This window comes from Amblyomma maculatum, chromosome 1, assembly GCF_055883805.1.
Source record: "Amblyomma maculatum isolate TAMU_Amacu chromosome 1, ASM5588380v1, whole genome shotgun sequence".
Taxonomy (NCBI): domain Eukaryota; kingdom Metazoa; phylum Arthropoda; class Arachnida; order Ixodida; family Ixodidae; genus Amblyomma; species Amblyomma maculatum.
In genome coordinates this window covers 263,116,308-263,257,633 of record NC_139344.1, presented here as the reverse complement: position 1 = coordinate 263,257,633, position 141,326 = coordinate 263,116,308, and the positions used below count along the sequence as shown (strand labels likewise).

Below are 141,326 nucleotides of genomic sequence, written 5' to 3'. Positions count from 1 at the left end.
CTTCCCCGTTTCCTGCGTTGGCCCGTCGAGCCACAGTTATGACGTACTTGCCGCGAACGCGTACATTGGTCCATCTCGCTGACTGACGGGAGAAGCTAGGATGGGCGTACACCACTAATTGTGTCCACCGCTCGCTGCTGCATGCTTTTCCCTCGCCCGTTTCATTTTCACGCACGCAGAGAATACCACCATCACCACCCCCCTGCTCCGAGTCCGTTCTGTATGCTGCGCCGTTCGTGCAGCCTTCCCTTCTTTCGCGCAACCTGAAGCTTTCACTCCGACGTGACCTCTCGTTTTCTCTCCCTTTTAGGAGAGAGGTTCGTCGACTCGGCCCAGTGTCAACGAGACAGCAAAAGCGAAGAAAAAGAAAAGTCTCAAAGGCGGGGCCATGACGTAGGCGAGTGGCGTTCTCCACAAGACGCCCCACCTCCCGCCAAACGCGGAGGAGGAAGGGGAATTTGGCTTATGGAGGCTAGACGACCGAGCAGGAGAGTGAAAAACCTTTGTGAGGGAACGGAAGGAGAGGGAAGCGCAATATCGGTTGATTGCGGTGGCTGCAACTCCGTTATTAATTACTCATTTCAAAAACTTCTAGTGGCCTTGCGTTGTGGGGACGAAGCCTCAAAGCCACCGCGAAAAAAAACAAACATTTGGACCGGAAGGTGGACAGTGGACCTTTAGCTCTTTCCTTACTACTGGCGAATACAATTTCAGGGTGACGCTAGTAGAATTTTTTTTTTGCCTAATTCTTTAAAAAGTTTATTTAAAAAATTGTTTAAAAATTTAGTAAAGCAAAAGACCTAATATCCAAAGCGTGCAAAGAAAAAATATTAGCCAAATTTGAGACATTTGCTCAGTAATTCACAGAAATCGTAAATTTTTTTAGTTGGAAAATGTGAGAATGAGAAATTGAGAGTGCATGTTTCGTATGCTACTCTGTAGGGAATGAGAATCCAAAGTTGCAGAACTCTTTGGGCTATAGACTTTGCAATCTGCAAGAAAGAATTCTTTACTCGTGTGCAGCAATTCCACAGTGCAGTGCCGTGGTCGGCTCTGAGCTGTTTTGAAAAAAACTATTGCTGCACTGCTGGCGGTACAGAATGCTCCGGTAACTTGAGGAAGGCCTAGAAAACAGTGTTTCTTGTTGACGACGGCAGAAACCAAGACAGATACAGAGCAATTATCTCTTGTCTGAAAGCAAGCGCCCGGATAATGTGCAATGTCTGTGCTTGTTAAAGAACCCCAGGTAGTTAAGTTAATCTGGAGCCCTCCATTGCAGTGTCCTTACAGCGCCCTTTTGGACATTAAATGCCAACTGCCGTGCTATAAAGCAAGGTAAACAAATGTGACGTTTTCCCACAAAGCTGTCGATTGCACTTACAAAAGCGAGTGTTGATGCGAGGTCCCTAGAATGTTGTTGCTGAGTGGGGTCCATGTGAGACGAGGACGCCAGCTTGGGCATCATGCTTGCCAAGGTCGCTCGCTCTTGGGTACGATTCATGCAAAAATTGAAAATGCTCCCTCATATATTTGATGAAAAAACCAATCTTGAATATTGAAACTACAGTAGTGTTTTTGTAACAATACTGAAGTGTAAGTGCATTTCTTCCCTACTGAAAAAATTGTATGAGGCTATAATCTCACATTTTCACACACAATCTCAATTCACATAACAAATCACATACAAGTCACATATAATTGCATAAGGTGTCATAGTTTCTTGTACATTATCATAAATTATGCACAATATTTTATGGTAATGATGTGCACCGTATGAGAGTCTATGCGATTAGATGAGATATAATGAGGTTATTGCCCCGTAGAACTTGGTTTTTCAGTAGGGTTGTCCTGAAGTGGTCCTAATTGCTCAGATTTGGTCACTTGCAGAGGCTTTCAAATTGAACAATTTGACCACAGTAAAGCACAAAGTAGAAGCTGTAAGGAACTAGAAAAAAAAAAAAGGACAGGCAAAAGCCGCGTATATTTTGTTTGTACTCAATCTCGTACAGTGCTGCCCATGCATATTTTAGAGTAAAACAAAGAGAAGCAACTCCTGAACGATTAGAGAATGTTCTTTGAGGGCGATAAATAAATTGTCTCAATAAAGTCGGAAATTTGAGCCCTAGCAGTTTTTTAATTACAATTTTTGTATCGTATGCTCTTTTAATGTTTATGCATTATTTTTTGTATTTTCATTCCCCTTCATTGGTTCGTATAAAAAGGCAGGCAATATTCGGTGTATAATTTTATGCTTATTGCAGCTTAGAATTTCGCATACCTTTTCTTGTTGCCACTTGAAACAATTTGAACATTCTAAGCAGAAAATTGCTCATGATTTGCAGAGGGCACGTTTTCCTTGCCAGCAAACTCGCCGTAAACTTGGAAACAAACCGACACCACGTGCGTTTCTACGAGCGCCGCCCGCTATTGGAGCGACGGCGGCGAATATCTAAGCTTTATAACTTACTTTCAGCCGGCTGCAGCTTAGGTACCTACCTTTTTCCAGTAGCACTACTGCGCTTGCGCGAACACTTCTCGGTCGCCATTTTCGGCAGGATGCCACGCGAAAATGGTGGGAGGTGTTGCCTGCACAATAAAACGTGCCAGCACACTTTCGCGTGACACCGTCTTGTTTTGAATGTCCAAGTCGGCAATAAAGAAAAACAAAAAGGTGTTGCGTGCACATGTTTTGCCGCGAAACGACATCCCTCGCTTCATCGACGCGACGAATTGCTGCAAAATAATTGCGTGCAGTACTAGCATCTTCTAGGCCTTCGTAATGCACGCATTGCATTGTCCCCACCTCGCCTAGCTCGCCTCAAGCGAGAAGACACGGTCAGGTTCCTCAGCGTCCGGTTATCGTGGTTGCTCCGCCGCGGTGGTGCAGTGGTAAGACGCCCGAATACTGTGCTCTAGTACTTGGGTTCGATCCCAATCGCCGGCCGCTGCGTTTCGATGGAGGCGAAGCGATGAGGCGTCCGTGTACTGGGCGATGTCAGCGCACGTTAAAGATCCCCCCAGGTGGTCGAAATTACTCCGGAGTCCACTACGGCACCCTTTTCTCTCTTTCCACTTTCACTGCCACCTTCCCTCATTCCCTTACGGCGCGGTTCAGGTGTCCACAGAACAAGTGTGACAATTAATACTGCGCATTTCCTTTCCCGTGAAGCAATTATATATTGTCATGGGTTAACAGGAGTGGATGGATGGGGTTGGGGCGTGAGTGTACCTCGGGGTGTCCACAGATGACCCAAACTTATTTTCCCAGACTACGCGAGTCAAGCTGGTCCAGCCCTGCACTCAACGAATTTCTTTACAATTTCAAAATAACAGCTTGAAGGGCGAGTTGGTGCTGCATAGTACCCAGAAATGTGGGGCAACAAACACAATCACATGAGAAGGTGGTGGTGTGCGCCTGTGTTTTGTTTCTGCTGTGATTGTGTTTGTTGCGCCACATTTCTGGGTTTACCGTGATCCGCCACCGCGCGTTCCAGTGCGCATGCCCAGACCCCCCTTGACGCCTATAGATGGCGCCACATACTGGATATCGGTAAAACCCCTTGATACTTTGAAAGTTACGCCAACGATTGAACTTTGCCGCCGCCGCGCTACCTCCTCGCCTCCTCCTCGCCCCTTGCGCGCCCCTTCGCTGAAGGCCGGCTCTCCGCCCGATTTCCTGAGCGACGATTGGTCTCCCTGCCGTTGCCATTGGAAACCGACGCGCGTCTGGCGTTTTCCTTGTGTTTTCTTTTTCCTTCGCGCCATTTTTCCCCTAGTCTCGGCGAGCGAATATAGCGCGCTGTGCTTTTATTGCAGCGTGCAAGCTCTATGCCGTGCTGTTGCGCGTACAACTGCAGCAAGCGACCTGAAGATGGTTATGCGGTATTCATGATATCTCAAGGCAAGCGTGACGGCTTGCGCACGAGTCAATGGATCCACAAGATTAGTCGAAAGACGTTTATTCCTAGAAACAACAGAGTTGTTTGCGACGTCGAGTGCCTGTCTCACTCCCCGTAATAACGCGTCACCTGACGCTGCGTTTTTTATTCCTGCTTGCTGCTCAATATTTTTGCGGCGGCAGCATGTTCATTGTATAAAAATAAGGTTGTCCTCTGCAGCATGCTGAATATTCTGCGGGGCTCCAAGGCTCCATCATTTAACACGCTTCGACTTCTGTACAGTCAGAAACAGGGCGCTATAATCTGCTTTTTGCTATCAGAAATAACTGGAAAATTACAGTCTCTCGATTGCATTTGTCGTGATTATGCTAGGATCCCTGGCCTCCTTCACTAAAAATCAAAATTCGGGCTTGTAGAGGAGCTAGCCTTTCCAGCTTTTATTTGTAGTGTGCGTCGGTTACTAGGGAGCAATGAATGCTGGCCCTGAAAAACTCTTTGGCAAGTAAACCCGAGGTATTGCGGGTAATCTGCGCTAGTTAGGTCGTATGGCATTTTTTTTTTTTCAATTCTTGAATGTATCTTGCCATGCTTCGACGCACGCGTGGGTTAAAAAATATGCGTTCGTTTTATCAGGGATACGGCCAATGTGCAGGAGGTGTTCATATGATCACACACGCTTCACTTTGACCATGACTACAAGGCGTTGGCAGGTTACCTTCGCTTTGAAAGCTGGAGCTCTAAAAGCGCGATTCCGCGTATTCATTTATTGCGAGAAAAGTTATCCCATCGATGTCAAATCAGCCGGAATCATTGCATCAATTTTATGTATTTACGAAACTTAAACAATCAATGATGATTATAGTTATTATGTGAAAATAGGGGAACATTTTGCGAGCAACAATTCTCAACACTGTAACATATTACTCATTTCAATTGTATGCAAGATTTTTTTTTTCACCTAGCCTGGGTAATTATCTCATCGCTCTATGTTCTAGCTACATTTCACTGAAGACCAGCTTGAGCCGCCAATATTACACGAACTCGAAAAAAAAACAGACCAAACGCAGTTCCATCAATTTTCTCTCACCGACCTGTCCTGAAGTAAAGGAAGCCTCCTCGACAGAGACATGAACCTCGCGCTGATAGTAGTCAGTTATTTCTGTGGCTTGCTCTTTTCCCACCTCCATTTATGAGAAAACAAGAAAGTATAAGAATTAAAAGTCAATGTATAGTTGTCTTGTCAGATATTATGAGATAATAGAGATATGACTGACAACGTAAGTCAATGAAAATTGAAGTATATCAATGGGTCATGGGACGGCATCAGATTAAATAGTGATGGTTATGAATAGTGATAGGTAATGATGGTGACTGTTACGGATAATATTAGTAAATTATAGTAATAGGCCCGGATAGTGAGGTGATAGTGTTCGTTGCGGATAGTGACAGTTACGATAGGTCTCTGGCATTAGTAGATATAGTGATAGATAGGATAGCGATAGTTAATGAATTGGCAGTTATATGCTTTCTCATTTCCGCACGTTGAAGACCTATGTGCACCTTGTAATTTTTTTTATTTGATTGTTGCGTTCAATGAAATCAAGCTCTTTTACACAGCGCATGAGACCACAGCATGCTTGCCCCAGAACTTCAGTGTATCGGCAATAGGGCCCACCACTACTCCCAGTGTACCCTGCTGTCTTTTAACCACACGCGAAGTCAGAGAGGGGCCACGTACTCATAAAATTATTTAATTCCTCCATCAGCATCATATCAAGACTGCCGTGGCAAACCTGTTCCTTGCCTCGAAGCAGCAAGGAACAGCTCAAAATTTGATTTTATACAAAATGAACTAATGAACGCAGATTATCGCGGATCGCTAACTAGCACAGTGCCATTATACTTGGCCTAAGCTTTCCAACGGTATACGGTTTGGTGTTGCAGCTAAAATTTAGATTTTAATTGCAATTTACTAAATATCAATTAATTTGGCCCAGTAATTGATTGAAATACATGTACAATTAACCAATAATCCAATCTCATGGTTGATCACGTGACATATACTATGCTTAGAGAGATAGCTTGACAGTAGCGAAATAGACTAAGTCCTACTTTAACCTTCTCTAATCTTGAAGTTCAAAGCACCAGCCTGGATCGTTTTCTGAAGTTTTACCGCGGTGACAGATTTCACGCTCTAAAAAAAAGAACAAACACAAAGTCAGAGGCAGTTCTAGATTAAGTGCACAAAGTAAAACCTTATCATCAGACTTAAAAAGTGTCTGTAGCACAGAACTCGCCTGAAAGCTTTGTTTATCAGTATTCCCCATTCAAACAGTTCTAAGAAGAAACCAATCAATTCATGAACTTTACTATCGTCATTCTCAATGCTTTTCTCGCAATTTTTCAAAAATTTTGTGCACTCCTGGAGCGCAGACCTGGCCCAAAAGCTCGCGCTTCACTCACTGCTGCGGCCGGCCGGCGGGCGTCAGGGGGAAAAAGCGTGTCGTGCGCAGCGCTCGCCGCCGCCGCGCGAGGAGAATCGAGGAGGAAAGCGCGGCGCGGAGGAGAGTGTCGCTACTTTCAAATTAGGGACTTTAGATATCGGTAAAACCCCTTGATACTTTGAAAGTTACGCCAACGACTGAACTTTGCCGCCGCCGCGCTACCTCCTCGACTCCTCCTCGCCCCTCGCGCGCCCCTTCGCTGAAGGCAGGCTCTCCGCCCGACTTCCTGAGCGACGATTGGTCTCCCTGCCGTTGCCATTGGAAACCGACGCGCGTCCGGCGTTTTCCTTGTGGTTTCTTTTTCCTTCGCGCCATTTTTCTCCTATTCTCGGCGAGCGAATATTGCGCGCTGTGCTTTTACTGCAGTGTGCAAGCTCTATGCCGTGCTGTTACGCGTACAACTGCAACAAGCGGCCTGAAGATGGTTATGCGATATTCATAATACCTCACGGCAAGCTTGACGGCTTGCGCAAGAGTCAATGGATTCACAAGATTAGTCGAAAGAAGTTTATACCTAAAAGAACAAAGTTGTTTGCGATGTAAGGCGCCTTTCTAACTCCCCTTAATAGCGCGTCACCTGACGCTGCGTTTTCTATTCCTGCTTGCTCCTCAATATTTTTGCGGCGGCAACATGTTCATTGTATAAAAATAAGGTTGTCCTCTGCAGCATGCTGAATATTCTGCGAGGCTCCAAGGCTCCATCATTTCACACGCTGTCGACGTCTGTACAGTCAGAAATACGGCACTATAATCTGCTTTTTGCTGTCAGTGATAACTGGAAAAGTACAGTCTCTCGATTGCATTTGTCGCGATTATGCTAGGATCCCTGGCCTCCTTCACTAAAAATCAAAATTGTGGCTTGTAGAGGAGCTAGTCTTTCCAGCTTGTACTTGTAGTGTGTGTCGGTTACTCAGGAGCAATGAATGCTGGCCCTGAAAAACTCTTTGGAAAGTAAACCCGAGGTATTGCGGGTAATCTGCACTAGTTAGGTCGTAAGGCATTTTCTTTTTTTAAATTCTTGAATGTGTCTTGCCATGCTTCAAAGCACGTGTGGGTTAATAAAGTATGCATTTGTTTTACCAGGGATACGGCCAATGTGCAGGGGGTGCTCACATGATCACACGCGCTTCACTTTGACCATGACTACTAGGCGTTGGCAGGTTACCTTCGCTTTGAAAGCTGGAGCTCTAAAACCGCGATTCTGCGTATTCATTTACTGCGAGAAAAGTTTTCCCATCAATGTCAAATCAGCCGGAATCATTGCATTAATTTTCTATATTTACGAAACTTAAACATATAATAATGATTATAGTTATGATGTAAAAATAGGGGAGCATTTTGCGAGCAACAATTCTTAGCACTGTAACATATTACTCATTTCAATTGTATGCAAGAAGATTTTTTTTTTTTTTCACCTAGCCTGAGTGATTAACTCATCGCTCTATGTTCTAGCTACATTTCACTGAAGACCGCTTTGAGCCGCCAATATTACACGAACTCGAAAAAAAAAAAAACAGGCCCAACGCAGTTCTATCAATTTTCTCTCACCGACCTGTCCTGAAGCAAAGGAAGCCTCCTCAACAGAGACATGAACCTCGCGCTGATAGTAATCAGTTATTTCTGTGGCTTGCTCTTTTCCCACCTCCATTTATGAGAAAACAAGGAAGTATAAAAATTAAAAGTCAATGTGTAGTTGTCTCGTCAGATATTATGAGATAATAGAGATATGACTGATAACGTAAGCCAATGAAAATTGAAGTATATCAATGGGTCATGGGACGGCATCAGATTAAATAGTGATGGTTATGAATAGTGATAGCTAATAATGGTGACTGTTACGGATATTAATAGTAAATGATAGTAATAGGCCCGGATATTGAGGTGATAGTGTTCGTTCCGGATAGTGACAGTTATGATAGGTCACTTGACGGCATTGGTAGATATAGTGATAGATAGGATAGCGATAGTTAATGAATTGGCAGTTATATGCTTTCTCATTTCCGCACGTTGAAGATTTATGGGCACCCTGTAATTTTTTATTTGATTGTTGCGTTCAATGAAATTACGCTCTTTTAAATAGCGCATGAGGCCACAGCATGCTTGCCCCAGAAGTTCAGTGTGTCGGCAATAAGGCCCGCCACTTCTCCCAGTGTACCCTGCTGTCTTTTAACCACACGCGAAGTCAGTGAGTGGCCACGTACTCATAAAATTATTTAATTCCTCCATCAGCATCATATCAGGACTGCCGTGGGAAACCTGTTCCTTGACTCGAAGCGGCAAGGAACAGCTCAAAGTTTGGGTTTATACAAAATTAACTAATTAACGCAGATTATTGTGGATCGCTAACTAGCACAGTGCCATTACAATTGGCCTAAGCTTTCCAACGGTATACGGTTCGATGTTGCAGCTAAAATTTAGATTTTAATTGAAATTTACTAAATATCAAATGATTTGGCCCAGTAATTGATCAAAATACATGTACAATTAACCAGTAATTCAATCTCATGGTTGATCACTTGACATATACTATGCTTAGACAGATAGCTTGACAGTAGCGAAATAGACTAAGTCCTGCTTTGACCTTCTCTGATCTTGAGGTTCAAAGCACCAGCCTGGATCGTTTTCCGAAGTTTTACCGCGGTGACAGATTTCACTCTCTAAAACAACAAACACAAAGTCAGAGGCAGTACTATATTAGGTGCACAAAGTAAATCACGTTATCATGTGACTTGAAAAGTGTCTGCAGCACAGAACTCGCCTGAAAGCTTTGTTTATCAGTATTCCCCATTCAAACAGTTGTAAGAAGAAACCAATCAATTCATGAACGTTACTTTCGGCATTCTCAATGCTTTTCTCGCAATTTTTCAAAACATTTGTGCCCTCCTGGAGCCCAGACCTGGCCCAAAAGCTCGCGCTTAGCTCACTGCTGCGGCCGGCCGGCGGGCGCCAAGGAGAAAAAGCGCGTCGTGCGCAGCAGCGTTCGCCGCCGCCGCGCGAGGAGAATCGAGGAAGAAAGCGCGGTGCGGAGGAGAGTGTCGCCACTTTCAAATTATCAAGGGACTTTAGATATCGGCACATAGACCTGCCGCGTCGGTACCAATCAGCTTGAGCGCCCCGCCCACGCGCGGTAGAGTCACGGTGGCGAATCGCGGATCACGGTAAGCTAAGTCTCTCTAATCCCTCCGATGCATGCAAGAGGGGTGCGCTTCTGGAAAAAAAAGTCTTATTTCTGTTTGTTTTTTAATAAATCACTGCCACCCCCAGCAGTCACATCTCCATCCAAGCCATCTATGTTCATTGCCACGTTGTCGTCACGGGCGAAGTGACGTCACACGGTCGAATTTAAGCCCGCTCCCAGCCGGAACTACAGAAAATTTTCTGTTGTTACGACAGAATTTCTGTGCGGTTTTTGATGCGAAACCTGTTGTGACAACAGAACTTTCTGTAGTAACATCAGAAATTTCTGTAGTTACAATAGAAAGTGCTACAGAATTACAGACAACAGAAATATACTACACAAAAACTGCAGAACTACAGAAAAATCTGACGTTTACGACAGAACTACAGAATATTTTGTTGTATTTTTGACACGGTTCTGTTGTGTTTTCCGACTGGGTCTCTCGTGCCGTGGTGGATGAAATTCCATTAATGACATTAATAATACTTGCTGGGGGGCTAGTTAGGGCATATTCCTTTGAAAAGATGTAGTGCCGAAACGGAGAACACCCTGTCCTGTCTGTTTCTTTCTGAGTGTTGTCCGTTTTGTCGCTACATCTTTTCAAAGGAACATGAATGAAATCTTTTTGCGCATTTCCCGGGAGTAGTTTGACCTCTAGAGAGATGCATAACTCGCTTAACTCTTATCCGAAACCAGAAAACAGCAACAAAGGCAAATATACGGTTAGGCAGGAAAAGGAGCTTATTTTGTCCCCGTGGTGTGGGGGGTGGGTTGAGAACGAACAATCACTAAAATGATGAATCAGCCCAAATCTAATGTTCACCATATGATCAGTGAGCAGAGGCCGGTGGCTGAGCATTTCAAGGTATGTTGGGCTGCAAGATGAGGCAGCAGCGGCAGGGCGGCCTTCGCTTCCCCTACCTAGCCTTGTTCACTGTACCCGACTGCGGAGACGACGGAGGCATTGGAATCTATTTCTAGGAATCTTCATGTCACCGATTGCCTCAGCTCGTATGTCTACCGTATCAAATAGGAAATGTCGCTGGCAGCAACGTCTTTTTCTTAATTTTTCGACTTTGTTAAGTCACTAGTCTCAATATACTGCTAGCTACGGCTCCGCCGGGGTGGCGCAGTGGTTACGACGCCCGACTACTGCTCCCAAGGACGCGGGATCGAATCCCGGCCTCGGCGGCCGCTTTTCGATGGAGGCGAAAGCAATTAGGCGCCCGTGTGCTATGCGATGTCAGTGCACGTTAAAGAACCCCAGGTGGTCGAAATTTCTGCAGTCCTCCTCTACGGCGTCTCTCATAGCCTGAGTCGCTTTGGGACGTTAAACCCCGCAAACCAAATCAAACCAAACCAAACTACTACATACGGTCTAAAGTTCCAAATCGCACAAAGACCTAGCCATGTACATGGAGGATCCTGCCACAGCCGCACATGCACGGTCATTCCAGACCCGGGACATCGAATTCCTGCTGGCCGCTGGCCTGAAAGATGATTATGACTAAGTCGTCAGCACGGCACATCAGAAGAAAACTCTACAGTTGACGGCATTGTGGCCAAGACAAATGATGCTAGAAGTCCAACGGAATTATTATTTGACGCCACCTTTAGGTAAGCAAATTCATTACGTTCCGTTTGATTTTACGGGCACAGCGTTGAATATCTAATGTAGGCTCACGGGAGCAAATTGACACCGCGTTCTTTGATGGTTGAACAAGTGCAGGGTTGTAAGGAGTCGCCTTTACCAAGCCAGAAAGTCTGTTTTAATTGTGCGGTCATTTCACTGACTAGTTGGCGATAATTATACTTTTTCGTAACTTTAACGTGTTTAAGATTTAAAATTTGCCAAGTGGCTGGGCGCTCCTGACTCGTCATGTTAATTCAAACTTAAACGCGTTTGAAGGCATAAGTTTGCACAAAAGTTGAATTAATAAACAGGTCGTATTATTTATTTTTTTTTTATTTCACAATACTGAGATTTTATCAGGCTCTTACAAGAGTGGAAAAAGAAGTACAAATAACAGGCATGGTGTTCCAAGGCAGTAGGGAAAGGATACACAGCATACAGTAATCATCGTATCAAGAGTGCGGATATGAAGCTATGCAACTGTTGATATAGTGAACAAAAAGAGGACAGTGGGAACAACAACTCTACGAAAGTGACATTTCTTGAAAAAAAGATTCAACACTGGTAGAAAAAGCATGAAGTGACACATTATTCATAAATTGGTGGGGCAGGTTGTTCCATATTTCTGTGGAAAGGGGAAAAAAAAAGAATTTGAACAAGTCACATTTAGCAGAAAACGGTCTTATACACATGTCATAGTTCATTCTTTTAGAGCGATGATAAGGCGGCTTTAGGTACAAATCTGTATCTGTATTGACAGATACAAGAGGAAAATAAATTTTATGCACGCAGTCTGTCTCCGGTATTCTAACGTCGAGATGTCTGCTCCTTCACGCAGAAGTGTCACGCTGTCCTAACGCGATGTAAGGGGAATATAAAAGCGAAGTGATAGGTTTTGAATTCTTTCCAGTTTTTCGTTCAGATAAGATTGATAAGGGTTCGAAACTATGGTACTGAACTCGAGAATGGGCGTTTAGCTTTACATGTTAGGGTGCAGCTAATAATTTCCGTCGGATGAATCTAAGTTGTCGGTATATGCTTTTGTGCATATGTTGTGTAAATGGGATCCCCGACTCAATTTTTCAGCGTTTGTTGCCCCTAGATACTTTACTTCTTTACTGCGCGTCACAACAGCTGATAACAGAGTAAGTAAAATAAATGAGAGTTTCCTTTCCTGTTGTGGTAACAGATGATGTTTTGCTGAAATTTATTCTCATAGCCCAAGTGTCACACCAAGAGTTGGTCATTGTCAAGTTCAGATTATTTGGTCATCTTTTGAACAAAAAGTAGTATACACAACGCAGTCATCTGCAAACAGCCTTAATACAACATTTTGAGTTACGCAGGAAAAAGTATCATTGATATAGATAAGAAAAAGTGTAGGCCCTAATACGGATCCCTGGGGAACGCCTGAACAAGCATCCAAGGTGTCTGATTTAGCATTTTTTATTTCGACATATTAATCCATGAAATTATTTTCGAAATAACACCAATAACACTGGGCCTCTCGATTAACATACAATGTGGGACAGAATGAAACGCCTTTGCAAAATCAATAAGCACTGAATCTACCTGCAGACCAGAGTTAATGGCAGCCACAAAGTCATGTGTAATTTCAAGTAGGTGCGTAACGGTTGATAAACTCTTCTTGAAACCGGGCTGGTTTGCATATAAATGTTTGTTGTTTTTCAGGTAGGTTATAAGGGGGGGGGGGGGGGGATTGCTTTGTTAATTACATGCTCCAATAATTTGCAGCCACAGCTATAGTTATATGGGTCTGTACACGTTTACGAAAAGTCTGTTCCACTTTTTTTGAAAATCGGGATCAATTCGGCCATAGACCCAGTCGGTTGGCACGGACGCCTTTTCTATAGATAAGGAGAAGATGTTGTGAAGGAACGGAGGCAGTTGTTGCGCATATCGTTTTAGAAAAGCGTTAGGTAAGCCGTCAGGCCCGGACGATTTCTTTTCGTCAAGCTGTAACAACAAATTAAGAATGCCACACTCCGTTACAACGATGTTAGAGAAACCCGAATGATATTCCGCTTGACTGAATTCTTGGGCAGGGGTACGAGTGAACACAGGCTGAAAATATTGATCAAGGCGTTCGCGATACTGCATGCGTCGTCTGTAACAGCTCCGTCTATTTCCATCTCATCGATCGATACTCCCGGTTTTATCATGTAGATGGCAAAACTACGTAACATGTAACACCAGAACATTTTTAGTTCATGTGTTATAAAATTGGTCAGCGTTTTCGTGAAGGAGTTGTTTCTTGCAGTAGAAATTTCAGCTCTAAGCATTTGAGAAAGTTCATTCAAACGAGCCACGTTGGTTTTATTTTTACGCATTCTTTGTATCTTTGTTTTGAGGTGAATAATGCTGCGTGTAACCCATGGTGTCTTTATTTACTCGCTTTGTTATAGTCTGGATGAATTTTTCTCCATAGTGGTGCCACTATTCGTTTTAGCTTCAAACATAAGTCATTCACGTTTTCAAATGCCGGCTGCGAGTACCGTTTAGCATTACTTCAATGTAATCAGTAATGATGACATCATCAGCCCTGCGATAGTCCTTAACAGATATGCGAGATATAGAGGAGCTTTGTTCGGGGCTTGAGCTTAAGTTATCAAAAGTGAGTAACACCATTTTATGATCTGAGATTCCATTATGGCTAAGTGTTTTGGAAACGAGAGTAAGATCGGGAATGGGGAGCTAGCTTCCCTTGTATACGCGTTGGTTCCTTAACAAGTTGGACCAAACAAAAACTAAACATAAGATTCAAAAGTATTTCACAATTACTGTGCTCGTTTCTACCAGTTGTTAGGTGTTTCCAGGTTGAAATACCCAAGATAAGATAAGCTTAGAATGTTCCTTTACTGTACGGTACGAAAAATCGTAGAGCTCAGCAATATAGTCAACTTACGTTTTTGGCCGTCGGTATATGCCGCCTAATAGCACTGACGTTCCGTTAACATTGATGCTGCAACATACACTGTCGTGATTGGATATTCCGTCATCTTGTTTTAAATGGTAAGCCTTCCTTAATAGCAATAGCAATGCCCCCTCCCCGGCTATCACTGTCAAATCGAACGAGAGAATATGAGTTTGGGAGCACTTCTGAATCGTTATTTCAGGATGTAACCAGGTTTCAGTAATGACAATTATATCAGGGCTATACATCAGCACAATTACTTCCAATGCTGCAGTTTTATTGACAATGCTCCTGACATTGAAACATTGACGAGAGCGGAACTGAATTAGTCTGTCACGATCTAGAGTGACAGTGATCGTCTTCAGCCTCACATGTTTCGCGTTTGACAAGTCTTGTTTTCAATGCTGTCCCATACGTCCAGACCGCTGCCTATCTTCAGTTTATCCAATTTTAACGAAACATTATCGCCCCTGTCACTATTTTCTTGACATGATTGTCACAGTTTCCGGCGCGTTTTCCGTACTGCAGGTGAGAAGTCTTCAGAGATGAATATGTTTTTTTTTCTTTCAACTTGAAAGTTTTGAAGAACAGACATTTTTAAAGTAAAATCGAAGCGAAGAATGACTGGACGTTCGCGTGCAGTATCTTTCTTGCCGATCCGGTGTATCCTTTCAATAGATTGTACTTCCCCTCTAAGAATATCATTGAAGATGTTATGCCTCACCCGTTTTTCTAATACCGCCGTACTTTCGTTTTCACGTACCCTCTCTAAGGCCGTATACTGTTCCGACGACTTCGGTTTTCCAAGCCTTCCACTTTACTGCTCAAGCGAGCAATCTCCTTAGTCATAGTGTGAATGACTTCTTCGCATTTTGTAATCTTTTCACTACAGAGCTGGAGAGAAGAAATGTTTGTCTATATTTCCGTAAGCCTTCCTTGAACACTCTGTAAACCTACCTGTAACTATTATGAAATGAACGGCGGCGCAACAAGGACACAAACAGGTTTGAGACACCACAGAGACACCAAAAGAGACACCACATGGTGTCTCTTTCTTGTTTGCGTCCTTGTTGCGCCGCCGTTCATGACGCACCAACTCGCCTCTCAGGCTGTTATGCTACTTGTAACTGGTCCTGTTTAGACTTAATTGTGGTGACAGTGCTTAAAATCATATCCAGTTTACCTTCAACAGGCCTCTATTCGACGTCACCGCTGACCTTTAGTAACAAGAAAACAGCGCGAGATACGTTAACGCAACACTGGATCAAGCAGCGTGGACTCGGCACGAATAAGGCAACACAGTTACTTCTAAGAGAGCTAGTACAAGATTGTCACCAACCTGTACTATGCAGAACACGAAGTTAGGCATCGTGCGCCGTGCGGTGCCGCCGAGTCCACTGAAGATTGCGCCCCAGCGTTCCATTTTTTAAATAAGCATTTCTGATTACCTGATTCTTTTGGGTCGTGCGCAAAACGGGGAATCAAGCCTGAGTAGATCAGCGTTGAAGTCCACGTGAGGCGGCGTCTTTCAATATGGATGCAGGTGCATTAGCATTTGAGGCATGATTCTGCAGACAAATTGTTATTGAAGCCACTGCGTATGAATGAAGTGCATAGTCGGTCGGTGCCAAGGAACGGCCATCAGCGGGTCCCAGCAGCCGCAGGAACACCCTGTACGATGCATAACACAAAGTTAAGCATCGTGCGCCGTGCGGTGCCGCCGAGTACACTACTGGCTCGGAGATCAGCGCCGGCATCAAATTTTGCTAGAAGTTCGGTAGTACAACATACGTATACAACAACGTTGGACAGCAATAATCTATTCTGCAGCGCGAAGGGGCGGCGGCGTGGTCGCACACTTCCTGCCCCACTCTGATACTAACAAAATGAACAAGCCATCAAATGTTGATGATGAAGATGATGTCCTCTGTCAAAATGGCACATACCCACCGCGGGGGATTGGCCAGTGTACATTGCAGATATTAAATATGTGTGGAATATGACCGGTGGCCTGCCTTCTTTGTCTTCGTTTACGACCTCCTAAATTGTGGGGAGCTTGAAGGTCAAAACATCACGACACGGGAACATAGTCACTTTGCGATTTTTGCACAACGTGGCATTTATTTTACGATCCAAAAGACGAAACTCACCCATGTTTGAAGAATGCAGCTGAAATGTGGATTTCGGAACATGCTCTTTTTTAATCGAAACTTCTGCAGTCAAAAGAATGCTAATTTGACTGTGCACTAGCTGGCTCTTCATAGCGCGCGCTGCTATTGCACTTCGAAAAAGTTTGCTGATTAACTCGGCATAAATAAAATAATAGCTATCTAGCTTCGCTAAACGGCTCCGATTCATCCTCAGCAAACGCATGCTTGGAACGCGGAGCGAACACTGCCCATTAAAACTATTACGCATTCCCTTACCACGTCTGGAATGTCGACGGTGCTATAGTGTCTGGCTTTTCATTTTTGTCTGTGCTATTTTTTTTTTTTTTTTTGCTTTACTTGGTGCCATTTACTTTTCGCGTTCGTGTTTGCTTTGCTCCTGTATTGTTTCTAAGGGACTATTCAGGTTATCACGGCCAGTAACCCCGCTTTCTGGGTCAGCAGTCACAGCCTCTGCTTTGGGATAATATTTTTTTTTTCAAGTCAAAGTGGGGTGGTCCATGTTAACGCTCCTCATTCCACCCTGGTCTCTACTCCTGAAGTGAGGGGCGTATATAACGTCAGCTAATGATGGACGCACTAGGGCTGAAAATGACGTCTTCTCGTTGAACTGTTGGTTATTGGACTGAAGCTTTCCTTTATTCCGATCAGTTTGCTGTTCGGTAATAAACATGCTTACTGATAATTGTGGCTGTGCAGTATTAGGACTTTACTACCTGCGTGGTAAATTGATAAAAATGTCTAATAATTTAAAGAAAATACTTTTCTGTCGTGCCTGAGGAAAAATAAAGGAATTCGGGTTGATTATTTTCTCTACCTATATGTTTGGGGAGAGGAAGCAATCCGACCCGATCATATTAATATTGCATAATGCTTCTTGCGTTATTCTATTCTGACACTAATCCACTGATGTCTACTCATTCGTCCTCACACTCTCAACCCCTCACTCACACCCACGGCCCCTCATGCTCACATCCACTCACTCAGACTCACGCACACGCCCACATCCCGTTTACATCCACTCACTCGTACTCACACTCCCGTAGACTCCCGCTCTCAACAACTCACTCGCACTCACACTCATGGCAACATCCCGCTGGAATCCACTCACACTCCCGTTCACTTCCGCTCGCATCCGCTCACACTCATACACTCATGGGTGTGAGTGTTAGTGAGGCTATATGAGTGCCCTCATGAGTGAGTGCGCCGACCTATGGTCATGCAAGCCCTTTGTAGACATAATCTGAATCTACAAGAAGTTTTTCAAAGCGTCTTGTAGCTCAAAAAGTGGGAGCATTACTTGAGCTATAGAAAACTGTCTACCAGGTGTTTCAAGATGTCTGAAAATGTCTTTCAAGTAGTAGCCTGCAAGGTACCTTGCACATCATGTCTAAACTCTTATACACATTCAATAACTACATTAGAGGTCACTTGAGGCGTCTGCATTACGGTTTGCCCATTCTGGCTAAACACCTTCTGTTAGTCCAATAAACAAATTGTGTTGAGTGGACAATTCCTTTGTAAACATGTAGTACCCGCCTTTGCTAGTTTTTTGTACAAGATTTCTTGCAACTGTCTTGTAAATTACAAAGTGGATGCTTTTAGCTAAGCCAGAATATAGCTTCAAGATGTCCAGAAATGTCTCGCAATGGTTTTCAAGGCACTTCGTGAACGTTTAGCAACTGTTTCAAGGGCCAGCCGAAACGTTTATGATGCGGCTTGCTCACCTTGGCGAGAGTAGAAAACTTGCGCTAGCCTAGCTGCCCAGGGGGCACGTCGAAGATTGGGCATGCAGTGCCTCTTGGTTTTAAAATGAACAAGCGTATTCGCCTGGGCGTAGCTGCGCCGGTCGGCAGATTGTATGCTTTCTCTTTCGCACATAGTGTTCTTATCTCATCTTTATTGTTCTGAAGAACTACAGCTATTAGATATTGGCTTAAAAGCGCAACCTGACCGCCGCAACTGCTTGCCAACTTGGCTAAAAGCCGCGTTGTCGCTTAATTACGGAAACCATGACGTCGCTACGCGCAGGTTTGAAACTGAACCTGTCTTGAAATTTCTTATTTAGGACATTAACTTTCGGCGCGCATTCGTCAAGTTCATTTTACACCGCAACTTGACCTTGATACCACAAATGTTTCCTAGGCACGTACGCTGCGGTGCGCGCCAGCTTCTATGGAGAGGAGGAGGGGAGAGTGTAATCTTAGGGCCTCCTTACGAACGCCGTTCTTAGGGTGTTTTAAAGGAACGGCGATAGTATCTGTCACAATTCCTGGTGGACACCTGACCCGTGCCATAAGGGAAGGAAGGAAGGAAATAAAAAAGAGAGAAAGAGCTACCGTAGTGGAGCGCACCGGATTAATTTCGACCACCATGGAATCTTTAACCTGCCCTGACATCATGTCATCAGCACCCGCGTTCGAACTAGGGAGCCTCCATAAGGCCGATTCACACGACGGGCCGTAGGTCCGTGTATTACACGTTCATACGTCACTACTAGTGAGGCACACTGTCGGCTCGCGGACAGGTCAAGCGAGAAGTCGCAAAGGCGTTTTCTCCAGCGGTGTTTATAGTGGCGGGCAGCGAAGCTATGCACGCTGGGGTGTGGCAACCAGCCAGTTCTCAGAAATGGACTCCCCCCCCCCAACAGGTGCGCAGCCTGCGATTGCAGTAGTGGGACAATAGAAGGAGATGGGCTTTTGCACTGGTGCCCTGTAGTTATAAGCGGCTTTTGCATTAACCCAAAAGAAGCTGGTTGAGTTGAGTTATCGGGTTGAAAATCGGTTACAGGGTTCATGTCCATGTTTCTTTATCCAGTCACAGAAACCGAAATTGTCGACCTAGTTAATGACCTTAAAAATAACAGTTCATGTGGTTTCGATGGTATTATGGTAGCACCAATCAAAGCGGTTTCTGATATTCTATCTGAAGTGTTATGCCACTTAACTAATCAGGTGTTATCTACAGGAATATTTCCAGATAAAATGAAAATGGCTAAAGTCATAGTTCTACACAAAGGGGGTGCCGTCGATTGTATCAGTAACTATCGCCCAATATCAGTCCTCTCACTGTTTTCCAAGATAGTAGAAAAAGTAATTAATCTAAGGCTAACTAAGCACTTGACTGAAAATGCCTTGCTCTCTGCAGCCCAGTATGGTTTCCAGAGAGGTAAGTCAACTGAATCTGCTCTATTATTCATTAAAGATAAGATAGCACATAATATAGACATGCAGTTGTGTACTATAGGAACTTTTTTGGATTTCAACAAAGCTTTCGACTCAATTAAGCATGAAATACTTTTTGAAAAACTGCCACACTACGGAATAAGAGGTGTCGCACTTCAACTGCTCCAAAGCTACTTGTCAAACCGTTCTCAGTTTGTCGTTATAAATGATTTTGCCTCGGATCCTGAATTCATAAAATACGGTGTTCCTCAAGGTTCCATCCTAGGCCCTCTATTAGTTCTTTTATATATAAATGATATAATTGCTATCCCTGGAACTTCCAATATCTTGCTCTATGCCGATGACACGAGCGCCTTTTTTTCCTCGCCAAGCTTACCCTCCCTAGTGTCTGCAGCTAACAAATGGCTTGAAGATCTGTCGAGTTGGCTTTGTGCAAACCAGCTGATGTTAAATGTTAATAAAACAAAATATATACTTTTTTTCCGCTGTCAATAAACCAATAAATAAAAATATCACACTTTCGTTCCAATCTGTCTCCTTAGAACGTGTTTCAGTGCATAAGTATTTAGGTGTTCTATTTCACGAAAACCTCCGCTGGTCTTATCATGTAGACTTTGTATCCAGCAAAACAGCCCGATACATAGGCATACTGAATAAATTTCGCCCGCTTCTGCCAATGCACTTGAGGAAGCAACTATATTTTTCCACTGTCCAGTCTCGTGTTCAGTACTGCCTGTTGGTATGGGGAGTGGGTACAAAAACCAACATGGAAAAGATTTATATTTTGCAAAAGAAAGGCCTTCGGTTTATTCACAACCTGTCTAGATATGATTCTGCGTCTGCATACTTTAAACTAAGTAATATATTAAGTATTACAGCCCTCTATAAACAACGACTATCCGAATTTATATACCGACAATACAAAACTGACAGTAATGCGTTTTTAACTACGTTTATCAACACTGATCCACATTACGTCCTTAGAAATGTGAACTTTATAAAACCTCGCATAAGGACCGGGTATGGTATGCAGTTAATTCACTGGCAAATCCCTAACCTCTTGAACTGCTATCCTGACATATTTTGTCTACTTGAAGAATCATCCTCCTTGTTAACATTCAAAAAAAAAATTAAGATGTACTTTTTGGAACATACGTGATTATTTGTTTCCTATTTCCGTTGTGTAATACCAATTACTGTTGACACTGTTACCTTGATGTATGTTACAGATTGAATTTTATGTATTTTGCCCCTGGTTTGTGTTTGTATTACATTCTCACATATGACTGACTATTTTGTGCTGCTCTGTGCCTGCTGCGTTGTGTTGCACATGTCATTGTGGTGCCGAAGGCCCCGTCAGGTGACTTGTACGTCACCTTTAGCCTCGGTCCCACGGCAAAAATTGTATTTTTGCTACAAAGTGCAATAAATAAATAAATAAATGTAAAGTCGGGTCGGGAAGTCGGGGGTCGAGCCGAGTCAACTCCAGCGCTGGGGGTGGGTTGACTCGGCTCGACCCCACTGCAGAAAGCTTCTCAAAGTGCACGTGTTTGCCGGCTTGGTACGCAACCCACCTAAACTCGTGAGTGAAGGATGCTACGGCTATAGAGCAAGCCCTTCAAGACCGGTGCCGCCAGTACAACCGACCCGGCCACTGTGCTCCGACGACTGCGGCGGCGCTGACTGCAACCGAAAGGTCCACTCTTCGAGACTTCATTCGAGAAATTGACCTTTAGAAGCTGCAGCGAATTACGGTTACGAAGGCTCAGTCACCAGATGTCCTCACAGAGGCCGTGAGGAATGAACTCCGGTGCGCCTTGTCACCGTCTGCACCATACCACGAGCTTCACCCCGTCGACAACGCGGCAGCAATTTCCAACCGCACCACGCTCCACAACCGGTCAGCTACACGGCCGACATTCTTGCACCTTACCACGAGCCGCAACCCACGAGCTTGCGGCAGTCTTTTGTCGCCCGCCGCCAGACCACACCCCACCGAGACGTCAGCAGACGCAATTCTTCCAGATGCGGCCTGAACCTTCCAGGCGCTATCAACCACGCCGAACTGACATGTGGCGCTCTAATGACAGTCGACCATTCTGTTTCTGCTGGGGACAACCTGGCCATGTGTATCGGTACTGCCGCTGCCGCGAAGAGGGCAGGCCTTTCCGCCTGTTTCTGCTCGCCACCTCTTCAGCGCTGACTCTACCCAAATCGAGGACGACCCTCCGGTCAACAGGGAAACTGACTCCCCGGGCTTCCACCGCCACTCTTCCCCATCACCGCAGCGTTATTCTTCGCTGATGTGTCATAGCATTGCTGACGTTAGCGCACGGTAGACCCCGAGCCCTCGGCGGGGAAACCAACAGCCGCAACCGCGCGAGGGGAGGTTGCAACCAGTTGAAAGGTCTGAAAACCCTCACCACTGCCGCAATTACCCACAACCCGTGCTTTGACGACGCTGTTCACATTGACATTGCCGCACTACCGCCGAAAATATCGTCTACATTTCCGCCGAAAATGCCGCACCAGATGAGTAGCCCTGACGACGAAGCTGACAGCGCCGACCTTGCCGCACTTCCGCCGCAAATGCCGAAAGAGGCGAGCAACCCAGAGAACATTGTTAGCGCTTATTTCGCCGCTTCCATTGACGGGCTGGAGGTACATGTGTGGTGGCTCGTGCGCGTGCACGAGGCTGCGGATGCCGGTCAGTGACTCATGAACACTGCTGACCGTCCATGCCGGCGTCGAGCAGCCAAACTCTAGGCATGCCCATATTTGATATCATGGGACGGGAGTCTACCCATATATGGACAGTCACCGACTACTCCTGTGAAAGGGCGAAAGGGCAAAAGCCGCGGAGGAGCTAACAAAGGCAGCCGGCGGCCGCGGAAACCGGTCAACTCGTGAAAAGGAGGAACAACAATGGAGTGAATAGGCTTAAAAAAGGAGGCGAACGGGAGAGCGGGGGAGAGGATCGCAGGCAGCGAATGAGACGGTCGAACAGAAGACGAGCAGGGCAGAAGACGAGCTGCGCCACGACCTGCAAGCCCGGGGACTAGCCGACGTTCAAGTTCGGCCCGTCATCCTGCCTCTACGCTGGCAGCTCATCCCACCGCCAGGTGTAAATAGGGAAGCAGCGGCAGCTAGCCCTCGGCATTCCACCACCTGGCCGTGACGAACACCCAGCCCTTCTTCGGAGCCCGTGCAGCATCACTCCGATGCAGCGACGCAGCCCAGTGATGGCGACCGCAGCGTTTGGCATTCCAGCCCTTCTTTGGAGCCCGTGCCGCACCACGCCAACGCAGCGCCGCAGCCCAGTGACGGCCAGCCGTAAGCGAAACTGAGCCAGTTATTTTAATTAAATATTGTTACTGAGCGGTATTCGCTGGTCGTGCTGAGGATGATGAAGTGGGACAGACTCCCAGGAGAAGACGACGTTGTTGTGCGGACAGCTACCGAACTGTGGATCTTCCCCGTAAGATTTCTCGGTGGAGGTGAATCCATTCGATCCCCTGTAACAAGCTGGGTCTCCGCAGCGGCCGCCACGTCAGTGCCACCCCAATGACTACAGACGCCGCAACCTCTATGGCCGCCGCACCTGCTGTCATCATGACCCACCCCTGTGACCTCGGAGCTTTCTGCAGGACCGACAACATTGATGTAGACGGCTGGCTGGCCCTATACGAACGCGTCAGCAAGCACAACAAGTGGTATCCCACACTTACGCTCGCGAATGTCATCATTTATTTGACTGGGACCGCCCGGGTGTGGTTTGAAACTCATGAAGATGACCTGACCTCTTAGGATATCTGCAAGCAGAAGCTCTACGACCTGTTCGGAAAGCCTATTGGCTATCACCTCGCCGCCAAGAAAGCGCTCGTCTCTCGCGCCCAAACGTCTAGTCTTATCTCACTTACACCCAGTACGTCCTATCTTTGTGCCGCAAAGTCGGCCACGCCATGCTTGAGGAGGAAAAAGTCGGCCACATAGTAAAATGCATTGCTGACGATGCCTTCAACCTCCTTATGGGCAGGGATTGTTCCACCATGGACTCTGTGCTGCAGGTGTGCCGACGTTTCGAGCAAGCCAAACACCGGCGCATATCTCACCGTTTCGACCGGCTGCCGCACACGGCTGCTAGCTCCTGTGTCGATATTTCGACTCCTCGACCGCCTGGTATAACGACAGTACTTTGACCTGCATCGTCCGCCAAGAGCTTGAGGCAATGACGCCTGCAGCCTCACTATCGCATGCGCCCGACAGCACCCTGGCTACTATATCACTCATTCAGGCTGTTCGCCAAGAGGTTGCGAATATGGGCCTCCCTTCTGCCAGCATCGCAGACACCGTGGATTCCGGACCTGCCCCTCCACTGATTTATGCTGCCTCATCCAACGACGATTCCTCGCCCCGATATCGGTACTGCAATCCGAATGAATGGCGTACCCATGAAAATCGCCCCATCTGGTTTACTTGTTCACGCTTTGGCCACATTTCCCGTCATTGCCTTAGCCGTTGGTACACGCCACCTCGTCAGTTCACCTATGTCGATCGCCGCGTGGACTGCCCCTCGCTATTCCTCAACTCTTCCCGACCACACTCGTGTTGATCCTGGTGCCACTGTCCGTGCTGCCAACCGTTCACCATCCCCTCAAACCCGACGCATCGCGTTCTCCTTTTTCTCGCCGCAGTTGGTCACCGTCCTATTCCGGCCACTTACCGGAAAACTAGCCAATGCAGCTCCCGGAGGTGACGCTGCATTTGTGACCCGGGCCGAAAAACCTCTGCTGACCCCTGCCCTACAACACAACCGCATCGACGTCCTTGTGGATGGAGTTCCCGTTTCTGCTCTCATTGATACCGGCGCCCAACTGTCAGTTCGCAGCTCCTCATTTCGCCGTCGCCTCAAGAAACTTCATATGCCAGCCGTCTCGTCCACAGTTCGCGTCGCCAATGGCAGCCCTGCTGCTCTGGTTGGCATGTGTACGGCGCGATTTACCATTGCTGGCCGTCATGTCCTAGTGCTGTTAACCGTCCTACTTGAATGCCCCCACGACGTTATCCTTGGCATTCACTTTTTAACAGCCCACTTTGCCCTCATTGACTGCTCTACAGGCTTACTTCGCTTGGACCTTCCGCTCTGCTCTGAAGACTCCTGCTCACCCCGCCTTCGATCAGCATCCCTATGTCGCTATTCCCACCCGTTCCAGACGGCGACTATCTGGCGTGTCCCATTACTGATGTCACCCTGCAGCGGTGCGTCACCCTTCCTTATCTAATTGCGCATATCCTCAGAACCGCACCACTCTCCTGGTCCTTAACTTCAGCTTGTCAACTCAAGTTCTGCCCGAGGGAATTTCACTAGCTGCGCTGTCCCCCATAACCGATTGTGCCATTTCAACTATGACTACAGATCACCCAACTGTCATCCCTGCAAACCTTCCCTCGTCCTCCATATCGCGCCCTGATCCTGTTAACAGCATGATTGCAGCTGATCTGCAACTTGAATTCGCCGAGCAGTTACAGAAGCTTTTGCTCACCTACAGTGACCTTTTTGACTTCGGTACCCGCCAATTGGGTCAAACTGCAGTCGTCAGTCACCACATTGACACCGGTGACGCCAGTCCTATTCACAGGCGGCCCTATCATGCTTCGCTTGCCGAGCTACGCGCCATTCAAACGGAGGTCGAGAATATGTTGGTGAATGACATCTGCGCAATGTCTGTTTGTCTTTCTATCTGTCCGTTTTTCTAGCGCTGTTTTAACGTAATGTCCAACCAACTCGCCCAACAAGCCACTTCGACATAATTGAGCCTCCCAGTAACCCCTGGGCATCCCCTGTCGTGTTGGCAATAAGAAAGATAACAGTTGGAGATTATGCGTTGACTACCGCGATTTAAATACAACCAAAAAAGATGTATATCCTCTACCGCGTAACGACGACGTGCTTGATAGTTTGCACAGAGCCAGCTACTTTTCGTCCATCGACCTTCGTTCCGGCTATACTGACAATCTTTCTCGACGAGAGAGAGCGTGAAAAAACAGCGTTCATCATCCCTGACGGCCTCTATCAATTTAAAGTCATGCCTTTTGTCCTTTGCAACGCTCCAGAAACCTTCGAACGCATGATAGACTCTGCTCAGTGGCTTCAAGCGGACCACTTGTTTGCGTTATCTTGACGACGTAATTGTTTTCTCCTCAGCATTTCACAGCCATCTCCTTCGCCTTTCTGCTATCCTTGCGCTTTTCGCCGTGCCAGACTATAACTAAGCACCAAGAAGTGCAGCTTCGGTCACTGCGAAATCTAAGTCCTTGGTCACTTGGTTAATGCTGCCGGCGTTCAGCCTGACCCTGATAAAATTCGTGCCGTCAGAGATTTTCCCACTCCGCGTTCATTTAGCGATGCTTGAAGCTTTATTGGCCTATGTTCCTATTTCCGACGATTCGTCCCGTACTTCGCAGCCCTTGTTCGTCCTATCACCCACCTCCACAAGAAAGACGTTTAATTCTCTTGGGGGCGTGAACAAGTTGCAGCTTTCTCGGAGCTGCTCTCACTACTCCACCTGTCTTGGCCCATTTCAACCCATCCGCCAATACTCAACTCCACACCGACGCAAGTAGCCATGGCAATGGAGCTATACTCGCTTAGCGACAACATGGCCACACAAGGGTGATTGCGTATGCCAGCCGCCCTATCTACGCCCAAACAAAATTATTCTACCACAAAGCAAGAGTGCCTGGCGCTGGTTGGGGCTATTACAAAATTCTGCTCTTATTTGTTTGGCCGCCCTTTTACTGTTATAACAGATCATCATGTTTTGTGCTGGCTTTCCTCCTTCAGAGATCCTACTGGCCGCTTGGGGCGCTGGGCGCTCTGATTGCAAGAATATACTTTTTCCGTCGTCTACAAATCCGGCCGGCTTCACCAAGGTGCAGACTGCTTGTCCCGTCATCCTGTCGACTCTCCTAATCCTACCGACTCTGACGATGACGCATGTGTCTTGTCTGCCTCGACCTTTTCTAACATTGCCGACGAAGAGCACTTAGATCCTTCGCTGCATTCCCTTATCCTCTGTCTTACCTCCGGCCGCCCTGGTCCATCTCTCGCCTCATTTGTACTCCACGAGAACACCTTATACCGATGTAATATGCGACCAGATGGCGCAGATCTTTCGCTTATCTCTCCTCAGCATCTGCGTTCCACCATCCTTGAACAGTTACATGATGCTCCCACGGCTGGCCACCTGGGTGTGTCTCGCACATACGACAGCCTGTACCGACGTTTCTACTGGCCGGGGCTCTACCGCTCTGTCCATGCAGTAAATTGGCGCATGTGAACTGTGTCAGCGTCGGAAGAAGCCCACAATTTTGCCTTCAGGTCATTTGCAGCCGATCCCCATACCAACTGAACCGTTTTTCCTCGTAGGCGTTGACCTTCTTAGCCCATTCCCAGTTTCCGCCTCGGAGAACAAATGGATCGCCGTCGCCACGGATTACGCTACGCGGTACGCTATTACCAGAGCCATCCCGACTAGCTGCGCCACAGACGTCTCTGACTTCCTTCTAGAAAACGGGATTCTTCATCATGGTGCCCCTCGTGAACTAATAACTGACCGTGGCCGCTGCTTTCTGTCGCGAGTGGTTGACGAAATTTTCCGTTCGTGCTCTGTCCGCCACATATTCACCACCGCCTATCACCCCGAAACCAACAGCCTCACGGAATGTCTAAACCGTACACTCACACATGCTGGTCATGTATGTGTCTGACGACCACCGGGATTGGGACGTTCATCTACCTTTTGTGACATCCACCTACAACTCATCTGTCCATTATACTGCTGGATACTCTCCATTTTATCTGTTATTTGGCCGACACCCGTTACTTCCCTTCGACACCTCACTACCCGCGGCAGACACCCCCAGTACTTACGCCATGCAATGACGCCATCGCCCGCGCTTATGATGCCCGCCGGATAGCTGGTGCCAGGCTCTCTTCGTTCCAAGACTCCCAAAAAGTCCGGTACAACAGTCGCTACCGTGATGTCCACTATACGCTGCTGGATATCTCGCCTTACTGTGGCTCCCGTGCCGTCGAGATGGGATTGTGCGAAAAACTTTTTCCCCGTTACACAGGCCCTTATCGTGTTTTGCGCCCCGTGACCAACGTCACATATGAAGTTAAATCTGTGTATCCGAAGTCCTCGTCTACAGCGCCATCCACCGAAATAGTGCATGTGTCCCGTCTGAAGCCCTATTATACGCGTTCTATTTCACTAACGTAGAACGCACCGAGATTGTGTTTTCCCGAGGGCGGTAGTGTTACTTAGCGGTATTCGCTAGTCGTGCTGAGGATGATGAAGTGCGACAGGCTTCCAGAAGAAGACGACGCTGAGAGGTTGTGAGATCTGAGCTGTCATCAACGTTACTTGCGCGGACACCTACCGAACTGTGGATCTTCCCCGTAGCAATATGGTTAAAACTATATCACGAGTCTGTGCCTTTATTTCCTCGTTACCAGTGTGGACCCAGGACCACATTAAGTTACTCGAGTCGTCACATTGGTGTCAGAAGTGGGGTCCACACTTAAATCATGGGGCAAAAGCTGGACTGTACCCCCAGCGAGAGGCGCTTGAGGCATTGGCAGTTTGTTGAAAATGGAAGGAACCCAGTCGAGTGAACAGTCCTTTGGGGCAAGCGTATTCGCTTTAGCTGGCATGGTAGAGAAATTCATTGATGAGGATAAAGGGCCGTCTATCACATAATTTTTTTATATGTTAGAACAAGTCGGAAAGATGGGCTGTGTAACTGAAGAACGACAGCTGGGGATGGCGAAATGTCGAATGTGCGGAGCAGCCCATGATTTTGCCCGAAGAGATGAGGGAATAAGGAACGCGAAAACATTTGCTGAATTTAAGAAACAAGCGTTCAAGTACTTTGACAGGGATCTTCCCAGTGTAAAGTTCCGGCGGTTTCTCGATGCTAGATAGAAGCAGTTAGAAAACGCACGCGTGTTTGCTTCCCGCCTTCGCTTCCTTGGTAATGACACTCTATAGCGCGAGAGCCTGGGCCTGATAGTGCTAAGCAAAAGAACGCCAAAGAGCTGCTGCTTATAAACTGGCACATGAAGTGCCAGTTTATAACCGGGCTGAGGGATCCAGTGCGCAGGTTTGTCCTGTCGAATGCGCCAGCTACTTTTGAAGGGGATGTTGAGGCAGCCGTAGTCGAAGAGCACAATGAACTGTTCTCCAGTGAGGAAAAAGTGAGGTTGGTAACAGAGCCAAAAGGCGTAAGCGCAGACGCAAGTGCAACCCTGCTAGTCGACAGGCTAGACCGACTGGATGCGCTCTTCTTGGTAGGATTAAGACCAAATAAGAGAGGTGATTTTTCAGAATCTTGAAAGCAGATTCACTGCTATGGTTGTCGCGGTTACGGGCACGTCAAAAAACTGCCGTCCCAAAAAACGCGTAGCGTCCTCTGCAGCAGAGTCGGTTGTGGGGGAGAGCCCTAATAGCTTTGCTAATGTAAGCGTGTTCAGAGATTCCTGCCCATATGACAAATTTATGGTGAATGGGGTCACTTGCAATCTGTTGGTCGACTCTAGCTTGCTCCAGGATAACGCTCCTAAACCAAAAGTTTTTCGATATGCTGACAAGGAAGGGAGACAGGCAGGTGCATGAGGCGCGAAAATATCCTTATTTATTTATTTATGTACATATACCTTACAGGCCTCCAGAGAAGCATTGTGCAAGGGGGGACAAATACAAAGATATCCGCAAAGTTGGTTAAAAAACAAAATCACAATCGCAAGTACATGAACACAGTGGTAATTATACAAATCTATAAACATAAACAATATATCGCAATGCAGAGGGCGTTATAAGAAGTATACTAAGCAACAAATCATGTAACGCAAGCGAGAAGATTGCAAGGTATTATACAGACGCAAAAAAACAAACAAACAAAAACAACGTAGATTCAACTATATCACAGAACTACTGCGCATCACCAAAGCCCCTTCAAGGAATAGCGACATAAATGACGGGAACATGCATGATATGCCAAGCGTTATCACTGAAGTGCTTTAGTAGATCTTCGCGAAAGGCGTCGTGATTGTGGAGCGATGCGATGCTATTCGGAAGATCATTCCACAGACGGATGGCGCGCGGGAGTGGTGAGAAGTTAAAAGCGTTAGAACTGCCCTAAATGCGAACATAGCTGTAGTCGTTATGCAATCTATGCGATAAGTAGGAGGGACGTTGTAGATGACTTAGGGATGACCGAGTGTCATGGGCGTATTTGTGAAAAAGAGATAGAAGGGCGATATCTCGATGGAACTTTAACGGATGAAGTGAAAGTTCAAGCTTGAGCTGGGGGTTATGCTGAACTGGAAATTATAATTACGCGAGATGAAACAAGCCCTGTTTTGTATTGCTTCCAACTTCTGTAGTAAATATTTCTGATGAGGTGACCAGATGGAGGAGGCGTACTCTATAGAGCGGACGAACAAAAGTTATGTAGGGCCAATCTACGAACGTGAGGTGTAGTGTTTTGTAGGTTGCGGCGAAGAAATCCTAATGACCTGGAAGCGTGAGCAGAAATGGTCGTTATATGATCCGCCCAACAAGTATTAGGAGTGAGGTGGACGCCTAGGTATTTGTACCGTGTAGTCCGAGCCAATGTAACGTTATTAACGTGGTAGAAAAAATTCGAATTCGCTGATTTTCGTGAGAAAGAAATTATGTTACATTTGGAAGTGCTCAAGGTTATCAGCCACGTTTTACACCAGTCGTTAACGCGGTTTAGATCATTTTGAAGTAAAATGTGGCCTTCAGTGTTCTTTATTGCACGATAGATGATGCAGTCAGCAGCAAAATATGCGTGCACATGACGAGATATTATTCGGCAGGTCATTAATATAAATCAAGAAGAGTAATGGGCCAAGGACGCTTCCTTGCGGCACACCTGATGTGACGTAGGATTTGTGGGGAGGTTTGTGGGGATCAGAGGACCAGATCTCGGAACTGGGGGCCTGCACCTTTTCGATTTACTATCGGAAGCGAGAGCTTTGCCCATCCCAGCTACATTTGTCCCGAAGTGTCGCTACCGGACGAGATAGCGGGTCTCGTGGGTCAGGATATGCTGCGGCAACGTGGCATCGATCTCATACTAAGCCAGAACAGCCTTTTCTGTCGCGGGAAAGGAAACCGAAAGGCTGAGTGTGTTGCACGGGTGGACTATGAGGGGCAGCGCGGAAGACTCGCCAAAACACGCGGGAGTTAGTGTTCGAACAATAAGAGAAACAGTGGTGCTACCTAGGTCAGAGATAGTATGTATGGGCGCGGTTTCGGCTCACATTGATGAAGGACTGCTTGAACCTATAGAAGGGCTCGCAACAGGACTGAGTGTAGCTTGCTGGGTTGTCACAGTAGGGTCAAGGAAAAGGGTTCCTGTCCGCTTCGCTTGTGTAACTACTCGCAAGGAGAGCTCCACCTGCCGAAAAACAAAAATATAGCCACATTTACTACGGCTGAGGTGGATAAGACGGGTGCCGCTGTTTGCTCCACAAGGCTCGTCAGTGAAGGGAAAGAAAAAGAAGCGATCCCCCGTTTCGACCTCTCTCATATCGAGAGCCAAGAGCGAGATAGAGTTGAGAGATAGAGTTAGAGTTGAAAGAAAATCAGCGTGACAACTGAACGGAATCAGCCGCAAGCCATAACCCTGTGGAATTTTGACAATGGTGTCACAGTAAATGAATTTAAAAACTTGTCTCGAAACGTGTCGTGGTTAGCTATGGAAACGATAATGCCAGGAAGATCATTCCAAGGGGATGTGGCCCGAGACGGCGCAGATGAATTGAATGCCCGAGTAGTACGACTAATGCGCGTAAAACCGTGTTGATTATGTAGCCACCAGGATGTTTGTGAGAAGTACTGAGTGGAAGGGAACACAGGGCGGTGCTTGCACATATATTTGAACTAAGCAAAGAAGACAGACTGAAAGATGAAGGTCTAATGATTCGAGGTTAATGTCAAGTTTTGCGTTATGCTTGAGCTGCGATCATAGTCTTGGATATGAATCTTGCGGCACGATTCTGAACGGCTTGAATAAAGTCAGATAAATAATGTTGATGACGGCTCCAAACAGATGTCGCAAACTTGAGTTGGGGGCTTACAAAGCTTAGATAGGCCAATTTGCGGATGCTAGACGGCGAATTACGTAATTTGGACGCAAATATTTTAGCATATTAGAAGACAGCGCAGACGGCTGTTAATGTGGGAAGTGCAGTTGAGGTTTCCTAAGATGAACGCCAGTGCATTTGTATGATAAGGCACGGGTCATTGTAGTGTTATTAAGCTGGTAATGCAAGGAATTATTATGCCGCTTACGGCCGAATGAAATTGTTTGGCACTTAGGTACACTTCAGAGGCAATGCTGTAATGGCGGCTGTTTGGTTTTCCATCATCATGTAGGCGCACGTACCAGTCTTGTCTTGTGTTAGTGAATTGACTCGAGTTAAAGTTCAGCGCGCCTACATGATGAACACTTAGAAGGACCGGTCTCGGTTTTTTTTCTTTTTTTTTTTTTTTTTTTGTGTCACAGCTCGTATGTTCGCCTTGAGTGCGCACATGTCTCGTTGCTCTGCCTTTACTGCAGGGACTCGGGCATCTCTCAAGCTATCTTTGTAGTTTTTCGCCCAAGACCCATTTCCTGTATATTACTGGAGATAAACTTTCAACTTTCGTTTAAAATAATGTTCCACTTGTTACACCGTTGGTTGTTCATGTGAAGGTTCCTTTGAAGAGCGACGTGGTCATCTGGAGTTGCTTTTTGAAGGTACAAATTGCAGTCGTCTGCAGAAAGTCTGGTGCTCGATGATATGCTCCTACGCAAATCATTGACACAGATAAGAAAAAAAAATGAGAGGCCTAAAATACTATCTTGTGGTACGCCTGATGTGACATATGTAGGCGACGATGAAGCGTTGTTGACAACAGTGAACTGTTGGCGAAAGAACAAGTTGCGGAGCCACGATAACGTGAGTGAATCTAACCGGAGAGCAGAAAGTTTAGATATCAGCCGATAGGGAGCTACACGATCAAAAGGTTTCGAAAATTAAGAAAGATGCAATCAGTTTGAAGCTTAGCGTTCATGTTAAAATGCATACATGTGTGATGCCCCGGTTATAGGGCTATTTTCGTAGTGGAGAGCAGGAATCACACGCGAAATGGGGCCAGTAACAGATTTAACCAGAGCTGGATGCCCCCGCTCACCCGACGGTCTTGAGGCTGCGTCTGGACGCCATTGCGGTGATTCGATGCTTGAGGTGGGAGATGATGGCCATAGCTGCAGGCAACGCTGATGGGGACGGTTTACACGGAGAGCTCAATATACGCGCCGCCAGGACTAGCGAGCCGTCTTCGTATCTTAGGCAGTCATCCCTCGGGAGACGAGGCTGGGTTGATCGGCTCTAGAGCGTTTCTCGTTCCTGTCTGCCCTACCGTCCTTCCGTTGCTTTCCTTGTCAGCTCGGGTCCTTTCGTCCCGTTCCCGGGACCCTCGCCATCCGCGCAACAGCGCACGTGTAGCCGTCATTAGCGCGTCATCCCCTCATTCCAGCGTGTCCTTCAGCGACCCTTCTCGCATCCGGTTTTCGGACAAAAGGCGACACGAACAGGCAACATTGTGGAGAGGTCGGTCGTTCCCGGAACCACGCGCCACCCCTATCCCAAATTCCGGCACCGGCAATTTAGTCATCACACCTGTAGTAATTAAATGTCGCATGAAAAACCTTTTGTGAAACCCTGCTGATTTACAAAAAAAAAAAAAAAAAATCTTTTATTAGGCTACAAATGGCAGTAAATGTTAGAGGTAGTTATGTGCTCGATAGCTTACAGCATATACAAGTTAATAAAATTGATAAATAATTATTAAATAAGTGCCTATATACAGTTTCATGTACTAGAATTACCTTGGCAACCTTCCAGTCAGCTGGTAGCTATCCAGAAGAAAGTTAATGCTGAAAATATAGACATTAATTTCGGCTGGAATTGAAAAGAGGATTTTTCAATGTTTTTGAATTTATGCCATCTGTGCCTAAATACGTTGAAGCTTTACGATTAGCAGTGAGCGTGGTGACCAATGCCTTCAGTAGTGACGCTTATGGTCTCTGTATACGTGCAATCTAGATTTTCTACAAAAGGAATGCTGGAATGATCTTCCCTGGTGAATATGGACGAGAAGAACGCGTCAAACGCGGAAGAGCATTCAGTGTCGGTATGATTGCTATCATCATTTCCTTGTGATGATATGTGATCACTGTTGCAGTCAGGAGATATCACTTTCCAGATTTTTTAAATTTGTTTTAAGCAGAGGAGGTAAGTCGTTGGAATAATATTTATGTTTAGGGGAAGATATTGCAGCGTAGTACCGTTTACATTCACTGTATTTTTGTTTAGCAGATGTGTTAGACGTCCTTTGTTTTTGTTTTTTTCTACGAGCACTTCTTTTTTATTCCATACTTTTCGAAAAAGCTAGTAAACCGAGGTTTAATTTTGTCATTCGCGATGGAAAACAGTGGGACGTTCTTATTTAGCAATTCGGAAATCTTATCCTTAAACAATAACAAGTTGTCTTCAATAGACCGAGCCTCAAAGCGACAGAAAAAAAAAATTACCTTCACAAAATGATCCTAGCTCCGTATTAGCGTCGTCATATTTAGCTTTGGTGCAATCTCTTATATTTTTGGTTGAGACACCTGTAAACGTTAATGAAATTTTAATGGAAAACTGTATGTGTTTATGATCTCTAAAGCCATTGAAGTATGATGCTGGCCCTATTGTGTTAGGAGCATCGTTGAGGGCCAGGTCCAAAATATTGGAACCACGGCTGGACTGCTGATCACATGAGGTAGACTGAAGTCTAAAGTGAGGTTAATAAATTCAGCAGAAGAATGGCAGAGTGACGATAAGTCGGGCCAGTTCATTAGCGGATAGCTGAAATCACCAATGAGGTATACGTTATTAGCTGTCGCATGCTGTATGGCCATGGTGATAGTACATCGAAGGTCTTCCACAAAGAGTGTTACAATTGAGAGGACGGTAACAGACCCCGATAAGAAAACTGCTCGAGGGGTTGAAAGACTTCGTCCACGCTATTTCGAGGATTGAGTTAGAATCAGTAAGAGGGGAGCGAATACTTTAATTTATGGTGAGTAAAACGGGTGTAACGTCCCCGGAAGAAACGTCCCCTGAAGAAGCGGCAACTAGGAAAAAACTTCCCCAAGACCAAAAACGGGTTCGGAAAAGGGTTACTTCCGGAACTCACATGAAAAGAAAAGCAGTTTATGCCATTTTTTCTTGGCTTTGAGTTAAATGTAATCATCATTTGGAACCAGCGTCCACTGAGAAAGGTACAAGCGGATCGGCGTATGGTAGTCTCGGGGAACCGCCCAAAGCAGAAGACGTCACTAGAATTATTTTCCAGACCTTCTGGCGAAAGATTCAACCGTTCTTCTGATGCTGGTGTAGAATTGTGATAAGGGTGATGATGGTATAAGAAAGGCGAAGCTTAACCGATCGTGCATCATGGCCATATAAAGCATCGTTCCAAGCTTATCCGGTAAAGCTGGTGGTCAGCTCGCCTTTTCCCCGCAAACAAAGTGAAGACGAGGCGCTGTCACTGGTTTACCGCTGCCATAATTTTTTTTGTCATGAATGCCCGCATCAGTTCGCTGTTCGCGGTCAATTCCAAGCCGACAGGTGAAACCGCTGTAATAAAGTTAACATGCATCATTCATCACTGCAGCTCGCCACGGGGAAGCGCAGTCTACGTCCTATAGCGCAAGACTTTTAGCCTCGTTCGGGGACATTTTTTCCTACTTCGCCAATAGGGACATTTTTTCAGGAGACATTTCTTCCGTGGACATTTTTTCCGGGGACATTTGTTACGAGGACGTTTTTTCCGGGGACGTTTTTACCGGATCCCGAGTAAAACACCACTAGATTTTTTTATTTGCCTGCTCTACCAGTATATGTTAAACCTATTATAGTCAGGAAAGATTTCATTGTTCGATATATGTCATCATATACTCATGTATCAGTCAGTATGAGGATATACGAGTCATTCTTATCAATAATGGAACTGAGTTTATCTCGCTTGTGCAGCACACTTCCAATGTTGGTAAAGGAAACTTACATGCCAAAGGCGTTATGGGGTTTGGTTTGTTCGTGCGCACGAGACTATGTAACTTCGCCTAGCTGTGTCCTCTGCAAAACTAACGTATTGGAATCAAAATCATAAATATAGGTTTTCTTTCCCATGTGCAGTTTGTCAACGGCAAGTTCTAAAGGTTTTTTTTTTGTTTCTTTGTTTCTTTTTTTTTTTTTTTTTTTTTGCTGGGATCGTGTGAAAGCGATGAGTTCTTTTCTTGCTTTTCGTGTGGGTAGCAAAAAGTCTTCCTCGATGGCAAAATTCGCCCCTTTTACTTTGCGCGCTGACAACAGTATTACTTGCTTATCCTTTAAGTGGGCAAGCTTCGCAATTATAGGCCGGCACTTATCATCGTCGAATTGGCCTAACCTGTCCACTCTTTTAAATTGAGGGCTTTTATATCCAGAGGTTCGGAACAAAAATCTATTACCTTCTGCTGACGCATCAAGACCAAAAAATGACAAATTTACTAAAGTGTTCACTAAGGTTTCTCAATGACATATCAGGCGCACAGTTTTCAGATGCTTTGAGCATCGTACGTTTCCAGCGTTGTTACTCTATCTGTCAAAGGCTTCTTGCCTGTCCGTAATGTCCTCATTGAGAATTATTGCCTAACGGCCGCCTAAAGTCAGTGGATAGCGTCGAGAATTGGGGCTAACGTGTCACCACCAGAACTAGTATTAGGACCAGGTTCATTTCAACATCTCCCGACAATAGAACCAACCAATGATTAAAGGCATAACGTGCAGAATATAAAGGCCCGGCAACATGGCAGCGTTTCTTCAGCGTCGTGTCAGCGTCTAGTCTTTGAGCGTCGTCGCTCGGCGCGCGCCGGAGAGAGTGACCACAAACACATGACCGCGTACGAACTGGCGTCTGCAAGCCGAGGCATGGGGAAATCGTGGAAAATCGTCCTATTCAGCGACGGCAAGAACTTACTGGGGAGGGTGGGAGAGGCAATAGGAACAAAGGCGCAGGCATGGGCGCGGACAAAAGAGGAGTTCTTGCTTCCCCGGAAACAAGTTGCGCCTGTGGCGGTGGGTGCTACAGCTGCCCATGCGTGGCTTGTCATAGGTCCCCACCTGCGAATCATTTCCGGCGTCGACGCTGAGATCTGGCTTGATACCTACGTATTTCAGCGCCGTCTCGCTTCAAGGGCCAGAATTTCGCCTCCGGCGACGCCGATAGCCAAGACGCTGCCGCGGCGCCGAAGAAACGCTGTCATGTGATTCGGCCTTAGCTACATAGATGTATTTTCAGCATTGTTTCTCACCGCTCAGCTGGTCACGACACTACGGTCAAACAATAGTCATCACTGGAGTCATCGCTGAAGTCATCGTTCAAGTAAGTGACCTTTAACAGTAGAGAAGGTGTGAATTAACCTGCTGTCCCCGTAGCGGGGCCGCGCCCAAGCAGGTGGGCGTTTTGCGCACCTTTATATCCCGCCGCATTGTTATTGCAGCTGGCCTGTCACAAGGGTTGCCAGGGAGTAGGAGATGTGCAGGAAAATCACTGCAAGCAACCCAGCTCTATCACTGCCTTTGGAATTGCCTGCAACTGCGTGCCATCGACTTCATGCTCAACTCATTCTGTTCTCCCTAAAAGGTATTGTGTTAGCCGCTGACCCAATAAACCAAAGAAAGACTTGTCACTTGGACTTTTAGAAGTCCTACAAGGACCAAGATCAAGCTTTCCTTTTTTTTTTTCTTTTTTTTTTTTTGCTGGTGTAGTCATGTATGGTCCTCGGCAAATGACTATAGACGTCTATATTCATTTGCCGAGGACTCTCCATAGAAAAATTACCTTTGAAAAAAAAAAAGCAAATTACACTGCTCATTACTCTCCTATCATCGCGAAAAGGCGATTAAATTACATTAACAAATAATGCCGCCGAAAGTTAGACATCATCTGTTACTCTTAGAGAACTTTTTAATTTTCATTCATGCAAAAACCAAAGTAAACAAAGTAAAAGAAACAGCAATCTCTGTCCAGGAGACAATACCCACACATTCTTTCGTTTTCGCGTGAGATGTCGCCTCTGCCAACTAATCCTTCGCTCATTTTTCCTAGGAAAGAGCACACGTCCATCAAGAGAACGAAAAAAAAAACACAAATATTATGAAAACATAGGCGTGGTCAAACACTTGTCATTTAAATTGCGATAATGGCACAAACGAGTCGCGAGCCCAACTCCCAGAGCAGTTTCTACAATTTAAAACCTCAGAAGTAGATTATTTATGAGTTTGGTGATACCAAGAATCAACGTTTACAGCGTGTGATCGGTAGTGCTCGCGCCGTGGGCATGCCTGTCTTCCACTCCCCGCTGCGTCGAGTGTAACCATGCATGTACTGTGCGCTTAGTCAGCGCAATCTACTGGAAGTGCAAGTGCGCGCGCCAGACTTGTTTTTAACTCTGTCCGGTCGCCATCTGCGCCTTTGGCGTCCCCTTAGAACCTTACGTCTTTCTGCTTTGGGGTATGTTCTAGACTCATGCAAATTTGCTGTTCCGTCAGATTCTGGCAGTCAGTGACCCGACTACAGGGCTCAGATCATTTTATGTTGTTAAAGGCGTGTCGCTCCTGCTCTTGAGGTGTTCTACAGGGCGTGCGAAGCTTTGCCTACACAAATAGCAGTGGTGCATATTGATGAAAAACATTTCGAGAAGCACTAATTACTTTTGCTGCGAAATCAGTGCCCCAAAACAATTCAATGCATTAGAAATTACCAGAAAAAGGAATTAAATTACTGCAATTTAACTATTGCGACATTGTCGAGGACGTCGTCTAGCATGAGCAGTCATGGTGATGTCTATATAACCTCAGCGATAGCGAGCATGAAAGAGCACTGGGAACAAGGAAATTCCTCTTTGGAGAGCCAATGGGAGCTGCTAAACGCTTTGGGCGCCCGATGGCTAACTGAGCGGTGTACTTTTGTTTTCCGCAGAGAGTGGGAGTACACAGGAGGAAACAGAGCATACTGCAGTAGACACCCCGCCTACCTAGCCTCCATCCTGGTTATGACTAAGCCACTAAGGAGAATCCCAAAGCTGTGTTGCGCGCATCAGAAAACTCTGCACTGCATAAAAAAAAAAAAAAAGGAGCAAGAGTGCATTTGGGGAGCAGCGGTTCTTTATCTTATTTTATTTAAATTCGCTCAATTTCTTTTATTATTTAGTGTTATCTTTCTTGAATAAATAGCAATCAATAACAGCCTTCACGAAATAGCCTAAGGCCAAAGTAGTGTTCTGATAAACCAGGCCGTATACGTAGTAGTGGAGATATGTCGTGAATTAATCCAAATCCCTAGGTTCGTTCGCTATACACCACGGCTGTCGTGGGGTGTAAGGAATGCATGCAGTGCATTATGAAACGACGCCTAATGTGCATTTCGCCTGCTTCGTTCACAATGACCTGTGTCAAGCGCAGCGCTCTTTCAGGCTCTTGCGGAAACAAACCTCTTTATTCGCGAGCCAAGCACCCATTGAAAAGCACTTTAGCGAAAAGTGGGTTTCCGCTATCACTCGTGGCACTTTCACAGAGAGGGCTGCTCCGGATATCGCCGGGTCTGCACTCACTCCCGATAATTCTGCACACCACACGTTGCCACTTTTCCTGTCGACGGTGGAGAGATTGCAATGGACCAGTTTATCGAGCACGATAACTGGCCGCTTGCATTCCGTGTCCCGTGTTTCCGGCCCAACTGACCCACTCCTGCACCGCAAGTGTACCAAGATGCTCGCTGCCGTGATCATCTTGTGTTTCTGCGAAATAACTTTTACCGAATCTGTCTGCCTGGACTCCGACGTATCCTACGTGAGAAAGCTAGATTCTTGGAAGCAGACATCTGCGAAGAGTTTCCATGTGTTCGTGAACGCTTCCGATGTTGTTGGCGTTATGAAGCCGTTTTGGAAAAGCACTGGTTTCTGGTATGTGGGAACAGCGTCTATATGCGCGGTGTGTTTATGTTATGGCTGTGGAACTTTTCTGCGCTTGCTATCATATTTTAAAGTATAAATACTCCACGCTAATAAAATGTCGAAGAGAGTTCAAGCTGTACTCTTAGAACATTGGCTTTCTAACACCAGTGTGGTCGTTGGGATAGGCCAACGGGTGTATAATCGTGTCGTAGTTACAGTAATTATTACCATTTCTGCAGACGAGATAGCATCGATCCGGACAAACGTTTATAGCAAAATCTCGCCCCACTGAATTCTGACGGAGCACCGAAAACATGTTCATTGTAACGAACGTTTCGCTTTATTTCTGCCTGTCCTTCATCACAGCTCCATCCAAGTTACAGCAGTGTGAAAATGGCAGAGTTATACGCGCCATTGGGTCATATATTCTACAGTCAGCTGCTGGAACTCGTTCTGCAAGGTAGCTCATAAATGCAGAGAGCACATCGAACCTATGGTCATTCAGATCGTGCAGCATTGTTTTCTAGCCGAGTCACTGCTGCGGTAGTGTACGATTAGCACCCCGAGGAATATCACTACAGAGAGAAAAAAAAAGGAATATACAGAGTCGCTCAAAGCTTCGCCTTAAAATGCGCTGACTCTGCATGTGTGGAAGCACGTACTAGACAAGCTGCCTTTCTTGTTGCGAAGTTTTCGTGCAAGATGTAATTGCGCCTGGTCATTTGCCCGAAAGACCTGCGTTCCTTAATGGCAACATTGTACAGATGGTAAATATATGTCCAGATTTACCTTTCAAGATGACATCAGCGACAGACACAACAGAAGCTGTACCTTGGCGAGTGAAAATAGATGTGATTTCGGCATGAATAGCGACGAGGAAGAAACATGAAAATTTACAGAACAACGGCGATGTCCGGCTGTATACACGTATATACAGAAATCAGTGGCGTCAATCATGTCCGCGCATACAACTGACCCTAATCTTGAACTGAACGCAACACCACAAGTTTTGTACTGCTTTTATCTTCATCATGACTACCGAACTGGCCAGAAACTAGAGACCGCAGTCATACTTGCATTTGCGAAAGTTGGCGTGATTTTTCATTAACTATAGTAACAAAACAGACACTAGCTGTTTGCATCACCTTCATCTCATCGCTGTGCCGTTCGCAGTTATAATAAACATTGACAAGCTCGTGCAAAATGCCTGCTGAAAATTCTCTTCTGCACTCAAATATTTAGTTACACAGCTTGTCGCGCAAGCCTCAGTTATTCCTTTTTGAAAGAATTGCACTACTATCTACAGCATCAGCCGAACAGGATGCAGTTTTAACCTGTTAAATGCAATCTTGGTCGGTTGTCGTGCTACATTAGTACATTGTATTGGTACATACGGTACATTGTATTTTCGGGAAATTTGCCTCGTAGTCTTCATGCTCGCCACAGCCCACATACGGTATTAACGTATTATCGGCATAATTCCCTCTGTTCCAGTCCGCCTGAACCGCACAACGACCCAGAGTTCTTCTTGGGAGATGATATGCAGCAGAACCTAATATACATCGCTGCCACCCCTGGATATGGAATAACCCAAGTCAGGATGCACTGGCTTCTTGATATTGTTAAGGCCAGGTAAGATTTTTCGCGGTACCATCACAGTTGCGGCTGTTCTTTTCTTCTGGTCTTGTGTTTTGTGCTGTACCGCAGCTTCACGAGTTTTCGTTCCCTTAATTCTCACTCAACGAAGTAGTGCGATTAAAAGCCATTATGGAATTTTTCAAACAAATATGCACATCATTTTCGATACTATTGTTCAGAAGCATGCCAAGATTTTCAGCGCATGTTACATACAGCTACTGAAGACAGCCTCGCGTGTCTCATTGGGGGATACACACACGCACACACACAAAAAAAGAACTATATAGAACCGCCTTACAAAATGCCGGCGGTTAGCCGGCACTTCCGGCAAACACTGCGAGCGACCGCATCAGCGCAGATATCCTGATGATCGGGCAAGCGCTTCTAAGCTTAACGCGGTATTAGAAATGCATGTAAACGCCTTAATAGCGGTCTTCAAACCGATACATATGGACGCCTGTACTTTTAATTTCGTTTTACCGCCCCGCACTGCAATTCCACCGGCAAACTACATGGGGCGTCCCTGAGGGGAAGAGCTTTGCGGCCCGCTTAAGCCCTTGGCCAAACAGTGAGACAAGCACCTGGGCAAAGTTCAAAGGAGTGCCGTAAGCGGGGGACGGTGAACCAGGGAGCGTCTCGCCCGGGGGCCCACCGCGTCGGACGGGGATCGCCACACAGCCCTCGCTCACCGGATCATCTAAGACCGCGTTTGCGCCCTGCGGGCACAGCCCGTTGGGAAAACATTGATCCGTGTGCTGTCTGGTTCCTACACTCTTGCGCAATCGCCGTGCGCCGCCGCCCATCCCGTGATAGAAGTGGCCGTGACGGTGGTCAGGAGATCTCGGCGCCGGGCATTCTGATATTCTTCGGCGCGGCGTGACTTTCTGCTCTCTCTGACTGCCACTCTGATTGGGCCCGAATGGAGCGCGCAGCAGAGCAATCACTTCTAGCCTCCATCTTTATCTGGCACTAGTCAATGCGATACTGAATCCGGTGACGACACGGCAGTTAGGATACTGCTGAGATGGAGGCAGACAGCAGGACAGACAAAACGATGCAGAAGGAATGGGGGCGTAGAGTGCATGGTGTCTCGTAGACGTGACCAGAAAGCACTGCGCACCTTACCAGGATCGTACATGTGTATAGCTGCTGTAGACAGGCCGCATATATAGCTGAAGAAAAAAGAAAAGCACGTTATAGTACGTGCCCAACCACAAACACTAGCAAGTGCGTGAAAGCTCGTGTTGGTGGCTGCGAGAGCGTGGTCGATTATTTTGCTGGACGGCTTCAAGTCGCAAACGCAACTTGATGAGCCTAGATCTTTTCAAGTGAGTGCAAGTGCGTTCCTAACTGTGCCGCGCATGCGCAGTAAGCTACTTGTGAAATTCTGAACCATGTTGCCCGTGGGAACTGTAGCTGCGCCCAGGGGGTGCGACGGCCTTGGCCGAAAACCTTCAGGCCCTAAATACGCCACCCGTGAATCTCAAGAAGTCCGAACGGATGAAGGCAAGGGTATCCTTCCCCTCGGGAGATTTGGAATTTCTGTTGTGACGTAGCCCTGCTCTACGGCTTAAAAGGGGGTGTTGTGGCTTGGAGATTTGGTTTGATATTTAGTAGCGCAAAACGTGTGTAAAGCCTCAATCAGAAGTAAAAATTGACGCCCTTGTGTGCCGTCTCCGCTTTCTTGTAGCCGCCGCCGTGTTTCAGCTGATAAATGCAGACAAAATGAGGGGCTCGTTACACACACATGGAGCCAAGAAGAGCCACTAACAACAAAGAAAGCATAGGGATTTTTTTTCTTCGTGTAAACTAATAATGTAATCATTGAGATAATCGGTTACAAATAGTATAATAAAAAAACAACCATATGCCGCCGATGGGATCCGCATCCAAGACCTCCGAATTTCGCATCCGGTGCTCTGCAACTGAGCTTCGGCGAATGCTAGTACGTCTTCTACTTTCCTAGTTATTCATGTTACGTATAAAATATTTTGACAGGGTTATCACGTAACTCCCGTCAACTTCGTTATGTCACGTTCTACGTGACACCTGCGGTAACACAAGATGTCCCACGTCCGCCGTTATATCAAAGGGAGTGGCGTTGGCGAACACTCTCGAGGATAGGTCACACTCAACATGAATACCTGAGAGAGTAGATGGCTTAACAACTGTTGTCGTAGCTCAGTCGGTCCAGAACCGGGCGTGGAATTCAGAAGTCCTAATTTCAGATCCAAACGGCTGCATGAGGTCGTTTTTTCTTCTGCTTTCTGATCAATTATTTCAATGATTACATTACTAGTTTCTACTGATCAACACAGGAAAAAAAATGACAAAGTTCTTTATATTTTCCTTGATGTCATTCGCTATTGATCTCTCTTTGTACGTCGTCGTGTCTGCTATAGAAGGTTACAACGGAACTGCTGGCTGAGAGTCCATTTGTGGCCAGTACTGTCAGGGCGCAATAAATCGCCATCGCAGCAGCGCCGAAACGACACGCAGCGCTTAGTAAATTGTGTCGCAGCGAGGTTGCAGGAGAACTCGTTTAAGGCTGGGGTGAATTCAATAAAAGGGGCCAGGTACTGAAGACCACTGTTCCCGTCAGAAGTGCTGCGATTGTGTGCGAGCAAAAATGAAAAGTAAAAAAAAAAGGAAAGATGTATTTCTTTGCAATTTTATGTATTCATTTATTTATTTTTATATACTGCATCCTCGGCGAGGCTATTGTAGGAGTGGGTCACAGTACAAAACAAAGAAACACAGAAAGTAAATATACAACATTATGAAGAGGCTTCTAAGAATTCATCTAATGATAAAGAGCAAATGTTGCCTGGTAAATGATTGCAAGTTTGAATGGCATGAGGAGCAAAACTACACCTAAAAACGTCAGTGCGCGCGAAAAGGGGAAATGTTTAGGACCTTGTGGCTCGTTTGTGTCGGCGCTGTATAATCTTCCTTACAATTGCCCCGGCGGAAAGAAGGAGCCATCCTGGCTACTTAAGGCGCAGGGACGACAAGGGGAGAGTAGTATGGCTTGAGTCGACTGACGTGAACAACTTCTCGCCCACGGCGACGGTGGTCCGAAGAAGGCGTTGCCGGCTCCATGACGTAGTTAACTCGAGATGTTCGCTCTAATACACGATATGGGCCATTATACTTTGCAGAGAATTTTGAATCAGCCGGAACACATGAGCCAAACGAGGGTGTTGGTAGGAAAATCAGAAGCGGGCTTGCCGTGATCGCTCTCATGTCGGCGGAGATCTTGAATGTCCGACGTGACTGAGCGAGCCAGCTGGCGGCATTGCTCAGCATGATGGGCAGCAGCAGAAAGAGACGTGTTCTCTGAACTGTCGGGGTGGTAATGAAGTATGGTGTTCAGTAGACGGGAAAGCTCACGACCGTATAGGAGGAAGAATAGGGAAAATCCAGTCGTTGCCTGAGACGCTGTGTTATTGACATGTAGGTGACGTATGGAAACACTTGATCCCAATTAGAAGCGTCAGAAGAAACGTACATGGCGATCATATAACCAAGAGTTCGGGTAAACCTTCCTGTGCGGCCGTCGGTTTGAGGATGGTAAGCTGTGGTGGTTCGATGTATTGTTTGGCAAGCTTCCAATAGCAATTGTGTACCACTTTTGATAGGAACACGTAGCCGCGGTCACTGAGAACTTTCACGAGGAGCCCCGTGACATAGCAGGATAAAGGAGGCGACGTCACTTGCACTAGCCGTAGGCAGGGCTGCAGTCTCCGCGTAGCGAGTGAGGTGATCCACGGCGACAATTATCCGGCGGTTGCCTGATGTCGAAGTTGGAAGGGGCCATAGAGGTCGATGCCGACACGATCGAAGGGTCGCGCTGAACAAGGCAATGGCTGTAATGGGCCGGCGGAGGGGCGCAGAGACGACTTCCGCTGTTGGCAAGCAGTACAGAAGCGAATATAGCGGCGGACAAAGTTGTACATCTCCCTCCAGTAGTACCGCTGGCGGAGACGCTCGTACGTCTTCAGCAAGCCAGCATGTGCGCATTGCGGGTCGGCATGGTGATAGACACAAATTTCTGTGCGAAGATGGCGAGGAATGACCAAGAGCCATTTCCGACCATCCGGGCGGGCGATAGCTTTTGAGATACAGCAGACCACCCCGAATCGTAAAATGGGAATCTTGGCGACGAAGGGCTCGCGGGAATGAAGACTTTGAGGACGCGGTGAAGATGTCTATGAGCGAAAATATCCAGAGATCCCGGCGTTGTTCAAAAGGCAGGTCCTCGGAAGTAAGGGCTGCAACGGAGGGTTCGGATATCGAGTCCGAGGGTGCAGGAGAAGGCAGCGGTGAGCACGACAAGGCGTCAGCGTCGGAGTGTTTGCGTCCCGACCGATAAATCACGTCAGATTTGAAGTCTTGAAGGTGAAGAGCCCAGCTGCCGAGGCGTCCAGAAGGGTGTTTCAGGGAAGCCAACCAGCAGAGGGCATGGTGGTCGGTGCTGATGTTGAAGTGGCGGCCATATAAGTAGAGGCGAAACTTTGTTAAGGTCCACACAATTGCAAGAAACTCCTTTTCCGTGACGGTGTAGTTAACTTCAGCTTTTGTTAGCGCTCGGCTAGCGTAAGCAACTAAATATTTGGAAAAGCCGAGTTTGCGTTGAGCGAACACAGCACCGAGGCCGATGCCGCTGGCGTCAGTGTGCACCTCTGTAGGAGCGGATGGGTCGTAATGGCGGAGAATGGGCGGCGAAGTAAGTGGACGTCAGAGCGTAATGAAAGCATCGTCGCAGATTGGGGTCCAGGTAGACAAGTCGGCGGGACCACTCAGCCATTTTGTAAGGGGTGCAATGATGGTACCGAAACTGCGGACAAAACGGCGAAAATATGAGCATAGGCCGACGAAGCTGCGCAGCTCTTTAACAGATGTCGGTTTCGGGAATTCAGTTACCGCACGTACTTTGTCCGGATCGGGCAGGACGCCATCTTTGGACACGACATGACCCAGTATTGTCAGCTTGCGGGCGCCAAAACGACATTTCTTCAGGTTAAGTTGGAGACCGCCGCCAGTGAGACGTACAACTCAGGATTTGGTGCAAGCGCACGAGGTGCGTCGAAAAATCGGGAGAAAAAATGACCATATCATCCAAATAACAAAGACAAATGTTCCACTTGAGGCCGCGTAAGATGTCCCTCATTCGCTCAAATGTAGCAGAAGCATTGCAAAGACCAAACGGAATCACGGTGAACTCATGTAGTCCATCAGGGGTAACAAAGACTGTCTTGGATCGGTCAGACTCAGCCATAGGGACTTGCCAATAGCCAGATCGTAGGTCCAGCGACGAAAAGAACTCGGCTCCTTGTAAACAATCGATGGTGTCGTCAACGCGGGGTAGTGGGTATACGCCTTTACGGAAAATTTTGTTAAGACGGCGGCAGTCAACGCAAAATCGTATGGAACCTTCCTTCTTTTTCACAAGTACCACGGGAGACGACCACGGACTAGACGAAGGCTGAATTACACCACGTTGTAGCATGTCGTCGACCTGCTCGCAATGACACGGCGCTCCGTAGGCGAAACACGGTAAGGGCGTTGGCGAAGTGGGGCATGACGGCCGGTGTCGATGTGGTGAACAACCTTGGTCGCACGGCCCAAGGAAGTCGTCTGAACGTCAAACGAAAAACGAAACTCGTTGAGGAGAGCAAACAGTTGCTCGCGGTGAGTCGGATCGAGATCGCTGGCCACAGATGATTGAAAAAGGTCCCAACTCGGTATATCGGAAGAAGCAGTAATCGGTGTTAGGGAGGCTATGTGAGCACTGTGTGGTAAATACCCATCAACATGAAACGGCGAGAGGAGGTCAGAAACTTCAATATGGCCAAAGCCGCATTCGCCACGAACTAGCGGGACCGCAGGCATTCGCAACAACGATGTCAGCGGCACCGCGGTTATTATCGATGATAACAAAGAGAAGAAGGAGGTGATGGCGAGAAGCGAACATGAGAGAAGGTGCAAAAAGAACAGTCGCGTCTAAAGAAAAGGGCACACACACACAGGAACAATCACAGCATAGTTGAGCGGAATGCCGGTGTCGTCGGCGACAACAAGTTTGGCGCAAGTAAAAGATGGTGCATCGTCAAGAACGCGCAGAGAAGGCGAGGTGGGCGTGGGCGCAGTCAATAACAGCGTTGTGGCGGGAAAGGAATACCAGCCAAGCAGCGCTGTGCAAGCAGCAGACGGACGAACGGAATTGGCGCTGGCGGTCCGAAGAGAGAGTCCAGAAGGCTGGGTGGTGACTTTATGAAGCGAGCGGCAAAAACTTTCGCTAATGACGGAGAGAGTGGTCCCTGTATCGACCAGTGCAAGTACACGAACACCGTCAACAAAAACTTCGAGGACGTTCGGCGGAAACAGACAAGGACTTGGAGTAGACGAAATATGCGCAGTTCGTACCCCAGGAACTGCGGCTGCTAGTTTTCCGAGTGTTGTGTCACGCTGCGACGCCGCATTGGAGACACGGACCGACGGCGAGGTGACGGCGAGCGGTGCATGGAATGTGCTGGCGACCCGATGAGTTGTGCGGCTGCCCTGGAGATGTCACTGAAGGTGGGCGCAAAGTGTCGTACTGATAATTTCATTCAGCCATAGTGCGTGCAGGGGCGGAACGCAGAGTACGACGGCACAGGCGGGCGACGTGGCCTGGGATACCGCAGGCATAGCAGACAGGCTGGTTGTTATTCGTGCGCCAAGGATTGTAGGGACCCGTCGTTGATCGGAACCGTGGAGCGACAGACGGTGGCGCCATAGTCGGCACGTACGCAAAGGACAGTGGCGGCGGAGGGCGGGCAGTAACTTCTGCCACGGCCGGTCTCGAGGGAAGCACGCTCTCCCTCGAGACTGGCCGTGCTTCTGCATTCGTGGGAGGCATCTGTACTGGCACAGGTAGAGCCGGCACGACAACAGGGGGGCTGTAACTTAATGGTGCAGCAAGAGGTGTGGGCTGCAGTGGAACAGGGTCGACATGAGGTGCCACAGGCGCTGGCTGGCAAAAACTGGGAAGTACATCGGCAACCTCCTGCGTGATGGTGTGTCGGATCGTAGGGGTAAGCAGCTGGGCTGTAGACGACGGGCGTGGGCCATACGAAAGCTCAAGCTGTCGGGCGACCTCATCTCGAACGAAATCTTTGATGTGAGCCAAAAGGTCGCTGCTCACAGCCAGGCCAGAGATGGACGCAGCAGGCGCGGGAGGGCGACGAATGCGGAGGTGTTGCTTTAGCAACTCGTCCAAACTTTGTCAAAGGTTGTATACTGAGGCCACCGTGGTGGGGCTCTTTGCCCACAGCATGTGAAATGCATCGACATCAATGCCCTTCATTATGTTTATTATCTTGGCAGCCTCATCCATAGACGGGTCGACACGCTTGCATAAATCCACGACGTCTTCAATGTAGCTTATGAAGGTTTCACATTCATGCTGAGCTCGTACGCGCAAGGCTGCTTCAGCGTGTAGTTTCCGCATTGCGGGACGACCGAAAACGTCCATGAACTTTGCTTTGAAGGTAGCCCAAGTTGGTATGTCGGCCTCATGATTTCGATACCATAGGTTAGCAACGTCACTCAGGTAGAAGATGACGTTGTTGATCTTCATACGTTCATCCCAGTTGTAATGACGACTCACTTACTCGTACGAGGCCAACCAATCTTCAACTTCCTGGTCGCCCTGCCCGCTGAAAAGGCGTGGTCTCGCTACCGAATCGCACCGGAGCATGAGATGGACTATGAAGGGGCTGCCACTGGCTGTTGGCCTACCTCGTTTGTCGTCATAGGTATCGTACAACTGCGGAGCTCCAAGGTGATCGTGTAAGAGTTCCACCCAGCACCTCCACCAAAGGAAGAGGGGTTTATTGTGGGTTGTTCGGAGGACTGGAGACGGCGACCGGTGACGCAAGACGATCGTAGAGCGAAGCACAATCTCGTCCGAACAAGACAGACCAAGCTTCTAGTGCGCGCGCCAGCTGATCGGCCAGGAGCCCAGCAGTCTTCATCGTCGTTTGTGTCGGCGTTGTATCATTTCCTTCCTTGCAATATATATATATATATATATATATATATATATATATATATATATATATATATATATATATATATATATATATATAGTGACGCACTGAATGGGTATAGATGTCAAGAAGATAACCTTAATCCTTTTCACTTATTCTTGTTCGTCCAAATATGAAATTAGGCGATAACGAGTGTCAAAAATTAGCGATCTGTTCTGCCACATAGACATATTTTTCCATGTTGTTGGTATGAAGCGTAGGTTTTAATTATGTTTTAGCCTTCTTTTGAAATTCTAGGAAACATTATATGGAATGACGCCAATATGCTCAGAGCTATTGAGTTTGATATACTAACGGGGTATTTAAGCGATGTGCGCTAGTGCGATTTTGCAGGTGTGTCAATGCATTTTTGCTGCTTATTATATTTATAGAACCACAGAGAATAGATAAAAAAAATGCTGTAGAGAAACTAGTGGGCAACTGCAGAATATTATAAAATAATTTTATGAGCATACTGAATAAATTGTTTAAGCTTGCGATGCGCACCAAAATCTTTCTTCTGAAATTTGTCCTGCGCTCATGAAAAATAAACCAGACTGGCTTTTGAAACCATGGTGAGTGGTTTATTATTAAATAATCAAAAAGAAGGAAAACAGTGCTGCCGGAGCGCCACTACAATTGTTTACAATATAGTAACATATGGGTGTATATACATAGACGCGCACACGTAGCGTCCAATCGCAGACATATCGCGCGCGCGACACAATGCACAAGCTGCCGGGGTGGGGCGCCCGGCAGCATACGTCCAAGGTAGCACACACGGAGCGTTCGGGTCACGCACGCACTGCCTGGCGAAGAGCAAGCGGGACTTTAGGCCCGCCTGTTCGATGAACGCACAGAGGCTCACCATTGTCCAGTCACGGGTGCGCGCATGCTGTCCGGGATGATTCCGAGCGCCCTGTAAGCCGCGAGTATCTGGCGACGTGGCTCTGCGGATGCGGTACAACGAAGCAGCATGTGCTCCAATGTCTCCACTGCATCGCAGTCACCACACACGTCGCTCGACGAAGGTCCGTGGCGCACCCGTCTTACCCCGGGCCACACGCAGCCGACGCGCACTCGTATGATCATCGCACGCTGTAGGCGCGACATTGAGCACGCGCCGACAACAGAGAGGAGGTGGTCATAGATCACTGCACGCACGTCCTCTAGAGAGAGGTTCGTCGCTATGAGGAAGAATTTTTAAACCATCAGGACGCGTTTTCGAAAATGAGTAGCAAAAACCTAGAAACCTGTCGATGGAATTTCTGGAGGTATAATGGCTGTTATCTATGTGTTACACAAGGTGGGAAAAGATTACATTCGAAAATATTTTCCCTCATAATGTCCAGAATAACTGGGTATGAGTGCTTGATGGCGAATCCAACCAGCATGCGTATACGAGCACTAGGCTAGAGTAATTCTACGCCATGATCTCTTCCTCACGAACTTCAAGCAAACTACTCCTTGGCATAGCGCATTGAATTAGGTTTTCCTTTCAGCGCACTTTGGTAGTGCGAACAAACAAGGAATAAAACACACCTGTATAACCAGGCGTTCGCTCCTTAACGAATATTTACATGGGTCGAAAGCTAGCATTAAACGCTGAGCACCGGGTCTATTTCTCGAACTTAGTTGCTATGGCCGACCACGATGAACTACAAGACGATGTTCGTAGTATAGAACATAGACGACGCTTAACTGAGCACGGGGCGAATTGGCCCATATGCAGGTGCTTCTGATGGCGCACGGAGCATGTCACAAGGTTCCTGATAAATTTTCATTTGACGGTCACAACTTACACCTCATGCTCTCGTCAACCTATGCAGCGACACACGTTTTGTTCTGCAATGGCTGTACAGACAAAGTGCTTTTTTTTCTGCTGTAACTGATCAGCAATAAATCCGCCTCCAACGCAACCGTTCATGCCGTCACCAGTCAGCTGTTTTCGCTGTCTGAATCTGAATCTCAAGCACGTGTGTTGTGTGATTGCACGTGAAACCATTTAAATTCCGCCAGACGCGAGCCATTTCAACGGCACGGCAAACATCTCGCTCTGCACAAGCCGTCATCGTCGTTCGCTGCTCTCCCGCACTGTTTCGGGGTTTCTGCGACTACTGCCTTCGCCTTCAGCGCTAACTAAAGACAACAATAACAAATAATAATAAGGCAAACAAGGGTAGAAAATTAAAGACAAGAACTAAACCCGCGGGCGCCAGATTGCCAGCAGTGCCATCATTTGCTGAGCAAACGGCAATTCAGTCAAGTGGAGCTTTTAGCGTCAAAGCGTCCTGGGCCTGGGTACACATGGGGCGGGGCGATCAAACGCGGCCGCGTTCGTACTTTTCCTTTTTCCGCCGCTTCTTTATTTCTGTATTCTGTATCATGCCAGCACACTCGGGCCGCCATTCGGTGACGAGAAATCGCGCTGAAAATCGAGGCTGCCGCAGTACGACGACCGTCCGTCACGCGGCTGTCTCTCGTGAGGAGGAGGTGGGGAGAGGACTCTTGACGTCCCTCATTCAAGAGAAAGCGACCGGCCCATCAGCGCGCGCAAGTGGACGTTGTCGTGCGTTCCCTCACTCATATTCCCCCCTCCCCCCTGCTTCTGTGATAGACGCACACGCCGGTGATCGCCGTCAAGCGGCCGTCTCAGCTCGTTTCTTTTGGAAGAGTGGCAGTTCGTCCCATGCCGGCCACCCTAATTGGGCAAGTCGACACGAAGACGGTGGCCCCGTGCGTCTGCCTCCGCACGTAGTCTCGCTTTCGCTCGCAAGCACCCCTCCTGGAGCAGCTCTGAATCAGCAGATGACGTTTCAATTTCACGATAGACAGGGCGTTGTGGTGTGTGCGCCGCGAACTGGCGTCGGCGCGGCTACAGAGCACGGTGCGTGCGTACGCGCGGGGAGTCGGTCATCGATCCGCGCCATGAAGCGGGGACCCGCGTCTGTGCGCGCGCCCTCCGCTGTGTAAACAGTGTAATATGCTCCCCAGTTTCAAAGAAATAATATTGACATTTAATTTCTTTATTTGTTGGAAACGCGCTCTCGCGGAATAAACAATATCTGTAATGGCCGGTCGCGCGACAACCATCACCGGCGGCGCTCCCATCCGGCGAGGGAAGTGCGCCCGCATCCCGCTGGCTTCGCTTTCGCTTCGACGCTGACACTACAGGCAGCGAGCGCGGAGCGATCTGATAGCCGAAACGTCGCACAGGCAGAGCACCACTGGGGGCGCGCGCATCGCGCAGAGGGTTACCGGAAAGGAGGCAAGCATACGGGGAGCCCTTTCCTCTGCTCTTTCTGCGCTAGAAACGATGCAAGGAAGGGGGCGGACAGCGGCAGCGCACTGAAACCGATAATTTATATGGAACGCGTCCCGTTTCACCCGTGACTCGATGGGCTTCGCCCGGGCTATCCCCTCATCCCGACAGGAGGTTGGGAAGGAGGGGGATTGAAACTGCGCTAGCGTCCTCGGCTGTCTTTGCCAAGCGCCCGCTTCTGCTCTCCATTTTTAATCCGTCCTTTGAATGAAAGATTATACGGCCCAGTTTGCTAATCCCGAGGTTGTAATTGACGCTCTCTTGTCCTCTCCTTCTGGGAGATATCCTTTTGTCGCACCGAAAATGACAGGTTCTCGACTTCGCCCGCTAAAAGGATAATAGCAGAGCCTCGCAGTTTCCAAAATTAGAGCATCATTTCGCTGCTGCATTGGACACAGAGTTTTGTTAGTGCCCCGTGAGAACAAGGCGACGAGCGATAAATGGAAAAGGGCGAACTCTTAAAAACTTGAAACGAAACGTTCAAACTTCAAAAGAGCGCAATTTTTCAGAAATTATGCCATTTTAAAGGTGGTCTTTTAGGAGTTTTGAGGGGCCTTGAACGCGACGTAACCAATCATAATGACAGGCTGAGGCCACCTTACAACCTGCTTGTGACCTTATGATGGAACGGCAGTTTGTCTCTGAAAGGTTTCAGTTGCGCACGTGCCAACGCGACTTCCCAACCGTGCGAGTAAAAAAGAAAAATGGGAAGAAATAGCACTAAGTAGGGAGCAAAACTCATATTTCAAAACGTATTTGAATCAACTTCATGTGGTTCCCCGCCTGTCCTGGCTGTTCCATCAATGGGAGATACATTACAGAAACGAGATACATCGGTGTTGAGTCGAAGAAGTGGACCAAATTTCGAGCCACCTAATATGACAGGAGTCTCAGCGTCATGTGCACGTTTGAGGAAGAGTGGAGAAAAGCATGAAGCAAGGTAATATTTTAGGGGCTCTTGTTTATTATTAGATCACGTGACCTGTAATCGTGGACCATGTGGTGGCGCCACTTCGTGCCGACGATGGCCACGTGACTTCGATAATGAGCGGGGTTTAGGAGGGGCGGCTGACATAGCTTACGCTTCGAAACTGAAAGATATGTTAGAAAATGAGGCAAGCCAAAATAGATAGATGGGTTTATTGATAGTAAAGGCAGATAGTTTGGTCGGAATGATTCAAATCTGGCCTGCTACTCTGCACTGAGGCAGGGAGGGTTGAGAAGAAAGAGGATCATGATGGGTGACGACGTGGGAGAAGGCATATGAAAATATATACAGATATGGGAACTTGCGTTATAAGCGCGAGTCAAGTCCGGTGTCGCACAAAAAACGGCAAAGAGCTCGCACTGCCTGGGCACCCTTCCCCTTGTCGTACCAAGCGCCCAGCAGCAACTCCTCTGACAGAGGCCTCTTGTCCAAACGCCTAAATGAAGCAGCTAGCACATTTCCTTTACGCGCATACGCTGGGCAAAACAATAATATATGGTCCACAGTCTCTGTGATGCCACAAGTTGAACATTGAACCGGGGTGTCCGCTTGCCCAATTAAATGAAAATACCTGCGCGTGAAAGCCGCGTTAAACGAAGTTTATGTAGCAAGCATGCATGGTGGCATAGAATTTCACGCGGAACATAAAATGTCAGTGTTCAGTCGAGTCTTTTATTCTTCATACAGTTCGTGAGAAGACACGTGGTATCCGCTGTTGAAAAAGGCACAGCTGTTTGGAAGCTAATGCTGAGGGTACTTATTGCTTCAGCATCGGCCTGTTCATTTCCACGAAGCCCGATGTGGGCGGGGATCCATTTAAACTTTATCCTGTGACCTTGCAGTCGGGAAGTTGTAAGGAGCTCCATGATGTTGAGTGTCAGAGACTGATAGGTGGTGATACGTAAGAAATTTTCCAAAATTTGTAGTGTAGTCTGAGTCCGTGAATATACACCATATACACCATTTTGTGCATGGAGCCCGTTTTTTGGGTAGCAAGCAGCTACAATCGCTGGACATCAAGTCGATGTCCAGCGGTTGTCCTGTGTACCTCTTCCGTGTGTTCATCTTCCCTTACGCTTGTGACACCTTAAGGCACTTGCGACTTCATGATGGTGGCGATAGAAGCCGAGGAGAGAGCGTACTCCGTGCTTTCGGTTTATCGTTACTACGCACCTTGTGGCAGAGATGTCTCTGAGATGTCCCTGAGATGTCTCAACTCGCTATGATGCAAATATGTAGCTTGGGAGGACGAAATACGATTCGGATCCTTGTAAAGGTTGAATAGCCTTTGTAGGTCACATGTTAAATCTTGCATTTCACTTAACCTTAATCGAGTAATAATAATATAAACCATTTACATGAGTTTATATAATATGCCTTATGGCAAGCTTGCGTACAAAAAAGAAGATACACCCGATGCAAAAATGCAGACATCCGTAGCTCTCCAATGTGATCTTCCCCGTAATGAACGCAGTCACTAAAACAAAAGCAACTCTTCTTACTCGTAGGGCATCTTTGGATACGGGTTTTAGCCGGACGTTCAACTTCACGTTGCTGGATACACTGCTTGATCGGCTGCGGGAGCTAGGACTCAAGCCTGGTCTGGAACTCATGGGGAATCCCTTTGAGCGCCCTCTGGATTTCGAGGAACGTGCCGATATGGATCTCTGGAAGGAGCTCGTCACGGTACTGGCTCGCCACTACCTTGGTGAGCAAGTAATCTTTACTTATAGCACGTTACGTATAGGGTCTGTGACCTAACGTGAACAAAGGTTTGAAAATACTGGAGTTTCTTTCTCGAAGTTAAAGTTCAAGTGCCATTGTCAGTGGACCCATGGTATCCTGCGGAGGTATTTTTCTTTTTAATTAACCAATAATTATAAAGTGCCTAATTTACTTTTGATTAAACTTTGAATAATTGAAAACAACATGAAAAACTCCACACGGAATGTTTTCAGAACGGCAGATACCGAAATAGCAGCTTTATACTCCAAGTCCAGCCGAATGCGTGGAATATTCTGGGGGTAGAAAACGTATGCGGTGCTTAAGCGCGTATCAAAATTAAAAGCTCTTGATTAGCAAGGGAACAAAAGTGACGCGGAAAATATTCTAACACGCAACCTTCCGATCTGGAGTCAGATGTGCTACAATTGCGCCATCAAGTCCGCCCCCCCCCCCATTTTTTTATTTTTTTGCATGTCTTCGACACAATACACACAACACAACATAATATTTACAATTATCCGCTTGCACGTGGGGATTTCACAATCAACCAATCTCAGCTGGCTTTGTCATATTAAAAGTCCCTCAGGCACTACAAAGGCTTTATCTTCAAGAGCCATTCAGGAACTTGATCCACCCTTTTCTGTGTTTCCACCAACCAGGGCACGTTTTCGTGCGGAAGTAGATTAGGGCGGGCCTTGCTCCTGGTTCACAGTGGTATCTAGCCATTCTCGAACTCCAAATACTGTGAGGCCAATAAAAATTATTGTATCGTAAGACACTCTCTCGTCGTTTTCTGCAGAAAGAAATCGTATTGGGTCCAGTGGAAAGTCTTTCTCAATTGTTCTTTGCAAGACGTACCCCAAAAGTACACTTTCCCAACAATGCACGAATACATTATGAATTATCTCTAACTGCTTGCAAACCAGACAGCCTACACCCCAATAGAGGAACAGACCTTTTTTATTTCCTGAAATACTTTCCAGACAGTTTCCGTGTGTAACTTAAAAAAGAAAGTTTTTGCAGTTGCTGGTACCTGCTGGTACCCGATTAAATACATTGCTGCTCTGGCCTCTAGAGCACATGACCCTGCACATGGGCTCAGGTAAAACAGCATCTCATCAATAAGATTACAGTTTCTTACACTTTACAGTAGATATGTACTTCTATGAAAAACGTGCAGACAGAATTCTAACACTTATAACCGCTTCCCTGAAGTAGGCATAAATTTGCGCTTGCATATGCTCAGTTCCAGCAACCCATCCAGTAACGCATGGCCCAGCCTTAAATGACAGATAGTACGCAGGAATGGGTCACTTTCATCACGAAAAAATAAAACCTGTTAACGAATTGTTGTAAAAAAATGCTGATGAAAATGATAATTCGGCAGCACTCGATAGAACAGAAGGCAAATTAGTTTTGATATTGCACGTTCGGCGCTCAGCTGGAGAAGCGTAATCGATGGCGTCCCTCACACGTAGGGGTGCCACCCAGTCCGCTGCCCCAACTGAGCGCCGAACGTACAAGGTCGGTGCTGTTATGACCACTGAACAGCGGAACGACCCCTAGACAACTACACCTCTAGACTTTCTTTTTCCCGCTCATTCGTCCAAAGCACCCGTCCACCAATCACTTTTCCATTAGTGACGGCCTGCTATATCGCCGCAATTATCTTTTCGACAGATGGAAATAGCTCCTATAGTAATCCCCCATCATCCCCGCACTGACATTAGCGCTACTTTTCATGCTGATCCACAGTGTGCCCACGGCAAAGGGTTGCAAACCTACGCACGCCTGCGTCCGCGCTTTGTGCGGACGCATTTTGTGCGCTTTTTCCCGTCTTGCAAACGGCGAAAAATTCCTCTTCACAAGACCCCTGCTTTGTTGCAGCTGTTGCCCTGTCCTGCCCTTCCGTTTGATCGCGTTGGCTTATATCCCTATGATCCTCATACCACTACCGCTGGTAACCGATGGATTATCTATAGATCACCTCACTCGATACACTAAGGCATCGCCATTACCTTGTGCTTCCGCACGTGACGTCGCTGTCTTTCATCTCAAGAACCTGATTCTTAGCCATGGGACCCCCGCGAACTGCTGAGCGACCGCGGACGTTTTCCTGTCTGACGCTTTTGAGGCCCTCTAAAGGGATGACGTATCATCCACTGCACCGCTACCTCTTACAACCCTCAGACGAATGGTCTGACAGAACCTTCTAACTGTACTCTCAGTGGAATGCATGCTGGTCATGTACCGTCTTTACTAAAAGTAACCAGGCTGCAGGAGTCTGCTTGCCAGCCGTGTAATGGAGCCTTTAAGGCGCCCTTAATGGCAGAGAAGATCTCAAGAGCTAAGTTCGAAGGCTGTTCTTACTAATGAAGTGACAATGTTTGATAAGTGCCTCGAAGGCGCTTTTACAAGGCTGTGAAGGAAACCGTCCAGCCTGGTTACTTTTGTCAAAGATGGTACGTGAATACCGATCGTTCCATTAGGTCTAGGTTCTTCTCTTCTTCACCTTCGCATTTAACACCTACGCGACGCGACGTTAACCATCACAGGCTTCTATTTCTTCCTTACGGGCGCGAGCCACCCGGCACATACACTTCTTCGCTGCTTAATTTAAAAGAGTGCATTGTTGGGCGAGTCGGTCAGACATATATTCAAGGTATACTGCGCAGCATACATGGCAAAATTACTTTTTAAAAGGAATTAAATTACATTACTAATTGCTTTGCTCAAAATTGCAGAAAAGTAATCAAATTACATTACTCATTACTGCTCCCAAAATGTAATGAAATTACATTGCAATTACTTCGACTGAGTAATTCAATTACTTTTAAATTACTTTCTAGGTTTCATCCACGCAAAAACTAAGTAAAGCTACTAAACAAAACAATAACTTGTTCTCCAGACACGAAACACGTACACATTCTTTCGTTTTCCCGCCAAATACCGTCCCAGAGAACTATTCCTTCCGTCTTTCCTACAGCACCTTACGTTGAAAAAATAAGACAACCGCGAAATGAAAAACAACAACAAAAGCAGAAGCATTGGTCGAACGGTTGTGAAATGAGCGGCGAACCCAGCGTCTTGCTGGCCCGGAGCTGCCTCCGCCATTTGAAGGTCCCGAAGAAGCTAGGCTATATATTACTTCCGTAGTCCCCAGAATCGTCCTCGGCACCTTGCGCTCAGTAATGCTCACGCCACGGCGGCTCACTGCATGGACCCTTCTGCCTGTCTACCCCGCCCCAACGCTCCCTCACCCCGTAGTGACGAGAATAACCAGGCACCACTGTGCCCTAGCCGACGCAACACGCGGCGATTCCAACTAGTTTTCAACTCCGGCCTTCTTGCACCACCTGTCCCTTCGGCATTCCCTTGACGCCTTGTTTCCTGCTGCTTGGAGAAAGGTTGCCATGGGATAACTGCACAGTGAACTGCTACACAGGAGGTCTCAGGCGCACTGTTTTGCTCAATTTTGCCTCGTTTTGCCGATCCGTTACGCTGGCTTCGGCTTGTGGCGCGTCGTTCCTGCTTTCGCAGCACTCTACTTTGTTGTCTATTGAAGGAGTAGTGGTACATTTAAGCAAAAGTAATTTCGAAAGGAATTAATTACTTTTGCTGCGAAATTACTGCCAAAAAGTAATTCATTACATCACTAAATTACCAAACCGAAAAAGTAATTCATTACATTACAAATTACTGACAAAAGTAATTGAATTACAGTAATTTCATCACTGTAATTCAATTACTGCCATGTATGCTGCACAGACACAAAACAAGGACGAGAAAGGTACACAACAAGCGCAGGAAGGAAACACATCTTATATGCCTTCAAGCGTCATATCTAATCCCATGCGCAGTTCAGATATCTGCCTTCTTTTTCCGTACCTCGCGAATGCGAGCGCCCGTCTCGGCTGCGGGAGGTGGTTAGTTCGAAACCCACCGCCCACCGGTAAAAATGGGTACAAGCGTCCCCCGGCTGGGCGCTCGGCTTTTCCAGGGGTGTGCGTTTGGGAGAAGCTCGTCTCTTTCGCCGCGCCGACCCTAATATGACCGAAGGTGAGAGAGTCAAATTTTTAATGCGAGGCGTCAAAGAATCGCTTTAACCCCGCTGCGCGCCTCTCCTCCGCAGTAGGCCCAAACCCAGTTTCGAACCTCGCAGCCTGCAAAGGTAGTTTGTCTTGCAAAGGTACTTCCTTTGAGCCTCACCTGAAGTGCTCTCTTTGAGCCTCAGCTGCAGCAGTCCTAAAAAACAAACAAACAAACAAAAAATAAACAAAAAAACAAGCGCAGGTACACACTGCGCTTGTTGTGTACCTTTTCGTCCTTGCTTTGTGTGTGCGCAGTATGCCTTAAGATATTCTTCGCTACTGCTTGGCGTTTCTGAATCGGCGCCATTCTCAGATGCGGCCAGGTACGCAAAAGAATGTCATCACCTCGCCCGCTCGCTTATACAACGGAAAAGCAGTTGCAACAAAAATGCCACCGTGACTTCAGCGAGGCTTCGTCATATCTCCTCAACTCCCTAGTGTGGCTCTGGGTGCCTTCCACAACCTCTAGCCATTCAAAGGAGCTACCTGCTCGGTATAATGGTCCCTGCCGGGTCCTTCAGCAAATGTCCGTCTTCAATTGCATAGTTGAGCCCGTTACGCCCTCTGCGAACTTGCCTCGCCGTGGCCGCGAAACTGTCCATGTCAACCGACTGAAGTCCTACTACGACCCCTCTGGCCCTATAATTTCGGCCTACAAAGTCGCTGTTAAGAAACGCTGCGGCCAACTGAAAACTTTATATCAACAAGTACCCAGTCCCCACCGGCATCACAATATGTCCAAAAAGATACACTTCGTAATAGTCACACAAATGCTCTCATTAAACCTTCCCGATGAGCCGATATCCGTCTGCGCTCCTGCCTATATATGCGCCAATCTAGAACACTGCCTTTTCACCTGTCCTATGATACAGTATACTTCCTACAACCATTTCCCTTCACACCCACTTCCGGATTGCCTGGCGGTCGTCGGCACAGCTGGGAGACCCGTGTAGGGACGTTGCAGATACTATGTGGCCTTGTCGGGCTTCCTGACGTCATTGGAGGCTGTGCAACAACTCCGGTGGCCGCGTATAGTCCTGAAGTATAGCTAGCAGTCGTCCTTGGCTTGCCCTCCCATGTCTCCACCGCCATTATCTCTCCATTGCAGGTTTAGCTGCTGATGTTCCAGCTCTATAGTAAACGAAAGAGTGGTAGTGTCCGCTCCTGCCATGTCGATTTCGTCTGCCAAGCGAGAAGGGAGCGAAGTTTCTTCTGGGAAGCGACCGTCTTGTGCGGTCTGTTGACCTTCTGTTCCTTTGTGCAAAGTGACCGTCTGCGATGGCTGAAGAAAGGCACTGAGAGAGTTTTGACTCGGGACCAATGTGCCAGCGAGAGCAGACGGAGCAGTCGCAATGGTCGCGGCGAACACAGCTTCCGTGACGGTAGTTGCCGTTCTCACATTCACGGCGTAGGACGGTGAGCGATCGCCATCCGTCTGGGTGTCTGCGTGCTTGTTTGCTTGCTGCTGCTGCTCCGTGATGTCCCCTTCCGAGTGGAAGCCAGTGAAGAGGAATTCCGGTGACGTGTTGCATGATGCCACAGCCGGCGGGCTGTCCTGACCCTGGTCACGTTTAGCTTCGTGATCTTCGGGTGGCATGAAGTCTGTCTGGAGTCCAACGTCCACGCCTTTCCTGCTTCACTTTTGACTGAGTAGGAGCCAGAGGCGGCGCAGGTGTTTGGGCACAGCGGCTTGGTGTCGTCCAGGGTAGCCGTGCCCTATGCTCCAGCTCATACACAGACGTCGCAGTCTCCATGTTCGGGTCCTTGAATACCACTGTGGTGTGGCGCGCCAAGGTCCCAAATGAGGCAGTTGTTAGTTGAGTTTCTTTTCAGTGCATGCAGCCGTCGCGTGACTTCTTCTTCTCGCCTCAGTGCATATGACACATAGCCACGGCCTTCTTTTTCCTCGCCGTTACCGACTTCATCCTCTTCTTTCACTCGATAATATATGGGCGCAGAAAATTAAAATTGGCATTAAGTAAAGGCCATATCTTTAAGTTGTTGGTTGGTTTTGTTGGTTTGTGGGGTTTAACGTCCCAAAGCGACTCAGGCTGTGAGAGATGCCGTAGTGGAGGCCTCCGGAAATTTCGACCACTGGGGTTTTTTAACGTGCACTGACATCGCACAGCACACGGATGCCACTCCGTTTCGCCTCCATTGAAATGCAGCCGCCGAGACCGGGATTCGATCCCGCTTCCTTGGGCACAGTAGTCGAGCGCCGTAACCACTGCGCCACCCCGGCGGGGCACATCTTTAAGTTGTCAGGATTGGAGATAGGCTATACGCTAATAATGTAATTTCAATACCGAGTTAAGGCCGTAACTGTGAGGACGTTGAGTTTCTAATTTATATATAGAAAATAACAAACTGACTGTCTCATCGCCGCACGAGTGGCTATAGTGCTATTCCACAACTGTGTACGTATTTTTTTTTCGTACTAGAACCAAAATACCCTTTTTTTTTTATCGAATGATCAGTAACGCCACCGCTCACGTTTTAGGTGAGTTGCTCTGTTCGGAGCGCACAGACGCAGCATTCGAAAATCACTTCTTGTTCCACGAGGGCCGTCGCCAAGGCCTGCGAACAGAGCGTGTCTACAGAAGTCTGGTCTTTTCCACGCCAGGAATCGAACCGTCACGTCCTTCCGTGTACCAGCCAAGCGTATCTCTACTCCGACTTTCTGCGAACAAGCACTTAATTGTCCCTGTCCATCGTAAGGACACCGGAGGCCTTGAGGGAAGCAAAAAAAAAAAAAAAATGCAAATAATCAGAATAAAATTAAAAAAAAAATGCTAATAATAAGTAAAAACAAATAAGAACAAACATAAATAGTGACGACGCGTACAGTGTCGCAACAACGCTCACGTTTTCGCATCTCTACAGTGCAGGTTCTGCAGTGGTTTTATTTTTTTTTTCTTTTTGCAAATGCAGTTCGATATTGTACTGCCTGCCTTATAAAAATATTTCAATGGGAAAATGGGGACGAACCATCGCCTTTTTGAGGTGCCACCGTATTCTGTAAAGGAAATAGCGGGATGATAGGTTAAGCGTCGAAAGTAGATAGCCACCCACCACCATAGAATTTCTAACCATTTAGTTCACGAAGCTTTCTTTTTTAAAATATGATATCGTGTACAGCTTTGCTGCATCTGCAGTGAATAACTCAGCAATTCGGCAAGCATGGCTCAACAACTACTAGCATTGCAATCTCCACTTCTTTGCCAGCATGAGCTTGTTGAGGTCTTGTAATAGCTGTTTAAAGAAGCATGTCATCTAAGCTCTCTCTGTGCCAACAGTTTACCGACAGAGTCCTCCTTTTTGGAGGCCTTTAGCTGCCTGCCTAAGTAAGGACCACGTAAATTGCGAATGACTATCCGTGAGCGTGAATCGTATGAATCCTCATTTAGTGAATATATATATATATATATATATATATATATATATATATATATATATATATATATATATATACATATATGTAATGACGTCCGGGTCACCACAAATGTAGAGATCGCCAGGCAGGGGCGACCGCGGCCACATTTATTTGAGGAGAAGCTGAAGAGGTGACGACGACGGCAGCGTCCCGCCGAGGCGAAGGTCGCGAGCGTTTCTAAGCTCTTGTGCCGGCGCTGCTTCCTTCTCTTCGGCACGTGCCGGACGCATGCCAAGCGAGTCGCTACATATATATATAGTCGGATAGAGGTCATGAAAAAGGCGGCAAAGGGCTCTCAAAACCATTGAATGGAAAGAAGTAGAAAAAGATAAAGAACGCGGCTATCGCCTACTTACATAAGATTTCGTACAATCTCAAGAAGGTGGACTCACGTGCCAATATGAATGTAGTTTCTTCTGCGTCTGATAAGCTGCCAAAGCTTCATCACTTGGTGAACTGTGGCGACACAAGCAAGTGTGGCTGCGCCAAGAATCATAAGAGATTTGTAGAGTGCACTGACAATGTTGTTTGTGTACAGGCTTCCGCTTTCCCGCGGCAAGCACTACACGGGCCAAACAGGTAGATGTCTCAATGAACGACTACGAGAGCACAATAACAAATTAGAAAACAATGTTTCCGGTCCCCTTGGCATTCACTGCAGGGACTGCACAGAAGAAAGAAAAAAAGAAAGACGACCCCTCTGGCCCTATAATTTCGGCCTACAAAGTCGCTGTTAAGAAACGATGCGGCCAACTGAAAACTTTATATCAACAAGTATCCAGTCTCCACCGGCATCTCAAATATGTCCAAAAAGATACACTTCGTAATAGTCACACAAATGCTCTCATTAAACCTTCCCGATGAGCCCATATCCGTCTGCGCTCCTGCCTATATATGCGCCAATCTTGAACACTGCCTTTTCTCCTGTCCTATTATACAGTATACTTCCTACAACCATTTCCCTTCACCCCCACTTCCGGATTGCCTGGCTGTCGTCGGCACAGCTGGGAGACCCGTGTAGGGACGTTGCAGATACTATGTGGCCTTGTCGGGCTTCCTGACGTCATTGGAGGCTGTGCAACAACTCCGATGGCCGCGTATAGTCCTGAAGTATAGCTAGCAGTCGTCCTTGGCTTGCCCTCCCATGTCTCCACCGCCATTATCTCTCCATTGTAGGTTTAGCTGCTGATGTTCCAGCTCTATAGTAAACGAAAGAGTGGTAGTGTCCGCTCCTGCCATGTCGATTTCGTCTGCCAAGCGAGAAGGAAGCGGAGCTTCTTCTGGGAAGCGATCGTCTTGTGCGGTCTGTTGACCCTCTGTTCCTTTGTGCAAAGTGACCGTCTGCGATGGCTGAAGACAGGCACTGAGACAGTTTGGACTCGGGACCAGTGTGCCAGCGAGAGCAGACGGAGCAGTCGCAATGGTCGCGGCGAACAGAGCTTCCGTGGCGGTAGTTGCCGTTCCCACGTTCACCGCGTATAGGACGGTGAGCGATCGCCATCCGTCTAGATGTCTGCATCCTTATTTGCTTGCTGCTGCTGCTCCGTGAAGTCCCCTTCCAAGTGGAAGCCAGTGAAGAGGAATTCCGGTGACGTGTTGCATGATGCCACAGCCGGCGGGCTGTCCTGACCCTGGTCACGTTTAGCTTCGTGATCTTCGGGTGGCATGAAGTCTGTCTGGAGCCAACGTCCACGCCTTTCCTGCTTTACTTTTGACCGAGTAGGAGCCAGAGGCGGCGCAGGCATTTGGCCACGGCGGCTTGGTGTCGTCCAGGGTAGCCGTGCCCTATGCTCCAGCTCATACACAGACGTCGCAGTCTCCATGTTCGGGTCCTTGAATACCACTGTGGTGTGGCGCGCCAAGGTCTCAAATGAGGCAGTTGTTGTTGAGTTTCTTTTCAGTGCATGCAGCCGTCGCGTGACTTCTTCTTCTCGCCTCAGTGCATATGACACATACCCACAGTCTTCTTTTTCCTCGCCGCTACCGACTTCATCCTCTTCTTTCACTCCATGATATCTGCGCGCAGAAAATTAAAATTGGCATTGAGTAAAGGATATATCTTTAAGTTGTTGGTTGGTTTGGTTGGTTTGTGGGGTTTAACGTCCCAAAGCGACTCAGGCTATGAGAGACGCCGTAGTGGAGGCCTCCGGAAATTCTGACCACCTGGGGTTCTTTAACGTGCACTGACATCGCACAGCACACGGACGCCACTCCGTTTCGCCTCCATCGAAAAGCGGCCGCCGAGGCCGGGGTTCGATCCCGCGTCCTTGGGAACAGTAGTCGAGCGCCGTAACCACTGCGCCACCCCGGCGAGGCACATCTTTAAGTTGTCCGGATTGGAGATAGGCTATACGCTAATAATGTAATTTCAATTCCGAGTTAAGGCCGTAACTGTGAGGACGTTGAGTTTCTAATTTATATATAGAAAATAACAAACTGACTGTCTCATCGCCGCACGAGTGGCTATAGTGCTATTCCACAACTGTGTACGTATTTTTTTGCGTACTAGAACCAAAATACCCTTTTTTTTTTATCGAATGATCAGTAACGCCACCGCTCACGTCTTAGGTGAGTTGCTCTGTTCGGAGCGCATAGACGCGGCATTCGAAAATCACTTCTTGTTCCACGAGGGCCGTCGCCAAGGCCTGTAAACAGAGCGTGTCTACAAAAGTCTGGTCTTTTCCACGCCAGGAATCGAACCACCACCCTTCCGTGTACCAGCCAAGCGTATCTCTACTCCGACTTTCTGCGAACATGCACTTAATTGTCCCTGTCTATCGTAAGGACACCGGAGGCCTTGAGGGAAGCAAATAAAAAAAATTGTGCAAATAATCAGAATAAAAATTAAAAAATGCTAATAATAAGTAAAAACAAATAAAAACAAACATAAATAGTGACGACGCGTACAGTGTCGCAACAACGCTCACGTTTTCGCATCTCTACAGTGCAGGTTCTGTAGTGGTTTTTATTTTTTTTTCTTTTTGCAAATGCAGTTTGATATTGCACTGCCTGCTTTATAAAGACATTTCGATGGGAAAATGGGGACGAACCATCGCCTTTTTGAGGTGCCACCGCATACTGTAAGGGAAATAGCGTGGTGATAGGTTAAGCGTCGAAAGTAGATAGCCACTCACCACCATAGTATTTCTAACTATTTAGTTCACGAAGCTTTCATTTTTCAAATGTGATATCGTGTACAGCTTTGCTACATCTGCAGTGAATAACTCGGCAATTCAGCAAGCATGGCTCAACAACTACTAGCATTGAAATCTCCACTTCTTTGCCAGCACGAGCTAGGTTGAGGTCTTGTAATAGCTGTTTAAAGAAGCATGTCATCTAAGCTCTCTCTGTGCCAACAATTTACCGACAGCGTCCATGTTTTTGGGGGCCTTTAGCTGCCTAAGTAAAGACCACGTAAATTGCGAATGACTATCGGTGAGCGTGAATCGTATGAAACCTCATTTAGTGAATATATATATATGTAATGACGTCCGGGTCACCACAAATGTAGAGATCGCCAGGCAGGGACGACCGCGGCCACATTTATTTGAGGAGAAGCTGAAGAGGTTACGACGGCAGCGTCCGGCCGAGGCGAAGGTCGCGAGCGTTCCTAAGCTCTTGTGCCGGCGTTGCTTCCTTCTCTTCGGCACGTGCCGGATGCATGCCACGCTAGTCGCTACACACACACACACACACACACACACACACACACACACACACACACACACACACACACACACACACACACACACACACACACACACACACACACACACGCACACGCACACGCACACGCGCACGCGCACGCGCACGCGCACGCGCACGCGCACACACACACACACACACGCACACGCACACGCACACGCGCACGCGCACGCGCACGCGCACACACACACACACACACACACACACACACACACACACACACACACACACACACACACACACACACACACACACACACACACATATATATATATATATATATATATATATATATATATATATATATATATATAGTCGGATAGAGGCTAAAGCGTGACCCGCATGGAGCGTTTTTCCGGGCGATTCGCCGGCGTCGACGGCAGCGGAGCGTTTTTTTGCCGCCGGAAAGGACGATTTTGCCAAATCGTCGGGATCTGGCTGAACAGATAAAAACGCTGACGACGCGCCGACGCCGGAAGTCGGCAGCGGCAGAGGACCAATGAGAGCCGGAGCAGCCGTCACGTGATTCCGGTTGGAGCCACGCCCACGCCGGTTGAGAGAGAAGCTCGCGAGAGCGGAAAGAACGACGGGGGTTTGGCGCTCCGACGGCGCCGAGGGTTTGTGGTTTCTCGGCCGAAACGGCCGAGCAGCAATGTAGTCTTTCGGAGTCGCTCCGCGCACGAGGCTACAACAGCAGGGTCCGGGCATCGGGCACCGTGCATTTCCTTTTTTTTTTTAGGTTTTTAGGTTAGAGTTCAGTGAAGCTGGGCCGTCCGCTGGGGCCACGAGTGTTTACGCTGAGCTCGGAGGTTGTTTATGAGCTGCTAGCCTTGCCAGCGGACCTCCGATACCTCCCTTGTGCTATGGCTTCTGCATTTAGATCCGTAGCTGTAGGAAGTGATGCCAGTGCATGTTTTCTTTACACACCTGAACCAGAAGAAAGAGAGGAAACCACAACTTGAAGCTCGCGGCGACAAGGAAGACAAGATGTGCGCGACCTCGACGCACGGCCGGATGGGGGCGCGTGCGTCGCGCAACTGGGCGGCAAAAAAAAAAAACGCCGCTCGGAGTGAAATCAGTCGACGCCGGCGCGGGCGTCGGGCGTGCGACGCGTTTTCGCGTGCAAAAAACGCTCCATGCGGGCCACGCTTAAGAAAAAAGCGGCAAAGGGCTCTCAAAGCCATTGAATGGAAAGAAGTAGAAAAAGATAAAGAACGCGGTTATCGCCTACTCACATAAGATTTCGTACAATCTCAAGAAGGTGGCCTACGTGCCAATATGAATGTAGTTTATTCTGCGTCTGATAAACTGCCAAAGCTTCATCACTTGGTGAACTGTGGCGACACAAGCAAGGGTGGCTGCGCCAAGAAGCATAAGAGATTTGTAGAGTGCACTGACAATGTTGTTTGTGTACAGGCTTCCGCTTTCCCGCGGCAAGCACTACACGGGCCAAACAGGTAGATGTCTCAATGAACGATTATGAGAGCAGAAGAACAAAGTAGAAAACAATGTTTCCGGTCCCCTTGGCATTCACTGCAGGGACTGCACAGAAGAAAGAAAGAAGAGAAAGAAAGAACCACGTTTCCCCATTTTCAACCAGTGTGAAGTCTTGACCGATAGCCGCGTTAAGATTACCAGAGAAATCACAGAAGCCTATTAAATTAAAAAAAAAGACAACGCTTAAGCACTGCATCAATTTCTTTGCGTGAAGAAATGCGTTTTCTGAGCCATCGATAAAGAAATGCTCACAGGCTTGCCATGAACAACTGTTGCCACGTGCAGAATTCCGGTCATGCCTTTCATGTCTTTTTCTAAGTGCGTATGTTTTCTTTCCTTATTTTAACTGTCGGGCACTGTATTTAAACAGAGGTAGAGCCACAATAAACGTCAGTTATAAGCTCAGGGCGGTGCTTGTGTCTCTTCTCGTCCTCGTCGTATGCGCTGCTTCGATAATGTCTTTACAGCGTGTTTAGTTAGGCCAAGTTCAAAATTATTCCGCAATTTTAGTCACTCAAATAGCTGAAACATAGCTTTTATCTACTCAGTTCTCGGATTTCAGTTCCGTTCGATTCCTATTTGAGAACAGAAACTAACCACACACACAAAAAGGAAAACTAATTTTTATGCGTCAGCGAGAAACCAAATCAGCCAGGAAAGACTCTTTCAATTTAAAAACTGTTAACTGCTTTACTTTATGGGAGCCGAAGGTGTCAAATCACCCCGAACAGCCTAAATTTAGCGTTTTCGAGGTTAAATTGAGCGCTTAAGTTTATCGCCTGACGATAACGTTTCGCTGAGCCGTTCTTTCATAAATCCTCCATTGTGGTTAGACTGGCGTTCATCTGATTAGATCGGAACAATTCGCTTATTTCAGACGCGTAGCTTACAACTATTTTCGGAAGTCTTATAGTTGAAACACGGCAAGATTTTTGTTCATATTAGTACTCATTTTTATTTTTCTCCTTCCCAGAATTTTAATCATTTAGCATAAGCTGTACAGTTTGTCTTAGCACACATTACTTTTAATGTATACATTGATAGCTTTTTAAAGAGCAAGGCATGCCATGCCTGCGGAGCCAAACACAATTGTAACTCGCACGGTTGAAATAAAATAAGCGCTGAAAATACTTATTGCTGAAAGTGACATTACATCTAATTACAGCAGGGGTTCGCTACATGACATGCACATTTTCGCAATGTTTACCGCCAACTTCATATACGCAGACGTCATCGTTAGCGAAAAGCGCGAGCTGCGGCTTCTTTTTAGAGACATGCTCCGTTTCCCATCGATTTACGCAGAGAGATACGGGGACGATTACGTGACGCAGTGGAACTTCGAGTCCTGGAATGAGCCGGACCACGCAGGCTTCGGAAGCAACTTTACGGAACAAGGTAACTTTATGCTTACGTCTACAGGCACAAACTGCGTGTTCAAGGCGGTAGAATGTAGCTGCGACGTTCTGCGGCGGGGAACTCTGTATGACATGCAGGATGTGTCGCTTGCGGAAATACTTAGGAATTATATAAGACAATTATTGTTCAACACTGCGCTAGTCGCTGAGCCATTTCGCGGAGCCCCCAAAGAGCCAAGCTGCGCATGTGCGAGGAGCGAGTGAAGTCACACGGAGCACAGCTGAAGAGCCGCGTCGGAGTCGCCGCCGACTCCTCCGCTGTGCGGGTGACTGAGAGGTGCCGCCGCCGCCGCGCCAGCTGCGCATGCGCCATGAGGGAGTGACGTCACACGGTGCACAGCTGGCGCGCCGGGGCCACCGCTGACTCCTCCACGGCGCGGTGACTCGGAGGTGCCGCCGCCGCCGCGTTCGCCGCGCCGCGCATGCGCAGTGACGTCATTGCTCTTCCAATACGCCGGAGCCACTGCGCATGCGCAGGGTGTATATATGTGGCACCGCGCCGGTACCGGCGCAGTCAGCCTTGAAGAAGTTGAACCGAGCTGAGGCTGATCGCCTTAGGCGAGCAAATCTTCGTAAGTCGTTGCTTTCGCAATTCTACTCGGGATGGCTATTGGTCAAACCACAGGCAATTTTTTAACTGTATATATAACTGTAAACTTTGGCCAAATCTTTTATTTAACATGATAATAATATGCACTATCGCTCGCAAAAGCTCGTGTCCGAAAAAAAAAAAAGATTACGGCGTAGACGCGGGATCGAGCCTAGTGAAACCTGCCAGGTATGACGAGAAGCATATGTTCTTCCTGCTCTTATAAATGACCGAGTCGCGAGCCTGAGCTAACATTCTTTTTTTCGGCAATATGCATCCTGTAAACTAAGAACATATCTACGACGTTCTGTGCCGTAGAATTCTATACATGGCAGATGTAGTGTTTCTTTCCTTTATCTCCATACATTAGTTGAAATGTGACACATCATGAAACATTAAGGCAGTAAAATGTATTCTAGCAGCAGTATTTTCGTCCGCTCGCTTGGGAGCAGCATGCGAGCGAAACAATTTGGTCATTCCTGGACAGGGTGTCAGTACAGCAGTGTGTAAGTTCATAGGGCACCTCTCTGTGTAGCGCTCCTTCTGCGTGAGGTCTGCTTTGATAAATGCCAAGGCCTCGTGCCTTTGCTCTGTGACGGAACGCGCTGCCATTATGTGACCAGTTCAGCTTCCTGGCCAACGCCAAGATTAGTCTAGACACCCCACACGGCGCAAAGCGGGTTGCTTTTTATTAGGTCACTCAATGCTGCGAGCGCAACACGCGCGCAGCGCTATCACCTCTCTGCACAGGTATTTCAAGAGTGTTTATTTTCTTATCTTCTGGAAAACGAAGCTAATTTCGAAGGGATATAGTTGGAGGTCTTTCGGCCAGGCATTTCTCGTGACGGCGCTTAGAACTTTTGTCAACGTTTAACGTGCTCATTATTGAGTTTATTCTTGTTAGCCAAAAATGCATAGCAAAAAAAACGAAAAAGAAAATGATGGTCGCTATAGTGCGCTTGTTGTATGACGCAAATTGCTTGGTTCCATTTTTGTAGAATCTAAAATTCCAGGGACGCTTAGGCACCCCTTGCAGACCCTCATTTGTGTACATGCACTGTGCTACTCGCTTAATCATCATTCTCTTAATTTGTACCTCACTCGATAGCATGCAGTTGTAAGTTATCACATCATGTGAAAGACCACCCGATACCGATATAAAGTTCAGATTTAGGAGCGCCGAACGAACGTGCCTGGCTGGAGATAAAAGGGTCCCGGAGGGTTCAATTCCCATGCCACCCTTTCACCTCTAAGGAGCTACCCGAGTAAGCAGGTTCTGACTACCAGCCACGTGATGTGGTCTCATGACGTCACAAAAGCCACTATCCAATCAGCGCCCGGACATGTCACCTGCCAGTTACCACTGACATGCCCGTGAGGTTTCGCTCGCAGCGCCTGCACTGGATTTTCTGGAGGGACTTTAAAGTTGTGTTGATGAGCAAAAATAAAAAATAGAGATAGAGGGAGAGAACAGTGAGCCTTGACACCGGACACCTGGGGCATCCTGCGTTCATACATGCACAGGACTATAGATGCCCGATCCTTGCAGGCATATGCAACTACTACGACGCTTGCTCTGATGGGCTGCGTGAAGCGAATCCACTACTTCGACTGGGCGGCCCTGCCGAGAACCTGGCTTCCGGCCGCCGACCCTTGTCCTGGGCACTGCTCGACCACTGCGAGCGAGGTGCCCGGCTGGACTTCATCTCCATTCACCAAAAGGTGGGTGTGCGAGCACATTGCGACACGAATCCGCACTTCGCCAACGAGATGAAAAAGGCACCCGAGGCGTTAATTCCTCGTTAGTGAAGACCACTTTAGCAGCAAAATAATAAAACAAACGCACGATTAATTATGTGCTGCAGAAATGCATTCCTACCGATCGGCCACAGGACCACTGTATTCTGTCGCTGCTGCCGTATTCTCTTTGGATGATCTTCCAAACTTTATCTGGCTAGCGTGGAGAAACCGTGCTTTTTACATACGCGGTCAGGTATATATATATGCGCTATGCATGACCACGTATGTAATGCGCGCCGCCTATGGACGCGATGAGCTTTCTTTCTTTTTTTTTTTTTTTTTTTTTTTTTCTTTTAAGCTCGTTAGCTTGGACTTAAAGGTTGCTGAAACACTTGGCGTACAAGTGATAGGTTTCTGCTATTTGGTTCGGAAAAAAGCTCGAGCTGGACTGGCGCTGGCTGCGTGAAGCAATGAGGCGGTTCACATACCAAATTTTTTAATCAGTTTATTCCTAACCCTCTCATGCATGAATTAAGCACAGTACATGGAAATCTTTTTCTCGACCAAAAGTATCTCTCTAACCCATCAAGATCTCGAAAAGAGTTTATTTGGCGTAAACAACAACCTGCTTACTATACTTTCAAATTGTCCCCATGTCAGAACATCATGTCGTAAGCGGGTCGAGGTCATAAAATACAAATACTGTAAAAAATACAGGACACGCATGCCAGAACAGCATAGCAAACAACAATTTAAAGTGAAAGGTTAATGATGGACCTTGCATACTGTGCTTACGAGCTGTGGAAGGACTCGGAGCACTCGGTACAGAGAGGGACATTGCAGAGACTGCAGAATTGATACGGCAGGCAGGACTTAGACATCAGTTGGCTTACATCTGGTTACTCTTGTTTAAGAAATTCTGTCTTATGTCACATATTTTTTTCCAGAAACGGATGGTGGAGCTTTTTTTTTTTTCTATATAGAAGCTGGCGCAGGCTCATTGGATAAGCAGTATCGTCGCATCAAGCTCTGTACCTGTTCGACGCAGTTTTTGAACCCCTTGGCAACGTGAACTCGTAATTCAAGTTGGCTCATGAAGTGTTCCTTGCCTTTTTTGTATCTCTATACTGTCGAGGTGTTCTCAAATTGCCGCATTTAGTAGGTGGAAGAGCATTCTCATGTAACCCCTATAGTTCCTGGCGTTATTTCTGTACCTTGCAATCAAGGAATCCATGATGTCGACACCCCCAATGCGTTTGTTGTAAACTTCCACGGAGTGCGGCCTGGTGACGTCGATTACACTGCTCTCTTTCCTGTTGTCATTTTCAACTTTCAACTGCATACAAACCTGTTTGGAAAACAATATTCTGAAGTTAAAGACTTGGGAATTACGGCAGTGAGGTATCTAATCGGTATGTGCGTCGTGTACATTGACCCTGTGCTCACCAATAAACCCAGCAGACTTCCTTGCATAGTTGTCGTCTTTACTGGCGATCCACAACGTGCTGTACTTTCTCGTAGTAGAAGCACTCAAGGCAGCCCTTAGGCCAGCATTTACTGAAGCGCCGATAGCAGGTAGAGGCTCGCTGTCATCACCCTCCTCTTTTGAGCTCCTTGAAGTGCCAAGATCTCTCTCTCCCAATTATCCGTTTTAGAATCCTCATCGGAGTCAAATTAGAGGTCCAAAAGAGCATCGTTTTCCTCTCTGGGAACTCCTCGCTTTGAAGGCATTTTGGAAGACTACCGTTTTTTTTCCACGTTCAATGGAAGTACGACACTTACACACAATCAAATTCCCGCCAAGACAGCATGCATAGCGCATGAAAAGCGCGGGAAAATGGAGACACTTTGAGGACAGCTCCATAATTCTGCAAGTGAGTATTTATTAGATGGCGCTATAAATGAGGCTACGCTTTTCATGCATAATGTCCCCATTTTTGAGGACACATGTTTGTTTCCATGTATACAAGACATAGCCAAGAAGAAAAAAAAACGACACCAAATCTGGCTGGCATTAAATAAGAGCTGTACTTTGCGCATATATTTTTTATACTCTGACAGAGCCATGCCTCTTGACGAATTAATTTTTTTTTTCTCAGGAACACTCAATGGCCTCAAAGAAGCCTACTCCTCATTAGAACCCGGAAACTCGAAAAACATCGAAGGCTATTGTCATCTGTGAAAGATGTTAGGAACCTCGACATATCCTCATCTGAGGACTTCATGCAGCTAGTGACAATCTCCCAGCAAGTGAACAATTTTTATAGCAGAATAATTATTTGTCCTCATATGAGGCCCATATGCATCACAGAGTTAAAAAGCACCAAACATTAGAGTGTTGAAATAGATAAACAGATAAACCACCTCCAACAATACACAACATTGAAGAAGCCACAGATTAGGTAACTTCAACATTTTTCTGAAAATTTTCCCCCCTCGCGCAATAAGCCCTACTTACGAGAACAAAGTTGCCCTCGATGAAAGCGTCTCCGGCTGCTTAAATCTGAGTGTGCCATCTGAAGTGCAAGAGTAGAGGAGCGTTTCTAGGCGTCCAATATCCAAATACGGGTCTCGAATTTTCCAAGAAGATTTTGAATGACGCGTCCTTTGTTTGAAGCAAGGAATATGCTGTCACGGTATATCTGCCCCTTTTCACAGCAACATATTTCAGTATTCCTTAAACTCATAAATGATGTCGCATTACATAAGTGCCATGAAATGTGATACATGAGACGCCCTATATATTGTTCTTCAAATGAATACAAATGTGTCCTGTCTGGCCAGAAGGTTTTTCTATACCCCAAGATGAGCGGGAACTTGGAATGAAGGATGAAAAGAAGGTAGCGAAAAGTAGTCGTGCAGACAGGAGCGTACACTAACCCGTGCTAATCAGCCCTTAAATGCGGCTGATCTCCATAAGCTCCTTATATACTTGCGCGCAGAGTTCACAACGTCCCTTGCATAAGAGCTCACTAGACCATGGGGATGATAGAAACATGTCGGTGCCGATCGCAGGGGAACGCCAACACTGCGGGCATTGTTGAAGGAGAACTGGACGCTCTTTCCAGGATCCGAGACCGATGCCCCAGCTTGAGTACGAAGCCCTGCATCAACAAGTAAGAAGAAAGGCTTTGCCCACGCGTTGACTGGTAACCGTGGTAGTATAGAAAAGGTTTAAGGTAGAAAAAAGGTCAGGCGGCGTAGGACTCACGCGTCAGTCCACAAGGCAGTAAACGTGCATTTTCACCTCGGTTATCGAACTGGGTAACAGAGTTGCTTAATGCACAGCTTAAGTTTAGTATCAGACTTGCGCGCGAATGCAGAAGTAACTTTTCTAATTTTCGAAGTGAAGGCTACTTCTTCCAGCTCTCCAGTGATCGGCGGCTATAGGTCGGTAAATGTTTCAAAGAAGCGAAAAAAAAAAAAAAAAAAAGTACTGGAGGAAGCATTTTTGAGCGCAGAAGGAATGCAGCTAAAATTGTCTTTTTTTTTTTTTTTTTTTTTTAAGTTTCACGACAGGCTTGCCAGTTCAAATGCAAGAAGCCGTTTTGCACAAAGGATATCCGTACTAAAATCACTATTTTTTTTTCTTTCGTTAAGTTTTTGTTCTTTTTTTTTTTAATTTTAGAGGATCAAGCGACGACACTACAAGGTTTTGAAGAGTGCGTACTTACATTTCTATAGGCGTCAAGGTGAAGAATTTGCGATGGAAATATAGGAAGAGAGAAAAAACGATGCTGATGACGCTGTGTTGCACGGTGCTCTGAAGAAAGGGCACGCGACAGGACTATCCTTACGTAAATGACCTGAAAGTGTCTTATTTATGAGGGCTCGCAACTGTTCTCCGAGCACCCCTAAAGGAAAGTCAGCCAAGGAATAGCCTGTTGATGCTGCATTGATCATGTGCCCCGTTTTGTTAGCGATCCTTCAAAAGCTGCTATATAATTCCGTGTTTTAACTGTGTGCAGTCAACGAGTTTTCTCTAAGGAAGGGCTGCCGCCGCTCCTTTTCCCGACGAAGTCATGCACATTTCTTCTTAAGCCATTTATGCCTCCGCGTTTGTTGCTGTGGATTTAATTCTGTTTATTTCACGTCAGGCCCTTTTTAGTCCATTTAGTGACTCTAGGTTTATGGCTAAGGAAGTCATCCTAACGATTCTTTCACGAATTACCAGCGAAGCGGATCCCATCAAAAACTGGGCGGAGCCTTACCCCTGGCGCGCTGACGCTACGTACGCGGCGATGCTGGCTCAGGTGATTTTCTTCATTCTTGACCATATGCTTGAATTTAGGTGTGCCTAATGCCTAAAGCAGAAATTAAAATTGAGCCCCGAAGACGAGTTTCAGCATGATTTTAAGTGTTTTTTGTCGTAGTGGCCTACATCTTGCATTCATATAGGCCTAAGCATGAAGAGGATACCCCTCGCGAAATTTTTGCGTCCTCTGTCACTGAGGTTAGTGGCATTTTCAGAATTTCTGATTACTCTGTGTTCATTTCACAATGTTTGTTCCCACACTGCGAATGAATGGCGATATTTTTTTTTAAGGAGGCTTTGTTGCTGAACAGCACTGTCTTACAGAAAAGCACGCTTCTGGAGGTTGATCAAAGAGTTGTTTTGTTTTTTTTTTTTTTTTTTTTTTTTTTTTTTTTTTTTTTTTAGCGGGCGTGATAATTAAAATAAAGAAGTTGAATGTTCAGCATGACTACGCGAAATCAATATTGGTATTGCTACATTAGTAACCATGTTCGTTTTGGTGTCGTGAAAATTTGAATATATTTGGGCATATTGCGAACATGTGTTTTTTTACAAGTTCTAGAACGTTTCCTATCCACGTTTGAATAGCAAGTGGGCCATAATTGCAGTAGTTTTCTTGAATAATTTAAGCATTTTTGGTGCAGATACCTTTGTGCACCTGCGTGCGCTGGCTTGAAGTTAATTCATTTCGTGGTTGGGGGGGGGGGGGGGGGGGGTAGAACGCGAGTAAGGAATAAATGGCGCATTCGTTATATCATAACAGTGGTGTCCTCAGTCATTGACATTTTTTGTTTTGGGATGACCTTGCATGAGTGAATGCGCTAACCAGGCGAGTCCACAGCTACCACCATTTGGTGTCCGTCTTAAGAAACAAAGAATGTGAAGTGAGAACCACGCTTCCGCAAACTTTTGCAGTTCGCGATATGCTTATCAGGTTGACAACCAAGGACAGGTACCACAGGAATGGCCAACGTCAAAGTATGATCGAAAGCCGAGTGCATAGAAGCAGGTATTTTTCTACGAGTTCTATGATGAAAAGGATACATGGGCTTTCCAGGTTTCCTCATTGTTCATTTTTGGCTAGTGAATCATCTTGTTTAGCTTTGAATTACACAAACACATATATGGTGGTAACTTAGGATTGAAGACAATGGAAGATAAGCCAATGAAGACAATCGACAATAGAAAATGGACAAAGGAATAAGGGAAAAGAGAAGCGGACCCAAACAGGTAGTGCCTTAACAATAAAGTAAGCGAAAAAATATAGGCAGTCCCAAAATGCTCTGCGGGAAGTGAGCAGCAACCGTCGATGGAATAGCTAATTCTGTTACAATTACCAGAGAAACAAATGTCACATATTGCTGGTACATCGTGCAGAAATAAGGGTCGCACTCTAAATATTAAGGTACTTCGCTTTCATAAGCTTTTGCAAGCATTTACTGCTACATGTGGTGATGTATACGGCATTGGCTAGTGGCATTACCCATCGCCACATCTCATCAAATCTTCGTTTGCTGCCCTCCTCTATCCCCCCCCCCCCCCTTTCTTTATTTTTTCTACCAATCTGGGCACGTGCTGCAGCTGGTGCACGCTCACATGACGGAAGCAGGCACCTGTGGCTCCCTGAGCAGCGACAACGGTTTCCTTAGCTATCCGCCGCACCCCTTCAGCCAGCGCACACAGCTAGCGCGCTTCCGCATGAACTTCACCACCGATCCTCACGTGCTGTTCGTGCGCAAGCCAGTTCACGCTGCCCAGGCTCTGCTCGGAAAGCTGGCGAGCCGCGTGGTCGCCTCAAGCATCCGCCCCGAAGAGCAAGAAGGCGCTGGAGAAGCAGCGCCGCAGCTCGGCATCATCGCCACTGCGTCGGGGTGAGTCGCTAAGCCCAGTCGAGGCGTGCTGCAGTGAAGCCGCTGATCAGGCAACGCGTCGACTTTGTCGGCGCAGAATTCGGTGCTCATTGCGAGGCTGCGATACTGCAGTGCGTGTATAAGAGAAAGGCAGTTTGTTGAAAACATACTTGCTTAATTGCTCAAAAGATCTGCGCACATAGAAGACCAGGGCGGGTTGTTCGCCTCTTCTATGCTCTACAAAGGAAACAAAGTGGTGATAAACGGCTGAATAAGGAGGAACACGTAGCCGGGGCGCGAATATTGTACATTTAGCGGTCTTTCTTGCACCATGCCTTAGCCTTATTTCTTGTGTAATAGTAATTTAAAGATCAGCTCAAACCGAATTTGTACACTAGCTGTGACGTACACCCACAACACAATTTCAAACAGCACTTTAAGGCATCGCAGCGGCTCACGCTCTGGTGTTCGAGTAGCGATTGACTTGCTATAACGGAGATCCTGTGGTTTTTATCAAAAAGGACTTAGAGCTAGCAGGTCAAAGAGCGATCGTAATACAGCAAATGATGAGCGGCCTGGTGCAACATTATGGAACGAACGCGCGACGCTTTTCGAATCCAACCCATCTTTCCCGACTCGTCATGAGGTCACTGGTATGCCAAAGATGGCGCCACCTTGACAGCGCAGTGGAAGTTGTCGCCGGGCGCGCGGATAAATTGTGCGCTGCGACTTCGCAACGTTAACGTCACGGTTGATCGACAGTGAAAGTGCGAAGTTTTTATCGTCATTTCTCGGTCAGATGCTTTTGTCTGCTGTTTTTTTTATTATTATTTGGTGAACTCGAAAAGACGAGCGGATTACAGACAATCAGCATAGCGCTTTCCTTCTGAGAACAAACAGAGAAAGAACATTGGGTTTGGTTTGGTTTATGGTGTTTAACGTCCCAAAGCGACTCAGGCTATGCGAGACGCCGTAGTGGAGGGCTCCGAAAATTCCGGCCCCCTGGGGTTCTTTAACGTGTCCTGACAACGCACAGCACACGGGCGCCTTGCTTTTCGCCTCCATCGAAAAGCGGCCGCCGCGGCCACGATTCGATCCCGCATCCTTGGGAACAGTAGTCGAGCACCCTAACCATTGCATCCCCACTGTAGGGCGATCACTGCAAACTTCACAATCTCATCGGGCCACCTGACTTTCTGCCGCCCCTTTCTACTCTCTACTTCCCTTGGAATTCGATTTGTTACCCTTAACGACCATTGGTTATCTTGTATTCGCATCAAATGCTCTGTCCATGCCCATTTCTTTTTTCCGATTTAGACTAGCGCGTCATTGCCTCCCGTCTGCTCTCTGCCCCATTCTGCTTTCTAACTGGCTCTTAACATTACATCGGCCATTTTCCGTTCCATAGCTAGCTGCGCTTACCTCAATTGAATCTTTTTTGTCAGCATCCATATGTTTCTGCCCCAGAGATCAGTGTTGGTAAGGTATACAATGTCATACTGGGTAATAATAGTTAACACAAATATTTAACACAGCAATGTTAAAGGCTCTGTTTTCCGGGAATTTCGGCGTTGACGTCGCGAGGGACAACATTTTATAAACGTACACTGCGCGGAAGCCAAGTCAAGAAGCTTTCTGGTGCGTATTTTTGGCGTTAGATATTTCTAGCCACGTTGCTGATGTAGGGAATCTAAAATCTGAACTCAACTTTGATTTTGACGGCCCTCAATTTTTCAGTATAACATTGCTTCTTAAATTCAAGAATAAAAAAGTTGTGTTGCTCAATTTATATGTCACTAATCAAACCAAAATTTATTCATCTTTTGTTGGCATGCAAGTTTTATTTCCTGTTCAACCAAAGCATGGAATAGTTGTTGGTTGTCAACGCTCTTGACTTGATACTTCGTTTACTCTTGACTACTTTACGGCTACCTCCGCTCTTTAGAGCTTGCTCGATCATCTATATTATTATTACTTCCTTATGTTGGCTATCTTATGCCTATCGATGAACTTCAATAGTTCTGCCAATTTTATTCTCTTGGGTACACTGGCTTTCAGAAATGACCAGGGCCGATTATATAGCTCCATATACGCTGACTGGTCCAACGCACTGCTTTTCTTAGCCCAGTGAATCTCTCAAGCTTAAAAAATTGACAATCGTCTAGAACTCAAGAGACAACAAGGCTCGGATTACGTCAAACCTTGCAACGCTGTTATGCCATGGTGGGGTATATGCACGTTTAACTTTCCCCAAGCGACTCAAGACATCAGTGACACGCCCCCCCCCCCCCCCCCCCCCTCTAGTGCAGGGCTCTGGAATAATTAAGACAGTCCAGAAATCTTTATTGTACACTGATATCGTACATCTCACAGGCTCCTTCTCCGTTTCGTCTCCTATACGGCCACCGACTGTGATCGAACCCGGATACTCTGTCCCATCGGCCGAGCGCCTAACCACTCAGCCAGATTTCAGCAACGCTGCGAGATTACTACGTTTAAAATCACCCACAGAAACTTCACTTCCGCGTGTTCTGGTTGCGCGCCTCCATTTGTGCCGTCATATGTGATTATTTTCTCGGCAGACGCACTCCGGCTGTAAAAGCGTTTTCTTCCGCCGTTCCGGATTAGAAGTAGGAAGCGGCAGAGCCTAAATATCCACCCTCACACGCGCCGGTGCATACACGCCGCGGCGGTGCCCTGCGCCAAGGAGCGTGTAATTGATGGCGAATTCATTTGGTGGCAGACAGGTCTGCTCTTAACAGCTCGCTTTCATTCCTGTCAGTCGACAAACCCTTCGCTCGCACACCATCCAACACTTTTGTCAGACATTTTTTTTGTGTCTGTTTTTCACCCGCGAGGACGGGCCGGTCAGAGAATGGTCGGTAGAGGGTGAGGAGGGCGATAGATGAGCGTCGGCCGTGGGTCAGGAGAGTGATCCGCTGGCTCGCCGATTTCCGCGGCCTATACGCCCCTCATCCTCATTTCTCGTCAATTATTCTCTTCATATTTCACAGGGGAACGCTTACTTGCTTGCGGATGTTTATATTGTGATCCGGCCAAATTTGGTATGCATGCCCGCTCCCCGACCCTTTACTCCACAAACGCGAACGTGCGCTGCTCCCGGGAGGGGTGCCGGCGCCAGAGCTGGGGGCGGCCTGTCTCCCTCGGCGCCCTTTCTTCCCTAGCGTGAAGCGGCGCTTCTCCCCCTTCGCGTAAGGGAAAAAATGGTCTTGCGCAACGCGCCTCGCTTCCCGCGGCTGGTGCGGCCATGCAGGAACAAGCGCTGTCCGCGGAAGCCTGGATGCGCGTCCACGGATCGATCAGGGGTGCCAAAGGAGTCGCGCGTCTCCCGCACGCGACGGCGACGATGCTTGCGCTCACGCTTTCTACGGCGGGGGAAGCCACCCGCTTCTGTGCGCACTGGCTCGAATGCTGTCGGGCCCCTGCGTCCGATAGGCTGCGCGAATAAAGAAAAAAAAATCTTTAGCGGCTGGTGCCTGCTAGCTTACCTCCGGAACCACCTGCAGTATAATCCCCAACTTTTATCTCAAATTTCTGTCGGCCCAACGTATGCATTTGTGAGACTGATATGCGGAATTCCTTTTTATGTAACGGTGTCAAATTAGCGAGATAACCCAGTAGTTTGAACTCGCTGCGTTTTTTACATGTGTTTTCCGAATTGTTTTCTCTGTTTTCGAAGTGACGGTAAACATTCACATAAAAATCGACACTAAACATCCAACGTTGAAGGGGATGCACCATTGTTCAATTTGGTCATTGAACAGGACGTAAACCTAAGCACAAATCGCTCGGGCAGGTAATTTTGTGCAATTTAAGCTTTGCGAACGGTATCTCCCGCAATCGAAACAGCGCTTTTTTATGCCATTACGTGAGCATAGCGAAGCACACTGTCACGAACGCGCCGTCACTGCTTCTTTTGTCACTGTTGCTTATACCTCCACCTATGAAACTGCTATGGGCAAAGCCCTTGTCTTTCTTCACGTTTGTCATACCAAACTGAGTGCCATAGTAAGAGCCGAGTGTTTCCACGCTTTTATATTAGCAAGTAAACTTACTCTCAACGCTGTGGGAGGCTTGCGCTGCACAGGGGGCACCACAAATAGATGGATGGATGGATGGAATATAGGAGCGTCCCCTTTGAAACGGGGTGGTCGCAGTTGCTATCATGCTTATTTTCCCCCCTATATCTCAATTATTGTTTTAGATTGGTTAACTATATCATCAATCTATTTACTGAATTTTCGTTTCTACATTACTAACAATATTGTAACGTAACGTTACACAGAAGGCGCTCTGGCACTCTGGCACCGAAGAACACCAACAGTCAGTCAGGGCAGCACAAAAGCGGAGCACCGTTTCACTTCGTCGTCTTCTCCGAATCGCCCGTTGAAATCTTCGTCGTCTATGGATGGCATGTGTCATTGCCCCCCTTCCTGGCAGCATCGCCTCGATGCTGCAAATGCTGCTTGATGCGATGAGCTGACAGATATTATGCTAGGTTGGTGTGGGATACCACAACACAAAACGGGGCACCATCAGTCTCAAGAATAGTCAGCGCGGCGATCGTGATAGGGTTTCATCCGGACGACGTGTACAACATCAGTGAACTTGCGTCGTCTGCGGCTTGAGGGATCTTGGGTCGCGGATTCAACTTCGTAAGTAACGTCGCTGAGGCGGCGGAGGACACGATATGGGCCGAAGTACCGGCGCAGCAATTTTTCAGAGAGCCCACGATGACGAACGGGCGTCCAAATCCAGACATAGTCTCCAGGCTCGTAGGCAGCGAAGCGCCGTCCCCTGTTGTAACGGTCAGCGTCTAGTTTCTGTTGTAGGTATATGCGCTGCCTTGCTAGCTGCCGCGCTTCTTCCGCACGCTGGGTAAAACTGGCGATGTCCAGGTCAAGCTCATCTTCGTCGTCGGTGTATACGGGCAGCATTGTATCCAGTGGAGTGGTCACTCGACGGCCGAAGACAAGCTCGAAGGGTGTCAGCCGCATCGTCTCCTGAAGTGCCGTGTTATATGCGAACGTGGCATATGGGAGGATTTGATCCCAGGTCTTATGCTCTATATCCACGTACATAGACAGCATGTCGGCCAGAGTTCTGTTTAGCCGTTCCACCAAGCCATTAGTTTGCGGGTGGTATGCCGTGGCCCGTCTATGGCTAGTGTTTGTAAGGTTCAGTACAGCCTTAGTCAGGCGGGCCGTAAAAGCTGCCCCGCGATCGGTAATGATAACAGCCGGAGCGCCATGACGCAATACGATGTTGTGGACAAAAAACTCTGCGACTTCGGTGGCAGTTCCATTTGTGAGCGACGCGGTCTCAGCATATCGGGTCAAGTAGTCTGTCGCGACAACAATCCAACGCTTTCCATTACTTGACTTCGGGAAAGGACCAAGAAGATCCATCCCCACTTGTTGGAAAGGAGTTTTCGGTGGAGCGATCGGCTGAAGAAATCCAGCTGGTTTCACGGGTGGAGTCTTTCGGCGTTGACAATCGCGGCAGGTTTTAACGTAAGACCGTACTGAAGGTAATAATTTCGGCCAATAGTATTTCTCCCGAATTCTTGCAAGCGTACGACTAACTCCCAAGTGGCCGGCGGACGGTTCGTCGTGACAAGCGCTTAAGATGTCGGGCCGCAGGTGCGTAGGCACTACGAGTAGAAATGTCTCTTTGGATCTTTCAAAATTGCGCTTGTAGAGAACTCCACTTCGTAAAGCGTATGACTGCAAGCCACGACGAAAAACAAGCGGTACACTACCATCGCGTCCTTCCAGATAATCGATGAGCGGCGCCAGCTCCGGGTCCTTGCGTTGAAGGTCAGCCATATGGGATTGGGTAATGACCCCAATAAAGGGAAAATCATCGGCGTTTTCCACTGCAGTGGAGTCCAATGGCGCGCGTGACAAGCAATCCGCATCTTGGTGTTTATGTCCCGACTTATAGACAACAGTGACGTCATACTCTTGAAGACGGAGGCTCCAACGAGCTAAGCGTCCAGACGGGTCTTTAAGGCTTGCCAGCCAGCACAAGGAATGATGGTCGCTGACAATACGGAAGGGTCGTCCATACAAATATGGTCGAAACTTGCTGATCGCCCAGATTACCGCAAGGCACTCCTTCTCCGTTGTCGAATAGTTCGCCTCCGATCGTGAGAGTGTTCGGCTCGCGTAGGCGATAACCCGTTCTACTCCGCCCTGCCACTGAATGAGTACCGCGCCGAGGCCAACGTTGCTGGCATCCGTATGTACGTCGGTTGCGGCGTCTTCATCGAAATGGGCGAGTATTGGGGGTCTTTGTAGGCGGCTTCTAAGCTCCTGGAAGGCTTGTTCTTGATCGTCTCCCCACAGGAAGGGTATGTCTTCTCTGGTTAGTGCTGTCAGTGGTTCAGCTATCTTAGAAAAATCTTGGACGAAGCGTCGGTAGTATGAACAAAGACCTAGAAATCGTCGAAGTGCCTTTTTGTCGGTGGGGCGTGGAAAATTTGACACTGCGGTAGTCTTCTCGGGATCAGGAAGAACGCCCTGTGCACTGACAACATGGCCGAGAAAGCGTAGTTCCTTGAAAGCAAAGTGGCATTTCTCAGGCTTAATCGTTAGTTGCGCGCCTTTCAGTGCTTGAAGCACGATGCGCAACCGGTCCAAGTGTTGTTCGAAAGTAGGCGAGAAAATAACGACATCATCTAAGTACACCAAGCACGACTGCCACTTCAGACCTGATAAAAAAACCGTGTCCATCATACGTTGGAACGTGGCCGGTGCAGAGCAAAGACCAAACGGAAGCACCTTAAACTCGTATAGGCCGTCGGGCGTCACAAATGCAGTCTTCTCTCGGTCTCTCTGATCCACCTCGATTTGCCAGTATCCGCTTTTGAGGTCTAATGAGGAGAAGTACCTGGCGTCGCGTAGTCGGTCGAGGGCATCATCAATCCTGGGCAGCGGATAGACGTCCTTTTTAGTCACGTTATTTAACTTTCGGTAATCGACACAGAATCTCAAGCTGCCATCTTTCTTTTTGACAAGGACCACTGGCGACGCCCATGGGCTCGTCGAAGGCTGGATCACGCCGTCCGCAAGCATTTCATCCACTTGTGCTTTAATGGCGTCACGTTCCTTAGGAGAAACCCGGTACGGGCGCTGGCATACCGGTAACGTGGTCTCATCGGTGATGATGCGGTGCTTGGCGACTGGAGTACGACCGACCTTAGAGCCTGTGGCGAAGCAGTCTGCGAAATCGCTCAGAAGAGCCGAGAGAAGATTCCTCTGATCGGGCCTCAAGTCGGGGTTAATTTTAACGGTTTGCAGAGCATGACAAGGTGCGGCCTCTTCTTTAGGGTTCGCTCCGGCGGTGCATAAATGAGGCAAGGCAGCAACATCGTGAAGGACGGCAACAGCCGTGTCCTTGGCGAGATGCCGCATCTCCTTAGCAAAATTTGTCAGCAGGAGAGTAGCACAGCTGTTCTGGAGTTTTACGAGTCCTCGAGCAACGGCTAATTCCTTCTCGAGTAGTAGCGGAAGGTGCCCATCCGCGATGCCCTCGTAATCGTGGAATAAGTCATGCTTTACAAGAACCAACACACTAGAACGTGCCGGAACCCTCACGTCATCGCCGACTATACGCAAAACGTTCAGACCCGAATCTTCGTTTTCAATGCGCGCCACGGCTCGTTTCGTCGAAAAGGAAACACGCGCTTCTTTTAGGTCAATGACAGCGCCGTTGGTCTGCAGGAAGTCTAGACCAAGGATCAAGTCTTTCGAACATTCAGGAAGCACGATAAATTCTCCGACATACACAAAACCACGGATGCCGACCCGCGCTGTGCACTTGCCAGCAGGTTCGATCAAGTGACTTCCCGCCGTGCGAATTTTCGGGCCGGACCAATGTGTCAAAACTTTCTTCAGTTCTCGGGCGAGACCACGGCTCATTACTGAATAATCGGCACCAGTGTCGAGTAACGCGGTGACATCCACTCCATCAATCGATACACATAAATCTGAGGTAGTATGCCGGATGCTGTCGCTACCTGACACAAGCGAAATCTCGTCGGGTCGGCCTGACGATGACGGAGGATCTTGACATTTCCCGACATCAGCGACCCTGCCTCCGAAGGCCGCTGGTATTAGTTTTCCCGGCTAGGGCTGGGAGAGGAGCGGCGTCGGGAAGAGTGGGGACTTGTCGAACGGTAGCTCGTCGGGGACGTCGATCGACGCTCTTGGTACCCGGACGTGACGGGATACTGTCGCGCTGCAAGGTCGCTTGCAACCTCAGTAGGCCGTTCGTCATTCCGATGGTAGAGTTCCTCCGAGGCGAAACCCCTCATGTTGACGCGGCGGTACGGGCACGCCCGGTAAAGGTGACTGGCTTCCCCGCAATGATAGCACAGGGGCCGACGGTCCCGGGGCTGCCATACTTGACTTTTACGGGGTCGCTGGTAGATTGGCGGAGGGGAGTAGTGAGGCTCCATGCGGCTCCATGCGAGTCCCTCCATGCGATGACCCTGCGGCTCCATTGCTGGAGCTGCGGCGTTGATACTATGGTCCGGCGGGGGAGCCCTACGCAAGACGGACGCGTAGGTGGGCCTCGCGTCGAACGTCTGGTGGGGAACGCGTTGCTGGGGAACGTCAGCAACTTGCTGAGCTGCCATACGCACCTCGTCCCGGACGACTTCAGCCAGTGAGGGAAAAGCTGTTGTGTTGCAAGGCATCCGGAGCGCTTGCAGTTCCTCCCGCACGACAGAACGGATAAGATTTCTTAGTGCGTCCATGTCGCTGCCGACATGCACAGGGGGTGCGTCGGACCCAATGATGTTCACGTTACGGTTGTACTGACGGGCTCGGTGTTGCAGCGTTGTCTCCATGGTCGCTGCCTCGCTGAGAAACTCCGCCACAGTGCGCGGTGGACTGCGCACCAGTCCCGCGAAAAGTTCTTGTTTAACGCCGCGCATCAGGTGACGCAGTTTCTTATCTTCAGGCATTTGCGGGTCTGCACGCTTGAAAAGGCGAGTCATGTCCTCAAAGAACATACGCACGCTCTCGTTCTGGCGCTGATTGCACGAGTGTAGCGCAACCTCCGCTCGCTCCCGGCGGTCGGCGCTAGGAAAGGTGGCTTTCAAATCACGACAGAAGGCTGCCCAGGATGGAAAGGAAGCCTCATGGTTTTCAAACCATGTCCGTGCAGACTCTTCAAGAGCGAAGTACACGTTGTGTAGCTCGCGCTCATCAGTCCACCCGTTGTAACGCGCAACTCGCTCGTAGTTCTCAAGCCAGTCCTCGGCGTCCTCGAACACGTCGCCATGAAAAGAGGGGGGTGTTCGCGGCTGATGACACAGGATGTTGGTGGGAAGCCTGCTCTCAGATGTCATTGCAGCAGGTTCTATGGCCGTCTGAGAGTGCGTCGTCCTGGTAGCGGCCGGAAGTGCTCCGAATTCAGGAGGCTCTCCACGTAGGCGGCGGCCGAGGCGTTGATGTACGGGGGTAAGCTCCGTATTGGCAGGTTGATTACGCAGGACTGGATCGGTACCCGGCAATCCCTCCACCAGATTTGTAACGTAACGTTACACAGAAGGCGCTCTGGCACTCTGGCACCGAAGAACACCAACAGTCAGTCAGGGCAGCACAAAAGCGGAGCACCGTTTCACTTCGTCGTCTTCTCCGAATCGCCCGTTGAAATCTTCGTCGTCTATGGATGGCATGTGTCATGTGTCAATATGTCGCTTTTCTGCTTTTAAGACGTGCACCAATCTTCATACCGTTTTTGCTAGATTCCACCGCAGATTCAGTCACCCGGCCACTGGTATCTCTAAACCCCAGAGCTTCAGGATTAGTGATTGCACCTGAATCAACTTCCGGATAGATACCAATACATTAGAGTATAATATGGTTAATTGTGTCTGTGGATTTACCACATACTACAAATGTGTCATCTTCATCGTTAGATTTCTTTTTGTAGCTGCGTGTTCTAAGACACCTTGATCTAGCTTCAAAAAGTAGAGCACTGTCTCTTGAGTTATCAAAGAAAGCTTCCTTCCTATCAGCCTTTTCAACTTTCGGTATAGTTCCACGCTCTGTTTCTTTTCCATACAATTTATCCAATTTTTTAGTTCAGTTCAGTCGTTCAGTCGTGTCCGACTCTTCGTGACCCTATGGACCATGTCACGCCACGCTTTCCGGTCTTTCACTATCTTCCTAACATCACATAACTTCATCTGCAGTGCCTCGAGGATGCCATCTAACCATCGCGTTCGCTGCCTACCCCTTCTCCGGCGACCCTCAACCTTTCCCAGCATCAAATATTTCTCCAGCGACTCCTCTCTTCTCATCAGATGACCAAAGTAGCTGAGCTTTAACTTTAGAATTTGACCCTCCAATGAGAAGTCAGGGTTTATGGTCGACAATATCGACTGATTTGATCTTCTGGCAGTCCAAGGAACTCTCAAGAGTCTTCGCCAGCACCACAATTCAAACGCGTCAATTCTTCGGCGGTCAGCCTTTTTCACAGTCCAACTCTCGCATCCATACATCACAACTGGAAAGACCATAGCACGAGTTATACGGATCTTGGTTGGCAGACTAATGTGTCTGCTCTTTACCAGGCGGTAAAGGCTAACCATTGCTCTCTTTCCCAGAAGCAAGCGTCTCCTAATTTCATGGCTGCAGTCTCCTTCCGAGGTAATCTTGGTGTCCAAGAAGAGAAAATCTGTCACAGCTTCCGCTTCTTGTCCCTTGATTTTTACCTCCAATTTTTACCCTCTGTGTTTTTCACCTGTTGCTTGACGCTCTTTATTTCTTCGTCCTTGTGACCAGCATACTTACTGGTTAGTTCCCTAGTTATTTTCCTCCATTGTGAGTCAACGCTTTTTAGGTATAGGTACTTAAATACCCTAGCTGCCCATCTGTTACTGTCCAATTTCCTCAGGTGTTCCTCATATAATAGTTTACTCTGAGCTTTCCGTGCTTCGAAAGATGCCCAGCCCATATCTCCCTGTACCTCCACATTTGTGGTTTTGCCGTGGGCACCCAGTGCTAATCGTCCGACAGATCTCTGATTTATTTCTAATGTCGACTGTACCTCTGATTTTAGGCACTAAACCCCATTTCCGAAAGTCAGTCCGGGCACCATAATTCCTTTTGAAGTACCCCTCAAAACTTCATACCTGTTGTATCCCCACAATTCCCTATGCTTCATTATCCCGGCATTTCTTCTCCCAAACGAAAAAACGGTGCTAAAAAGCGCCCGCCGGGCGTCTGCTGAGTAGTACGAAATCCCGGCGTCTGCATCCGAATGCATGCAGTCAGTATGGGTCCACTGCTTTAATTTGTGATGTGTGTACGAATTACAAAGAGGTTAAGGCGCTGAAAATGCTTTCATGGTTGTCACGATGTGAAAAAGATCATAAATAAACCAATGTCAGGCATTATACGACGTGCAGAAGTCGAAGACGAAGTCTCGACTCGCTGCCAGTCAATATAGCCAGGCGAGTGTCGCGCGAATTCGTGGAGCTCTTCGAAAGCTTTACATGCAACTTAGCTTAAACACGCGAATACACGAAACCACAATAGGGATAGGCAGCGTAAATAACCCTTCTGAGGCACAGTTTTTTCGATAGTCACCTTGCGCGGGCCGAGCATGGGCCGCTGAGGATTACGTTCAATGCATGCTTAATTGTCCCGGAAATTGTAAGTGGATCCTGCGCTGGCTTTTGCTTTTTCCGCCCCGCATAGCTGATAAGTCGTGCTCTTAAGGTTTGAAATACAGAGTGCACGTACTGGAAAGTCACACAGAAAGCTGAAGCTAGGACTCTAGAAACGTTCGAATTTTGCCGCGGCAGGAGTTTCAGTGTTGGTACAGATATAAGTGAAGGTACGCTGACCTCGTTCTACTGCTCAACTTCCAATGGCCTTTAACTTATGGGCTTGCAGCTCTCGAGCCAGAGCTTTTACCTGTTGACGCAGTGGGGACATTGCACATTAGATGCGCACTGCCATCTCAGGAATGCGTGGTGCATAATGATTGAAATGCTATTGCCGGCTCCTTAATGATTATAAATCTGCGGTAAATGCCGTCTATTACTGAAAGTTTCCTTTTGAAAGTGAATGGCTGTTTTCACTGAGATAACAAAAGTTTTAAGTGAGCACTAGTTTGCCGTCCTCACCTTTCTTTAGTTGATGGAGAGCTGGGCCAGTTGGTACATATTGGTAAGGATTGTGTGCTTCTCTCTTTGTCTGCGTCTTTCCGCTGGTTTTAATCCTTATCACCTTTCTTTGCTTGACGTACGAGCAGTTTTATGCTTGTGCAGCTGTCGAAAACAGTAGCAAACGGCCTATTTCTATCGCGATCACAAATAAACGCGCACATAGCTGGCTGTACTCTATATATAATTTCAGCTTGAGCCGGCGGAGCGGCCAGTGTAGGGGGAAAGGCGTTTCTCTTTAACCAGAGCATGCATTTACCTGATCACCCGGGCCGTGCCAGTCACACCGTATAGCACCGTTTTCTGTGCCTATGAAAGAGAGCAGCAGAGTCGCATTAACTTCTACGTGGAACCCTGCAAGGCAAGCGGCAATATAGCGGCGGTGACGACGTTTTGAGGCAGAAGGGTACATGGAAAGATCGATGCCGCATGCTTCGAACACTTCGCCAGAAGGCAGCGCAGCGTTTTTGTTTTTTTTTTCATTTATTTTTTGTTAAATTTTGGGCTACTGCCTGTTCACAATGCTGTCCATAATCCATAACGAGCTTTTCACGCTCACCAAGAGGCAAAAGGAAGCGCAAGTCGATGTAGAGAGCTTGCGAGACACGCGCTGCAGCATAGGCAGAGCCGCCGTTGTACTACCCAGTCAGGTTTTTCTTGGCCGCTACAAGGTGGCGCCACCTTACCCAAAACTCCGCCGCAAGGCTTCTATGGGAGCTAGAGCTTTTTATATACGCCGCCCAAACTATAACCTCACCGCGGCGGCGGTTCAAGTGAGAGAGTGTTGCGTTTTTGAAAAGGGAACGGAATCATCCATAAATACACAACAGTGGGCAGGCGTAAATGATCACTGAGCCCTTTGTTGACCTGCAGAACGTGCTCAAATGTTCTAGTAGAAAATCGCGAAACAATCTATATCACTTTTTTTTTTCTTCTCAGTGAAAAATAAAACGAGCACCTGCCTCGCATTTTCGTCATACCTAAACATTAGGAACAAGAACATTTTTCAAGGGGAAGCTATTTGTGTAGAGTTTTTTTTTTTTCACATAATTTAAATATTCATTGAAACAATCTGTATATCAGCAGATCTCCCATCGGGAGGCTCGCAGTTTGTTTTTGTTATTAACGTCTCCGTTAGCTTCAATGACCTCACAACTGTAGATTTTTTATGGCGCTCTTATCTACTCGATGTTTGGTTTGGTTTTGCGAGGTTTAACATCCCAAAACGACTCAGGCCTTGAAAGACGCCGTAGTGGAGGACTCGGAAAATTCCGACCACCTGGGGTCCTTTTACGTGCACTGACACAGCACAGCACAGCACGCAGGCGTCTTGCGTCCTCCACCGAAAAGCGGTCGATGCGTCGTAACCGCTGCGCCACCCAGCGGGCTACTCTGTGTCAGCGAAAAAAGAACATGCTTCCCATCGGGAGATTGGACCATTCTATCAATATTTTCCTAGCAATGTCTTACAGCATTCCACAGTAACCTCTTAATTAAAATTGATATCCAAAAAAAGTCGAGGTTGGCTGTAGTGTTTGGTGAACTTTGTTAAATTAAATATTTTTGTGTGTCACTCCAGATGAATCGCCATCAGGGGCGGATTAACAGTGATGAGGGCCCGATTCAATAAAAAATTAGGAGGACACCCCTATAGAACCCCCCCTCCCCCCCCCCCCCCACACACACACACACACACACGCACACACCCCTTCCACCCCATGTTGGTATGTTTGAGACTTGACGCGTTTAGAATTTTCTGTAGAGAACACAAGCTGTATTTATAGGACGAATCTGCGGACTGTTTATGAACATCGTCTGAGCATAAAGTTTCCCGCCGAGTTCACGATAAGACCGGCGTCTAGACTGACCTCTTCTAGGAAATCACAGGACACGAACATCCTCCCTCAAAAAATCAGAGCTCGAATTTATGAAAAATAAATTCCCTGCGTGGTTATTTTCTTGAGTAATTCGAGAACACAGGACAATTGGCTGCGTGTGAGCACAAATGAAGTAGAGATGGATCTTGTTCATTCATCATCATCATCAGCCTGACTATACCCACGGCAGGGCGAAGGCCTCTCCCATATTTATCCTCTTAACCCGGTTCTTGTTCATTAGCTATTGACAATTTCTTACCGTAAATACGCTGCCGATCATCTAATAGTTTTGTACATTCATCGAGCAAGACAAACTAAAAGGCTCACCTAAGGCAGTAGTTCTACAGAAACTGCGATATTTTGTTCTATAGACAACTTAAAGTACAGCAGATAATATTTATTACACCAAATGCTGTCATAATGCGGGGAGCTAAATCGGTTCGAAATGGTGGCGCCTGTAGAAAATGACATCGCTACTGGACTGGCACAAAATTAAAGCGTAGCGCTCTCATATAATCGGTAATGTAGGTTTACATTTTATTTAGATTAAACAGATTTAAAAAGACAACATATTTACATTTTGCACATAATTTTCAGATTTAAAACAGAAGGAAGCACTTTTGCATGTATCACACACCTTTTCTGCTTTCAATTTACAGAATAAATTTACATTTTACACGATAGCATATGCAGATCGTTTCACCGAGCAGCCGGCGCCGCCGTAGATGGCGGTCGGAAAGAATTTAGTGGGCACTGGAAATAGGGTGGGCCCTTAAGCTCGGCCTTTAAGTGTGCTATAAGACAGTGCTGTACATGCGCTTTGCTTTAAAATTTGTCGTCTCCACCGGGAATCGAACCACTATTCCCCCGATCACCAGCTGAGCGTGAACCACTAGCCCACGCCGAGCACGTGAGAAACAGATCGTAATTTTCCTTGTCTAGCGTAAGGATGAAAGTAGCGATGAAAATGACGCTGCAGTTAATGATAGTGATAATTATGACAGTATAACGATGACAATGACGCTATAGTTAATGATAATAATGACAGTAGCAATGACAATGACGGGGCATTCAGTTTATGACGATAGGGATTATTGTACCGATGACAGCCTTGCCGCGGTGATGCAGCGGTTAGGGCGCTTGACTACTACGACCAAGGACGCGGGATCGAATCCCGGCCACGGTGGCTGTTTTTCGATGGAGGCGAAAAGCAAGGCGCCCGTGTGCTGTGCGATGTCATTGCACGTTAGAGAACCCCAGGTTGTCGAAATTTTTGCAGACCTCCACTACGGCGTCCCTCAAGCCTGAATCTATTCGGGACGTTAAACCTCATAAACAAACCAAAACTGTGTCAATGACAATGACTATACAGTTAGCGAAAACAGTCCTGTAAAGAGGCTTGCGCCATTTCCGTTCTTAAGAAGACTTAAGCTCAGTCCCATATATTAGTATAACATATGACTGTATTTTAATTCCACCTTTAATCAAGTGAATAGAGGTATTTACGTTCCTGTAAGCGTTTTTGAGCCTTTTGCTGGAAGTTTCTTGAAGACATCTTCAACGTCGACCCGCCTGAGAATCTCGCCTCTCCGCTCACAGCAGCGAAACATATTCAGGCGTCTATCAGTTATGAGCAGCCATAATCTCTAACTAATAATTTACCGATTTTGCCAAAGCTTTCACTCTTTACGCTGATAATAATAATACATGTACAGCTGACCTCAAAAGCAGTAATAACAGAGGTCACTTGGCTTGCCAGCTGGTACGAGCTGGCTCCCAACTGAAAGCCAGCTAGAACCCGTTTTGAAGCAGTTAATGCAGTTAAGTACCAGTTATGACCAGCTGAAACCAAGTTAAGAAATTAGAGCATTTTGCTTTTTTTTTTTTCTCATCTATTTGTGCGAGTACAAAGTTTTGTACTTTGACGGGAGAAATATGAGGCCGGCTTTGGGATTAGGTAAGCTTATGATTCGACGAACAGCTTTGAAGCATTCGACAATGTATACATAAGCTGTAATTTTAATCACGGAATATCAGGAAGACGATTTGACTATAATTTTCGGACCAACCCTCGAAATCCGCCACTTTTTTCCAGCTCTCGGGGGGCCCCTGAGAACGGAGGGCCCAGTTCAATTGAACCCTTTGAACCCTGGATAATCCAGCCTTGCCATTAATGATGACAGTTTAGTGACTTTTAATCCGAGATAACACCAGCAACTCTGCTTTTTAAATAAACATCGAGGCAAGTTCTATGAGCGCTAAAGAAAAGATATCAAAGAGGGCAATATCTGAACAATCTGGCTGCTTCTTAATATGTAATGTGGTAGGAATGTTCAGCAAGCATTGTATGCATTCATGCGTTCGTGGTGGGGTTATAGCGCATATGAACTGAATCGGAGAGTCAGGATAAACTTCACAGTTAGGTTGACTTGAAGTTGAAATCGGCTGGCTTCCACTTCATGCATGCTTGTACAGATATATATCACTGCAGTGTCATCGTAGTTATCATATATGGATATTGCGACTTTGGTTGGTGCGCAGGTGACAGTGAAGCTGACCATAAATGACTTTTACTGGTCTCTTCCATTAGCGCCTCTTTGTCTGACAATGTCATAATTTGTAAAGTCACTTTGAATTATTTCATAGCTTAAATAAAGAGTACAGTCAAACACCCTTACGACCAACTGGTCTGTAGTGAAATAATGGATACAACCAGGAATTGCTATTCCCTTTCGAACTTCTTATCTAAATATATGAGCCTGATACCCGTTTTTTGCGCAGAAACATTTTCCTGCAAAATTGATACAGAAAGTCCTAGTGGCCATTTGGTGCTAAATGTAACAAAATATAATGGCACTCAACAGTTTCACACTAATAAAAAAGAGAAAAACGGAAATTGTCGCCATTACTCGCCCTGTCGAGCGTCGCACAAAACAGGCAAAAAACATTGCCTGCAGCAGGGCCCGCATGATGCATCTCTCCGGTCGATACTTCGGCTTTAGGGCGAAAAAAGTTTGGCGCCAGCGCCAGGGACGGATTTATAAAGTGATGCGGCTCGTCTACTCTTTGACGAGAAGCTTTGGAATAGAAAGCCATGCTGAACCCAATCATTTCGATGAGAAAAAAACAAACAAACAAAGCTTAAAATATACGCGCTTCAAATGAGACCACACCTCTGATAGGGATCCATAAATACGCCCCAGGCCGGCGCACGCATCTTCGCTGAACTCAGGTATACGCGCCCCGTTGAACGATGTCGCGTAGAGCGGCATGCGTTGCCTGCAGCGTTATGCTGTGCGCTTCGAGTGTTGCCCAGGTGACTGGAGTTCCCCCATACCTCCTCGACGGCACCCGAGCCGCTGCGGGCGCGGTATGCTTCTCATCTTGGGTCGACTCTTTTGGCAGGGCGTTTGGTGTGCTTTATGGTGTCAACGTTCTGCTGGTTTCACGAGACCAGCTTTAGTGGCAGCAGTTAAAAACCATAGCACAAATCTTCTGTGACTGAAGGCGGTCGTAGTAAAATCCGTTGCATCGGGTGCGAGAAAGTGTCAGTCAGAGGTTCCACATATCCCTGAGCACGTAGTGTATGCATGTATACAGCCGTCAGCAGCCATCACCCCGTGGTGTGTCAAAGCAACGAGAGAAGCTGTGATCTCTTGTCTTGAAAACATTTGAAGGCCTATATGGAGAGAGTAACGAATAACTTAATTTTAATTGTTCCTTTTCATATCGAACAACCCTGTGCAGACCATGAAGGTTAACTTCTCCAGATTTGCGCTGTGTAAAACAAGGCGAGGTCGTGGATGAGCAAAAGTAAGTGCATTTAATAGAAACAGGTAGAAAGGAGATGAAATGAATTGAAAAAAAAAAAACAACAAAAACGGTGCATATAGAAAGCACGTTAAAACCTAGGCCAATCAATACGTAGGGTAGCACGGAGAGGAAAATGGTGGTAGGGCGTGGTTAGCGAAACTTGAGGTAATGCATATGAGACCTCTAGCGGTAGCACGGCTTCTTGCGAAGTACGGATGTACATACAATCAACAAACAACGGGGAGTGAGCTTTTCAGCGCGCGCACAGGGCCTGCGAAACGAAAATACTGTTTAACCATGAGTGCGCGTACGCTTCCTTCTTAACGCCACATATACTAATGACGATCTGGACCTACCCTTTCTATGAGGCTGACTCCATGCTCTTCGACGATCTCAGTATATATAGACACATTACGCAAGAGATAGAATGGTAGTGCAGCAGTTAATATCAGTCAACGATTTCAAGGCCTCTTGTAGTTCGCATAAGCAGTACTGTCTGGTGCCACAAAACACAGGGATATAAAAGCTAAAAGATATGGCGGAAAAGTTCGTATAGGTGCGTAAATTGTACGACTTCTGATTTCACGGTGGAGACTTTCGTGACACGTTATTGAGGGCAACATAGTTACTTTAGCTGGCCAGCTGCAATTCTTCTAAACAAATATCCATAAAACGTAGTGTGCAGCCGCTTATCTCGCTTCTTCGCGTGCACTGCGGCCTTTCTTGAGATCGTTAGCCGCTCAGAATCGTTGTGTTGACGTAAAAGACGAGCTTGTCGAGAGGAAAGCCAGGGACATCTCCTCAAGAAAATATCTAGTCGCATATATAAACGTGCTCTGTGAGCAAACGTATACTCCTGGTTTGAGGCATTTTGTTACCCAGCACAAGAGAACGCGAGGCAAAATGCGCGAACGCCCTAGGCCAGAGTTAATCATGTTCCCTATGTGGTAACCCTCATCGTCACACAGCGTCGGTGCTACAGTTAGCCACGATTTCATCAGAGAGGCGAGTGAATGAAAATAGCATTGCTCTGAAAGTATTTCGTTAACGAACTTAAAAGGCACATACAGCCTTATCGCCGGTGTTCCGCCCATTCATGTAGTCTCAGGAAGTGAAACACGAGCAGTGTGAAGTCAATCCTCAGTGTCGACAGCGGTTACAATCCTTCTGTGCCTTGTCACACTTATAAAAAAGTCTCATTTACATGCCGCGCCATCGAACAATTCGTCAACACCCACAATGCGGCCGACGCACTGCAAGTCTCAGAAGTGTGGTACCATCTGTCCGAGTTAAAAAAAAAAGCACGAGGAGAGACGAAGAAGATATCGCTGCAGCCGGGCGGAGTGTACACACACACACACACACACACACACACACACACACACACACACACACACACACACACACACACACACACACACACACACACACACACACACACACACACACACACACACACACACACACACACACACACACACACACACACACACACACACACACACACACACACACACACACACACACACACACACGCACACGCACACGCACACGCACACGCACACGCACATGCACACACACACACACACGCACACGCACACGCACACGCACACGCACACGCACACGCACACGCACACGCACACGCACACGCACACACACACACACACACACACACACACACACACACACACACACACACACACACACACACACACACACGCACGCACGCACGCACACGCACGCACGCACATGCACACACGCGCGCGCGCGCGCTCATGTTTTGCGCTTTATTTTTAACGTTAGCTTGCTTATTTTTAATTTTTGTTTTTTTATATACGCACACATACTGATGCTTAGTATCTAAAACATTGGCTTTCCATTCTCATCAGTTTGACACCTTTGAGCACATTTTTTTTATTTTCTCTTTCATTTGAATGAATTAAATAATTAGTTACACACTTTGAATTTTCTTAATTAGAATCATCAAGCGCTGGCTTCTCATTCTGATAATTTTTACACGTTTTTATTTTTTTCATTTCTTTAACACATCAATTAATCAATTTTATTAATTTGTCATCGCATGTTACACACCAGTCAATCACTAGAACGATTAATTAAAATTACATGTTTTTTTTTTTACGCAACCTCCGAATATTTCCAACAAGCGGTCGGGGTTGCTACTACGCCGGCGGCTTTTCGACCGACCGAGCTTTATAAGCTGTCCCTTAAAGTGACCAACTAATACAAAGGACGCGGTGTATAAAATGTGATCGCTGACCTCCGAAGCGCGCGCATCGCGTCCAGTCGTGTATCGAAATTGTCGACCGTGTGCTTCAGAGAGTGCACGTTGTCAGCGAACTTTTCAACCTTATTCAAACTCGATTTACGCAAAATAAAATTCCAAAAAGCAGATTTTTCTGAAGCCGTGCCGCTGACGGTACACTGCGGCGCGCCTCAGATGCAGCGCGAGAGCTCTGCACGGGCGCGCAAGGGAGCGGGAATGCGACAGTTTCTGTTCCCAGTTTCTGTTTTTCTGCAATAGATGGCGCTTCCCGTCAGGAGCAGCTAGAGATACTAGTGGCCGCGTGAATAAACCGGCGGGGGAAGCTAGCAAAAAACGACTGGGAAGATTGGTGGCTTAAAAGCAGAAAAGTGACATACATTATGTAGAAACAAAATGTAGTACTGTAGAAACAAAAATTCAATAAATAGAACGATGGTATAGTTCAGTTCAGTTCAGGCGTTCAGTCGTGTCCGACTATTCGTGACCCTATGGACCATGTCACGCCACGCTTTCCGGTCTCTCACTATCTTCTTAACATCACATAGCTTCATCTGCAATGCCTCGAGAATGCCATCTAACCATCGCGTTCGCTGCCTACCCCTTCTCCGGCGACCCTCAACCTTTCCCAACATCAAATCTTTCTCCAGCGACTCCTCTCTTCTCATCAGATGACCAAAGTAGCTGAGCTTTAACTTTAGAATTTGACCCTGCAATGAGCAGTCAGGGTTTATGGTCGACAATATCGACTGATTTGATCTTCTGGCAGTCCAAGGAACTCTCAAGAGTCTTCGCCAGCACCACAATTCAAACGCGTCAATTTTTCGGCGGTCAGCCTTTTTCACAGTCCAACTCTCGCATCCATACATCACAACTGGAAAGACCATATCACGGGTTATACGGATCTTGGTCGGTAGACTAATGTCTCTGCTCTTTACTAGGCGGTCAAGGCTAACCATTGCTCTCTTTCCCAGAAGCAGGCGTCTCCTAATTTCATGGCTGCAGTCTCCTTCCGAGGTAATCTTGGCGCCCAAGAACAGAAAATCTGTCACAGCTTCCACTTCTTGTCCATTGATGCTCCAGGACTTGATAGGGCAAGACGCCATGATCTTCGTCTTTTTAATGTTCAGTTTAAGCCCAAACTTCTCTCTCTCTTCTTGTACGCGCATCAGAAGTCTCTTGAGTTCCACTTCACTTTCTGCCATTAAAGTGGTATCATCCGCATATCTAAGGTTGTTGATACGTTTTCCAGCAATCTTCACTCCAGCTGAAGGCTCGTCCAGACCGGCCTTCCTCATGATGCACTCTGCATATAGGTTAAATAGGCATGGCGACAGTATGCAGCCTTGCCTCACCCCTTTCTCAATCGGAAACCAATCAGTAAGACCATGCCCAGTTCTGACTGTGGCCTCTTGCCCTTCATAAAGGTTCCTGAGGAGACAGATGAGGTGAATTGGAACTCCCATCTCTTGGAAAGCTTGCCACAATATGCTGTGATCTACGCAGTCAAACGCTTTCGCATAATCAATAAAGCAGAAGTAAATGGGTTTCTGGAACTCTCTTGCTTTTTCCATGATCCAGCGAAGGTTGGCAATTTGGTCTCTAGTTCCTCTGCCCTTGCGAAACCCAGCTTGAACGTCCGGAAGCTCCCGATCCACATACTGCTGCAGCCTACCTTGCAGGATTTTTAACATCACCTTGCTAGCATGCGAAATAAGCGCGATCGTGCGGTAGTTGGAACAATCTTTGGCACTGCCTTTCTTTGGAATGGGGATGAAAACTGACCTCCTCCAATCCTGTGGCCACTGCAGGGTTGTCCAAATCTTTTGACATAATGTATGCAGTGTGTTAACAGCCAATCTAAAACAATAATTAAGATATAAGGAGAAAAATGAGCATGATAGCTGTTGCTACCAACCCGTTTCAAACGGGATGCTCCTATATTCCATCCATCCCATCCAGCTGGAGCAGCTAGGGAGCCTGTTTCGCTGCCCGGCGCGGCACAACATGTAGGCTGCCTAGGAGCAGCTGGGCCCCCAGTGCCAATCGTCCGACGGCTCTTGATTTATTTCTCATGTCGACTGTACCTCTGCTTTTAGGCACAAAACCACATCTTCTAGAATAAGGCTGGGCACCATAATTCCTTCCCAAATACCCCTCAGAACCTGATACCTGTTGTATCCCCACAATGCCCTATGCTTCATTATCCCGGCATCTCGTCGTCCTTTTGCCCTAAATGATTGCTCATGCTTTTCAATTTACACGTCAATCCTTCGTTTGCCCATACCCTGAGATATTTATATTCTGCCACTCAGGGTATCTATGGTCTTGTATTTTAAGACACTGATCAGTTGAGCAGTTGAAAATCATCAGACCCGACTTGCTGCTCCTAAAGCCCCTTTTAGCTGCTCCTAGGGTGCCTCGATGCGCGCCCGCTCTTTCGGGCGCGCATCCATCCATCCTTCCGTCCGTCCGTCTGTCCGTCCGTCCGTCCGTCCATCCGTCCGTCCGTCCATCCGTCCGTCCGTCCATCCGTCCGTCCGTCCATCCATCCATCCGTCCGTCCGTCCGTCCGTCCGTCCGTCCGTCCGTCCGTCCGTCCGTCCGTCCATCCGTCCATCCATCCATCCATCCGTCCGTCCGTCCGTCCGTCCGTCCGTCCGTCCGTCCGTCCGTCCGTCCGTCCGTCCGTCCGTCCGTCCGTCCGTCCGTCCGTCCGTCCGTCCGTCCGTCCAGTAGCGCCGCCGCGCGGTGTTTTGGGAGCCTGTAACGTCTCTCGATATGATCTAAGATCTTATTTCCCGAAGATTACCGTCCGCGGAAAATACCTGCGCATGTAGGAGAGGCTTGCACATGTGGTTTGTATACCGATACTCGGCCACATCAGGATCTCTTGGTGTACCTGCTGGGGACTAAGCTATTGCGTCGTAAGAAAGTTGACCTCGGTCTATACTCGGTGTCACGTAAGTTGGTTCTCTTGCAGGAGCTGCGGCCAGTGCCGCGCGCGCTTGTAATGAAACAATGCCTATAGCAAAAGTGTTTGCTCTGGATTTAGTCGCAATTCACCTGAAACTTCTTGTGGCATTGGTTCTTTCGCTCGGAACAGGACGCTACCTGAATACTTTGCTCCACCTATGTGAACTGTAAGTACGGTCGTCGTTTTCTTGGGCAAACTGCGCACGTGCTCGGAGGTTATCATTTTTTTTTGCACACAAAATAAAGACGTCGTTAGCTTACCAGGGCAGCCCCAGAAATATTGGTTTGTTGTAGTATGGTATATCGACAGCATTGTAACTTGTGCGCGCGCTCTTCTAGATTTTTTTCTCTTTTCGCGATGTGCTACTGGAAAAATTAGAACGAAAAAAAAAGGGGGGGCACAGAATGAGCCTTCTTTTGGGAATATTGAATTTTGGAGGGTTAATATTTCTCTTTGTGTTATTTCAGTAAATGAAACAAAAGATGACGAAATTTTCCATCAATTAAAGAGGTGATAAACTGATGAGCAGCTATTGAGCATTCGGGGTTAAATGCATACAAATTAATTAGTGTGACACCGAGAAGGAGGCATAATTATTCGTTAATTTGGCTGCTATTTTTGGAATAACCACAGGTCATAAATCCAGTGTTCCATTGTAAGCGCTAATTTGGGCGAGGCGAATGTACCTCTGTCACACGAACACTTCTGCTCCTCATTGAACTCGATCTGCATTGAGGTTTTCGAGAAGGATTGAAGCATTCGGTGCTACATGAGCGTTTTGAATGACCATTGAGAAGTTTCCTTCGTGTGCGTTAGGTGACGTCGAAGGTGGCGACGCCCGTTCTCAAATCTGCTTGAAAACTCAAGAACGATTGAGGAAGCGGCTTCAAGCAAGTAGGCTCTGGCTCAATTGCACTTGAAAGTTGCCTTATGACAACATCGATAGGCGTTGAGTTGAATGCCGATCGATTTCAATGAGGATCGATAGTGTTCGTGTATGTGACAGGAGTAAAAGACGTGGGTTGTCGCCAAATCAAGCTTTATTCCACCCCTTCAGTAAAAGCAAATGCCAGCGGACATGCTGAAGCCAGCTGCTGAAACTAAGACTACACAGACGCATAATTGCAATAGCGAAGGTTCGGCCGGCGAAATACGAACAAGAAAGAAAGTGGCTGTATACCCTACACCTCATGAAAGTGCGTTGGCAGCCCCCGTTACGCAGGGGCACACATTTGTCTTAGTGTGTTTTCTTTAAACTGGTGTGCAAGACGTTGGTAAGCATAGACCACGAGGAGAAATTCGCTTGTACCCTTATTAAGTTTACTATTTTATTTACTTTTGAAAGCTGTTTCGTTTTCTTTTCTGGGCTCAGTAACCGATGGGTAGGTATGACATCGCAAGCAGGTTATTGTCACTTGAGACACAAAAGCCGCAATATAATCGCTGCTCCGCCTTCTTAGTTCATTCAAACATTTTCATCATGTTGCCCCAGAAAATGGAAAAGCCGCGAGGTAATGAACAACCATTAATTCGCAGTCTTTGCATGACTCACGGGACTTCATCCTTACTAGTAGCAGCATAGTTAACGTCCAGCTTTTGGAATCGAGACCGAAGGTATACTCGAGAAGGAATGCAGTTATAATAATAACTCATTGACCAAGCGCCGGTCAGCTAGTACCAGACAGCGATACATGGCTACTAATGTGTCATTCGCCATCCTAAAGAAAAAAGAAAAACACGCAACGAAAATGTGTCGTTCCGATATTCGTTAAAATAAATCAAGCCCGGAGCTCACACGTATACGTTTATACTTAAGTAAATTGAGCCCATTTCCTGATTATTTTTTAAACAGAGCAGAAAAAAAGGATTATTACTTGGGTCTCCACAGCTGGTGATGTCAAACGGTTCAACTTTCCGACAAGAACGAGGCCACCATGTGTCATCGCAGTAATCTCGTTCCTCTTATGCGGTTTTTCTTTTTCTTTTTTACGTTTGCAAACCGTGCCTGATGCAAAGGTAGTCGTCGATCATTCTCTGGCGCCTTTCCTAAAGCCCAATAGGGAGCACAGCAGCGTTCGTTTATGTAAAAGCCCCTGTCTCGTCCGCCTCTACGTGCGAGAAGTGAAGTGATGTTGACAGGAATGCCTCGGCGCGAGGTTGCGTAAACCCGGCACACGGAAACTTGGTCTTGTACAGAGCAGACGACTTCGTTGCTCTTCCAGGCTGGGGGTAGAGTTTTGCCTCTCCAGAAGCATTAGTGTGAACGTGTCATGATGAAGTTGCCAGCAACTGATGCCGGGTTCTCACGTACGCGCGTTACTCCTGCATGAATGCGCGCAGGTCCCACTCGTTGTCCGCACTGCTCTACCACAGCAACGAGTCGTTGTGGCAGCCGGGCGTCGAAGCCAGGGTGTTCTTGCGCGCCCAGCTAGACTGGAACACTGGTGAGTGAGCGCCGGTTACGCTCGACTTTCGCGTCCCTCCCAAGCTCGATCAGCCCGCTTTATGGCTTATTTTCGCTATCCTTTGTAAGCGCCTGCTGCAGCAAAGAGTATATGTTTTTTTTTTTTTTTTTTTTTTGCTCGTCTTTTTTTATGTCTTTGTGTCAGGGTAGCGCATGGTATCATTAGCATGCAGAACAAGTACTTTTCCCCTTGTGAACATCTTACTTACGAAGCTTGTTCCGTGCCAAGGGCGGATCGTAGGACACCTATCGGGCAGAAAGATGAAGGAGGGGGGGGGGGGAGGGAGAAGGCAGGCCTGCTCGCACAATAATTTCTTTAACTTTCTTTGATCGAAAAATGAGGTGCCCTGCGATTTTCTTAAAAGAAAATTGAAGAGGGCATGGCAAAGAGGGTGGAACTTCTCACCTTAATCCTTTCTTGGTCCTCACATGGCTCATTGCGCGTTACAGTCAGCATCAATTTCGGAACCTACATTGAATGCGCAACAAGGAAACCGGTGCTATCAAGTGAAACATGCCACCCCCCCCCCTTTTTTTATAGTGTTTCTTTCTTTCTTTCTTTCTTTCTTTCTTTCTTTCTTTCTTTCTTTCTTTCTTTCTTTCTTTCTTTCTTTCTTTCTTTCTTTGCGCGGTTAAAAAATGTCTACCTATCTCTTATACGCGTTCTCCGCAGAGAAATCAAAAGCTTCTTTTCCAAGGTATCGTTTTGCTGGGTTTCCGAGCGCTGCCGTAGTAAATGGTATCAACGCTTGGAGGAATCATTTAGTTGCAAAAGGAAAAGCTTTGCATTAACTGCAATGATTGTGAACAACGATTCAAGTAATCGCGTGTTAGCCGAAGATGCCGGTGGCTGGAAGGGGGGGGGGGGAGGCAGAGGGAGAGGGAGGAGCGAAATTGAGACGAGACGTCGCCACATCTGCAGGTGCCTCGTGGGCTGTGTACCAGATCGACAACCAGTTGACCAACCCGTACGCAGCCTGGGTGCGCCAGGGATGCCCGCCGTTCCCCAGCGCTTTGCAGTTCGACCACATCAGAGCAAACGAGGTATGCGTTGCTCCTCATGCGCCTAGCGGCCTTTACGGCAGGTGCACTGTGCCAAGGTGCTGCCAGCCTTAGTGCTAGCTTCGTTAAGAAGAGATATTGCTAGCTTTTTCATATACAAGATTGCCGAAAGAAGCCCCTATATTGTATTTCCTGTCACGGGGTCCAAAATTTAAAAAAAAAAGAAAGAAAGAGGGTAATTGACTTTAGATACATTTTAGCGCTGGGCTTCAGCGGACACCAGGGCCCGCTTGCACAAAACAATCTTAAGACTGTCTTAGCTAAGTCCAGACTTAACTGGAGTCTTAAGAATAGGCCACTAGCATGGCCGCTTAAGACTGGAGTCAAGACTGGGTTTCAGTCCTGACTTGAATAAGTCACTTGTATGATTACGACTCTAGTGCTGTCTTGGTTAAGACACAAGGACGCCAGGTGTCTAAGTAGAGAAATTAGGGAAATACAGGGATGCGCTGGCACTGTCCCTGCTGTAAGATGTACATATTCCGTCAATTTTGCGTTGTGTAAAATCCGTGCCATTACTTTTTGCGGCTTAAGATTGTGTTACGAGGAAAAATGCCCCGAGTGGTTGCTGAGGCCGTTCTGAGAAGCCACTCTGGTGAACATGAACCCAAGCGTTCGACGTTCGGAACACGAGCCGTCTTAATTAAGCTTGGTCTTTCTAAAGACACCATTTAAGTCTGGACTTAGCTCGGACTTTATCGTGCAAGCCGGCCCAGGTAAGACGTGGCAGGCTTCACTTAGTTGAATAATTAACGAAATGCGTTGATTAACTTTTTAATATTAATTTCATGGGGTAGACGTCGTATTTGCAAAATTGGAGCTCGTCCTCCATATAGTATAGCCGCGAAATTTATTTTTTAAACAAATTGCAGGGGGTTTATAAAGTCCACAAATGTGACCCTGACAGGCGGTTTTCATCCAATAACACAGCGCCAGCGGCCAATGCGCGCCTCTCGGCCAATGCGCGCTTTGAGGCCGGACTGCAAGCGCAATGACGGCACTCATTGAGCACCGCCAACGCAGCGGCTATCAGCGAGGCCGCGGTCGAAACGAAATTGACAACGAACCGCCGCGAGCACGTCTTAATTGGCTCTCAGGTGATGCCGGCAGAGTGACGGAATCTCTGGGTGAAACGATCTACGTCACAGACGAGGTGCTAGTGAGTGCAGCTGCCAATCAGGGTGGCACTTGAGGGCCTTATAACAGGCGTTACAATTTCTTAAACAATTTTTTTTATTGTTATGCTATTTGGACGACGAAATCATTCTGAAAATACAACATACCTTCTAAAATGAATATTCAATCAAGTTAAATAACGTATTGAGCTAATTAGCGAATTATTTGAAGCAGTTTGTTTCTCACCTGGTGTCCACCGCAGCCTCCATATAGCCTCAGGGCTAAAATAAATCTAAAGCCACTTATCTCTGTGTAAAAATTTTCTGCCTTCTAAAAAAAAAAAAAAAAAGTCACCTGGTATGTATGTATCGCCTTAGTAGACGCTGAACTGTGGCGATTACCATGCTGTCTTGTGGTATTAAAGGTGTCATTTCAAAAAACGCCAATCCACCTTATAAAAAAGTGCTGCCATCTCCTGGAGGAAATTCGAAACGAGCAAGCGGTGCCATATGCTGGCGGATTGCGGGTCACGGGATTGCCTAGTGCGGAACGTATGAGTGGCTTACTCGGTTTGGCGATCCTTTTATTGTAAGGTTTATGAGGTAAATAATGACCGACAAGTGATGTGTGGACATTTCCTTGTTGCCTATGTTTCCTAGCGACTTTGCACGTACAGGGTCATCCGCATTAAGGGTAAACACGTGAGCAAGTGGCCCCTCGCTTCAAAGCTCAATTCCGCCTGACGCTGGCACGCATTGAAGCTATTTCTGGCCGTGAAAACTACCACCTCAGGGTCCCTCAATGCGTGCTCGACTGCTGCGATATGCTACTGTATTAGATGCAACGCCGCTCCGAAGAGAGCGACCACCTCTTCGTGTGTTCACTCTAACCTGTACCTATATATATTATGCGTCGAGAGCGTATCCGGAGAGGTATACCGCGGCAGCGAAGAATTTCACAACCGTGTCGTACGTTGAAGACGAGGAAGTGAATATGATAGCAAATCTTTTCGTTTGGCGTCGCCGCGTACCACAGTTGAGCCCAAGGGCGCGGAATCGAATCCCGGCTGCGACGGCCGCGCTTTTCGGTGGAGGCGGAAGCGGAAGCAAGGCGCCCGTGTACTACCTGTACGATATCAGTGCACGTTAAAGAACACCAGGTGGTCGAATACGTCGACTCTCATAGCCTGAATTGTTTTGGGGAGTTAAACGCTATAAACAAAAAAAATAATAATAAAGAAAACGTTTCGTTTCGGTCTGAAATGCCAGGAACACACTGGTCGTCAATCGTTGTGCTGTGTTCGTTTTTTTTTTTGTTTCGATGATCTTGTCGTTCAGGTAAAGGTAAGCTGTCCGCATTGCACAGACAACGCCATATCACGATCATGCGCGTTATGAGTACACTTTGGGGAAGCTTTGTCATTGCTAAAGTGTTTAATGTTTTCCAAATGGGCTTTCCTGCTGAGCCAAAAGATTCAGTTTTGATCCTTGCCGCAGCGGCCTTTTTTTATTATTTTTTGTGTGTGGAGGTGAAAAACTAAAACGCCCGTGTATCAGATTTCGGTGCACCTTTAAATATCTCCAGGTGCTGAAAATTAATTCGTAGCCCTTCACTACTGCGTGCTTCATAGCCCTGGCGTATCTTTGACGCGCTAAAAATATGGCCTGATAATTTGCATATCTGCTCTCATTTCGGGGCCACATGATAGCAGGTGCTCGGCAGAGTGACGGCCTAACCATGCCTGCCGATGCTGCACTGAATTGGTGCACACCATAACTTGGGCAATTCTGCTTCGAAGATTCGATCTTCGCAAGATACGCGAAGACCGAACAGCCGGTCGCAAGCGGTTAATGACCGATTTACGTGGGCTATACTCTTTGCGCTATAAATACTTAGTGGCATTAGGATAGCTGAAGGTCCGCTGCAAATCGATTCGTTCACCTGAGACACTTCGCAAACGGAAGAATGCAGAGGACTTGAATGAAAGCAAACCGAACGATACTGATCAAGAAGGAAACACATTAAACCGAACGTCAGAAGCAAAACTATATAGTCCCGCGTGAGCAACTATACCAGCTGACTGACGAAATGCGCCGAAGCTGATATCAGGCAGGAGTGTATAAGCAAACAGCTGACTTTTGGGACCTTTTCTACAATCAAACTTCTGTGATTCAATCATTATTTCTCGGAAATAGCTCAACACCAGCAAGCGGCTTCCTGCTGGCCTCGCACCGAGATCCCAGCGAAAAAAAAAACTCTACCTGGCCACTTAGGTCTCCTTACGTGCTGCTAATGTCTACCATTAAGCTCTGTCTAGTTTCTGTCGAGTGTTTCTTAACCGAGTTAGAAATGCATTAGCCCGCTCAACGTTCGGTTTTATCTGTTTTACATAATTTTGCGGGGTTAAGCGTTTGATTTTGTATTCTACTCGACGAGACCTTATACGTTCTAGCATAAATTTAATCACGTTTAACTAATTAATGGTTATTGATCAAAGCATACAATTAGTGCTATGCACCCGTCCTCGGTATAAGCTATACAAGGTGTCGTAGATGGCAGATGATATTAAACACTAACAAAACTGTCCTTGTTTCGTTCCACGGACGACAAAATTACCTTAGCCCAAATTATCTTCTTGGCGGTTCCAGTGTGTCAACCCATAGTTGCATTAATTACCTTGTTGCTGACATCTCGAGTACCATTAATTGGTCTGCCCACATAACGCGGATAATTAACAACGCTAACAAAGCTCCCGGCTACCTTCGTCGTAGTTTACACCTAGCTTCGCTGATGGTTAAAATACTAGCTTATACAACATTAATTCAGCCGACGTTAGCGTACGCATCTAGGAGACCCCACTTAACTTGACTTAACCAACTCCATTGAACTTGCTCAAAACCACTCCGTTCGATTCATCTACTCAAATTACTTGTATACGCTACCAGTGTTACTTCCCTCAAAATAATGCATGCCCTTCAGAAACACCGTATAGTACCTGCTTGTACCTTAAATATATCACGATATTTATAATAACTGTACAATCCAGCCTGCTCGTCGTTCTTCTGCTCGCACAAGCCATCACAAGGCTGTTTACCCTCATCCTGCATGCTTGCAACTTCACCTATCTTCACTCGTTTATCCAAAGAGCTCGTGACTGGAACAGTCTTTCCGCGGCAAATACAATCATTCATACAAACCCGTAACATAGCAAGAAAGCCATCGAATCAATGTTTATTTACGCCCACTCTTCATGTAAAGCCATCATCCAAGGGCCTTTGAAGTATCTGAAATAAAAATAAATAAAGAACGATATATGATATGATGGCGTAGCGTAAAGCTCAATCTTTAATCACAGATAAAAATTATGGTTACTTAATTAAGATCTCCAATTAGTCCAATGAAATTATACTCCCCATAAGCTATCCAACAATATATATGATTTGATGCTGCAGCGTGAAGTTCAATTTAGGCGTAATTAAATAATTAAAATAAATTTGGGGGACACTTAAACATGTGCCATTAAGGGTTCGACACGATAGCGTTTCACGCACACTAAAGTAGTTTTCTCAGTTTTTATCTTAATTTTTTAAATATTTTCTCTTAATGCCTGCCGAGCGATGACATCAGCGGTGCGTTCGATGCGGCGCCGGGGGGGGGGGGGGGGGGGGGGGGGGGGGAGGGTTAAGGATGCAATAGCGTTTCACATACACGGATGATGTTTTTCACTTTTATTTCTTTCATTCATTGCGGATTTTCGCGTTACAACGCGGACAGCTACGCCGACAGCGGCTTTTCTGCGACACGGGGCCCGTAATAATGAGTTCAGATATGAAATTAATTCAGTGTAGTTGTATTCGACATAAGCTATCCAACGATATATGTCTTAATGATGTCGCTTAAAGTTTAATTTAATCACGGTTAACTAATTAACGAGAGTTAATTAATACCTCCAGTTAGTCCAGCGCAATTATAGTCGACGTAAGCTATATTCAACGCTATAACACAATTTGGCTATTATACTCGGCATGGGCTACACAGCCACTGCGGACACATTCTGTACACGCATGCCGTAGACCCCGTACCTGGCGCTTGAGCCAAGTAGTCCTGCGCATTAATAAATAAACTATGAAGCTGGCACCACCATCACTTTGTTTCGCTGGCTATCCGTAGCTCCTTTTTTTTTGCACATTAAGGTACAAAGCTATATTTGAGTACCTTAAACGACAAAAAATATTCACTTCATCGTCTCTAATCCCGTACTACAATATATACCGTGGTATCCATGAATCCCCTAACATGGCGAAAAAGCGCGCGTCCAGCGCAAGGGAGCGGCATTTTTTGCATAAGGTCTAAAGCGCTTCTACTTAACCGTATAGACCAATTTACCTGCGCGACTGGGGTGCCAGTCGGCAGCGTGTCGGCAGAGCATGTCATCAAACCATGTATGCTCAGGCTGTCACTGATTAGTAAGAAAACTGGTTTGGAGAGAGAGAAGGTAGAGGGTTCGAAACCCAAAGAATGGTCAAAGGTTTGAGTTCCAGGAACGGTCGTGAGTTCGACTCCAAAAGAAGGTTGTGGGTTCTAGCCCTAAAAAGGTCGGGGGTTCAGCATAGTCAAGGGTATGAGAGTTTAAATGAAGGTCGTGGGTTACAGTTGCAATTAAAGAAGGTCGTGGGCTCAATTCCCAGAGAAGGTTGCGGACTCGAGTCACAAAAAAGGTCGTGGGCTCGAGTTCATCGCTTACGTCACAGCAAATGTGATACCGTGCATGAGGTCGAGGGTGCGTGAGGTAGGCATAAAGAAAAGAGCATGCAGCAACGTAATGGGCAGTATCGAGAAAGATGATTTCGCATTACTGCACTTAACTAGGCTTAAATGCACCTCTGGAATTTTTAAAATTCCTACATCAAGAAAATTAGTGCCGATGTGGTTTAAAGGTCTTCATTGACTGCCCTTTCTTTCTGATTTATTTGAAATCATCCCTCAGTATCGAAATGTCTCGCATGTACGCCTCTTCTGCCGATGGTGGATGATATATATTTTTATCAATGGCCCACAGAGAATTGCTCGGCCTGCTCTTCAGAGGAACCACGAAACATTCCGTCGTCGATAAAGAATAATCACTTGGACTCCTTAACACGTAAAAATACGTTTTTCCACTTGACTTGAGATCTTTTCTTCGTTTCGTGTCGGCCTGCGCAGTTCACCCCAAGGCAGCGGCAGGGTCCGTTCATGGCAACGTGGCTTTCGCTTTCGATGTTATATATATAGGGCTGGCGGCGGCGGGCCCTAATGCAGGCTCTCAGTCACTAAAAGCGGCTGCTTTATTTGGGCGCAGAAAAACCGTAGAAAATGAAGGAAACTTTAGTTTCGCTCTCTTTTCGAATGCTAAACAAACCGAGTAGAACATCGTATTGTAATTTTGTCGAAATCATCACTGTGGCGCTGTCTGTCATATGAACGTGAGAATTTGCTAACATCACGAAGTGGGTGGAGAAGGGGGAGGGTAAGCTCAGGGTCATGAGACAGCTTTATTTGTGGCGTAAGTAAAGTACAGTTTACGGGCTCGTCGCAGCCAAGCAGGGACTTGTGTATAATGCAGATACCGGTATTCATGAGCGCCCAGATTTAGTAACACGCGCAAGAAATCTAGACAAGCACTTTTGTAGCTTCGGGCACGTGCCACGTGAATGCCGAGCACAATAAAGACAAGTTGCAGCGGGAATTTAAGATGATTGGTTCGCCCCGTTAATTTCTTATGTGCAGTTTATAAATCAGTTCCTGCGACGCTTTGGAAGAGTGAAGCCGTGTTCTTCGTGACGCGACATGTACGATGGCGATAGTCGTTGCCTTTCGCTGGCACACCTGCACAAAGCGCCGTGAGTTGGCTGCACAGCGGAGCTGTTTAGCAGCTTGGTTGCGGCCGTTTCAGTGTTCAGGCACTTCACGTTACCACACAGTGTACGCTTCACTAGAACAGTTTATTGAAGACATTAAAAGCATAAAGAATATGTAAAAAAAAAACTATTTTTCTACAACACCGCTTTGCGTTTCGGGCACAGCTCCTACCAGACTTTGAGTAAATGTGTTCGATGCATTCGTCGCCCGTTCTTCGTTGAAACAGTGCCGTATAGAAAACGAACTTTGATCGTAAAATAGATCAGAATTGATATATGTACCATCAACACCTTCATGCTTATTTGCCAGTCTTGCGGTCCAATCCCCTGCATGCGATGTGCGAAACGTTCTGCATCCCATGAACTTAAGTTACGTACCAACCAAAGCGATGTGTGGAAGTGGTTCGTCAGCCCATAGCTCACCGCGCGATTATGCTACCACCCTCACCCGAAAGGAAGGAGCCTTCAATTATGCAGTAGCCTCAAAATACAGAATTAATGCACCTGGACTATTCTCCGCGCCTTCCTGGTCCCCACCACCACCAAAACGCAAGCTGACAACACACAATGTCTCGTTCACCACCGGTGCCCCTTCACCGACATCATCCGAACGCGGCGAGACGTATAGATATTGATGGCCATTTCGCCGACCGGGACGAAACCACTCACCCCCTTCTTCCTAAGCCGTATCTTTGCAAGGATATAACCTTATGGCGAGGTCTAAAGAGCACCGCTTAACCTCGACGACCCTTCACTTCTGGAGCTGACGACCTCTTTAAAGAACGCATGGCGCACTGGCACGCTGTATGCCCTCCACCTTTCCCTCCACCATGACTTTTATTCCCAAACCCATCAATGAAAATCTTCTCTAAAACATTCGTCTTGTCTCTCTTACCACTTGCACAGGAAAGCTATTTGAACACGAAATCCTTAACATACTCAGATTTTTTCCACGAGTATTAGAATTCCTATTCAGAAACCAAACTTTCTTTCTAACCTCTCGGTAAACCATATGCTCCTCTCGCCGTGAGGAACGATATTCCACACCAAGAAGCACACGGCCAACACGAGCGCTTTTCTTGCCTTCTACGTTCAAGAAGCTTTGGAAAATGTTAGTCATGACCATATCCATCGCACCATGCAAATGCCACAACAGTGAGTCCTGTACTGACAATACATCCAAACCCTCTTAACTCAATGAACGGCCCTGATCCAACTCGGCACTGTATCATCATTTCGCTTCTCTCTAACCGGTTTACTTCACAACGAGCGATTTTCTCCCGCTCATATTTAATGCCGTCCCAAACCACAGTGGGAAAAAAAGCTCACCAACATACCGGACCTCCACGATGACATTACTTTATAGAGGGCCGAATGCACCATATAGGAGAGGAACAAGATGCTTACAATTGGCAGTCGATTTCATCATCTCTCACTTGAGCAATACGGGCTTTAAGCGCTCTCCACTCAAACTGAAACTAATCAGGTACACGCGCATGCACCTTCGGTTGTGCGACGAACAATATTTATTTATTTATTTATTTATTTATTTATTTATTTATTTATTTATTTATTTATTTATTTATTTATTTATTTATTTATTTATTTATTTATTTATTTATTTATTTATTTATTTATTTATTTATTATACACACTGCAGCCCAATACAAATGTATAGAACGGGCAGATAACGAATACAAAGATTTTTTGGCGCTAACATTTGAATTGCCGATGTAATCGCAAAATAAAGTGACGTAGACGTTCAGGTTTCTCTGCAGTGCACGCGACGGTCTGAGGAGGCAGCAACAATGACGCCATGTATAGCGGCGCTACGTTTCAAGCGAAGAAACGGTTGCTTGAAGAGGGAAGACCAATGCCACCGAATGCATAGCTCGCGAAGGGTAGTTTGACAGCACCAAACGACTCACGACAGCATGTTGGCGATGCAAAGGGAAATCTAAAAATTCCGCATCAGTGACATCATTACGGGTTTCTCTGCACTCCTCGGGCGCATTGAGGAGAAGACTTTACTTTTAATGTGCGATAGCGTCCTAAATTTAAATGCTGCTGTAAAAAGCAGTTCACATGCTTTACCTACAAGCATCGTACATTCTAATCGTTCATCATCATCATCATCATCATCATCATCATCTTCTTCTTCTTCTTCTTCTTCTTCTTCTTCTTCTTCTTCTTCTTCTTCTTCTTCTTCTTCTTCTTCTTCTTCTTCTTCTTCATCAGCCTGACTTTACCCACTGCAGGGCGAAGGCCTCTCCCACATTTCTCCAATTAACCCGGTCCTGTGCTAGCTGCATCCACTTACCCCTGCGAACATCTTTACCTCATCCGCCCATGCACCTAACTTTCTGCCGCCCCCTGCTACGCTTTCCTTCCCTTGGAATCCAGTTTGTTACCCTAAGCGACCATCGGTTATCCTCTCTTCGCACTACATGTCCTGCCCATTTCCATTTCTTCTTCTTAATTTCCGCTAGAATGTCGGTAACTTGAATTATTTCTCTGGCGCACTCTGCACGCTTCCTATCTCTTAATGTTACCCCTACCATTTTTCGTTCTATAGCCCTCTAGGTTGTCCTCAACATAAGTAGAAACCTCTTGGTTAGCGTTCCAGCCCCACAGGAGAGTGAGTACAGGCAAGATGCAACTGTTGTATACTTTCCTCTTGAGCGATACCGGTAAGCTGCTAGTCATAATCTGCGAGTGCTTGCCAAATGCGCTCCATCCCAATCTTATTCTCCACATTATTTTCTTTTTATGGTCCGGATCTGCGGTTACTACCTGTCCTAAGTAGACATATTCGCCTACTACTTCCAGTGCTTCGCTACCTAACGTAAACTGCTGTTCCTTCCCGAGGCTGCTGAACATTACCTTAGTCTTCTGCATATTAAGTTTCATGCCTACCTTTCTACTTTTCCTTTCTAGGTCATCAATCATTCTTTGCAGTTCATCTCCTGAGTTACTTAGCAAAGCAAAGCCATCACCAAATCGCAGATTACTGAGGTATTCTCCATCTACCCTTATCCCTAACTGCTCCCATTCCAAGTGTCTGAATACTTCCTCTAAGCAAGCTGTGAATAGTACTAGGGAGATCGTGTCTCCTTGCCTAACACCTTTCTTTATGGGAATTTTGTTACTTTATTTATGCAGAAATATGGTTGCTGTGCAACCACTACATCTTCCAGCACTTTCACGTATGGCTCGTCTACCCTCTGATTTCGCAATGCCTGCATCACCGCCGAGTTTTCTACGCAGTGAAATGCTTTTTCGTAATCAATGAATGCTATGTGTAAGGGCTGGTTATATTCCGAACATTTTTCTATCACCTGGTTGATGGTATGGATATGATCGATAGTAGAGTATCGTTTCCGAAACCCTGCTTGATCCTTTGCTTGATTGCAGTCTAAGGTTGTCTTCATTCTATTAGCAATTACTTTTGTAAATACCTTATATATACGTAATAGACTGTAAGCTGATTGGTCTGTAATTTTTAAGGTTCTTAGAGTCCCCTTTCTTATGAATGAGGATAATGTTTTCGTTCTTCCATGCTCGTCAAAATGTCTAAAAACCACTTTAGCTACCCTTTAAACAAATCTATTGTAAACTTCATACAAAAACAAATAAACAATAAAAACTAAATTCCCATGAAATACGGCAGAGGACAAAAATGTAACTCAGAATATTATAGCAGCAACACTGTGTTACAGTACCAAAAAAGCGAATGCAGCAATACACTGTAATACCAACAAAATACATTAAATCAGGTGGATATAATTTCTAACAAAAAATCGCTTAATGGCAGTGACCGATAAGTTCCAGTATGCAATATTGCGCGGGAAGAAACTGTTTTTAAAATTATCAGTACGAACAAAGTAAGGCTTGCTGTTATAAGGTTGTGGTGACTCCTACATGACAGGGGTATATCTGAAGGATTATAGACAGGACGTGAGACAAAATAAATAAAATTGACGATGGAATGCGGAAACTTCAGTGTCTCAGTGTAACGGCGTTCGGATAAAGGAGTTAAGTTCATAGAAGACAAGGCACGAGAGGGTGCAAAATGTCGATCATAGTGACGATATACAGGGTGTCCAATCTAACTTTAGCCATGGGTTAAAAATAAAACTTTTCAGGTATAGGCCTGAGAAGGCACACCACAAGTTAAATTTTGTTTTCCAATTAACTAATCCGTAATTAAGATATCTTTTCTAATCTACTAACTATTGTCTTTAGACAATAAAGGTGATTAGCAAATCTGGAGAGCACCTTCTGAATCTCCCATTTCATTTATTTCCGATACTGAAAGCCTACCGTGTATCTTTTTTTTTCAAGCTCTAAATAAAGCCCGCGAAATACAAAAATATCACGTGACTAACGCATTCGCGCTCCATGATTGTGGTGCTCTGAATCGTGCTTTGAGTGAACTAAATTAGCTGGGGCCGTGACTCGACTTAGACAGCCAAATTCCAGAGGCTGATATGTTTGGCGATGGTTGCAGCGAGAGAGGCGAGCTCGCTGCAACTTGCACCGTCACGTGCGCCGGCTGCCTGAAGCGGACCGAAGAAATCATGCACTTATCGGCCTGCTGCTGCAACAGGACCGTGGAGCCACGGCCACAGTTGATTTCGTTCATTCAAACCACGGTTGAGAGCAGCACAATCATGGCCCACGAATACGTCAGTGACGTGATATCTTTGGACACCCTGTATGAACCTGATTGATTTTTGTTGCGTTCTTTCAATGAGGTTAATACCACAATTATTATGAACGTTCCAGACAGGAGAGGCATAATCTAGTACTGGACGAATTGAATATTCATACATTAATATCTTCGTCTGTTTTGGAGCATTGGTGAAGTTGCACCTCAAATACCGAAGCTTACGAATTGCTCTAGTGCAAATGAAATTGATACGTTTCGACCAGGACATGTTAATAGTAAATATAACGCTAAGATAGTTGCATTCGGAAGCCCTGTACAAGGATAAGTCAGTGAAAGTGTAATTGAACAATGAGGAAAACGCACTATCAGAAAATGACATTACCGCCGTTTTAGCAAAATTTATTTTTATTTGCCAGGTCTTACACCAGATACAGAAGCTGCCAAACGAGGAATTTAGTTGCAAATGATCTTCTGGTGTGCTAATCACGCGATATAATAATTTAGTTGCAAATGATCTTCTGGTGTGCTAATCACGCGATATAATGCACAGTCGTCCACATAAAGGCACATGTGTGAGGTGCCGTTTTCAGGTACTATCATGAATGTATAGTAAGAAGAATAAATGACCAAGAACCGACCCTTGAGGCACACCAGATGACGTGTCAACCGAAGAAGAGTTAGTTGAGTTATAACATACGAACTGTGACCGGTGCGAAAGAAAACTGGCAATCCAAATAACCAAGTGAGAATTTTTCAAGATCATGTTAAGCGTTATCACGAGATTACAATGCAGTTTACAGTGTAAAAAAATAAAAAAAGAAAAAACTTTGGAAAGTCTATAAATATATAGTCAACCTGAGTGCCGATTTTAAGGACGCTGATAATTTCTTGTGAAAATCAACTAATTGTTTAAGGTGCTGCAACCTTTCGTAAAACCATGCTGAAAGTTAGGAAGCATGTTATTAGATTCCAGAAATTACATTATATGTTTGTGAATTATGCGCTCCAGCATCTTAAATGAATGTGACGTTAATGAAATAGATCTTTAATGAAATACGAGCTGTCTGATACCGGATTATGTCCTTTGGCCAGCTTGCATGAGGATAGAACAATGCCGTGTTGAGCGACTTTTGAAAGATGGCAGTTAAATATCGAGCAGACCACAATGAATAACGAACAAGAAAAGAAATGGGTATACCATCAGGACCGGTAGATTTTTAGTGTCTAAATGTAATATTAGGTAATTAAGTACGTCATGTTCATTAATCGTGATATCAATGATTGGGGCTGCCACACTAGGAGGGTAAAAGGATGAAACTTAGTCGATATCAGATGAAAAAAAAAAACAGATTTAAAATAGACATTAAAGCGTTAGAAATTATTAACAGATCAATTAGTTGTTTCATCCCTGACGATTATAGACGATGAAGCGGACTCTGTTGGCAAAAAAGAGCGCAAAATTTCCGAGGATTAGTTTTTAGAAACTTTCCTTGCCGGACATTGAAAAAACAATCTTCAGGTTAATTTGGTTATTACTAGAAGTTGTTCATTTGCCCTGATAAAATTGATAGCACTTTCTGGATCCGATACAAGCTTAATGTGCCTGAAGCGTCGAACATGCAGTGTGATGCGTGTTGGATATACGAGTCATTCAAGGTACTTTCAGTTCTTTTTCTTTGTTTTGTAGAACATTTTTGTAGTTCCAGTCCTGTATTACTGCTAACTTTTGTATTTTAAACTATGTACCATTGTTTCTGTTGATACACTGTAACCCCTCCCCCTCACACAATGTTCCATGTTTGGAACCTGTGAGGTATTTGTATTAAAAAAAACAAAAAAAAAAAAACGTTGCATGCAGTTGGTAAGAACAGTTTCAAAGTAGCTGACTATTTTGTTGATACCATGCACCCATGTGGCTAAGCATGTCAAATGTTTCAAAAGAAGTAGACTATGACCATTAGTTAACAGAATTAGGCAAACTTCTTATGAAAAGAGAACTTGCTTGCGATAAATTTTAGCCCTGGGGCTATGAGGCTGATGACGACATCAGCGGACAGATAGCTTCAATTAGTTCTATAATTAACTGAATACGCTAATTAACATTATAATTTTTATTTTAGGATGCATGATGTATTTGTAGAGTTGGAACTCGTCCTCGGAATAGTGTACAGCCGAGAATAAAATTCTGAAAAGAAATTGTAGCATGTGTTACAAGGCCCGCAGCCTTGTAATGTTAAGGGCTCGTGATACAATGGCCCACAGGCCCATTTGCGATTTGCCAATGTAAAAGGATCAATAGGCATAAGGCAGCTAAAAGCGTGAAACAGAACTTCTTCAGCTGCCTCTAGTGACAAGCTTTTATGCTTAATTTTGGGGACCTTTCCTTCTCATGGGAATATGCGATTTCTGGGCGGTTGCATTAAGTTGTACAGACGACGGCGTGCTGCTTTGATATACGGCACCTACATATTATCGCTCTTTTGAGACGCCGCATGGCAAATAACCTCAGATGCCGAGGACCGACGGAGGATATCGTGGTCTAGCACGAAATAATCGATATGGACAATTACTGCCTTCATTGTAACGTAGCAGAATTGCGTGTTCACATTTCTTTCGCAAGAAGCAGACAAGTGCATAAAGGCACACTGAAACCGCAAAACACCGCAAAATGAGCTAGGAGTATATCAGGACGGAGCAGACGAGTCGCCGGGGCGTTGCTGCACTATACTCCACGTATTGTAAGTTATTTTTTGTTTTTTGTTTTTCGTGCATAGTGTTTTTATAGTGCTTGAAAATTCAGTACTGCAGTTTATAGTGCTTAGCTTAAAAACGCAACGACTCCGCTGCAGCCGCCTTCCAACTCGGCTACGAGCCACGCTGTTGACTCGTTGCATTACATAATTAAAAACGTCGCTGCGCGCAGGTTTGATATACTTACGCTGTTTTCTTGGGTTTTCTTTTTTTTTCTGCAGTCTCCCTTCGGCTTTAGATTTTTGACGAAGATTGTACGTATGATAAAACAGATATTGCACGAAAATTTTCAGCTATGCGTCTGCAACAAAACTCCGACGCCTAAGTCATCTCAAAAAAAAAAAAAAAAAAAGGGCTTAGCGCTCCTTAAGCGATATGTAAAAAAATGTTTCTTAACTCTTCTGGCAGCAGACCTGCCAGAAATTTTCTGTTCTGGTGTGTTTTCGTTTGTAATTTCTCTGTAATTTTTACACTTTTTTTCCCGTCTACAACTAACAAATATTTCTGTAAATCGACATAAGTTTTGTGTTTTACTACATCTTCTGTTTTTACTTTTGTGTCATTTGACACGTTTTTTTTTTTTTTTTTGCTGCAGCTAACAGAAGGATGAGTTTTTTTTTTTTTTTCATTCTTCTGCTATTTCGCATGTTTTTCTGCCTGTAAAAAATAAAATTGCGTAAAGCCCCACTTTCTGTTCAGAACAGAATTTTGAAGACGAAAGCCTTAGTAACCACATCACCGTTGACGCTGGCAATATACTCAATGGTACCCATGGAGCTGTACTTGCAACAGTCGTTGTCTAGCCACCGAAATGGCTAGTGGAGCGACGGCATGCATAAACTGATACCACTGAAATCCCTCTCCCTTTTATTTTGGGCCATTATATGCTCGTCGTCACCAAAAACATCGCAATGTGGCGCCACTGATCCTTTCGAAGTACGGAAAGCTCAGAGTAAAATATTATATGAGGAACGCCTGAGGATATCGGACAGTAACGGATGGGCATGTATTTAAATACCTGTACTTAAAAAGCGTTGACTCACAATGGAGTAAAATAACTAGGAAACTAACTAGTAAGTATGCTAGTCACAAGGACGGAGAAATAAAGAGCATTAAGCAACAGGTGAAAAACACAGAAGGTAAAAATTGGATAAATTCGATGGAAAAGAAACAGAGTGTGGAGCTATACCGAAAGGGGAAAATGCAGATCAGGAAGGAAGATTTCTTTGATAACTCAAGAGGTAGTGCCCTACTTTTTGAAGCTAGATCAGGGTGCCTTAGAACACGCAGCACAAAAAGAAATTTAACAATGGAGATGACGCATGTGCTGTATGTGGTAATCAGGCGCAATCACTGTTCCTGAAGCTCTCGGGTTTAGAGATATACCAGTGGCCGGGTGAATAAACCGGCGGTGGAAACTAGCAAAAAACGACTGGAAGATTGGTGGCTTAAAAGCAGAGAAGTGACATAATGTTAGTAATGTAGAAACAACAATTTATTAATTGAATGATGGTTTAGTCAACCAATCTAAATCAATAATTCAGATATATGGAGAAAAATGAGCATGATAGCTACTGCTGCCACCCCGTTTCAAAGGGGACGCTCCTATATTCCATCCATTCATCCATCCGTTTCAAAATTGTTACGCAGAAGTTTTTCGGACAGCGCCTCCTTGGTTGTCATATCGTTTCACTTCCCATTTAGCGTGCATTTATATATACTATTCAAGTGAGAATCAGTTTGCGATAGGAAGCTGAGCATACGACATGTGTACCTCAAATTGTTTTTTTTCTTTCTTTTTTTTTTTTGCTTTCCAACCAAAGTTTTCGCTCGAAAACAGAAAATTACATCTTTTTTTTTCATGAACGTATTGCGGTGAATGGCGTATAACATTTCTGTACAGGAACATAAATTTTCCTTAAAAGTGCCAGCAATTTTATATTATTTTTTTTACTGACATTGATATAGCTTTTATTCAAAACAAACAGTAACTGAATCATATATAGTCAGGAATTGTGGTTTTCCACCGTGGCTCAATATAGTGGGCCTCTCCAAAATTTTAAACGGTCACTGACAATGTTGCGACAGTTTGTTGCAGGGAGAATCGTCAACGCATGCCGGTCGGTCCATTACCTCGGTTCTTTGAACTTCCGACAAAATACTGCTTTTTCAGATGGGTCGTTGACTGCCGCGGTTTGTCATCTCAATGGTGGGAACATCCATAATATATAATAGAACGCCACAAAGCCGTGGCCGACAGTGACTTCTTCCCGTTTATCTCGCAGTGGCCCACGCTATAGCGCACGAGCCGGCCTGAAGCTCAATCGAGAGCCAAGCTGGAGCTCGCGCGCAGCTCGAACAGGAACCCTTCACTCCCGTTCTCCCGCAGATCGAACACATAATAAACGGAAATAAACAAAGCGTAATTGTAAGGGCATGCTCGACAGCGAAAAAGCAGAAGCGAGATATTATATATATATATATATATATATATATATATATATATATATATATATATATATATATATATATATATATAAAAGGAGAAAGAAGAGGAAATCAGAGATGTCGCGCGCCGACGACGATAAAGAAATGAAGACGACAACGAAGCTCGAGCTGTCGCTGTGAACGCTGGCCGTCGTAGCTGCTATCGTAAGATAAATTATTGCTTTGCGAACCGTCTAAACCACTTCATTACAATATATATATATATATATATATATATATATATATATATATATATATATATATATATATATATATACATGTCCGCCTCTACTTTTTGTACGGCTACTGAGGAATCGAATTCAGAGGAACCTTGGTATCGTCTTCGGTTTCGCGATGAGGACGCGAGCACTCATCCACATTCACGGCTGGTCCCGAGGGGTCTTACAGCTTTACCAATGCGGTGTATTTCACCTCCCGCCACACCTCGGTGGGGTCGCCACCAACCTAACAAAAATAATAATTGGTTAACAGGAAAAGAAAGGCGCAGTACCTGCTGCACTTGCTTCTGTGGACACCTGAACCGCGCCGTAGGTGACCTATACTGCTCCTCTTTTTCTGCCGTCGTTCACGCGCAAGGAGAGCGCGCGCCCACTCCCCGCTACGCCCACAGGGATTGCAGCCTGCAAGTGTTGATATTTCACCCTCTGCGGCTTATACAGAGACCGCATCATCAGCGTCTCAGATTTACCATCTAGGATCAACTGTCATTCATCATATCTTGTTTTGCAGCTCTTTGTGGAAAGCGCCCAGGCGAGGAGCACACAACCTTGCTGGAGAGCTTGGGAATAGCTCACAGCGTCTTAAAATGTACAAATGGACTTTTTAAGAAACTATGTGGCTGAAACGTGGAGGCTAACCAAGAGGGTTCTATTTATGTTGAGGACAACCCAGAGGGCTATGGAACGAAAAATGGTATAGGGTAACATTAAAAGATAGGAAGCGTGCAGAGTGAGTGAGAGAAATAACTCAAGTTACTGACATTCTAGTGGAAATTAAGAAGAAGAAATGGACATGGGCAGGACATGTAGTGCGAAGAGAGGATAACCGATGGTCGCTGAGGGTAACAAACTGGATTCCAAGGGAAGGAAAGCGTAGCAGGGGGCGGCAGAAAGTTAGGTGGGCGGATGAGATTAAGAAGTTCGCAGGGGTCAAGTGGATGCAGCTAGCACAGAACCGGGTTAATTGGAGATATATGGGAGAGGCCTTCGCCCTGCAGTGGGTATAGTCAGGCTGATGATGATGGGGATGATGATGACATCCGAGGAAGCACACTCGCCACGGCAGAGACCGCCACATTTTCAATTTTAACTCTAAACTGAAATAATCTGCCGATCTCAGAGAAACTATTTTCTCCGATCTCCAAATCGCTATTTCTGGAGGTTATTCTCAACAGCAATTTTTCCTGTGAGTTATGAAGCTCTCAAAAATTGCGAAAAAATGGTGTGCACGAAGAATAGGTCAGTTTTGACAGAAACTGTCAGTACCATTATTATGGAATATAAAAATTAGTTGACCTCCATCTGTGTTGAGAAAACGAGAAATTGTGCAATAAACATCCTGTGTAGACATCATAAGGGCAAACTTGAAAGATATGAGTTTCTATTTCTTTCAGGTTCGATCCTGCAGCCGTGACGGACGCATTTTGATGAAAGCGAAGCGCAAAACACACGTGCACGCGTGTGCTTTCGATGTCAGTGCACGTTAAAGGCCCACTGTCCACCCCCCGGTCGAAAATATTTTTTTCCCCGGTGACTGTGAGACTTCGCCCCCAGAACGCAAGGCCGCAAAATGTTTTTGAAAAGAGTAGCTAATAACGCAGTTCCACCACAATCACCCGATTCTGTCGTGTTTCTCTCCTCCCGTTTCCTCGCAAAGTTTTTTTCACTCTCCTGCTCGGTCGTCTAGCCTCCGCAAGACAAATTCCCCTTCCTCTTCCGTGTTTGGCGAGAGATGGGGCGTGCACTCCGCGAAAAAAAAAAAAAAAAACGGGCTAGAGAGTGCACGCCACTGGATTCAGTCTGGCCGTGGCGAGGGAAAAGGGCGCAGCGAGCGGTAGACACCCATCCTTCACCCTCAGACAGCGAGACGGACCAATGGACGTCGTTCTCGACAAATACGTCACAGCTGCGGCTCGACGGGCCAGCGCAGGGAACGGGAAAGCTGGCTTCCCAAAGGAGAGCATGAGAGAGCTTTGATTTGTATTTTCGTTGCTTTGCGGCGCGCGTGTCACTGTAGCATTTTGCACAGACTATCTCCGGTACCTGATCGAAACACTGGGCTCCCTCGCTTAAGGTGTCCTTCCCTGGACAGTGGCCCTTTAATATAAAGAGTGGGCGAAATTTCAAGAGCCCTCTCATAGCCTGAGTAGCTCCCAAAAGCTTTTGCGCGCCTTCCCGAGCGTCCGTTTTTGGGCTTTCGTGGAGCATTTAAAAGAGTTTCATCGGTCATTTTGCAAAAGAAGGTAAACAAAGACCTTCGAAGCAGCCCACTCGGCGGAACTAGCTAGGGCCAAGGTTGGGCGTTGGCCGTAATACGACGTGGACGTAATATGACGTGGACGTGGCCCAGCCAGCTGAATCAACTGCCAGCTTGCAGTGTTTCGTCGTATTTTCTGCATGGTTCCGCGGATAGCCGCAGAACTGGGCATACCTTTCGTCCTCTTTGTGTCAGTGGCCAGGAGGCCCGAGATAGACTCAGCTCAAACAACATCTTTCTGAAGACAAACACTTCGTCCTTTCAAGATGTGGCTTCAGGTAAAGATGACCGAGGAGCGTCTGACTATAGGCTTGCTTTGGTGAACGTCCACGAGGGTGTTCGTGTTCACGCATCTATAGTGTCATATACCGCTTTCGAAAAAACGAAAAAAGGAAACTGGTCGTCTGATTTTCTTTTGTGAAATGAGCTTCTGCGGAAAACAATGCACTTCTAAATATTAAATTATTTGAAATAATAGCTATTAAGACAATAAGGCTATGTCGCTTATTTTTAGCTTATAGTTACTGTTTCGCGCCATAGCAGGCGCTGTCATCATCATCAGCTGCACTATATCCACTGCAGAGCGAAGTCGTCTCCCATTTTCCTCCAATTAACTCCAGTGGTTGCATCCACTTGACCCCTCCGAACTTCGTAACCTCATCCATCCATCTAATTTTCTACCGCCCACTGCTACGCTTTCCTTCCCTTGGGATCCAGTTTGCTACCCTAATCGACTATCGGTTATCTTTCTTTCGCAATACTTGCCCTGCCCATGCCTATTCCTTCTTCTTTATTTACACTAGAATGTCAGTAACTTGAGTTATTTTTCTGACCGCTCTCTGCACGCTTCTCACCTCTTAACGACAATGCACTATTTTCTGTTCATTAGCTCTCTGCATTGTCCTCAACTTTAGTAGAACCATTAGCCTCCACGTTCCAGCCCCATAATTACAGCTGACGCTGTAATTCAAGATGTATACTCTAAGATAAATTTAAAATGATTATAATTCAATATTGTTCACGATACCGTTCCTATTCAAAGCATGAGTTATGGCAAAACATCTATGTCGTTCGCCATTTATTGTTCACCAACAAAGCGCGCAAAAACAGCGGAAATGATAAGTAAGCCAAAATTCTTTCTCTTGTTTTTATTAGGAAATCCTCCCCCCCCCTCCCCCTTCCCTTTATAAAACAAATCTCTAGGACCATCACTGTATGAACTAGGAAACTTTTGCATGGAATGCATCAATGCACCACCTTTTGCATTTATGACCGCCTGTATCTGTCATGCCCATCATAATTTTGACGAACAAGCATGATTCATGCTTTTGGTAGTTCTAATCATCAAATTTTATTATAAAGCGTTCGTTCACTTGTGGAATACGCTGGCACCATGCAGTTAAAACAACCGCCTTCCTTTTTTTTTTTTTTCGGTACTCTATACTCCCCACACAACCCACGGACGACAGTGCGAAACCAACAGGCGAACAAACACCCGCCGCCGCATGAAACAGGCAGACAGCGAGCAGTCGGAGAGTGTGACTCAAGGAGAAAAGCCCCCGCTACTTCCGCGGCGATTGCGAAGGCCGTAGGAGAGAGAGAGCGCGAACCGCTCGACGCAGTGGCGACTTCGGTCGATCTCGCGACAAATAGCGATAGTTGTATGGGTGTTGTTCTATAAGATCGTGTCGGTGCCAGTGCTGTAGTGCTTTAGAATACCAGTCTCGAACTCCAACAGTCATATACAGAATGTCTCACCTGAAACGCTTTTGAAATTTTTAAAACTTTTTGAGTTACAAGAGTGCACCTTTCGGCAGGGCATTGGCAGTGGTCATATGCATGAGTGTATACAGCTGAGGCGGGTTCATTAGAAGGCTAGTTAACTGATACTAAAGCGCAAACTTTGTAACTATTATTGTCAGGCTATACATTCAATGAGAGGTTTGTAGCCCGCCGTAACTAATATCTATATCAGTTTTTTTTGTTAATTTTATTTCTGCATCAGTCGGACGCCAGGGTGAAACAGAACAGTTGTTTATTGATTCAGTGCTCTTTAATAGGGCGATGAACGTGTGATCCGCCGACTGCTGCGTGCATGGCTGATAAGCGATACCCATGAAATGTCAGTAAGAACACGTGATATGAGTACACAACAATTATGGAAAACGCCTTAGTCGTGGCCGCTGCAGCGCGAAGAATTTCAGGGCTGCACTCCTACGAAAGCGAGGCGCCGGGGTGGGAGCGACTAGCGGCGAACACGTTAAAGTGCGCTCACACTAGCGGGAGAAGTAAATTTCGCAATACGAAGGTCTGTCACTCAGACGGCTGAGGGAAGTCCACTCTGAGAGGACATGACAAATAGAAACGGGACGAAATGTGATTGTGACGGCTGCATCTCTGCTGTTAATGAGTCTTTTCAAGAAACTATCGGGCCATGCGCTCCATCGACGATAGCCGACATCACCGGAGTGCAGCAAACAATCGGTTAGGGGGTGACAGGGAGCCCTTTAAAGCGTGGAAAATTTCTTTTTGATCGACATTTGCCGAGAAAATTGCATCTGCCGGGATTAAAATGAGTGTAGGCACTTATAATGTTTTATAACGGGTGCGATGCGACAGCGAAAGTGGATGCTAACACGTTTGCATGACAGATAGAGGGCCAGTCATTGCATATACATAACAAATAACATTTCCTTTCTTAATGGACAGGGATTAATTAACATGAACAATATGCTTTGCTTTGTTCAGCATTCTTCATTACGATGCCCCGAGAAAATGTTTCATTTGTCTGTTTATTTTATTCTTTGTCAAGACTGCGCAATACGATTTCATGCTGCTCCCTCGCCCATTTTTCGCAGGAGCCCCGTCTCGTGGCGTTCGGCACCAGCGGTGCTGGTTCGGAGCTGTCCGTGGAGCTAAGCATGCCACTGCCGTCGGCGGCCTTAGTGCTCTCGTGCGGGGCTCACGGGCCCAAGCCGGCGACGCCCCGCGACGTGCGGCTGCACCGGGTGTCGAGCAACCGGACCCTGCTGCACTGGCGGCAGCCCCGCGACGGCTGCACTAGCGGTTTCCGGCTGCTCTTCTCGGCGACCGCCGCGGGGCCATATGCGCCGTTGACGGAGCGGCATCCGCTGCTGCCGCTGTACCTAGTCGACTGCGAGCTGACGCCTGAGGCGGGCGCCTGCCGGGGCCCAGGCTTCGTGCGGGTCGGCGCCCTGAGTCTGGCCGGCGGCCGCAGCGCGCTGTCGCGGCCCGTGCCCTGGCGGCCACTCTAATGGGCGCAATTACCGGCGGCCGGGGGCCAATCTCGATGAGAACACTGTTGACCGAACAAATTGAAGGAGCCCCGCGCAAACAAGACCCCCCCCCCCCCCCCCTCCACTTCCCCCCGCCGCCAGCGCCCCATTGAGCGACTGCCATTTGCATGAGAATGCGCAGCGTTCCGGCCTTAATTTTCTGCCCGGGTGAAAGGAGCGGAAAATTGGCTTCTCCTCCGGGCGGCGTGCGGCGGCGCTGCGTGCGCTGGGGCCTCCCCTCCCCGCGAGGCGGGCCTCGGCGGAGGGGCGGCGTCACGTGCGGCGGCGTCCGAAACACGCCAGAGCAGCGCGAGCCCATGCAGCAGCCGCAGGCGCCGCCGGCCGAGCCCTGCTCGTCGCCAAAGCAGCCGACCGCCTTCTCGGTCGACGACATCCTGGACCCGGCCAAGTTCACCGGCACCCGGTTCCGCTGGCGGCCGCTGCTCGAGGCTTCGACCGACTGGTCCTCCGACGAGCGTGGCGCGTCGCCGGCCAAGAGTGGCAAGCTGTCGTCGTCCTCGTGCTCCAAGAAGAAGCCCGAACCCAAGGCGGGCAAGCCGAGGCGTGCGCGCACCGCCTTCACTTACGAGCAGCTGGTGGCGCTCGAGAACAAGTTCAAGACGACGCGCTACCTGAGCGTCTGCGAGCGGCTCAACCTGGCGCTGTCCCTGCGACTCACCGAGACGCAAGTGAAGATCTGGTTCCAGAATCGACGCACCAAGTGGAAGAAGCAGAACCCAGGCCTGGACGCCAACAGCCCCGCGCTGCCGGCGTCGCCGCCGTCGCCCTTCTCGGCGGGATCCCTGTACGGGCCCTACCTGGCGCCCTACTCCGTCTTCCCGCAGCCGCCTTTCTTCCCGTCGTAGCACCGCCCCGTCCCGCTTGTACAGTCGCAATAAACCCGTGCCCCCAGGTCAGCCTCTTCTGCGTCCGACGAGGCTGGCCCCCGCGGCCAGACTCGTCGGCACTTCACGTGAAGGACTGCTCGGTGCGTACTCTGCCCGCGCTCCGGGCCGCGTGTCTCTCTCACGTTAGCATTCCTTTTTTGCACGGCTGTTCCATACTATTTGCAGGCTCCTCTTGTGCTCTTTCGGGAACCATTTTCACCTCTTTGTGTGAACAAGCAGGTGTGTAGGCTGACAGGCTGGTAACATAAGCGCGCCAGTTGTGTTTGCAGCGTGCTTATGCTGCGAGTTTTGTCTGCGTTTGACCGCTCCATCCTTACCGTAGACAACTAAATCGACTCAGACATGTGCCTGCTCTTGCCATTTAGCTTTTGCAATGCGCATACTGTACGAGTTTTGCCAAGCTATCGAAAACCAGCAGGTGTCTCGCTCTGCATTCGTTTAATTGACGTCTCCTTAAAATCCAAGCTTTGTAATATGGTCATTAATCCCGCAAGGTAGCTTCACCACGAAGTGTGTATGGTTGCAGTGAAGCATCTCAGCGAACAGTGCATTTACAGTACCTTTATCTCGTCCTGATCGGCTGTAGAGTGTACCGTTGTTTATTTTCACGAAGCACGTGTTTAAGCAAGTTAAATCGTGGCAAACGAAAGTTAATGTAAGAAAAGCAACATTGCCTGTTCCGAAAGGGGGGGGGGGGGGGGGGGGGGGGGGGTCAAAATAAGGCCCACTCTTGAACACAACGCCAACCGTGGATACTATTTCACACTTTCGTGCGCATACATGTATACCGACGAGCATGATTTTCTTCTCCCGATGATGAATCGCTGCAACGAAGTTAATTGCCTACACAATTCAGCGATTCGTAGTAAACGTTATATTGCCTTCTTTGCTCAACAAAAAAGAACGGACGCGTTTCGAACGATTGTTGTGGGAACGCTGTCTTTTCTTTCGATCTGCCCTGTAACATTTCCATCGAGGTACTGATTGCTTATGGGATTTTTCTCATTTTGGAGTCAATAAGATCCTTTTTTTTTTTTTTTTTTTTGGCCGATCGGAGTTCGTAGTCACATACCGACGAAATTCATGCTTTGCCTTCTGCTGCGTCTGCTCTCTAAAAACGACAGTGGTAAAATGTTTGAAGTGCGAATGTCAAACTATCATATCTCACTTGTAGCTCACGGTTTTGTATGAACGAAAAGACAACTGAAATGCATTTACATGGTAGCTGTATCGTTTAGCATAAGAGTATAATATACACTGTTCTCCGTGCTCTACAGAGTTTATTCCGATATAGACCGATGAATAAAACAAATGCGGCGGCCTAATTCTCCCGTAATATTCGCATGACCTGTGAATACAGTCATATTGGTCGTTTGTCAGTTTAGTCGTGTTTCTTTGACCATGCTGCGGCTTGGTCAGCAGGTCGATCTATACGTTATATTCAATAACCAAAGGGATCCAAAAACTGTGCTTACTCCCCAATGAGTAGCACCCGCAACTATAAACCTTCATCTCTTTTGTAATAACTCCAGGTTAAGAAAGCAGGTCGACAATGCATGAAATCGTTTTGAGGGCTTCTGTAAACAATGATTTTGGTGCCTTTCATGAGAGTGAAATTAACCATTTCTCGTAATGATGTACCCGAATACAACTGCTCTTGTCACCCGCCTGGCAAGTATAAAACAGGGTGATGCAATTGTGTTAGTGAAGGGAGCGCTAGTTTGCCCTCGCTGTAAATTGCTTTAAAGAACCAGACGTGCAAAAAAAAAAAAAAAATTCCTTGACTGCTACCTAGCATACAAATTTGCATTGCTTTAAAGCAGTATATTAAAGCAATGATAGGTTGCGCCTTAGTTTAATCGGCCGATGGAAGTGGTGAGCTGTATTTATACTTTTGCTTTCGTACCTATAGTTTTGCAGCTCCGCCAATTATAATTCATGCCGTGTTACTTTATATTTTTTCCAAAAAATGTAAAACAACTTCCTTCTTCGCTTAGTGAACTTTTCCGACACCTAACATATTGAACTCCACATCTCGCTATATATATATATATATATATATATATATATATATATATATATATATATATATATATATATATATATATATATATATATATATATATATATATATTAGCCGGACATTGTAGAAGCATATACGCTTGGCATTTTCGAGTCTATTTTTTACTTACCAGAGCTCAGTTCTGCATTTGAAGGCAATGTACTTCCAAGAAATGCATGCACAGTCACAAAATGGCAGGCTTAAGGAAGACAGTGTGCTTGGCTTGGCTCACGGAAGACAGTGTGCAATCCAGCTTGATCGCATGCAACACCTGGAGCTTTCAAATGCTGTTTCTCACGCAATACTGCGCTTATTGGCACGCTTAAAGTTTCCTCGTGGTACGCAAAAATAAAAAGTATAGGAGCGAAAGGTTAATGAAAGGGATAGAAAAAAAAGCATTGCGGCACCTCGCTTAAGGACTCATATAAATTACAATTGTGCATGTTATTCTTTTTGGACATCTGCGTCATGGCTTAAACGAAGGCTGCATGGAACAACACGGTTTCGAGGAATGTTGCCACAACTATACTTTTCACGTGATGTCTCTACAGGTCTTGTAATTTCCTTTCACGGATGTATATCTTCGTAGTACGCAGCTTTGTTCCAATATTCTTGTGCGGGCGTGCGTCGTTATTTTAGTTGTTGTAATAGTTGAAAGCTCACCTATAATCACTTTCGCAAGCTTCGACCACACTGTCAACGTCGCGCATTTATCAAGGAGCGCCTTCATCTGAGCGTTTATTCTCCATGTACTCGTATTGCGCAAGCCAACAATAAAGGTTCTTTGTGGACTACGTAAAGGTACTATTTATAGATTTTTCAACTACACGAACTTTGCGTTGCATTAAAACTTACTACATACAGTATCAGTACACGTTTAATGACGCTAGTTTACCGCTGCAACTATATTATAGTAAAAACATCAGCCAAGCGATTTTACCTTAGGAATTTTTAAAATGGAAAAAGCTCGAGGGCACTTAGAGTCCGACGCGAAATATACTAACTTCTGCACAGACATGTTCAGTTATAATGTAAACGATATAATCCTATTTTCAAGGGTCAAGACAATTCTTTCGCCCATGAAAGCATATATATTTGTTTTAAATCACACCTTAACTCTTACCTTTTCCTCATAAATAGGCACATTGTGGTGCAGCGCCGTCATCTATAGCGGTAGCTTGAAGGTGATAAAAAATACAAAGGACAACATTCACTGAGAACATGGAACGTGGCATTTGGGTAAGTTTAGTATACTGTAATGCATAGTTACAAACGAAAACGCTGTAAGGAACTTGCGCTGTGCCCATCATGATCTTGTTTCTGTCTGTAAAACATGAGGCTAAAGGCATCCTTTGCGCTAGATGACATTCTATATATTGTCGCGTAAACAAGGCCCCTCACAGTTGCGCCCGGGGCATGCTTAGAGTCCAGAGACAGCGTTATAGAGCTCAGTCTTGGAGCTATCGCATTTCTTCGTTCTCCCTCACCTCGTCTTCGTCGTCAGCGCATGCTACGTTAACCCCTCCCCCGTTCGAGAAGCATCTGCCCGATGCTAAATTGAAGTGGGGGCAGAATAGTATAGTCACTGTTGTCTGACATGAAAAGGCTTCAGCCGGACCACGTGGACTACTTCAGAACGCTTGGGACGTCGGGGTTCATGATTTCTCATGAGGAACAACTTCATAGTCCAGGTCACCAACGCGTCGAAGAACATGGTAGGGACCGAAATAACGGCGCAAGAGTTTTTCACTGAGTCCGCGTCGTCGAATAGGGCACCAAACCCAGACAAGGTCGCCTGGAAGATAATCTTCAGTGCGCCGCCGCAGGATAGCGTTCTGCATCTCGGCCTTGCTGCTGCTGAATTTGCACTCGGGCAAGCTGGCGGGCCTCTTCGGCAAGCTAGAAAAGAAGTGACATCATCATTCGGAATTTCGTCTATATGAGGCAGCACGGCGTCGAGCGCGGTCGTCACTTCTCGTCCCTAAACTAGGCTGAACGGAGTGATGTTGGTCGTTTCTTGAACGGTGGTATTATATTCAAATGTTACGTAAGGTAATACTTCGTCCCACGTCTTGTGATGGACGTCCACATACATCGACAACATGTCGGCAATGGTCTTGTTCAGACGTTCCCTCAGGCCGTTTGTTTGGGGATGGTATGCAGTTGTCCGGCGATGGTTGGTGCCACTAAGAATAAGGATATGCTGGATGAGCTCTGCAGAAAATGCTGTTCCTCTGTCTGTAATCAGGACCTCTGGTGCTCCATGTCTCAGGAGAATTTGAAGAACGAAAAATTTCGCAACTTTAAAGGTGGTAGCACAAGGAATAGCAGCGGTTTCTGCGTAGCGGGTCAGGTAGTCAGTAGCTATACTATAATGCACCTGTTTTCACAGGTGGAAGTAGAGAACGGTCCAAGCAAGTCCATCCCTATTAGCTGGAATAGTCTGAACGGTGGTGTAATGGGCTTTAAAAGACCGGCTGGCTTCAGAGGAGGAACCTTAAAATATAACTACAATATGTAGCTACAATATAAATTTTTATTTAAGGCGATTTTTCCATTGAATATGTTCTAGCGCTGCTTTTGTCTTTTTGTATGTGTGTGAGAGAGAAAAGGTGCTATATGAACCATCTCAGCGTATACATATAGTGTTGACCACCGATTCCGCGGCTTTGCTGACAACTCGTTCATCATTGTTCTCATTTTTTGCACAGGTCTCAATTGTATAGCATACACCTCAGAATAACTGCTGGCTCTTGTAACGATACTGAAAGCTATACAACCCTCCAATCTTAATCGCCCATCCGTTTATGGCGGGGCCAATTCTGCAGCAGGCCTGAGTGCGAAAAGATAATGCCGAAAACAAAATAGGGATTTGAAACGGGATTTTAAAATGCGCCTTCTTATGTCTGCAGAAGAAGCAATGTGGGCACCGTGTAAGAGACGGGAGAATCCCGGACGATGCTTATTCGGTTCGATGGGCTAAGCGCTTTTCGTTATGCGGGGTGCATGAGATCCTTTGATTTATGCAAAATAATAAAAAAGAAGCATCGAGGGCGAAAAAAAGAAACGGGCCGGATACACTGATAAAAAGTAAACGAACAAACGGATTGGTTTTCAGAAAACCGTTGCGCAGAACATTCTGTAAAAGCATTTACCCGACGATATATGTGCACTCTGTAGCAGTTGCATTGAATCCAGTAACAGGGGTATCATGCAGGTACGGCCCTTAAACATTTCGGCCCGTGGAGATGACGGAGTGTACACACAGTGCAGCATGGAGACTCAATTCAATTTTCTCCTATGAAAATTTTGTTTTGTTTTGATCGGAAGCGTAACATTTTTGTGCTCTGTCTTGCGAGCGAGCTTTATCCGCAGCTTCAGGCATTCGCAATGCTGACTCTAGTAGGTGCTGTCCCCGACAGAAGACTTCGGATGCATACAGTGCTTAAAGTCTGGCTCCATCGGAGGCGGGTCTCTATGATAAAAGCACAGGTGGAAAGGAAAATACAGAGGGAGAGAGAAATAAAGCGACTGGTTACCTGCTTCGGTCGACATTTTTTACAAAGGGTAGACATTATTGTTCTCTGTCTTTTAAAAAAATATATTGATGGTGTTTATTAAAACTCACAGCAAAACAGCGGGAACAAGAGATAAGAAATGGTCTGAAAAACACTGACAAAAATAAAAAATGGCAGCCTCATGCAGTCATTCGTACTCATGCAGTCATTATACATACGAGTGCAGGTGGTCTCAGACCTCCCCCCTTGACATCCCTGACCTTAACCCCTGGATACATAAAAGAACACAACGCACGCTAACAGGCGTTGCAGGTTAAATTCTACCAAAGGCTGATGAAACATGGGCGGAGTTTTGCAGAAATTAGTTGAACTTGAGATAAATAAATTGTTTATTCCTTGTTTACTATCGCTGGCAACACAAAATTACCATGATGCTGCAATAATAAGGTGGTTAGTTCGAAACCCACCGCCGGACAGTTCAGTTCAGTCGTTCAGTCGTGTCCGACTCTTCGTGACCCTATTGAACATGTCACGCCACGCTTTCCGGTCTCTCACTCTCTTCCTAACATCACATAACTTCATCTGCAGTGCCTCGAGGATGCCATCTAACCATCGCGTTCGCTGCCTACCCCTTCTCCGGCGACCCTCAACCTTTCCCAACATCAAATCTTTCTCCAGCGACTCCTCTCTTCTCCTCAGATGACCAAAGTAGCTGAGCTTTAACTTTAGAATTTGACCCTCCAATGAGCAGTCAGGGTTTATGGTCGACAATATTGACTGATTTGATCTTCTGGCAGTCCAAGGAACTCTCAAGAGTCTTCGCCAGCACCACAATTCAAACGCGTCAATTCTTCGGCGGTCAGCCTTTTTCACAGTCCAACTCTCGCATTCATACATCACAACTGGAAAGACCATAGCACGAGTTATACGGATCTTGGTTGGCAGACTAATGTCTCTGCTCTTTACTAGGCGGTCAAGGCTAACCATTGCTCTCTTTCCCAGAAGCAGGCGTCTCCTAATTTCATGGCTGCAGTCTCCTTCCGAGGTAATCTTGGAGCCCAAGAAGAGAAAATCTGTCACAGCTTCCACTTCTTGTCCCTTGATGCTCCAGGACTTGATAGGGCAAGACGCCATGATCTTTGTCTTTTTAATGTTCAGTTTAAGCCCAAACTTCTCACTCTCTTCTTGTACGCGCATCAGAAGTCTCTTGAGTTCCGCTTCACTTTCTGCCATTAAAGTGGTATCATCCGCATATCTAAGGTTGTTGATATATTTTCCAGCAATCTTCACTCCAGCTGAAGACTCGTCCAGACCGGCTTTCCTCATGATTCACTCTGCATATAGGTTAAATAGGCAGGGCGACAGTATGCAGCCTTGTCTCACTCCTTTCTCAATCGGAAACCAATGAGTAAGACCATGCCCAGTTCTGACTGTGGCCTCTTGCCCTTCATACAGGTTCCTGAGGAGACATATGAGGTGAATTGGAACTCCCATCTCTTGGAGAGCTTGCCACAATCTGCTGTAATCTACGCAGTCAAACGCTTTCGCATAATCAATAAAGCAGAAGTAGATGGGTTTCTGGAACTCTCTTGCTTTTTTCATGATCCAGCGAAGGTTGGCAACTTGGTCTCTAGTTCCTCTGCCCTTGCGAAACCCAGCTTGCACGTCCGGAAGCTCCCGATCCACATACTGCTGCAGCCTACCTTGGAGGATTTTCAACATCACCTTGCTAGCATGCGAAATAAGCGCGATTGTGCGGTGGTTGGAACAATCTTTGGCACTGCCTGTCTTTGGAATGAGGATATAAACTGACCTCCTCCAATCCTGTGGCCACTGCAGGGTTGTCCAAATTTTCTGACATAATGTATGCAGAATGTTAACAACGTCATGGTTGAGGTTTTGAAGCAACTCAGCTGGAATGCCATCAATTCCGCTAGCTCTGTTCTTAGCAAGGCTGGCTAAGGCCCATTCAACTTCACTCTTCAGGATGCCCGGCTCAAGATCAGTAATCACAACCGTCTTATGTTGGGTTTGCACATTCGGGTCCTTCTTGTACAGCTCTTCTGTGTATTCCTGCCACCTCTTCTTTATTTCTGAGGCTTCAGTGAGGTCCTTGCCTCGTTTGTCCTTTATCACGCCCAGCTTAATTAGCACAGAAGCTTCCTTTGATATCTTTGATTGCCTTATGCAGAGCTCTTGTGTTCCTTAATTGGCTGTTGTCCTCAACTGCTTGGCACTGTATGTTCAGGAAGGCATTCTTATCTCTCCTTGCTATTTTCTGAAAATCCGCATTGAGAACCTTGTATCTTTCTCTTTCCCCCATAACTTTTGCCATCCTCCTTTCCTCAGCTATTTGCAAAGCCTCTTCAGATAACCAGATTACTTTCTTGCACTTCTTTTGCTTTGGAACTACCTTAGTAGCAACTTCTTGTATTATATCACGAACATCAGTCCACACCTCTTCGGGCTCTTTGTCTTCTAGATCTAATTCTTGAAATCGATTCCTCACTTCCACAGCATATTCTAATGGAACTTGATCCAGATTATACCTGAAAGGCCTTCTAGTTTTCTGCGTTTTCCTCAATCGAAGCGTAATCTTGGCAACAAGAAGCTGATGATCGGTGCCACAATCGGCCCCAGGCCTTGTTTTTACTGCTTGTATAGCGCTTCTCCATCTCTGCCGGTAAATAATATAATCGATCTGATTCCTGTACAGACCGTCCGGTGAAGTCCATGTGTACAGGCGCCTCTTGTGCTGTTGAAAATGAGTATTCGCTATGGCCAGGTTGTTTTCTTGACAAAACTCTACCAGCCTCTGCCCAGCTTCATTTGGCTCACCAAGACCGAACTTGCCTGTAATTCCGGATATTTCTTCACTCCCTACCTTAGCATTCCAGTCTCCTATGAGAAAAACGACGTCTGATGATGGAGTGCGGTCTAAAAGGCATTGTAGGTCCGCATAAAATCTCTCAACGTCAGCTTCTTCAGCAGTAGTGGTCGGTGCATAGACTTGGATAACTGTTATGTTGAAAGGGTGACCTTGGATCCGAAGTGAAATCATTCGGTCGTTTTTAGCACTGTTTTGCCCATTCTTCTGTTTACTATGAGAGCGACCCCATTCCTTCTCTTGGATTCGTGCCCACAATAAAAAACATAATGGTCGCCGGAGTTAAATTCTCCCATTCCGGTCCACTTGAGCTCGCTGATACCCAAGATATCAATGTTCAATCTCTCCATTTCTCGCTTGACGATATCCAGTTTACCTTGCGTCATAGATCTTACATTCCATGTTGCTATGTGATATATCTCCTTGCAACATCGGACTTTCCGGTCGCTTCCCGACACATCCACAACTGAGCGTCCTTTTGGCTTTAGCCCAGCCGCTTCATTCGTCCTGGAGCTACTAGGAATCGCCCTTTGTTCATCCCCAGTAACATGTGGGACGCCTTCCAACCTGGGGGGCTCATCTTCCGGCGCCATATCATTAATGGTATTGTGACTGGCCATAGGGTTTTCTTGGCAGGAAATACTGGAGTGGGTTGTCATTACCTTCTCCAGTGAATCACATTTTGTCAGAACTCTCTGCCGTGACCTGTCTATCTTGGGTGGCCCTACACAGCAGAGCTCACGACTTCATCGAGTTTCGCAAGCCCCTCCGCCACGACAAGGCAGTGATCCATGAAGGGGCACCGCCGGACACCCACCGGTAAAAATGGGTACAAGGTTTGCGACAGCGAAACAAGTGAGCCTATGGAAGCACATATATACATTGCAAAGACAAGAAAATTAACCAAAACATTTAAGTTCCTGCTGGTCTTCCAGAGGCAGATTTAAGGATGGGAGGTGTTCGAAACATTTTACGCGGGAGAATTATTATAAAGCTCTTTTTTTTTTTTTTCTTAACCAAATATGACCTCCCTGTCCCTACCCCTTTAAATGTGCCAGATAAATTCGACCCTGCGGTCTGTTCCCTGGAAAATTGAAAGTTATGAGTAATTTCGATTTGGTTTGCCATATCAAAAACATGTTAAATTTGTTTTACGCACTTTGGAAAAGATTTTCATCGTTTCTTCTTGCTTCAAGAAAACACGACTGCCCCTTTCAGGCCATTCAAGGAGCCCAAACTAGGCAAGAGATACGAAGTTTGGAATATCAGCCTGCCATGTATTCAAAAATACGTGCAAGGTGTTAACAAAGTGGCGCACAGGTGAGTTAATTCGCTGGATGAGTTTGGTTTCGGCAGAGTACGCACCACTCCGCCATGGCAACGTTAACGGACACCAACCACATGAAGTGATGGAAGCTTTGACAGAAAAATTATTTTGCTTTTATTTCCCCCTATAGCATGGCACGCGACTTCTTCACATGCTTGAAACATGGGTCTTTGACTTCACCGTGTAAACAAAAAACGTAGTTTGTCATGGAGCTGTTTCGTCTAAAGCTGCTTTTGTACCTGTAAAAAAAAAAAAAAAGAGAGAGAGAGAGAGAGAGCGAAGAGCCACCATTATTGTCATCGTATTCTGTTTTAAAACAGATGCGTCACTCGCAGCTCAGTAGAGCAATTCCCACTTTTTTCCCGAAAGCAAGGAACGTTGACATCATGCACGACACAATTCGGCGTCGACACGTTTTCCTCGTAGGCGACTGGTTTGCGAAAGTGTATGCCGCCAGGTGCGACTGTTCAATCCAAGTATATATGGCGGCATGGACGCTGATGTGTTTACCCATGTTGACGGCAGCGTGGTCCTGCCAAGGCGTAAAAGCGCGTGAAGCTATAGCGAAACTATATCCCCATGGCCTGCTCTATTCGAGGCCCGGCTCGAGGCCATGAAAACGGTGGTTTGTGGTTTGTGGGGTTTAACGTCCGAAAGCGACCCATGCTATGAGAGACGCCGTAGTGGAGGCCTCCGGAAATTTTGACCTCCTGGGGTTCTTTAACGTGCACTGACATCGCACAGCACACGGACGGCACTCCGTTTCACCGCCATCGAAACGCAGCCGCCGAGGCCGGGATTCGATCCCGCTTCCTTGGGCACAGTAGTCGAGCGCCGTAACCGCTGCGCCACCCCGGCGATGCAAAAGGAGCTCATGAAAACAATACGTGTCTCCGTGGAATATTTTTCAGCTCACATGCTTGATTCGTTTCATATTTTCTCTTCTTCCTGCTGCATCATCTCAGTAAACACTACGGCCATGCTTGGGGGCACTTTTTTTTTTTTTTGGTAGCAAAGGTTAAGAGAATAATCACATGCTGTTTTTATAGATCCCGATCATGAAATGGAAATAACTGTATGAGATTATAGGATGGGGCGCATTTTGCAAGTTCTCGCAGATTATGACTATCAGCTTCCAAGACGAAAGTAATAGCCGTTGCATCTTACCTGTATACTCACCGGCTGAACCATGGAGGCTGACGAAAATGGTTTTACTTAAGTTGAGGACTATGCAAAGAGCTAAATGGAAAGGAAAATGGTAGGGGTAACGTTAAGAGATAGTAAGCGTGCAGAGTGGGTCCGAGAAATAACCCAATTAAGTTACCGACGTTCCAGTGGAAATCAGGAAGAAGAAATGGGCATGGGCAGGACATGTACGTAGTGAGTAGAGAGGGCAACCGATGGTCGCTTAGAATAACAGTTTGGATTCTAAGGGAAGGAAAGCGTAGCAAGCCGCGGCAGAAAACTGGGTGGGTGGTTGAGGTTAAGAATTGTTCGCGTCAAGTGGATGCAGCTAGCACAGAACCGGGTTAATGGAGGAATATGGGAGAGGCCTTTGCCCAGCAGTGCATGGGTATAATAGCCCCCTGATGATGTGTTTGAAATCTTTGTCTGCGCGGACATATGCGCGAGGACATATAGGCAATATGTTGCATTTTTTTTACATGTTTTCATGCCTGTTTTCTCCTAAAATCTGCTTATATAATAGAATTATGTGGTCTGTTTCGGCTCAGTAAAGATAGCAAATGCAATAAAGCCAATGCTGAAGCAAGCTTTATTCGTAAATTCGAAAATTCTGTAAAATTGAGTTGAAGACATGTTTTTGCTCACACCTGAGTAACGCACTTCATCGCCAATTTCTGAAGTGGTTGCTTCAATTCTCTTCCGCGCCGGGAAATAGATTTACCTAACAATTCGTGTTTCCATTGGGCAGTTTGTTTGGACTATCCCCAAGGCTTTTTCTACAGTTTACGCGCATTAATAACGCCATATAGTACTTGTTAGAGGAGGCGCGTATAGACAAGGTTAGTGAAGGCATCAGGCTTGGCAAGAAAAACTGACTGGTTTGAAATATATTTTCATTAAGTGCATGAACAGCATGAGAACAAGAAAAAAAAAAATCGCCCTGCGTTTCTTGCCGTTGGAGCATCTTGAATACCATGCAAACAAAGGCAACGAGTGCAATCAAGTGAACGATTCCTTTAAAAAGTCATGTACATAGATATAGCCTAACTCTGCTTCTTTTGACAACGCTTTAGAAGGAGAGAGAAGCTAGAACTTCACAATCATGACTGGTCGTTATGAAACAATAAGGAGGCAGTTTGTTTTTTTCTTGCAACACTTATTAATAAAGCGACACCGGAGGAAACAATTGATAGCTGTGAATTAATGAATGAAAAACATTTTTAAGAAGTGCTGAGGCTTGTTTGAACGTGGATCTACATTGTGTATATACGTGGATATCGTCTGAACTGAACTTTGGCTTTAGTCGCATTTTTTTTAGTCGCAAAAATACTAGAACCACTTTGTTTCTTTTGGCAGTTTAAGGTTATGTGACTGCAAAGATGCATGGTTGCAGATTGCACTGAAAAGTTTAGTTCGTTAACGCACCTATACGCTTCATTACGTTTTTTACTTTCGTGGATGTGCATGACTGCAACTTCACTCGTAATCAAGCTCGATTGTTTTATTCGCGTTAATGGACATAGACGCGGAATCCATTTGTCAAGGCGGCAAAAACATTTTGGAAACACATTTCGCGGCTTCTCAACTTAAATTGCGACGACATTGGTTAAGGATATAAAAGAAATGAGTAAGTGTTATAGACTGAAGCGACTTCTTGTAATTTCTATTTGCGACTTTTTAAGCATTTACAAAATTTTATATAAATCTACGGGAGACGCGTCCTTGCAGTCTGAGCAGGTAAGTCTTTACAGAAAGGTGGATAGCATGTGGCAGAGCTTGGTGGTTAGCCGATTAATCGACTAATCCACCTTTTTACTTTTGATTCAAAAGGGCAATACTCTTATGAGATGTTGCAGGCTGTTGACATCAAAGATAAGTCGAGTTTTAGATTTTTTTAACCGGTAATGTTGACCGAAATATCGAACGTTGAAACGCATGCATTTAGACGCTCGTTATGTTGGCTTTTCAGCATTTCGCGTTTATAAAATGGCGGCTTTTGTGCCTTTATTATTTACAAGCCATCATGATTTCGGTGACATTAGCACGCGTAACAACGCCATTATTTAATTGAGCAACACGGAAAACTG

At 46.5% G+C, this 141,326-nt stretch overlaps 2 protein-coding genes across 2 annotated transcripts; both read left to right on the top strand.

Moving 5' to 3' along the window:
* The first annotated feature begins 39,429 nt into the window (after positions 1–39,429).
* Idua (alpha-L-iduronidase) lies at positions 39,430–127,331 on the top strand. The gene is made up of 11 exons (XM_084587027.1): positions 39,430–39,638; positions 41,124–41,261; positions 55,161–55,360; positions 69,406–69,498; positions 71,657–71,829; positions 74,863–74,963; positions 76,022–76,100; positions 77,684–77,973; positions 103,452–103,555; positions 104,498–104,619; positions 126,915–127,331. Exons 1-11 carry the CDS (start codon positions 39,445–39,447, stop codon positions 127,329–127,331), a joined length of 1,911 nt encoding a protein of 636 aa, XP_084443153.1. The 5' UTR covers positions 39,430–39,444.
* A 185-nt stretch (positions 127,332–127,516) lies between these two features.
* LOC146206416 (homeobox protein SAX-1-like) lies at positions 127,517–128,255 on the top strand. The gene has a single exon (XM_084587026.1). The coding sequence runs from the start codon at positions 127,670–127,672 to the stop codon at positions 128,216–128,218; it is 549 nt and encodes a 182-aa protein (XP_084443152.1). The 5' UTR covers positions 127,517–127,669; the 3' UTR covers positions 128,219–128,255.
* Positions 128,256–141,326: the final 13,071 nt, after the last annotated feature.

Excerpts from the sequence above, each read along its gene's own strand:
- Idua (XM_084587027.1), top strand. The coding sequence starts at position 39,445 with ATGCTCGCTGCCGTGATCATCTTGTGTTTCTGCGAAATAACTTTTACC. Across the intron at positions 103,556-104,497 it reads CCAGCTAGACTGGAACACTG|GTGCCTCGTGGGCTGTGTAC; the intron begins GTGAGTGAGCGC and ends CCACATCTGCAG. Across the intron at positions 104,620-126,914 it reads ACCACATCAGAGCAAACGAG|GAGCCCCGTCTCGTGGCGTT; the intron begins GTATGCGTTGCT and ends CATTTTTCGCAG.
- LOC146206416 (XM_084587026.1), top strand. The coding sequence starts at position 127,670 with ATGCAGCAGCCGCAGGCGCCGCCGGCCGAGCCCTGCTCGTCGCCAAAG.